Source organism: Arachis ipaensis, chromosome B6 (genome assembly GCF_059453495.1).
Source record: "Arachis ipaensis isolate K30076 ecotype BB chromosome B6, ASM5945349v1, whole genome shotgun sequence".
Classification (NCBI taxonomy): domain Eukaryota; kingdom Viridiplantae; phylum Streptophyta; class Magnoliopsida; order Fabales; family Fabaceae; genus Arachis; species Arachis ipaensis.
Window position 1 is genome coordinate 106,672,670 of NC_142441.1, and position 144,179 is coordinate 106,816,848.

At 36.7% G+C, this 144,179-nt stretch overlaps 5 protein-coding genes and 3 non-coding genes across 8 annotated transcripts; 6 read left to right on the plus strand and 2 right to left on the minus strand.

Moving 5' to 3' along the window:
* The first annotated feature begins 10,603 nt into the window (after nt 1-10,603).
* Nucleotides 10,604-10,712, plus strand: LOC148562202 (small nucleolar RNA R71). Its single transcript, XR_015886992.1, has one exon. It is a non-coding gene; the product is annotated as a small nucleolar RNA R71 (small nucleolar RNA).
* Nucleotides 10,713-17,844: 7,132 nt separating this feature from the next.
* Nucleotides 17,845-17,952, minus strand: LOC148562203 (small nucleolar RNA R71). Its single transcript, XR_015888335.1, has one exon. It is a non-coding gene; the product is annotated as a small nucleolar RNA R71 (small nucleolar RNA).
* An 8,313-nt stretch (nt 17,953-26,265) lies between these two features.
* LOC148562204 (small nucleolar RNA R71) lies at nt 26,266-26,373 on the plus strand. The gene has a single exon (XR_015887623.1). It is a non-coding gene; the product is annotated as a small nucleolar RNA R71 (small nucleolar RNA).
* A 1,691-nt stretch (nt 26,374-28,064) lies between these two features.
* On the minus strand, nt 28,065-30,434 carry LOC148562205 (uncharacterized). Its single transcript, XM_088490830.1, has one exon. The coding sequence runs from the start codon at nt 30,432-30,434 to the stop codon at nt 28,065-28,067; it is 2,370 nt and encodes a 789-aa protein (XP_088346956.1).
* A 19,430-nt stretch (nt 30,435-49,864) lies between these two features.
* On the plus strand, nt 49,865-50,898 carry LOC107647065 (uncharacterized). The gene is made up of 3 exons (XM_016351190.1): nt 49,865-49,975; nt 50,392-50,515; nt 50,633-50,898. The coding sequence occupies exons 1-3, from the start codon at nt 49,865-49,867 to the stop codon at nt 50,896-50,898; spliced, it is 501 nt and encodes a 166-aa protein (XP_016206676.1).
* A 3,556-nt stretch (nt 50,899-54,454) lies between these two features.
* LOC148562206 (uncharacterized) lies at nt 54,455-69,817 on the plus strand. Its single transcript, XM_088490831.1, has 9 exons — nt 54,455-54,516; nt 54,594-54,720; nt 67,076-67,230; nt 68,015-68,382; nt 68,474-68,711; nt 68,754-68,896; nt 69,041-69,198; nt 69,289-69,587; nt 69,703-69,817. Exons 1-9 carry the CDS (start codon nt 54,455-54,457, stop codon nt 69,815-69,817), a joined length of 1,665 nt encoding a protein of 554 aa, XP_088346957.1.
* Nucleotides 69,818-70,624: 807 nt separating this feature from the next.
* On the plus strand, nt 70,625-72,069 carry LOC148562207 (uncharacterized). The gene is made up of 3 exons (XM_088490832.1): nt 70,625-70,875; nt 70,971-71,216; nt 71,697-72,069. The coding sequence occupies exons 1-3, from the start codon at nt 70,625-70,627 to the stop codon at nt 72,067-72,069; spliced, it is 870 nt and encodes a 289-aa protein (XP_088346958.1).
* A 50,343-nt stretch (nt 72,070-122,412) lies between these two features.
* Nucleotides 122,413-127,691, plus strand: LOC107604670 (transcription factor E2FA). Its single transcript, XM_016306308.3, has 14 exons — nt 122,413-123,154; nt 124,050-124,224; nt 124,407-124,454; nt 124,573-124,658; nt 124,760-124,848; nt 124,966-125,020; nt 125,292-125,344; nt 125,435-125,485; nt 125,561-125,609; nt 125,747-125,812; nt 125,907-125,983; nt 126,186-126,396; nt 126,856-126,922; nt 127,027-127,691. Exons 1-14 carry the CDS (start codon nt 122,945-122,947, stop codon nt 127,149-127,151), a joined length of 1,362 nt encoding a protein of 453 aa, XP_016161794.1. The 5' UTR covers nt 122,413-122,944; the 3' UTR covers nt 127,152-127,691.
* Nucleotides 127,692-144,179: the final 16,488 nt, after the last annotated feature.

Below are 144,179 nucleotides of genomic sequence, written 5' to 3' on the forward strand. Positions count from 1 at the left end.
GATTCCATGTACGGACACTACGATGATGGTGTCCCCAATGGGACGAACATTGTGTTGTCCCCTAGTAGAGTTACGACGATAAGATTGCCCAACAAGCCAAACATGGAGGTGTTGCTTCCTAAAACTAAAACGGTAGATTTATCAGAAGAAATAAATGAGTCGATGATCACAATGATAGCACCATGGAAAGGTAATTTTTTATTGAATAATTTCAAATTTCATTGCAATATATTTGTGTTAGTTGAAAATAATTAATTTCGAAGAAGAGAGTTATTCAAGGATTAGTAAGTGAGTCCTCAGAAAGAAGTTTACATCGAGAAGGTTTTTGTGATTGGGAATATCGAGTGAAAGCCCAATTAGCGTAACGGGTCGATAAATTGATTGATGAAGTAGATAAAAGACTTCGAGGTTTTAGGATGATCTTCAGACGTTACATGATTAAACCAAAGAAGCGGGAACGGTTACACATATTTTCATGCACGTGGAGGTTACACTTTGATTCGATTGGCTAGGAGCTGGCTACAAAATAGAAAAAGGCTCAAAGATACAGGGGTTGGAACTTTGCTTCAGAAATTACTCACGTACACTCACATCCCAATGGCTTTCTGAGTCTGCTTCGAGTCAATTTTCTGTAGGGTTCCTTCCACTTGTTTAACTTTTCATTTACATTCTCTGCAAACTTCACTTTTCTTTCAAGTTTATCTTTCAAGTAACATTTACTTTACTTGTTCAGTTTTATGTTTCGAAACCTTTATTTTCTGTTACAGAAGTCCTTCGATTCGATCGGAGGCATTTTACTATTTTTCTTTCAATTCAATGGAATCCATTTCAATTTCAGTTAATTTATTTTCAAAGTCTTTATTTATGTCTTCATATTTTCTCGAATTTTGTCTTATTAAAGGGTCTTTGATGCACTTTTAGAAAACTGGTACTTGCAAAGAGAAGTAGGTTTCCCTCACAGACCACTAGATATCGAACCACCATCGATTTCTGAACAGGCGGAAATTTGCCAATTAAGAATTTATAATAAGAACAGCGTTGCAAGTACAGTTCTTAACTGACGAAAATTCTGCTTATCAATTTAAAAGGGTTGTCACAAAATTAGAATAAAAATACTGGGAGTAGAATTCCCAAGTCGTCTCCCAACGAGTTGACAAAAGAGTGCTATTTTATTAGTCAAGAGTTTTCCGAGAAATTTTAAGAGTTGGAGAACAGGAAAATAAATGATTGTAATTTAAAGCAATGAAAATTAGCGAGAGAATTTATATAATCAAATAAAAGCCTTGACCGGGGGTAAATTAATTGGAAGTTCTATCCTTGTTGGATTTTTCCAAGTGTAATATCAAGAGGTTATTGTTTTCACTTAGTTAACCCTTACCGAATAAAGAAAAGTCAAGTGATTAAGCCAACTTCTATTCACAAGTCCTAATCCTCTCTCCCTTGGGAAGGATTAGCGTTCGTGCTTGGAAAGTTGGCCAACAACTTCCAATTAAAATTAACACTTGAATAATTCAACTCAAGGGTCTCCTCTTAATCAAACCCCAAGTCAAGTTGGGAGTCTACTCCATTGACATGAATATAACGTTCACAGGCATATAAAGAGAATAAGAAGAAGACATGATAAACTAATAAAATAATAACTAAAAATTAATTAAAGGTAAAAATAGTTCTTTGCATTAATAAATCCCAAATCATATGATGTCCACAAATCAGTTTGGTATGATGAGTGGACTCCTTTTGGTAAGCTTTGCAACCTTGTTCCTTATGTACATATTTCTGAATCAGATTTCATGGTGGCTGACTTGTGGAAAGGGGTGTCTTGGGAGGTTGATAGTCTTACCACGCCTATTCCGCATGAGATTAAGCAGTTTATTTATGGTCTGAGATATCCTAGTTTGACTGAGTTGGAGCCACAGTGGGAGTGGTGGCCTGCAGCAACAAAAAAGTATAGTGCAAGGGAGGGTTACAGATGGTTATTAAAGAAAACATTAAATTGGAATGCCAACAGTAATTGAAACTGGTTGTGGAACACAAACATTCCAGAGAAGTTCAAATTTACTATGTGGCTTAGCTTACATGATGCTCTACCAACTGAGACCTTTCGATTCAAGCGGCATTTAGCTTCTTCAGATATGTGTAAGAGATGTAACAAGGCGCAGGAGACTATGGAGCATTGCCTTAGAGACTGTGAACGATCAAAGGCAATCTGGTATATGTTGGATCCTAGTATCCTGGACTCGACGACTGGTACTGCTCTTGAAGAGTGGTTTCGGAAGGCCTTGGCTAACAATGAGGCGTCCTTTGGTGCAGGGCTTTGGTGGGTATGGAGACATAGGTGCAATGACATATTCAACACTGACAACCCTTGGACAGACCATAAGGTTGTTGCCTTGGCCAGAATTACCGCCAAGGACTTACAGGTTTACAGGAATCGAAGCAATGCCTTTAGGTCTCTCCGAAATTGCCTGTGTTGGGAACCACCGGTAGGCAATAGTTTTAAAGTTAATTGTGATGCAAGCTTATATATGGATTCAAATTTAGCGGGATTTGGGTGTATTATTAGAGATTCTAAGGGAGATTGGATCTCGGGCTGCTCTGGAAGCATTCCCCCTTGGTCTATAATCAGATGTGAATTATTTGCTGCTTAAAGGGGGCTGGTTTTAGCTTGGGATTGCGGTTTGAGGGATATTATATGTGAAACAGATTGCCTTGACTTTCTGCCCATCATGCATGAGCTTACAAGTGGGTATCCATCTGAAGTAACAGATTTGGTTCACAAGATTCAGGAGCTTTTATCTCGTCATTGGCTTGTTCACGTTGAATGGGTGTCCCGAGAAGCAAATAGAGCTGCGGATTGGATGGCTAAATATGGTGCCAAGAGTAACTCTAATCATGTTATTTGGTCTGAGCCTAGTGTTGATCTCCAACGAATCATCCACTCGGATTTAGAATAGTTTTTGCTTTGTTTCTTTCCTTGTTTAGTCACCAAAAAAAAAATCCCAAATCATAAACATACGTATCTGAACAGGATTAATAGGTAATCAAAAGAGTAAAGGAATGAGAAAACAAACTAGAATAATAGAAACTTCAACAGAGGTAGTGACTCTTCTCAATATCCAAAGCAAAAGCATCAAAAGCATAAAAACTGGAAATCTATGAATGTAAGGGAAACCTAGAGGAAGTGTGTATTTTTCTCTCTAAGATTCTAATCTAAAATCTAAAACTATGCGAATGAGAATGTGTCTTGAGTCTCTGCTCGTCCCCTGGCTCTAGTCTGTGTTTTTGGGCCAAAAACTGAGTCCAAACTCAGCCCAAAATCGCCCCCAGCATTTTCTACGATTTCTGCAGGTAGCGCATGTCACGCGTACGCGTCGCTGGTCATCTTCGTGTGTCACGCGTACGTGTCAGGCACACGCACGTGTGAGCCATGCGTGCGCATCGCTTCTCGTTGGTTGTCTCCTTTATTTCTTGTGTTCCTTCCATTTGTGCAAGCTTCCTCTCTATCCTTTAAGTCATTCCTGCTCTATAAGGCCTGAAAACACTTAACACACAGATCACGACATCGAATTGTATAAAGAGGAATTAAAAATACACAATTTAAAGGCTTAGGAAGCAAGTTTTCAACTATAGAGTAAAATTGGAAAGGAATTGTAAAATCATGCAAATTGTATGAATAAGTGTGCAGAGACTCGATAAAACCACTCAATTGAGCACAAGATAAACCATAAAATAGTGGTTTATCAATTTTCTAAAAATCGACAAAATAAATTGGCACACCCAGTGGGACAGTTTGACATTAAGTGTGTCAAATGATCTTATGTGGCCATAGTGTATGCAATTATGAAGTGGAAGGATTGTATACATGGCGGAAGAAGGTTTGAATGTGAATGGTGGTTCATCCAAAAATGACAGTGCGCTAGTAGTTGTACAACCTTCGGACGTAACTTCACGTTCGGAAGGTGTGGCTGTAAGTGAAAGTATGGTGGTTACTAATGTGCAAGCTGGAAATAATGGGCAAAATACTCGCCCACGTAGTAATCCAACACCAATACAGCCCCAATGGTGTGCGAAATGGAACTCCGCACAACTGAACCGGCAAGTGTACTAGGTCGTCCAAGTAATCCCTCAGGTGAGTGAGGGTCGAATCCTACGGAGATTGTCGGATTGAGCAAGCAATGGCTATCTTGTAAATCTTAGTCAGGCGATTAGAAAAGATAGTTGTTTGTTAAGAAGCATAAATGAAATAATAAGAACAAAATACCAGATTAGTGTAAAAGCAATGATGGATAATTAGTTAAGGCTTCGGAGATGCGTATTCCTTCCGGATTAACTTTTCTTACTGTCTACTTCAACAACAAACGATTCATTCAATGGCAGCCGTAATTGACTAACTCATGTAGTATCCTCATGAAGTTAGGCTCTTCTAGACCATAGCAGTCCACCATATCAGAGCAACTCATGTAGCATCCTCACCAAGTTTACTCATGGCTTCCCGCTACAGTTGAAGGTGAAGACCTAAGCAATCCACTCCCCTTCGCGATCCTACTCAAAACGCCACAGACAAGGTCGGATCTTCCAGATCAGGGAACGCTGCATCTCATACTCTAGCCTTGATGCCACGAAAACCTCAGTAACCCACGGTCAACGGGATTATATGTCACATATCCAAAGTCGCCCAGGCATGCTCTTGGAATCCGCAGTGCATTCTCTAGCTTTTGGTTCAATGCTATCCGGGCAGGACTCACACAGAACCCATGTAGAACAAGGATAATTGTCACGAGTCATCCTCAATTCATGATATGAAGAACAAAAATGTACAAGAGAATGGAATCAAACGTGTATTGAAATAGAACAGCAATATTATTAATCCATGAGAATCAGCAGAGCTCCTAACCCTAACTTAGGAGGTTTTGTTGTTGATGCTTTTACAGAAAGTAAAACATGTAAAGGTAAAAGTGAGGCAGAAGATCCTAAACATGGGTGATATTCTCCTATATATACTAATCTAATAACTAAGAAGTACAAAAATATGATAGAATAGACTAGAGGTGCGAAATCCATCCTTGGGCCCACTTAGGTTGAGTGCTTGGGCTGAGCTTGGCGTCTAACTTTGAGAAATGGGTGTTGAACGCCCATTAGGGGGTGATTGGCACTGCCTTGTGTCTTGGAGGGCGTTGAATGCCCAAAAGGGGGGTGATTGGTGTTCAACGCCAGCTTTGAGTCTCCTTTGGGGCGTTGAACGCCAGCCAGGGAGTAGCTCCTTAGCGTTCAACGCCTAGTATGGGCAGGCTCCTTCGAAGAAAAGTATAAACCATTACATATTCTGGAAAGCTCTGAAAGTTAGCTTTCCAAATCTATTGAGAATGCATCATTTGGACCTCTATAGCTCAGAAAATACTCGTTTGAATACATGGAGGTCATATTCTGATAACATCTGCTACACTTTCCTTGCCTCTGAATCAGACTTTGCCAAAGCTCCTCAATTTCAGCCAGAAATTACCTAAAATTATCATAAAACACAACAAATAAAAGTATAATCCAAAAATGTGAATTTTGCACTAAAACCTATAAAAACATAATAAAACTTAAACAAAACATAAGTAAAACAATATGAAAATGATGCCAAAAAGCATATAAATATATCCGCTCATCAGAACATCAAACTTAAACTGTTGCTTGTCCCCAAGCAATCAAAAATAAAGTAGGAACATGAAGAAGAGAAGGATACAATGGATCTCAGAGTTTTTCAATAAAGCTCAGTTCCAATTGATAAGCGGGGCTTGTAACTATTCACTTCTGAACAGTTTTGGTATATCACTATCCTTTGAAGCTCAGAAGTGTTGATGTCTTTAGGAATTCAGAATCCGGATGATATTATTGACTCTCTTAGTTTAGTTCTTTTTTATTCTTGAACACAGCTTCTTTTAGAGCATGTCCGTGACGCTAAGCGCTTTGTTTTCCAGTATCACTACCGGATACATAAATTCCACATACACTTAACTGGGTGAACCCTTTTGGATTGTGATTCAGCTTTGCTAGAATCCCCAGCTAGTGGTGTCCAGAGTTATTAGGAACACTCTTTTGCTTTTGGAATCACGACTTTAACTGCTCAGTCTCAAGCTTTTCACTTGACAACTTCACACCACAAGCATTTAGTTAGGGAAAGAGCTCATTTGAACCTTTTAGGCCAAGATTTTGTTTCTTTTAGACCCTCTTAACCATTGATGCTCAAAGCCTTGGATCCCTGATCTTGCCTTTTGGTTTAAAGAGTTATTAGCTTTTTCTCTTTCTTCTCTCTCTCTCTTTTTTTGTTTCTTTCTCTTTTTCTTTTTTTTTTTTTGCTGCTTTTTCTTGCTTCAAGAATCAATAATTGGATTTTTTATATTACCAATAATATTTCACCTTTTCCATTATTCTTTCAAGAACCAACATTCTTTACTCCAACATCAAATATGCACTCTTGATTCATGCATTCAGAAAGTAAAAGTAATGCCACCACATCAATTAATTGTACTATTCTTATTATATAACTCGAGTTCATGCATCTTACTTCTCTTTTTCAAATAAAATCTTTTTCTTCTTTTAAGTATGGTGAGAGATGCATGGAATATTTCACAGTTTAAGACAAAACAAAGAATGATCATGCACTTAGAAACAGGAAATAGACAATGAAATACAATGGAAAACAGAAAAATAACATAAGCAAAAGGGAATATGGAACGTGACCACCTTAGTGACGGTGGCTACTGCTTCCTCTAGAGAATCCAATGGAACGCTTGATTTCTTCTATGTCACCCCCTGTCTTTGTTGCTCTTCCCTCATAGCTCTTTGATCTTCTCTTATTTCATGGAGGATGGTGGAATGCTCTTGGTGTCCCATCCTTAGCTGATCCATGTTGGAGCTTAATTCTCCTAGAGAAGTATTCAGTTGGTCCTAGTATCCTTGGGGAGGAAAATGCATCCCTTGAGGCATCTCAGGAATTTCTTATTGAGGCAGCTCCACATGCTCTTGCTGTGGTTCATGTGCTGGCTCTCTAACATGCTCCATCCTTCTTCTAGTGATGGGCTTGTCCTCCTCAATGGGGATGTCTCCTTCTATGACAATTCTAGCTGAATTACATAAGTGACATATGAGGTGAGGGAATGCCAACCTTGCTTGGGTGGAGGTCTTTTCTTCCACCTTGTACAGCTCCTGAGGTATCACCTCATGTACCTCCACCTCATCCCTAAGCATGATGCAGTGAATCATGATGGCTCGGTTAATGGTTACTTCAGACTGGTTGCTAGTAGGGATGATAGAGTGTTGGATGAATTCCAACCATCCTCTAACTATGGGCTTGAGGTCAAGCCTTCTTAGTTGGATAGGTTTGTTGTGAGCATCCCTTCTCCACTGTGCTCCTTCCACACAAATGTCTCAAAAGACTTGGTTCAGCCTTTGATCAAAATTGACTCTTCTAGTGTAAGGGTGTGGGTCTCCTTGCATTAATGGTAGATGGAGTGCCACCCTTACGCTTTCTGGGCTGAAATCCAAGAGACGTCCTCGGACCATAGTGTGCCAATTTTTGGGGTGTGGGTTCACACTAGTGTCATGAGTTTTGGTAACCCCGCATTGGCATAAAACTCTTGTACCATTAAGATTCCAACTTCCAAGATGGGGTTGGTCAGAACTTCCCAACCTCTTCTCTGGATTTCTTGTTAGATCTCCAGGTACTTATTCTTTTTGAGCCTAAAAGGGACTTCAGGAATCACCCTTTTCTTTGCCACTACTTCATAGAAGTGGTCTTGATGAGCATTAATAAGGAATCTCTCCATTTCCCAAGGTTCGGAGGTGGAAGCTATGGCTTTTCCTTTCATCTTTCTAGGGGATTCTCCGACTTTGGGTGCCATAAGTGTGAGTGGAAAGCAAAAAGTAAGGCTTTTCCAACACCAAACTTAAAAGCTTTGCTTGTCCTCGAGCAAATATGAACAAGAGAGAAGAATAGAGTAGAAGAAGAAGAAAATAGTGGGGATAGAGGGAGAGAGTGATTCAGCTAAGTGGGGTGGGTTATAGTGTATGAGGGTTGTGTATGTGTGGGTATGAAGGGGTGATGGAGGGGGTATTTATAGGGGGGTTTGTGTTAGGGATTATGAGGTGGGATAATTGGGAGAAAAATGTTTTGAATTTGAAGTGGGAGGGGTTGGTGGAAATGGTTTGATGGTAGTGATGAAGGGTGTTAGGAAGAGAAAAAGGTGATGTGGATGTGATTGGTTGAGGGTGTATGGGGAAGAGTTTATATGGAGAAGAGGAAAAGTAAGAGAGGGAAGAATGTGGGATATGTGAAGATTCTGTGGGACCCAGTGATCCTGAGAGGCTAGGAAATTCGAATTCCTTGCCCCCCTCATGGGTATTGAACGCCCAGCCTCTGCTCCCTGGCTAGCGTTCAATGCCAGCTTCCTTACCCATTGGGGTGTTGAACGCCCCTCTTGCCTCCTTGTCTGGCGTTCAACGCCAGCAAGGGTGTACTCCAGGGTGTGCTGCTTTCATACCTGAACGTTTCTATCTCTGTTCTAACTACTACACATGATCACAAACTCAAAAGAAACAATATGAAAATAAACTAATATTAGATAAATAAACTTAAGGAAAAACAGGAAGACTCTAGTTATGGTTGGGTTACCTCCCAACAATCGCTTCTTTAACGTCACTAGCTTGACAATTAGCTCTCATGGATGAGTTCCACGTGTTCTAGAGACAGGATCTTGTTCACAGTGTGCGGAATCACTGGGCTGTATATGAAGACAACTCTCATGCCAGGTGAGAGGCCTTCAGTAGGGATTTTTTATCCCTCTAGCCTTTAGGTACCTTTTTCTTAGTACCTTTATTCTCAGTGCTTGATGATGTTTTTACAACACTAAACTTAGATTTGGTGCTTAGGGGCTCTATATAGCTCTGCACTGAGAGAGGGGGTTGGAACACTAAGTGTTGCACGTTTGTCTCTCCCTTAGGGAAGGAGTTAGGTTTGGACATCTTAAATAAGATGTGATCCTTCCATAATTGCAGAACTAGCTCTCCCTTTGCCAAATCTATTAAGGCATTGGCTGTAGCTAGGAAAGGTCTTCCAAGGATGATGGATTCATCCTCGTCCTCTCTAGTATCTAAGATTATAAAATCTGCAGGGATGTAAAAGTTTTCATTCTTTACTAATACATCCTTTACCAGGCCATATGCCCTTTTTAGTGACTTGTTTGCCATCTCCAATGAGATCTTGGCAGCTTGCACTTCAAAGATTTTCAACCTCTCCATTACATAGAGAAGAATGAGGTTTATGCTTGACCCTAGGTCACATAAAGCCTTCTCAAAAATAATTGTCCCTATGGTGTAGGGAATCAGGAAGCGTCCGAGATCCGACAGCTTCTGAGGTAGTTTCTTCTGAACCAAGGCATTGAGTTCCTTGGTGAGCACTGGAGATTCTTCCTTCAATGTCTATTTTCCAAATAATTTGGCATTCAGCTTCATCAGAATCCCTAGGTACCGAGCAATTTTCTCTTTCCTAGTTTTTTCTTCCTCATCAGAGGAGGAGTATTCTTCAGATTCTATAATCTGCAACCAGGCACTTAAGGGAACCTCTATGGTCTCCTCATGAGTTCTGGTTTCTTTTAGTTCTTTAACAAAGGAGTCCTTAGTGGGCGTTGAATGGCCAGCTACTCCTATTATGGCGTTCAACGCCAGGAGTTGTCCCTTTTTGGGCGTTGAACGCCCAGCCTCTACTCTATTGCTGGAGTTCAATGCCTCCAACTGCTCCTCTTTGGGCGTTGAACGCCCAGCTTCTCCTTTTCAGTTTCGGCCTCAACTTCTATAGTGATGGCCTTGCACTCTTCTCTTGGAAGAGTGTTAAGAGGAGTCTCAGGTATTCTCTTCCTCTTACTCAGTTGATCAATTTGTACCTCCAAATTCCTAATGGAGGATCTTGTTTCAGTGATGAAAATATGAGTGGTTTTAGAGAGATTGGAGACTATAGTGGCTAAGTCAGAGAGGCTTTGCCTAGAAGTCTCCATCTATTGCTGAGAAGATGGGAATGGTTTATTATTAAACCTATTCTAGTTTCTTCCACCTTGATTGTTATTGAAGCCTTAGTGAGGCTTTTGTTGATCCTTCCATGAAAAGTTGGGATGATTCCTCCATGATAGGTTGTAGGTGTTTCCATAAGGCTCATTATTGGGATTTCCTGAAGAGTTTCCCAAATATCTAACTTCATCCATCATGGGTTGATCTGGATCATATGCCTCTCCTTCATAGGAGGCTTCTTGAGTGTTGTCAGCTGTAGCTTGTGATCCAGTCAGATGCTGAGAGATCATGTTGACCTGTTAGGTCAGAATCTTGTTCTGAGTCAATATGGCATTCAGAGTGTCAATCTCTAGGACTCCTCTCTTCTGAGCCACCCCAGTATTTATAGGATTTCTCTCAGAAGTGTACATAAATTGGTTGTTAGCAACCATGTCAATGAGTTCCTGTGCCTCTTCAGGTATTTTCTTTAAGTAGAGTGAACCACTAGCAGAGTGTTCCAATGCCATCTTGGACATCTCAGAAAGACCATCATAGAAGATATCTAAGATGGTCCAGTTCGAAATCAAGTTAGGAGGGCACTTTCTGATCAATTGCTTGTATCTCTCCCAGGTTTCATAGAGGGATTCACCATCTTTCTACCTGAAGGTTTGAACTTCAACCCTGAGCTTGCTCAGCTTCTAAAGGTGGGAAGAACTTGGTCAAGAATGCATTGACCACCTTTTTCCAAGAGTCTAGGTTTTTCTTAGGCTGAGAATCCAGCCATAACCTAGTTCTGTCCCTTACAGCAAAGTGGAAAAGCATAAGCTTGTAGATTTCAGGATCCACTCCATTAGTTTTGACAGTATCACAGATCTACAAGAAATCAAAGATGAATCTGTTGGGATCTTCTTGTGGAAGTCCATGAAACTGGTAGTTCTGCTGAACTAAAGTGACTAGTTGAGGCTTCAGCTCAAAGTTATTTGCACCAATTGCAGGTATAGAGATGCTTCTTCCATAGAAGTCAGAAGTGGGTGCAGTAAAGTCACTTAGGGCCTTCCTTGCGTCTCCTCCACCATTAAGATTGGCTGTCATGTCTGTATTTTTAGCTTCTTGTTCGAAAAGCTCTGTGAGGTTTCCTCCAAAGTGCTGTGCTCTTACTTGTTGTAAACGCCTCCTTAGAGTCCTCTCAAGTTCAGGGTCAGGATCAAAGAGAGGTTCTTTATCTCTGTTCCTGCTCATAAACAAGAAGCAAGAATGCAAGAAGAAAAGAAGAAAATGATTCTCTATGTCAGAGTATAGAGGTCCCTTGAGAGGGTTAGAAGGGAAGAAAAGAAAAGAAAGATATCTTTTAGGTTAAAGGAGTTTTCAAAAAAATAAATAGAAAAAAAAGAATATTTTTTTGAAAATAGATGAGAGAGAAATAGGTAAGAATTTTCAAAAAAGGAGAGAGAGAAAGAAGTAGAAACTTTTCGAAAATAGAAGAGAGAGAGAGAGAGAGAGAAGAATTAGAGAGATACCAAACTTTTAAAATTAAAATAAGATAAAATAAGTAACTAACTAACTAATTTTAAAAGAAGGTAAAGATTTGAAACTTAAAAGTTTTAAAATTAAAAAGAAGATAAGATAGGAAGGACTTAAAGCAAGAAGATATGATAGAGAATTGAAAAAGATTCGCAAAGATAAGATTTGAAATTTGATTTTTGAAAAAGATTTGATTTTGAATTTTGAAATTTGAATTTTGAAATTTTAAATTTTTGAATTTTTGAAATTGAAATTTAAAAATTGAAAATAAGATAAGATAGGATTTTTTAAATTTAAAGAAAGATAGAAGGATAAGATAAAGATTTGAAAAAGATATGAAAAGATAAGATTTGAAATTCAAAATTTAAACTTTACTAACAAGAAAACACCAAACTTAAAATTTTTAAATGAAGATAGGGAAAGTTAGTCAAGATTTTCGAAAAATTAAAGAAAGATAAGAAAAAAAATTTGATTTTCGAATTTTAAAGAAAAACAACTAAGAAACACTAAACTTAAAAATTTAAGATCCAAGGACACTAATTTTCAAAAATTAAAGGAAAAACAACTAAGAGGCACCAAACTTAAAAATTTTAAGATCAAACAAAGAAAAACACCAAGAACAATTCGAACACAAGAAAGAACACCAAGAAAATTTTCGAAAAATTAAATGAAAGAAAAACACAAAAATGGACACAAAACTTAAAAACTGACACAAGACTCAAACAAAGAAAAAGATTACTAAAGAAAAGAAAAGGTTTTTGAAAAAAAGAATTTGAAAAAGAAAACAAAAGACACAAACAAAAGAGCAAATAAACCTTAAAAAGTACCTAATCTAAGTAACAAGATAGTCCGGTAGTTTGTCAATCTCAGAACAATCCCCGGTAATGGCGCCAAAAACTTGGTGTGCGAAATTGAACTCCGCACAACTGAACCAGCAATGCAAGTATACTGGATCATCTAAGTAATACCTCAGGTGAGTGAGGGTCGAATCCCACGGATATTGTCAGATTGAGCAAGCAATGGCTATCTTGTAAATCTTAGTCAGGCGATTAGAAAAGATAGTTGTTTGTTAAGAAGCATAAATGAAATAATAAGAACAAAATACCAGATTAGTGTAAAAGCAATGATGGATAATTAGTTAAGGCTTTGGAGATGCGTATTCCTTCTGGATTAACTTTTCTTACTGTCTACTTTAACAACGAATGATTCATTTAATGGCAGTCGTAATTGACTAACTCATGTAGCATCCTCATCAAGTTAGTCTCTTCTAGACCATAGCAGTCCACCATATTCGAGCAACTCATGTAGAATCCTCATCAACTTAACTCATGGCTTCCCGCTACAATTGAAGGTGAAGACCTAAGCAATCCACTCCCCTTCGTAATCCTACTCAAAATGCCATAGACAAGGTCGGATCTTTCGGATCAGGGAATGCTGCTTCTCATACTCTGGCCTTGACGCCACAGAAACCTCAGTAACCCACGGTCAACGGGATTATATGTCACATATCCAAAGTCGCCCAGGCACACTCTTGGAATCCACAGTGTATTCTCTAGCTTGTGGTTCAATGCTATCCGGGCAGGACTCACACAGAATCCATGTAGAACAAAGATGAGAATGGAATCAAACGTGTATAAAATAGAACAGTAATATTATTAATCCATGAGAATTAGTAGAGCTCCTAACCCTAACTTAGGAGGTTTAGTTGCTCATACTTTTAGAGAAAGTAAAACGTGTAAAGGTAAAAGTGAGGTAGAAGATCCTAAACATGGGTAAACATGGGTGATCTTCTCCTATATATACTAATCTAATAACTAAGAAGTACAAAATATGATAGAATAGATTAGAGGTGCGAAATCCATCCTTGGGCCTACTTAGGTTGAGTGCTTGGGCTGAGCTTGGCGTCCAACTTTGAGGAATGGGCGTTGAGCGCTCTTTAGGGGGTGATTGGCGCTTCCTTGTGTCTTGGTGGGCATTGAACGCCCAAAAGGGGGGTGATTGGCGTTCAACGCCAGCTTTGGGTCTCCTTTGGGTTGTTGAACGCCAGCCAGGGGTAGCTCCTTGGCGTTCAACGCCCAGTATGGGCAGACTCCTTTGAAAAAAGTATAGACTGTTATATATTTCTCGAAATCTATGGAAGTTACCTTCCCAACGACGTTGAAAACACGTCATTTGGTTATCTGTAGCTCCAGAAACGCTGGTTTGAGTGCATAGCGGTCAAATTCTGACAGCATCTGCTACGCTTTCCTTGCCTCTGAATTAGACTTTGCCAAAGCTCCTCAATTTCAGCCAGAAATTACCTGAAATTATCATAAAACATAACAACTCAAAGTAGAATCCAAAAATATTAATTTTGCACTAAAACCTATGAAAACATAATAAAACTTAAACAAAACATAAGTAAAACAATATGAAAATGATGCCAAAAAGCGTATAAAATATCCGCTCATCACCCAAGTAACTGCTGCTTGGCCCCTTTTTCGCCTTCCTCTAGGTTATACGCCACCAGTAAGTGGCTTTGCCTCTCCGATCCGATTTGGAGGTTCAAGTGGAGTAAATAATGTTCAGATTCCACAACAACATCCCGAGTATTATCGAGATTATAAAGTGGGTTCTACATCGAATTCTTCTAATTCAATAGCAGCATTTTGACAACATGTAGAAGAAAGTCATCATGATTTGGTCAATTTATTGACTCAACAAATGACTACAATTCTGAATTCCATGATGGCTGATCACAAAACAAAGTTTGATCATCTTGCGAGGCAAGTCGAACGAATTGCTCGAATCTTTGATTATGATGAAGGGGAAAGGCAGAATGCAAGGGGATCTAACGAGGATTTTGAAAATTTGTTTCAAAATGAAAATGATCTTAGGGGAAGATAAAATCCTCAGTTAATTCCTCGTGGTCAAAATGCTGACGAAGTTTTGGCTCGATTACATGCTAACCAAGTCGGTGAGCGTTATCAAGTCACAAGAATTGTGGAAGATGTCCTTAATCGGGTTGGATTTAATATAGGATTTGTGAACCGACCTCATTTTATGTCAGTCTTTCCTCACAATGTTCAAATGTATGAAGTGCCAAGAGGGGTGAGAAACCCTAAGATAGTTACAAAGTCTGCTGGAGAAGTTGGGGAGTCAACTACTGAACATGTTGCTCGATATTTGGTCGGGATTAGAATTTGGCTAATGATGAAAATTTGAAAATGAAGTTTTTTCCTTCATCATTAACAAAGAATGATTTTACTTGATTTTCAAATCTCAGACCGAATTCAATAACATGGGCTCAGTTAGAGAACGCTTTTCACGCCCAATTTTATCGGGGAGAATTAAATGTGGCAGTTACCGACTAAGTGGCTTTGACACGTGAAGATGGTGAAACCATCGATGATTTCATGATTTGTTTCAAAAACGCTAGAAGTCGATGTTATGTCTCTCTCCTGAAAGCGAAGTGGTAAAGATAGCGATCATGGGGTTAGGATTTTATATGCGACAAAAGTTGCTTAATGTTCATATACCTGACTTAGCTCATTTGGCTATAAGGGTCCATCAGGTTGAAATTCTAAAAAAAGAAAAAGAGAAATATAAAAGTGATGAAAGGATGTTAAAGAGTAAATCTTTCTCTCAAAAGGAGAAAGTTTCTTATGTGGCAATGGAATCCTCTGATAAGGAGTTCGATTGGGAAGCAGAAGTTGATTTAGCTGAACCTAAGAAATGTCCACCTTACGTTTGTTCCTTGCTTAAGAAAATCCCAAATAGGGAAAAGTTGAATGATTTAAAATAGAAAAGTGGGAAAAGATATAGTTTCGATATTTCAAAATCGGATCAGATATTCGATGTGTTGCTTAAAGATAAACAGTTAGTTTTACCTGAAGGCAGAACTTTGCTTTTAGTAAAAGATTTAAAAAGAAAACCTTATTGTAAGTTTCATCAAGCAACTAGTCATTCGACTAATAACTGTGTCCGTTTCAGGTATTTGATACAAGAAACTATCATGGAAGGGCGATTAAAATTCGATGATGAAAACCAAGAAATGAAGGTCGATTCTGATCCCTTTGATAATGGAGCCAATTTTGCTAATCCATATTTTGGTGTGAATATGGTTGGGATGTCTTACGACTTCGATGTGGCCTTGGGAAGCTTCGAATAAGATGCTTGATCTGTTTACCTGATAAACCACTATTTTATGGTTTATCTTGTGCTCAATTAAGTGGTTTTATCAAGTCTTTGCACACTTATTCATACGAATTACATGGTTTAACAATTCCTTCCTAGTTTTGTTTTATGGTAGAAAACTTGCTTCCTAAGCCTTTAATTTGTGTATTTTAATTCTTCTTTATACCATTTGATGCCGTGATCTGTGTGTTCAGTGTTTCAGGCTTTATAGGGCAGGAATGGCTTAGAGGATGAAGAGGAAGCTTGCAAAAAATGGAAGAAGCACAAGAAATAAAGGAGATAACCAGCGAGCATCGACGCGCACGCATGGCTCACGCGTGCGCGTGGATTGGAGTTTTGCACGACGGCATGTGCGCATGCCTGACGCGCATGCATGACATGCGTGATCTGCAGAAAACACAGAAAACGCTGGGGGCGATTGTGGGCCGAGTTTGGACCCAGTTTCCGACCCAGAAACACAGACTAGAGCCAAGAAACAGCAGAGACTCAAACACACATTCTCATTAGCATAGTTTTTAGGTTTTTAGATTGGAATCTTAGAGAGAAATTACCCTCCTCTAGGTTTTCTACACATTCATAGTTTATTAGTTTTATGCTTTTTCTTGGGATATTGAGAAGAGTCATTACCTCTGCTGAAGTTGTTATTCTAGTTTGTTTTCTTATTCCCTTACTCTTCCATGTCCTTAATCTTTGTTCAGAGTTATAATTGGATTATTTTTAGAATTTATTAATGCAAAAGATTACTTTTAATTTTAATTAAATTGTAGTTATTGTCTATCATGTTTTCCTTCTATTCCCTTTTTAATTCTGTGCAATTAATTTCCATGTCAATGGAGTAGACTCCCAACTTGTCTTGGGGGTTGATTAAATGGAGACCCTAGAGTTGGAATGCTCAAGTGATTAGTTAAATTGGAAGTTGTTGGCTAACTCTCTATTTACTAACGCTAGACCTTCCCAAGAGAGAGGACTAGGATTTGCGAATAAGAGTTAGCTCAATCACTTGACTTTCCTTTATTTAGTAAGGGTTAACTAAGTGAAAATAACAACCTATTTATACTACACTTGAGAGAATTCCAACAAGGAAAGAACTTCCAATTAATCATTCCCCCAGTCAAGGCTTTTTTTATTTCGAATATATAAATCTCTTTTAATTTTCACTGTGTTAATTTACAATTATTTATTTTCTGTCATTCAACTCTTAAAATTTCTCGGAAAACTCCTGATTAATAAGATAGCACCCTTTTGTCAACTCGTTGGGAGACGACCTGAGATTCATACTCCCAGTATTTTTATTCTAATTTTGTGACACCCTTTCTAAATTGATAAGCGAATTTTAGCTGGTTAAGAACTGTACTTACAACGCTGTTCTTATATCATAATTTCTTAATCGGCCGATTTCTGCACGCATCAATTTTTGGCACCATTGCCGGGGAGTTGCAATTTTGTGCTAAATTATTAGTTAGTGTTCATATTTTTAATTTTCGCGTATTTTATTTTATTTTATTACCATGAGCTGTATGTCTCTTTCATTGAATGACGCGTTCGTTGCCTGATCCGAGCTTAGCCGCATTTGATCCTGAAATTGAGAGAACTCTTTCATGTATTAGGTGAGCTCGGCGTAGGTTAGCCTCTGAGGGTGGTGAAGTGGTTATTATCAATTCACTAGTCTCGTCAGAGGGCGAATCCGAAGCGCCATCTGAGGAAGAAACAAGCTCCTTTTCTACTAATTCGGTTGATTTACGTGCAGGTAACATGGCAGCACCCAGGAGGATCACTCTCCAGGAAGCTGGAGCCCCAGACTTTACTCTGCAACCATATCAAGCGCGTCACCCAAATCTGGCTACAGATTTTGAACTAAAGACTGCACTAATTAACTTGATGCCCAAGTTTCATGGCTTACCTGCTCAGGAGCCTATCAAGCACCTCAGGGATTTTCAGACAGCCTGTTCTACTGTCAGGCGTCATGGTGCAGATGAAACTTCTATTCTGCTAATCGCCTTCCCGTTTTCACTTGAGAGAAAGGCGAGGGAGTGGTACTACTCCTAACCTGAAGCAACTGTTACCAACTGAGATATGCTCAGGAGAGAATTCTTGGAAAAATACTTTCCAGCTGAAGTTACAGATAGACTAAGGAAAGAGATTTCCTGCATTGTTCAAGGCGAATCAAAAACTCTCTATGAGTATTGGGAGCACTTCAAGAATCTTCTGGACGCATGCCCCCATCACATGATTGACAGATTGGTGTTGATCAGCTACTTCACTCAAGGCATGAAGCCTCGGGATAAGACTACATTGGATGGTGCAAGTAATGGTTCTCTGAAAAAGTACAAGACCGCAGATGAAGCGTGACAACTGATCAGCGACCTAGCTGAGTCCACTCGGAATCACAGGCACAGGAACAACCACCCCAAGGCTGTTGCAGAGGTTTCTTCTAGCAGTGAGACTACTGCTTTCACACAGGCTATATGTGAGATGACCAACCTACTGAAGCAGATACAGCTAAATCAACAACAACCTCAGCCTCCCCCACCACAACAAAGTCTACAGTTAGTCCCCCAAAAAGTATGCGGAATATGTGCTGATTACACTCATTACACTGATGAGTGCCCGCAGCTCCAACAAGAAGACAACACCTTGGTGGCTACTCATAATTTCTATGACCTCCTGAATCAAGGATACAATCAACAAGGCGGCAATTACAACTAAGGTGGAAACCACAATTAAGGTTGGCAAGATAATTCCAACCAGGGATGGAGAGATCATTCCAACCAAAGTTGGAGGGACAACTACAACAGAGGAGGCAGAGACAACAATGGAAATCAGAGGTGGAACAACAATAACAGACAGCAGAACCAAAACCAGCCTTACAGAGCACCTCACCAAAGACAGTCCCAAGCGCCTCAGAACAACCAATAGCAGGTCCTTCAAATCACTTACCCATCTTCCTCTCCCAATGACGAGTTGCTTCACTCTCTTGCACAAAGATAAACGACCATGGAAAACACACTTAATGGTCTGACTTCTGCTATACAAGCTCTCGTCTCCCAGATGGGATCGTCCAGCACCTCCAACACTCAACCTTCAAGTTCCAGTACAATTCCTTTTCAACCTATACCCAATCCCAAGGTTGGCATCAATGCCATCACTTTGAGGTTCGAAACCACACTACAAGAGAGGAATCATGAGGAGCCAAGTTCAGAGGAAAATATACAAGTTGAAGGTGTGGTGGAGGCAGAAGATGCTGAAAAAGAGGATGTAGTACAAGACTTGGTTGAAGAAGAAGCAGCTCAACCAAGGAATGGTGCACCAAGGGATGCAGAAGCTACAAGTGGCCCCATTCCTATCCCATTTCCACACCTTGCTAGGAAGTCTAGAAAGCAGATGGAACTAGACCCTAAAATTGTAGAAATATTCAAAAAGGTTAAGGTAACCATTCCACTTTTTGATGCCATTCAGCAGGTACCTAAATATGCTAAATTTCTAAAGGATTTGTGCATGCATAAAGATAAATTACAGAATTTAGAAACCATCCCTCTAAGTAGTTCCATTTCTGCATTGGTAGGTGATATACCTGAAAAATGTAGTGACCCAGGTCCATGCATGTTTACTATTACTATAGATGGTGTGAAATTTTCTGACTGTATGTGTGATTTAGGAGCGTGTGTTAGTATAATGCCATTGTCTGTATATGATGCTTTGAGGCCCCCTCCCGTAAAAAGCTCGGCAGCTCGTTTTATTTTAGCGGATAAAAGCATTATCTCTGTGGTTGGAATTGCTGAGGACGTGCTGGTGATCATTAAGGTGCTCATATTTCCTATTGACTTCTATATTTTGGAAATGCCCCTAATGACTCAGGAAGACTGGTATGCGAAATTGTTACTCAGGTTGTGAATTATTGTTCGAAATTGATTCCCTGGCGATGGCACCAAAAAAAACGGATGCACAGAACCATGGTCTAAACATATCTTCACAACTTCGCATAACTAACCAGCAAGTGCACTGGGTCGTCCAAGTAATAAACCTTACGTGAGTAAGGGTCGATCCCACGGAGATTGTTGGTATGAAGCAAGCTATGGTCACCTTGTAAATCTCAGTCAGGCGGATATAAAATAGTTATGGAGTTTTCGAAATTAATACTAAAATAAGGATAGAAATACTTATGTAAATCATTGTGAGAATTTCAGATAAGCGTATGGAGATTCATTCATTCCTCTGAACCTCTGCTTTCCTGCTGTCTTCATCCAATCCGTCTTACTCCTTTCTATGGCTGCCTTTATGTAAGGATGTCACCGGTGCCAATGGCTACTTTCAATCCTCTCGGGAAAATGGTCCAAATGCTCTGTCACAGCACGGCAAATCGTCTGGAGGCATCACCCTTGTCGTTGGTTGCATCCTATTCCTCTCTGTGAAAATGGTCCGATGCGCTGTCACTGCATGGCTAATCATCTTGGAGGTTCTCGATCATACTGGAATAGAATTTACTATCCTTTTGCGTCTGTCACTACGCCCAGCACTCACGAGTTTGGAGTTCGTCACAGTCATTCAATCCCAGAGTCCTACTCGGAATACCACGGATAAGGTTTAGACTTTCCGGACTCTCATGAATGCCGCCATCAATCTAGCTTATACCACGAAGATTCTGATTAAGAGATCTAAGAGATACTCATTCAATCTAATGTAGAACGGAAGTGGTTGTCAGGCACGCGTTCATAGGGAATGATGATGATTGTCACGTTCATCACATTCAGGTTGAAGTGCGAATGAATATCTTAGAAGCGAAATAAGATGAATTGAATAGAAAATAGTAGTACTTTGCATTAATCTTTGAGGAACAACAGAGCTCCACACCTTAATCTATGGAGTGCAGAAACTCTACCGTTGAAAATACATAAGTAATGAAGGTCCAGGCATGGCCGAATGGCCAGCCCCCAAATGTGATCAATAGATCAAAATATAATCCAAAGATGATTCCAAAGATGTCTAATACAATAGTAAAAGGTCCTATTTATAATAAACTAGCTACTAGGGTTTACAGAAGTAAATAATTGATGCATAAATCCACTTCCGGGGCCCACTTGGTGTGTGCTTGGGCTGAGCTTGAAGTCTACACGTGGAGAGGTCATTCTTGGAGTTGAACACCAGCTTTTGTGCCAGTTTGGGCGTTGAACTCCACTTTGCAACTTGTTTCTGGCGCTGGACGCCAGATTTGGGCAGAAAGCTGGCGTTGAACGCCAGTTTGCGTCATCTAAACTTGGACAAAGTATGAACTATTATATATTGCTGGAAAGCCCTGGATGTCTACTTTCCAATGAAATTGGAAGAGCGCCATTTTGAGTTCTGTAGCTCCAGAAAATCCATTTTGAGTGCAGGGAGGTCAGAATCCAACAGCATCAGCAGTCCTTCTTCAACCTCTGAATCTGATTTTTGCTCAAGTCCCTCAATTTCAGCCAGAAAATACCTGAAATCATAGAAAAACACACAAACTCATAGTAAAGTCCAGAAATGTGAATTTAACATAAAAACTAATGAAAACATCCCTAAAAGTAACTAGATTCTACTAAAAACATACTAAAAACAATGCCAAAAAGCGTATAAATTATCCGCTCATCACAACACCAAACTTAAATTGTTGCTTGTCCCCAAGCAACTGAAAATCAAATGGGATAAAAAGAAGAGAATATACTATAAATTCCAAACTATCAATGAAACATAGCTCCAATCAGATGAGCGGGACTTGTAGCTTTTTGCCTCTTGAATAGTTTTGGCATCTCACTTTATCCATTGAAGTTCAGAATGATTGGCTTCTATAGGAACTCAGAGTTTAGATAGTGTTATTGACTCTCCTAGTTCAGTATGATGATTCTTGAACACAACTATTTTATGAGTCTTGGCCGTGGCCCTAAGCACTTTGTTTTCCAGTATTACCACCGGATACATAAATGCCACAGACACATAATTAGGTGAACCTTTTCAGATTGTGACTCAGTTTTGCTAAGGTCCCCAATTAGAGGTGTCCAGGGTTCTTAAGCACACTCTTTTTTTGCTTTGGACCTTGACTTTAACCGCTCAGTCTCAAGTTTTCACTTGACACCTACACGCCACAAGCACATGGTTAGGGACAGCTTGGTTTAGCCGCTTAGGCCAGGATTGTATTCCTTTAGGCCCTTCTATCCACTGATGCTCAAAGCCTTGGGATCCTTTTTATTTACCCTTGCCTTTTGGTTTTAAGGGTTATTGGCTTTTTGCTCTTGCCTCTTGGTTTTAAGAGCTTTTGGCTTTTTCTGCTTGCTTTTTCTTTCTATTTTTTTTCGCCTATTTTATTTTTTTTTCTGTAAGCTTTGTTCTTTGTTGCTTTTTCTTGCTTCAAGAATCATTTTTATGATTTTTCAGATTATCAAATAACATGTCTCCTAGTCATTATTCTTTCAAGAGCCAACATATTTAACATTCTTAAACAACAACTTCAAAAGACATATGCACTGTTCAAGCATACATTCAGAAAACAAAAAGCATTGTCACCACATCAATATAATTAAACTAAGTTCAAGGATAAATTCAAAACTCATGTACTTCTTGTTCTTTTGAATTAAAACATTTTTCATTTAAGAGAGGTGATGGATTCATAGGACATTCATAACTTTAAGACAAAGTTACTAACTACTAATGATCATGTAATGAAGACACAAACATAGATAAGCACTTAACATAGAGAAAACGAAAAACAGAGAAAGTAAGAACAAGGAATGAGTCCACCTTAGTGATGGTGGCATTTCCTTCTTGAGGAACCAATGATGTCCTTGAGCTCTTCTATGTCTCTTCCTTGTCTTTGTTGCTCCTCCCTCATTGCTTTTTGATCTTCTCTTATTTCATGAAGGATGATGGAGTGCTCTTGATGTTCCACCCTTAGTTGTCCCATGTTGGAACTTAATTCTCCTAGGGAGGTGTTGATTTGCTCCCAATAGTTTTGTGGAGGAAAATGCATATGAGGCATCTCCGGGATCTCATGGTGATGAGCTTCCTGCGCCTCTTGAGCTCCATGAATGGGCTCTCTTGCTTGCTCCATCTTTTTCTTAGTGATGGGCTTCTCTTCCTCAATGTGAATGTCTCCTTCTATGGAAGCTCCAGCTGAGTAACATAGATGGCAGATAAGATGAGGAAAAGCTAGCCTTGCCCCAGGAGAGGGCTTTTCGGCTATTTTGTAGAGTTCAAGGGAGATGACTTCATGAACCTCTACTTCTTCTCCAATCATGATGCTATGGATCATGATGGCCCAATCCACAGTAACTTCAGATCGGTTGCTAGTGGGGATGATGGAGCGTTGGATGAACTCCAACCATCCTCTAGCCACAGGCTTGAGGTCCAATCTTCTTAGTTGAACCGGCTTGCCTTTGGAGTCAATCTTCCATTGAGCTCCTTCCACACATATGTCCATGAGGACTTGGTCCAACCTTTGATTAAAGTTGACCCTTCTAGTGTAGGGGCGTTCATCTCCTTGCATCATAGGCAAGTTAAACGCCAATCTCACATTTTCCGGACTAAAATCCAAGTATTTCCCCCGAACCATTGTAACATAGTTCTTTGGATCCGGGTTCTTACTTTGATCATGGTTCTTGGTGATCCATGCATTGGCATAGAACTCTTGAACCATTAGGATGCCGACTTGTTGGATGGGATTTGTTAGAATTTCCCAACCTCTTCTTTGAATTTCATGTCGGATCTCCGGATACTCATTTCTTTTGAGTTTGAAAGGGACCTCGGGGATCACCTTCTTCTTGGCCACAACATCATAGAAGTGGTCTTGATGAGCTTTAGAGATGAATCTTTCCATCTCCCATGACTCGGAGGTGGAAGTTTTTGTCTTCCCTTTCCCTTTTCTAGAGGATTCTCCGGTCTTAGGTGCCATCAATGGTAATGGAAAAACAAAAAGCTTATGCTTTTACCACACCAAACTTAGAATATTGCTCGCCCTCGAGCAAAAAAATAAAGAATTAGATGAAGAAGAAGAAGAAAAGATGGAGAAGAGGGGGGAGGTGTGTTTCGGCCAAGAAGAGAAGAGAGGGTTGTGTTGTGTGAAAATGAGGAAGAATGGAAGGCTTTATATAGGGAAGGGAGGGGGGTTAAGGTTCGGCCATATGGGTGGGTTAGGGTGGGAAATTGATTTGAATTTTGAAGGTAGGTGGAGTTTATTGGGTAGGTTTATGGGGAAGAGTGGGTGGATGTGAGTGGTGAAGGGTTTTGGGGAAGAGTGTTTATTGGGAATAGAGGATGATTGAGAAGAAAGAAGAGAGTGAGTGGAGGTAGGTGGGGATCCTGTGGGGTCCACAGATCCTGAGATGATCCTGTGGGGTCTACAGATCCTGAGGTGTTCAAGGATTTACAACCTTGCACCAAATTAGGCATGTAAAATGCCCTTGCACACAACTCTGGGCGTTCAGTGCCAGGTTGGTGCCCATTTTGGGCGTTCAACGCCCATTTGTTGCCCATTTCTGGCGTTGAACGCCAGAACCATGCTTGTTCTGGGCGTTCAGCGCCAGCTCTTCTCCAGGGTGCAATTCTGGCGTTCAGCGCCCAGATGCTGCCCATTTTGGGCGTTCAGCGCCCAGATATTGCCCATTTTGGGCGTTCAGCGCCAGAACCATGCTCTATTCTGGCGTTGAACGCCAGACAGGTGCTTGTGATTTTTCTTCCGCTGTTTTTGATTCTGTTTCTAAATTTTTCGTTTATTTTGTGACTCCACATGATCATGAACCTAAGAAAACATGAAAAACAAAAAATAAAATTAGATAAATAAACATTGGGTTGCCTCCCAACAAGCGCTTCTTTAATGTCAATAGCTTGACAGTGGGCTCTCATGGAGCCTCACAGATGTGCAGAGCTTTGTTGAGACCTCCCAACACTAAACTTAGAGTTTGGATATGGGGATTTGACACCAAACTTAGAGTTTGGTTGTGGCCTCCCAACACCAAACTTAGAGTTTGACTGTGGGGGCTTTGGTTGACTCTGCTTTGAGAGAAGCTTTTTCTGCTTCCTCTCCATGGATGCAGAGAGAGATCCTTGAGTTGTAAACACAAGGTTGTCCTTATTTAATTGAAGGATCAATTCTCCTCTGTCCACATCAATCACAGCTCTTGCTGTGGCTAGGAAAGGTCTTCCTAGGATGATGGATTCATCCTCTTCCTTTCCAGTATCCAAGACTATGAAATCAGCAGGGATGTAAAGGCCTTCAACCTTTACTAACACGTCCTCTACTTGTCCATAAGCATGTTTTCTTGAATTGTCTGCCATCTCTAATGAGATTTTAGCAGCTTGCACCCCATAGATTCCCAGTTTCTCTATTACAGAAAGGGGCATGAGGTTTATTCCTGAACCAAGGTCACACAAAGCTTTAAAGATCATGGTGCCTATAGTACAAGGTATTATGAACTTTCCAGGATCCTGTCTCTTCTGAGGCAATGTCAGTTGATCCAGATCACTTAGTTCATTGGTGAACAAGGGAGGTTCATCTTCCCAAGTTTCAATACCAAATAATTTGGCATTTAGCTTCATGATTGCACCAAGGAACTTGGCAGCTTGCTCTTCAGTAACATCCTCATTCTCTTTAGAAGAGGAATACTCATCAGAGCTCATGAATGGCATAAGGAGGTTCAATGGAATCTCTATGGTCTCTAGATGAGTCTCAGATTCCTTAGGTTCCTCAGAGGGAAGCTCCTTATTGATCACTGGACGTCCCAGGAGGTCTTCCTCCTTGGGATTCACGTCCTTCTCCTCTCTTGTGGGTTCGACCATGGTAATTAATTCAATGGCCTTGCACTCTCCTTTTGGATTCTCTTCTGTATTACTTGGGAGAGTACTAGGAGGGATTTCAGTGATCCTTTTACTCAGTTGGCCCACTTGTGCTTCCAAATTTCTAATGGAAGACCTTGTTTCATTCATGAAACTCACAGTGGCCTTAGATAGATCAGAGACTAAATTTGCTAAGCTAGATGGATTCTGCTCAGAATTCTCTGTCTGTTGCTGAGTGGATGATGGAAAAGGCTTGCTATTGCTAAACCTGTTTCTTCCACCATTATTAAAGCCTTGTTGAGGCTTTTGATCATTCCATGAGAGATTTGGGTGATTTCTCCATGATGGATTGTAGGTGTTTCCATATGGTTCACCCATGCATTTTAACTCTGCTATTGCAGGGTTCTCAGGATCATAAGCTTCTTCCTCAGAAGATGCCTCTTGAGTACTGTTGGATGCAGCTTACATTCCATTCAGACTCTGAAAAATCGAATTGACTTGCTGAGTCAATATTTTATTCTGAGCCAATATGGCATTCAGAGTATCAATTTCAAGAACTCCCTTCTTCATAGGCGTCCCATTACTCACAGGATTCCTCTGAGAAATGTGCATAAACTGGTTATTAGCAACCATGTTTATGAGTTCTTGAGCTTCTGCAGGCGTTTTCTTTAGGTGAATGGATCCACCTGCAGAAGTATCCAATGACATCTTTGATAGCTCAGATAAACCATCATAGAATATATCCAGGATGGTCCATTCTGAAAGCATGTCAGAAGGACACTTTTTGGTCAGCTGCTTGTATCTTTCCCAAGCTTCATAGAGGGATTCACCTTCTTTCTGTCTGAAGGTTTGAACATCAGCTCTAAGCTTGCTCAGCTTTTGAGGAGGAAAGAACTTGGCTAAGAAAGCCGTGACCAGCTTATCCCAAGAGTTCAGGCTGTCTTTGGGTTGAGAGTCCAACCATATTCTAGCTCTGTCTCTTACAGCAAAAGGGAAAAGCATGAGCCTGTAGACTTCAGGATCTACTCCATTAGTCTTAACAGTATCACAGATCTGCAAGAATTCAGTTAAGAACTGAAAAGGATCTTCAGATGGAAGTCCATGAAACTTGCAGTTCTGTTGCATCAGAGAAACTAGCTGAGGTTTCAGCTCAAAATTGTTTGCTCCAATGGTAGGAATGGAGATGCTCCTTCCATGTAAATTAGAATTAGGTGCAGTAAAGTCACCAAGCATTCTCCTTGCATTATTGTTGTTGGGTTCGGCTGCCATCTCCTTTACTTGTTCGAAATTTTCAATAAGGTTGTCTCTGGATTGTTGTAATTTAGCTTCTCTTAGTTTTCTCTTCAGAGTCCTTTCAGGTTCTGGATCAGCTTCAACAAGAATGCCTTTTTCTTTGTCCCTGCTCATAAGAAAGAGAAGAGAAAAAAAAAGAAGAGGAATCCTCTATGTCACAGTAAAGAGGTTCCTTATTGTTAGAAGAAGAAGAAAAGGAATAGGGGTGAAGAAGAATGAAGAATCCAAACACAAAGGTGATGATAGGAGCAGAGATGTGAGATGAAGAGAAGTGTTAGTAGATGAATAAATAAATAGAAGGGGATGAGAGGAGGAGAGAATTTTCGAAAATAATTTTTGAAAAAGAGTTAGTGATTTTCGAAAATAGTTTTTGAAAAAGGTTAGTAGTTTTTCGAAAATTCAAATAAAAAATAAAATAATTAGTCTAATTAAAAAGAAATTTTGAAAAAGAGGGAAGATTTTTTCGAAAATTAGAGAGAGAGTTAGTTAGGTAGTTTTGAAAAAGGTAAGAAACAAACAAAAAGTTAGTTAGTTAGTTGAAACAAATTTTGAAAAGATAAGAAGTTAGGAAGTTAGAAAAGATATTTTGCAATCACTTTTTTGAAAAAGGTAAGATAAGAAGATATTTTTGAAAAGATATGATAGAAATTAGTTTTTGAAAAAGATTTGATTTTTAAAATCTCAATTAATGACTTGATTCACAAGAAATCACAAGATATGATTCTAGAACTTAAAGTTTGAATCTTTCTTAACAAGTAAGTAACAAACTTGAAATTTTTGAATCAAAACATTAATTGATGATGTTATTTTCGAAAATATGATGTAAAATTAAGAAAAAGATTTTTGAAAAATATTTTTGAAATTTTCGAAAATAACTAAAAAAAATTGAAAAAAGATTTGATTTTTGAAAAAGATTTTGAAAAAGATAAGATTTTTTTAAATTGAAAATTTGATTTGACTCATAAAAACAACTAGATTTTAAAAATTTTTGAAAAAGTCAAATCTAATTTTCGAAATTTTAAGAGAGAAAAAGGGAAAGATATTTTTTTGATTTTTGAATTTTTATGATGAGAGAGAAAAACAAGAAAAATGATGCAATGCATGAAAGTTATGGATCAAAACAATGAATGCATGCAGTGACGGACCCAGAAAATTTATGGCGGGGGGGCAAAAATAATACACATTATTATCAAAATATATATTAATTTAAATTTAAAAATATAAAAGTGCACATTAATTATTCAAATACAAAAAAACCAAAAATTACATTAGCTGCTAACTTTCTTCGCTTCAAATCTTGAAGGTACTTCTCTTCTTGTTTTCATATTTTGAAAATGTTGAATAATTGTTTCATTATCAACTTGATTGAATGTCTCTCTTTCTATATATGTAACCAAACAATCATTCAACCACTCATCTCCCATTCGATTACGAAGTCGACTCTTTATGATATTCATAGCAGAAAATGTTCTCTCAACTGATGCTGTTGCCACAGGTAGAATCAAAGCTAATTTCAACAGAAGAAATACCAATGGATAAACAATATGCTTTTTTGTCTCAACTAACTTTTGAGATAGTCCACTGATTCCATTTATATTTGAGAATTGATCATCAAGACGCATATCCAATATAAAATTCTCAAGTTGACTATCAAGTGCCAAAATTTGAGTAGAAGAGAATTCATGTGGATAAAATTCAGCTAAACGAAGCAACTTCTCCTTATCAAATGCAAAAAATGAGTCACTTGGATTCAAACAAGCTATACAAAGAAGTAGCTCAGTATTTACCTCTGTAAAACGATTGTTAAGCTCTTGAAGTTGTCTATCAATCACTTGATAAAATAATTCAACTTGAAAATGATGCAAGTTTGAGACCTTTTGGATTTTGCGCCTTGATCTTCCTTGTGTTACAAATATATCATTCATATTTGGAGCAAGAATATTGTGACTATCACAAAATAGTAAAACTTCGTTGAGCAAAGAGGACCAACCATCGTCTCTTATACTTTGCAATCGTTGCTTGGACACTTTAACCAATGTCATAGCATTTATAATGTCTTGATCACTTCTTTGTAGAGCTTGAGACAACTCATTAGTAACTCCTAATATACTTTTCATCAAATGTAAATTGAATACAAATTCAAAAGATTGAATATGATTCAATAATTGGCATGCTTCAGCTCTTTGTTCAGGATTATTTCCATCTTCCTCAATAACTTCAAGAACTTCTACCACGGAAGAAAAAATAGAAATCAAGCTAAGTATTGTACCATAATGTGAGCCCCATCGAGTATCACCTGCCCTTTTCAATGTTGTTTCTTGATTTAAGCCACGTCCACTAGAAACATCTCCATTTTGTAATGCAACAATTGTCTTTTGCATTTGACTTTCACGAAGCATGTCTTTACGTTTACAAGAAGCTCCAACAATATTGCACAAACTAGCAAGCAAATTAAAAAGTAGTGCAATTTCGACCTGTTTCTTTGCAACAACCATAAGTGCTAATTGAAGTTGGTGAGCAAAACAATGAACATAAAAAGCACAAGCATTTTCTTTTAAGATCAAACTTTTTAAGCCATTAAATTCTCCCTGCATATTAGTAGCTCCATCGTAACCTTGTCCACGTATTCTTGCTAAACTTAAATTATGCTTTGTTAATAAAGATTCCAAAGCTACTTTTAATGACAACGCATTTGTGCTAGAAACATGGACAAGGCCAAGAAATCGCTCCATTACAATCCCTTCTTTGTTCACATACCGCAAACAAACAGCCATTTGCTCTTTAACAGAGATGTCTCGAGCTTCATCAACTAAAACAGCAAATAAATCATCTCCAAGATCATCAATAATAACTTTAGTAGTTTCACTTGCAGCAGCTCTAACAATATCTTTTTGAATTTTAGGTGCTACTAGCTTAAGGTTTCCACGAGCATTTTTGAAAACACGATCAATCTCTGTATTATGTTGAGCAAGAAAGTCAAGAAGCTCCAAAAAATTACCTTGATTATTTGAATTGTGCGATTCATCATCACCACGAAAGGCCAATCCTTGTCGCAATAAGAACCTAATGCACTCAATTGTTGCTGTTAAGTGAGTTCGGTAATCTCTTTTAGCTTGGTCTGAATGCTTTTGAAAAACAACTTCAATATGTTGTTTTTGCTTCATGAGTGCTTCGCATTTTCTTCGAGCTTGATTATGAGCACTATCATGATTTCCAACATGTGTTTGTAATCGCTCCTTCTTTTTCCAATTTGAAAAGCCCTCTTTTACAAAAGCATCACCACTCGCACCATCAGGTTTCATAAGATAGCAACAAAGACAAAATACAGCATCTTTTGAAATACTATATTCCAACCAATTGCCAAATTCATCAAACCAATCAGCATTAAATCTACGGAGAGAAGTTCCAAAATATGTTTGTGGAAAATCATGTTCTCTTGGTTGACAAGGACCTTTTTGCAAATAAGCTCGTCTAACTTCATCTCTGTCATTTGGATCATAATTTGAAATTTTGGGTCGTTGTCCAGGATCAGCTACCAGACTTTCCACATTGAATTCTAAGAACTTCTTTTTATTAGAAGAGACTAATGGAGTGACTTCAGATTCTAGTGGTAGCTTTCTTTTGAAATATTTCTCCATTACTATTTCTAAAAATAAAAATATATATTCTAAATTAGTAAATTGATCAATTCACTTTAAAAATTTATATGCAATCTAATTACATATAATAGAATAGAACGAAAGATAAACAAATAAATAATAAGGATCACTAAATTGAGAATAAAATAAAATATATAAATTCATGAAAAGAATAAAAAATAGATTAATACTTAAACTATAATTGTTTGAATTAAAATTTGCAATTGAAAATATCAAAAAGAGAAACAATGAAATTGAAAGATACATAGAGTCATAGAGAGCTATATAAAATAAAATAGAGAATTTAAAATTTACCTTTTGATGAAGAGAAGATGACCACTAGACAAGGAATAGAAAAAGAAGATTGAAAATATGAAACCAAGAAAAGGGTTTAAGAGAATAAATGAGTGACGGCTAGGATTTAAAAACAGAAGAAGACTAAATTTAATTAGGTTAACTAATAGTCAAAATCATAAAAAGATAAAATGGGCTTAGACTTTTAATAATTGGGCTTAGTTTATTTGTAGTGGGGTCATTTAAAATTTAAAGTGGGGGCATATTATATATATATATATATATATATATATTTTTTTTTTGAGTTTAAAAATATCAAATGTCACTGGGGGCAAGTGCCCCCCCATTCATGAAGGTGGGTCCGTGCCTGAATGCATGCAAGAATGCTATGAATGTCAAGATGAACACCAAGAACACTATGAAGATCATGATGAACATCAAGAACACATTTTTGAAAAATTTTTAATGCAAAGAAAACATGCAAGACACTAAACTTAGAATTCTTTAATGCTTAGACATAAAGAATTCAGGAATGCATATGAAAAACAAGAAAAGACACAAAACATGCAAATGCAAAGATCAAACAAGAAGACTTACCAAGAACAACTTGAAGATCATGAAGAACACTATGAATGCATGAATTTTTTTCGAAAAATGCAAAATGAACATGCAATTGACACCAAACTTATAACATGACTCAAGACTCAAACAAGAAACACAAAAAATATTTTTTATTTTTATGATTTTCTAATTTTTTTGTATTTTTTTTCGAAAATTATTTGAAAAACAAAAATAAGGATTCCAAAATTTTTAATATGAATTCCAGAAATCTAGCATTCTTAGTCTAAAGCTCCAATCTGAGGGTTAGGCATGGCTTAATAGCCAGCCAAGCTTTAGCATATAACATCAGAGAATATACTGCTCATTACTTATCAAAGTAACTTGCCTCTATGCTGATGGTTTGGAAGCCTCAGTCCAAAAGAATTTAGACATGGCTTTATAGCTAGTCAGGCTTCAACATGCTTCATGAAACACTAGAATTCATTCTTAAAAATTTTGAAGAAAAATATATTTTTGAAAACATTTTTTTTCTTTTTTTTTTTCGAAAACAAAGGAGAAATTTTTGAAAGATTTTTGAAAACTTTTTGAAAGAAAACAAAAAGAAAGTTACCTAATCTGAGCAACAAGATGAACCGTCAGTTGTCCAAACTCGAACAATCCCCGGCAACGGCGCCAAAAACTTGGTATGCGAAATTGTTACTCAGGTTGTGAATTATTGTTCGAAATTGATTCCCTGGCGATGGCACCAAAAAAAATGGATGCACAGAACCATGGTCTAAACATATCTTCACAACTTCGCATAACTAACCAGCAAGTGCACTGGGTCGTCCAAGTAATAAACCTTACGTGAGTAAGGGTCGATCCCACGGAGATTGTTGGTATGAAGCAAGCTATGGTCACCTTGTAAATCTCAGTCAGGCAGATATAAAATAGTTATGGAGTTTTCGAAATTAATACTAAAATAAGGATAGAAATACTTATGTAAATCATTGGTGAGAATTTCAGATAAGCGTATGGAGATGCATTCATTCCTCTGAACCTCTGCTTTCCTGCTGTCTTCATCCAATCCGTCTTACTCCTTTCTATGGCTGCCTTTATGTAAGGATGTCACCGGTGCCAATGGCTACTTTCAATCCTCTCGGGAAAATGGTCCAAATGCTCTGTCACAGCACGGCTAATCGTCTGGAGGCATCACCCTTGTTGTTGGTTGCATCCTATTCCTCTCTGTGAAAATGGTCCGATGCGCTGTCACTGCATGGCTAATCATCTTGGAGGTTCTCGATCATACTGGAATAGAATTTACTATCCTTTTGCGTCTGTCACTACGCCCAGCACTCGCGAGTTTGGAGTTCGTCACAGTCATTCAATCCCAGAGTCCTACTCGGAATACCACGGACAAGGTTTAGACTTTCCGGACTCTCATGAATGCCGCCATCAATCTAGCTTATACCACGAAGATTCTGATTAAGAGATCTAAGAGATACTCATTCAATCTAATGTAGAACAGAAGTGGTTATCAGGCACGCGTTCATAGGGAATGATGATGATTGTCACGTTCATCACATTCAGGTTGAAGTGCGAATGAATATCTTAGAAGCGAAATAAGATGAATTGAATAGAAAACAGTAGTACTTTGCATTAATCTTTGAGGAACAGCAGAGCTCCACACCTTAATCTATGGAGTGCAGAAACTCTACCGTTGAAAATATATAAGTAATGAAGGTCCAGGCATGGCCGAATGGCCAGCCCCCAAACGTGATCAATAGATCAAAAGATAATCCAAAGATGATTCCAAAGATGTCTAATACAATAGTAAAAGGTCCTATTTATAATAAACTAGCTACTAGGGTTTACAGAAGTAAGTAATTGATGCATAAATCCACTTTCGGGGCCCACTTGGTGTGTGCTTGTGCTGAGCTTGAAGTCTACACGTGGAGAGGTCATTCTTGGAGTTGAACACCATCTTTTGTGCCAGTTTGGGCGTTGAACTCCACTTTGCAACTTGTTTCTAGCGCTGGACGCCAGATTTGGGCAGAGAGCTGGCGTTGAACACCAGTTTGCGTCGTCTAAACTTGAGAAAAGTATGGACTATTATATATTTCTGGAAAGCCCTGGATGTCTACTTTCCAATGCAATTGGAAGCACGCCATTTTGAGTTCAGTAGCTCCGGAAAATCCATTTTGAGTGCAGGGAGGTCAGAATCCAACAGCATCAGCAGTCCTTCTTCAACCTCTGAATCTGATTTTTGCTCAAGTCCCTCAATTTCAGCCAGAAAATACCTAAAATCACAGAAAAATACATAAACTCATAGTAAAGTCCAGAAATGTGAATTTAACATAAAAACTAATGAAAACATCCCTAAAAGTAACTAGATTCTACTAAAAACATACTAAAAACAATGCCAAAAAGCGTATAAATTATCCGCTCATCCAAGACCATCATCCATCCTGCTTGGAAGGCCCTTCCTGAAGACTTCAAAATTCAAGCTGGATGCCTTCTTAGGAACTTACTCTTTTGAGATAGATGGCAGAGCAGTGAGCTTCAATCTGGATGAAGCTATGAAGCATCCTCCTGAAGATCATTCCATCTTTCAGTGCGACATCATTGATGAAACTGTAGCTACAGTTCACCAGGAAGAAGTAGAAGAGAGGTACACGGAGCAAGATGCAAGTGTGGGGAGACCCCCTGGACATGATGAAGACACGTTACAACCATCACTGGTTCCAGATGATCAAGTGCCTAGCCATGAGCAGAAATTGGAATTAAGCCCCTCTCACCCCACCTCAAGTATGCTTACCTTGAGGATAATCAGAAGCTCCCAGTTATCATTGCAAGGGAACTCACTTCCCAACAGGAGGAGCAGCTACTTAGTGTGCTAAGAAGACACAAGACAACAATTTGGTGGAGCTTGGCAGATATAGTAGGCATCAGCCCTCAAGTTTGTGAGCACAGAATATTTTTAGAAGAGGGAGCAAGACCTGTCCGTCAACCCCAAAGAAGACTGAATCCCACCATCTTAGAAGTTGTCAAGAAAGAAGTGACCAGGCTACTTGAAGCAAATATCATTTACCCCATCTCAGATAGTGAATGGGTCAGTCCAGTACAAGTGGTGTCCAAGAAGTCTGGAGTCACAACAGTAAAGAATGAGCATGGAGAGCTCCTGACAACTAGAGTGCAGAATTCATGGAGAGTTTACATTGATTACAGGCGTCTCAACCAAGCCACTCGCAAGGATCATTACCCCTTGCCATTTATTGATCAAATGCTTGATCGCCTGTCAGGTAAATCACATTACTGCTTTTTAGATGGTTATACAGGCTATTTTCAAATTCATATAGCTCCTGAAGATCAGGAGAAGACTACTTTTACATGTCCCTTTAGAACGTATGCATACAAAATGATGCCTTTTTGGCTTATGTAATGCACCGGCTACTTTCCAAAGATGCATGATGAGTATCTTCTCAGATCTTATTGAGAACTGTATGGAAGTTTTCATGGATGATTTTAGCATATATGGTGATTCATTTAGCCTTTGCTTGGATAGTTTAGCTAGAGTATTAGACAGGTGTGTTAGTTCAAACCTTGTTTTAAATTTTGAAAAATGTCACTTTATGGTAAAACAAGGCATTGTACTAGGACATGTTGTATCTAATACTAGTATTTCTATAGATCCAGCAAAGGTAGATGTCATTTCTAGTTTACCTTACTCCTCCTCCGTGAGGGAAGTCCATTCGTTCCTTGGCCATGCAGGTTTCTACAGGAGATTTATCAAGGACTTCAGTAAGGTAGCATTGCCTTTATCCAGACTGCTACAGAAAGATGTAGAGTTTAAGTTGAGTAAGGACTGCATGAATGCATTTGATCAGCTGAAGATCGCCTTAACTCAAGCTCCGATTGTGTGAGAACCAGACTGGAGCCAGCCATTTGAGATTATGTGTGATGCCTCCAACCATGCAGTAGGAGCGGCACTGGCTCAGCACGAAGGTAAGGATCCTTTCGTAATTGCTTATGCTTCTAAAACCTTAGATGCTGCTCAGTCAAATTACACTACCACTGAAAAAGAGCTTCTGGCTATTATTTTTGCTCTAGATAAATTCTGAGCCTATTTACTTGGTACTAAGGTGGTAGTGTACTCGGACCACGTAGCTCTAAAATATTTACTAGCTAAAAAAGAGTCCAAACCAAGGTTAATACGTTGGATACTATTGCTACAAGAATTTGAGTTAGAAATTAAGGATGGGAGTGGTAACCAGAATTCAGTGGCAGACCACTTGAGTCGCCTTGAGCACATCAAGACTGACTCTACTCCTATCAACGATGCTTTTCCATTTGATAGCTTGCACGCAGTATCTGAAGTAGTTCCTTGGTATGCACCTGTAGCTAATTATCTAGTTAGCCATACTTTCCCTCCTAATTTTACTAAGCATCAAAGAGACAAGCTGAAAAGTGAGTCTAAATATTATATATGGGATGACCCATATTTATGGAGGTGTGGTGCTGACCAGGTAATTAGAAGATGAGTGTCTCAATCAGAATTCCAGTCCATTTTAGAGGCCTGCCACTCTTCTGAGAGTGGAGGACATTTTGGCCCTCAAAGGACAGCTAGAAAAGTTTTAAACTGTGGATTCTGGTGGCCTACTCTTTTTAAAGATGCTACTACCTTCTGTAAATCCTGTCCCCCATGCCAAAAGTTTGGTAATATATCCAAGAGGGATGAGATGCCCCAACAGATTATGCTTTTCTGTGAATTTTTTTATGTTTGGGGCATAGACTTCATGGGTCCATTTCCAAACTCTAGTGGTTACCTTTATATACTGTTAGCTGTAGATTATGTTTCTAAATGGGTGGAAGCAATTCCTACCCGCACTGATGATGCTAACACTGTTATCTCCTTTGTTAGAAATTATATTATCTGTCGGTTTGGATCACCACGAGCAATCGTGAGTGATCAGGCACTCACTTGTGTAATAGGAGACTAGCAGGACTACTGAAGAAGCATGGGATCGTTCACAAAGTGGCAACAGCTTACCATCCCCAGACCAATGGGCAAGCAGAGGTGTCTAACAGAGAGATAAAGCACATTCTGGAGAAGATAGTAAAGCCTCATAGGAAGGACTGAAGCACCAGACTTGTTGATGCGCTCTGGGCATATCGGACAGCGTATAAGACACCCATTGGGATGAGTCCCTTCCGCTTAATGTACGGCAAGGCTTGCCACCTTCCAGTAGAGGTGGAACACAAGGCTTTCTGGGCTGTGAGGGAGTGCAACATGGGATTTGAGAAAGCTGGTGCTGAAAGGAAGCTGCAACTAGTAGAACTAGAGACCCTCGACTCGAAGCATATGACAACTCCAGATTATACAAGGAGAAGGTGAAGGCTGTGCATGACAAGCATATCAAGAGAAGAGAGTTCAGACCAGGAGATCTGGTTCTCCTTTACAACTCCAGGCTGAGACTCATGCCAGGAAAGCTGAGATCCAGATAGGAAGGTCCCTACAGAGTGGAGAAAGCAGAGCCATATGGAGTCTTCCACCTGCGTCATCCCTCAAGTTCCAATTGCATCAAGGTCAATGCACATCACTTAAAGCTTTATCATGGTGAGAAGATGAAGGAACATAAAGAGCTAGAAGTCTTCCTATTGGAGGATCCACCAACAGAAGCAGAATGAGCTTGAAGACCATCCAACTTAAGGATGTAAAAGCAAAGTGCTAGGTGGGAGACAACCCACCATGGTATGATCGTTCTTTCTCTCTTTTTAGTTTCACTTAGTGACTCTTCTCATAATCTCTGCATATAGTCTGCATTTGCATCTACATATTGCATAATTAAAAAAAAAGAGGTGGCAGCAAGTTGCGTGGGAGCCATGCAGGAAGTGTGCCAATCGCCCAAGCATCACCACGCGCACGCGTCCCTCACGCGTGCGCGTCAATTGAAAATTTGGCACCTTACGTGTACGCGTCAATGATGCGCACGCGTGACCTAGGAAAATCGACATAAAGAGGTGTCAGGCCGAGAGTTATGCTGGCCTAGTGCGGGCACTGTGCCCAAGGCACTAAGTCACTCACGCGTACGCGTCCATGACACGTGTGCGTCATTTTCAAATTTTACACACTCACGCGTACGCGTCATATGAAAATTTGGCACACATCCCAATACAAACAGAGAGTTGTGCGCGCGCAAAGCTGCCCTCGTGCGAGTAGCACAAGCGCCGTCACGTGTACGCGTGACCGACGCCTACGCGTCGCCTTCCAATTTTTGCGACCCACGCGTACGCGTGGAGTACGCGTGCGCGTCGCTCGCGCAACGCAACCAGATTCCTGCGCCGCCACTTTTCTTATCTTTTCTTTTCTAATCCTAATTTCTTTCTTCTTTCTTCTTTTCTTTCTCTTCTTTCTTCTTTATTCTCCATTCTTTTTCTCCTTCTTTCTTTCTTCATTCTTTTCTTTCTCTCCCCCCTTCCATCATATTTTATTCACCTCACATTCTCTATTACATCTCTTTACCACCTTCTTCTCAAGGTTCTTCCTTTCTATTTTCCTTCTTCTCTTCTCATTATTTATTTATTTTTGCATTATTTTATGTTGGTGTTAGAAATTTAATTGGGTGATTATTTTCTTCTATAATTGCTTGTAGATTATTAAGGAGTTGTTTGACAATTATCACTAATTATTTTTGGGTTGCTTGTATGTTCAAATTTAATACTTTTAATAACACATTTAACATGCATACTAAGTGTTCGTGATTGCTGGTTTATTACGAGTGATAATACATTTTAGCTATTGATGCTTGATCTATGCTACTCATGCCTTTGCCGGCATGCTAATAAACATCTTGCATCTACTTTCCATAACATGCACTTGCTATATTCCCATTGATGAACTTATCACATGTAGTCGCGACCATGTGTTAACGACATCCTTCTTTACCGTGCATTGATTATCACTTGTGCTGTCCTCCTCCTTGCTTTAACCCTTGGCTTTACATGTTACTTTCCTTTTCCCTTTTCAGGATGGCCACCAAGAAAGGTAAAGAGAAAGCTGCTCCCAAACCACCGGCAAGGAGAGGAACAAAAAGAGCACTAGCTGCGGAACCATCCTCAACATCAGTCAAGCCCTCCACAAAGCGAGTCAAGAGGATCATCAAGGTCGATGAAGTAGAGAAAGCCTTTCTAGCAAGGGACACTGCGCGGTTCACTAACCACTACTGTGAGCAGATGTTCTCCATCCTGGCTGAGCGAAACTACAACAATGAACACTTACTCATCCTCCCTACCCACATTGTCGAGTTTGTCGAGCCCCGCATTGAGTGCAGACAATGGAAATTCTTACGGAGACAGCCACGGCAGGTTAACCTTTCATGGGTGGTCGAATTCTACTCCAATTTTCACATGCCAACCCTGCAGTCTGTCTATGTCCATCAGAAGCAAGTCCCTATTTCCGAAGAGGCCATTCAGCGAGCTTTAGATCTCCCCGCTGCTCCAGAAGGATTGGACGCATTCCAAGAAGCCTCTTTTAAGTGCCAGACATACCAATTTGACTGGGACGCCGTCCTCAGAGTTATAGCACAACCTGGCAGCAGATGGATCTATGGATACCATCGATCCCGACCTAAGGGCATATTAGCTTCAACACTTACCTTGGAGGCTCGAGTGTGGGCACCGATTATGTCCCACTACGTCTTTTCGAGCACTCACGAGTCCTCCTTCACTGCAGATATGGCTGTTCTCCTCTGGTGTATCCTTACAGACCAGCCTCTCAACTTACCAAGACACCTCCGGCACGCCATGGGACATGCACAAATTGCGGGCAACCTACCCTTTTCCGCCTTGGTTTCAGATCTAGTTTCCGCAGCTGGAGTCTCCTATAGGGCTGGAGACACCAAGACCACACTTCTACGGGATGATCAGATTGTCCCCAACGGGAAGTACATCAGACCTCCAGCAGCCACTATCAGCCGGACCGCAGACCCGGCCAGAGATATTCCTTCTCCTTTCACATCACAAGCACCTTCAACAAATCAGCTACTCCTACAAATACTTCAAAGGTTGGACCGGTTTGACCGGCAGGCAAAGCGAATAGAGCACCGTAACAAGCGCCAATTTACATACCTCAAGGAGCTGATTGTTGGCAACCACCCACCTGAAGAAGAACCAGACACTCCGGACTCCACCTCACCTAGCAGCACCGGGAGCCATGACAATTCCGACGGTGGAGATGCTGTTACAATCCCCCTTTTGTTCCTAACTGATGGCACCGAGGATGGTGCCAAGCTTTAAGTGTGGGGAGGTCGGTCAATACCTGACTTTCGGAGGTAAGTGCTTCTTCTTAACACCAACATTTTAGATTTTCTTTTGTTAGATAGAATAGATTGCATGATAATAATTATTTTCATGTATGTTTGCTTGGTTAAAGTAATAAATTTATTTTTAAGACTCTATTTTATAATATTTTACTAATTTAAAATTAAATTTTTTTTAAAAAAATAAACTTGTTTGAATACTGTAAATTGGAACATGAATTATAGCTAAGAACACATAACCTGTGAGACTTTTGAGCCTAATTGTATGGTTACACTATTTAACCATGATATTCTATTCTTGTGTGTTCCCTTCTTTATGATTGTAATCTTTATTTTGTTCCACTCTATATGTCCAATGTTTAGTGTGTTTATATGCATGCATATGATTGAGGCCATTATTTGTTATTAGCTCACTTATCCCAAATAGCCTACCCTTTTAATTACCTTTGTTAGCCACCTTGAGCCCTTTTATCCCTATTTGTTCTATATTTTACCATATCACTAACCTTAAGCGGAAAAATAATTAATTACCCCAATTGAATCTTTGGTTAGCTTAAGATAGAGATTGTATACTAACTAAGTGTGGGAAAACTGGGAACATGGGTTAATAGGGAATGTGTTATGATAAAATATTAGGAATTTGGGTACCTACTCATGTGAGACTAGAAGAAAAAAAAAGAGACAAAAAGAGAAAAAAATAAAAATCCATATGCAGTGATATGATCTGTTTACTTTTATACTAAAACAAAAACAAAAAAAAACAAAAAACAAAAAAATATTCAATTAAATAAATAAATAAGGGGACAAAATTACCCCAATGCTAAGTTTAATAATCAATGTATATGTGATAAAATTAAAAGAAAAGTTGATGCATGAGTATGTAATGCAAAAGTGGGAATTTTGGGTAGCTAGGCATGATTTAAGAAGTATAGAGAGTATGTATGTTAGGTGATAGCTTAGGTTACTTAAGGATTCAATTTATAGCTCACTTAGCCATATATATACCCTCACCTTTATCTTAGCCCCATTACAACCTTGAAAAGACCTCATGATGTTTGCATTGGTACATTAAATACTTGTTGATTGGTTAGGTGAAGAACAAGGTTTAGAAAGCATGACTAGAGAAGAGTACAGTGATTACGCTATACACTTGAGTGATTAGAGTGCATATACACTATCAGTAAGGGTTCAATGCTTGATTCTATGTTCCCTGCTTTCATGAGCTGTCTTCTTACAAGTCCAATTTTCTTTACTGTATGATTTTAATTAGTGATATCTGATTTATGTTTGTCTTGAAGAACTTATTTATTTTTAACCAAGTAGACAGAATCATCTTAGCATATAGTTGCATTCATACATAGGTTGCATTTCATGAGTCTTATTTTTTCCTATTTATTCTTTTGATCTCCTTGAGCTGAGCATGAGGACATGCTAATGATTAAGTGTGGGGAGTTTGATAAACCACTATTTTATGGTTTATCTTGTGCTCAATTGAGTGGTTTCATCAAGTCTTTGCACACTTATTCATACGAATTGCATGGTTTAACAATTCCTTCCTAGTTTTGTTTTATGGTTGAAAACTTACTTCCTAAGTCTTTAATTTGTGTATTTTAATCCTTCTTTATACCATTCGATACTGTGATCAGTGTGTTCAGTGTTTCAGGCTTTATAGGGCAGGAATGGCTTCGAGGATGGAGAGGAAGCTAGCAAAAAATAGAAGGAGCACAAGAAATAAAGAAGATAACCAGCGAGCATCGACGCGCACGCATGGCTCGCATGTGCGCGTGCTTTGAAGATCTGCACAGCGACGCGCGCGCGTACCTGACGTGTGCGCGTGGATTGGAGTTTTGCACGACGGTGCGTGCACATGCCTGACGCACGCGAAAATGACCTGCGACGAGTGCGCGTGACTGACGCGTACACGTGACATGTGCGATCTGCAAAAAACACAGAAAACCCTGGGGGCGATTTTGGGCCGAGTTTGGACCCAGTTTCCAGACCAGAAACATAGACTAGAGCCAGGGAATAGCAGAGACTCAAACACACATTCTCATTAGCATAGTTTTTAGGTTTTTAGATTGGAATCTTAGAGAGAAATTACCCTCCTCTAGGTTTTCTACACATTCATAGTTTATTAGTTTTACACTTTTGCTTGGGATATTGAGAAGAGTTATTACCTCCACTGAAGTTGTTATTCTAGTTTGTTTTCTTATTCCCTTACTCTTCCATATCCTTAATCTTTGTTCAGAGTTACAATTGGATTATTTTTAGAATTTATTAATGCAAAACTTTTAATTTTAATTAAATTATAGTTATTGTCTATCATGTCTTCCTTCTATTCCCTTTTTAATTCTGTGCAATTAATTTCCATGTCAATGGAGTAGATTCCCAACTTGACTTGGAGGTTGATTAAACGGATACCCTAGAGTTGGAATGCTCAAGTGATTAGCTAAATTGGAAGTTGTTGGCTAACTCTCTATTTACTAACGCTAGACCTTCCCAATGGAGAGGACTAGGATTTACGAATAAGAGTTAGCTCAATCACTTGACTTTTCTTTATTTAGTAAGGGTTAACTAAGTGAAAATAACAACCTCTTTATACTACACTTGAGAGAATTCCAACAACGAAAGAACTTCCAATTAATCATTCTCCCAGTCAAGGCTTTTTTTATTTCGAATATATAAATCTCTTTTAATTTTCACTGCGTTAATTTATAATTATTTATTTCCTGTCATTCAACTCTCAAAATTTCTCGGAAAACTCCTAATTAATAAGATAGCACCCTTTTGTCAACTCGTTGGGAGACGACCTGGGATTCATACTCTCAGTATTTTTATTCTAATTTTGTGACACCCTTTCTAAATTGATAATCGGATTTTAGCTAGTTAAGAACTGTACTTACAACGCTGTTCTTATATCATAATTTCTTAATCGGCCGATTTCTGCCCGTATCATTACCTTGGGGCAGGAGATGGGTTGTTAGATTTTTTAGTGCAGCAAAAACTGAAAGATCAGGATGTATCTTTGTGTCCTCGATAGAATGCAGTTTTTTATGCTGAAGCTACTGCAATTTTTGAGAAAGAAAGGATGAAAAAGGAATTGGCACTCAAGGAAGAGCAAGCTCGTCAGAAACATCCAATTCGTTGAATAAAGGGGCAAAGTTCTGGTGGCCCTCAGAGGAATGTGGCTGTACCTATGAGTCATTCTCAAATTCTGGGTGTACAATGGATTCGTAACTGCCAAGAGTTTTAGAATAGGGATGCTTACTATAAGCATAACCTACAGTGGGGTCATAGAGGTCCTCCTCGAGGTCAATATCCTTATTTTCGTGGCCGAGACAGAGGGTATCAAAGGGGTAGAGGAAGAAGAGGACCCCAATTATCTACGATATCTCAAGATAACAAGCCTAAGGGGGCAACTCCTTCTGTGCATTCTCGAGTGGTGTTTCTAACCGATGGGGAGACTTGTCCAAAATGTATTCCTTCTCCAGTGAAGTTGGATAAGGGTAAAGTTGTAGTTGTTGCATCCAAAGATGATAAAGATAAGGTTGCTGATTTGGATGAAGAGTATTTCGAAGAAGGTGAAGATGAGATGGTCAGCACTATTTCGATCATTCCAACTGAGTATTTGGAGGAATATGAAGGTAATCCAATGGAAGATTATGATGTTGATGATGAAGAGGCCTTTTTGTTCATTTGATATAAGGATGAACCTGGGTACTTTCAAAGGCCCTCCAAAAAATATAAGTCTCATTTGCGCCTGTTGTATATCACAGCATTCATGAGCGGGATCAAGATCAATAAAGTTTTGATCGATGGAGGAGCAGCAATAAGTCTCTTCCCAGAAAGGATGTTGATAAAGGTAGGTAAACATCCTGGTGACTTAATCCCCACCAACATTTCTGTGACAGATTACAGTGGAGTTTCGACTCTTGCAAAGGGTCTAGTAACGCTTGGGTTGAAAGTTGGATTATCCGATAGAAACACCGTCTTTGTTGTGGTGTCTTTGAAGGCCAGTTATAATGCCTTGTTGGGACGTGATTGGATTCATGGAGTTGGGGCAGTGCCATCTACGGTGCATCAAAGCGTTCTTCTGTGGACAGAGGAGGGAAAACCTGAAATAATTAGGGCTGATTCGAGTTTGTATGTCGAACAGTTACACGTTGATTTCAGAGTCTACAGTCTTAAACTGAAGCCTTTGCAGGTCAACAGGGTGCTTAACTCTTTCAATTGTGAGGGTTGTTATTTGACTTCAGAAGGATTAAATGTGAAGCTTCACCATCTGCAACTTGATTTTCCTCCAACTGGATGGGATTGTTCGGTGTAAGTGGGTAGTTTGAAGACGTTCTTTTATGGCTGGTGATCAAGACGTCTCAAATTATCTGGTAATTTTAAATAAGTACTTAAGTAATTTCCCTTCAGTTGAAAATAAAGGTGATTCTTTTGATAAAGTGGAGTCATTTAGGAATTTAGTTTCATCTTCTTCTTATAGTATAGATTTGATTTCTTCAATCAAATTTAGTCATGGTTTAAGTTCCTTTTGTTCCCGTAATTTTAATAATGTTATCAATCAAAATGCTACTGATATAGAAGAAGCACATTGTATTGAAAACAAAGTTGTTGTTAATTCGATGGATAATCAAGTGTGTTTTAGTCCTAATGAATCTGTTGATTTGTGTTTCAATTGCATCTATGATTTAGAACCTTTGGGTTTTGAGAAATATTCAGTAAAGGATGATGAATATACAAAGGGTTTTGAGTCACAGGATCCCTTAGAAGAAATTAATTTGGGATCTATTGATGACGTTTGAATTACTTACATATGTAAGGATCTTGCGAACCCATTTCAAACAGAATTGTTCCATCTTTTACACGGGTTTAAAGATTGTTTTGCTTGGGATTATCATGAGATTCCGGGTCTTGATCGTTCTCTTGTGGAACATTAATTAGCATTAAGACCAAATGCTCAACCTGTAAAGTGTATGCCTTGGCGATTTGCTCCTGAAATTAATCAAAAAATAAAAGAAGGGATTGAACTTTTGATTAAGGAAAAGTTTATTCAAATCGCACGATATGTAGAATGGGTTTTGAACATTGTCCCTGTAATAAAGAAATATGGAAAATTAAGAGTATGCATCAATTTTCGAGATTTGAATAATGCTGCTCTGAAAAATGAATATTTTATGCCCATAGTAGATATGTTGATTGATTCTGCTACAGGTAATGAAATTTTAAGTTTCATGAACTGCTTTTCAATGCCCTGGGGCATTAGGAATGTATGAATGGGTAGTTATGCCATTTGGTTTAAAAATGCTGGTGCGACATATCAACGCGCCATGAATACTATTTTCCATGAGTATATTGGAAAATTTATGGAAGTGTATATTGATAATGTTATGGTTAAGTCAAATTCAGTAACTCAACACATTGATTATTTGAGAAAGGCTTTTAGTACGATGTAGAAGAAGGGTTTAAAAATGAATCTTTTAAAATGCGCATTTGGCGTATTAGTAGGAAATTTATTGGGATTCATTGTCCATAAAAAAGGGATTGCTATCGATAAAAACAAGGCCAATGCAATCTTGGAGTTATCCCGTCCTAGATCGAAAAAAGAGGTGCAGTCTTTCCTTGGAAAGGTTAACTATCTTAGAGGGTTTATTTCAAACCTCTCGGGTCGAACTCGAGTATTTGCACCTTTGGTAAAGCTTAAGAATGAAACGCAGTTTGAATGGACAAATGAACATCAAGAAGCTTTTGAGTCAATCAAAGATTATTTGTCTAAAGCTCCGGTAATGGCAAATGTTCATCCCCATGAGCCTTTGAAGTTGTACATTGTAGCATGCATGAATACGATCAGATGTATGTTGGCTCAAGATGATGAAAACGAACATGAACGGGCCATTTATTATGTTAGTCGGATATTAATTGACATAGAAACAAGGTATTCGCCCATTGAAAAGTTATGTTTGTCTCTTTATTATGCTTGCACAAAATTAAAATGCTATATGGTTGACGGAGGATTTATGTCAGTAAAGAATTTTTCAATAAAATCGTGTTGCAAGTATAGTTCTAAACTGACAATTAATCCTCTGTCAATGTTTAATTTATTTGTCACTTGTACAAACCCAATAAAAATAAACCGAAGTATTCAAACCTCGGGTTGTATCTCAAGGAATTACAGGGAAGCGTACTTATTATTGGTTGTGGAAAAGTATTTTTGAATAATGAAAAAGGAATGTAAATAACAAGAAAATAAACTAACAACTAAGAAAAGTCCTAGCAAGGGTTGAGAATTGGAATTCCTATCCTCATTATCATTGTCAATTGTGATTGTAATTGCCTTTTTCTCTCACTTAGTTAACCTCTAAAAATTGAAGGAAAGTCAAGTGAGCAAAATCAACTTAAGTTCACAAGTCCTAATCAAAGACTAGATTTAGTGAAGCTCAAGCCAACTAACAGCTTTCAATCACCAATCAACAAGAGGCTTTGACAATTCAAGAGTCTCCAAATTACTCAATCCAAGCCAAGAACACAAAAATCTATTTTAAATTCAAACCAAGCATTTTATCAAACACTTGGAAGGCAGAAAATAAAAACATAGAAAATTAACAAGAAATAGTAAAATCTAAGACTAACAATTGTAAAAGAAAACAATAACAACAAATTAAAGAAAGCGATAATAAACATAAAATACCTCAAAATGCATTAAAAGGAAATTGGAATCAACAATGAGTAATGAACAATAAAGCAACAAGTTAAAGGAAACAACATATAAAACTAAGAAAGCAAAGAGGTAATAACAAGAAATTAAAAGAGGAACTTGAATCAAGATGAAAATTAGAACCTAAACCTAGATAAAACTAAAAATAAAAGAAGAAACCCTAAACCTAGAGAGAGGAGAGAACCTCTAGAGAGAGGAGAGAACCTTTCTCTCTAGAATTCTACATCTATCTAAAACTAATGTGTGTGAATGGTTTGAATCCCTTTTCCTCCTTTACTCCCTGCCTCTAATTTGTATACTGGGCTCGAAACTGGGCCAAAAATGAGCTCTGAAATCGCCCACAGTGTTTTTACTTTATTGCAAGACGTGACGCTCGTCACGCGTACACGTCAGCCACGCGTATGTGTCGTTTAAACTCTGCACTGGCCACACGTACGCTTCAGCCACGCGTTCGTCTCATTTGGACAATGAGTTGGAAGCATGTTTTCAATCATAGCACAAAATTAGGAAGGAAACTTGAAAACATGCAATTTACATGAATAAGTGTGAGAATAGTTGACAAAATCCACTCGATTCCATACAAATTAAGTCATAAAATAGTGGTTCATCAAATCTCTCCACACTTAAACGTTAGCATGTGCTCATGCTAAGCTCAAGGGAACCAAAATAGTGAAAGGAAAAATGGTAGGACCTACGCAATGCAACCTATCTATATGAATGCAACTACATGCTAAATGCTTCTACCTACTTGGTTAAAAGTAAATAAATCTTCCAAGAGCAAATATGAACTGAATTCCACTAATTCAAATCTCAAAATGAAGTACAAATAGACTTGCAAGAAGAAAGCTCGTGAAAGCAGGGAACAAAGAATCGAGCATCGAACCCTCACCGGAAGTGTATACACTCTAATCACTCTAGTGTTTGAGGGTTGATTCTCTCAATCCTCTACTAATCTTGCTTTCTAAGGCTTGCTCTTTTTCTACTAATCAACAAAAATTTAATGCATGAATACACATATCAAGATGTCTTTTCAAAGGTTGTAATAGGGTTAGGGTCAAAGTAGGAATGTATTTGGTTAAGTTGACTAAAATCTGAATCCTTGATTGGCCTAAACTTCCCACCTAACCTAAGACAATCTATGTAATCAAAATGCAAATCTAATTACCCATTGACTATCTTTTGCCACATATTCATGCATCCCAATTTTGAGTACAATACGTATGCATTGCTACCACCATTAACTTTGGGCATTTTGTCCCCTTTTATTGTTTTCTTTTTCTTTTTCCTTTTTTTATTTTTCTTTTATTTTTGGTTTTTCTTTTATTTTTCCCAATGCATATAATTAAGGTATTGAATGCACGAACATGTGCTCAACTATCTCTTTCACATTTTTACCACAAGTATAACATACCCAATTCCCAAACCAAATGTTCTCAAACCCAATTTTCCCACACTTAAATTGTGCATACCCTCTCACTAGTCTAAGCTAACCAAGTAGTCAAATTAAGGACGTTCATTGTTTTTTGCTTAGAGTTAATGTTGTACTAAAATAGAGAATAAATGGGATAAAATAGGCTCAACATTGGTTTGCAAATGATGATGAAAGGGTAAGGCCATATGGGTATGTAAGCTTAGTGAAACAAAGGCCTCAATCACATAAGTGCATGCATACATCAAACATTGAAAATATAGAATCAAGCAAGACAAAGATCACAATTTTAGAGAGAACAACACACACCAAAACAAAATATATTGGTTGATAAGATACAACCAATCAATTAAGCTCAAAAATCTCACTAGGCTTGTGTGTTCAAGCTCTAAAACCATGTTCCAAATTAAATTTCTTCAAGCAAGTTCAACAAAAATTTTAATTCAAATTAGTGAAATGCCCTAAAATAGTTTCTTGAAAAAGAAATTATTACTTCAACCAAGTAGTACTTAAATGCAAGCAACTGACTACACATGCAATCTATCATGCCATGCAACAACTAACTAACAAAGAAGATTAAGAATTGGTGTTGGAAAAGGAAGTAGTTACCCAAGGAAGTCGGTCTCGACTTCCCCACACTTAAAGATTGCACCGTCTTCGGTGCATGCAAAGATGAGCAAGGTGGATTAGGGTTGCTACAACTGATGAGCTCCTACAAAGGATTGTGCAGAAGAACTTGTTTGTTGCCCCATTTAGAAGTTTTCCTTTCCCTTCTTGGTGGCCAGCCTGAAAAGGGAGAAAAGACGGAAGATTAAGCCCAAAAATAAATCAAATAGAATATAGGTGGAGGCTAATGCCAAATAAGAATGGGGTTCTCAACTACATGGTAGCTACAACATGTAAGTGAGAAAACAATATAAGCAAAGGGCATGTCGTTTGAACTCTGCACTGGCCACGCGTACGCTTCAGCCATGCGTTCGAGTCATTTGGACTATGGCTTGGTCACGCGTACGCGTCATCCATGTGTACGAATCGAGACCAGCTTCTCAAATCTCCAAATTCTTGTGTTACTTTCACTTTTGCATGCTTCCTTTCCATCCTCTAAGCCATTCCTGCCCTATAAACCTGAGATCACTTAACGCACATATCACGGCATCAAATGGTAATAAAAGAGGATTAAAAATTAACGATTTTAAGGCCTAGGAAGCATGTTTTCAATCATAGCACAAAATTAGAAAGGAAACTTAAAAACATGTAATTTACATGAATAAGTGTGAGAATAGTTAACAAAATCCACTCGATTCGATACAAATTAAGTCATAAAATAGTGGTTCATCAATGGTTGGAAAACTGGTGAAGGTAATCACACAAACTGACTTGGTTAAATATATGTTAACTTCTCCTATGCTAAGAGGTCGATTAGGGAAATGGATGTTAGCTTTAACAGAGTTTGATTTACAATATGTTCCAGCAAAGGCTGTGAAAGGTCAGGTTATTGCAGATTTTCTAGTAGACCATTCGAATAATCTGAATGACCAGGGGCAAACATAATTGATGTACATGTCGATTATTGGAAATTATATTTCGATGGTTCGAAAAATAAAGATGGTGCTGGAGTTGGGATTTTAATTATTTCACCAAAATGGGTTCTATCAGAATTTTTGTTTGAGTTAAAATACCCTTGTTTGAATAATGTGGCAGAATATAAGGCTTTAATATTAGGCCTCGAAATTTTGATTGGAAAAAGGGCTTTAGAGATTTAAATCCTTGGGGATTCTTAGTTAGTTTTGAAACAATTATCAAAAGAGTTCAATGTAATAATGAGAAGTTGTAGAAGTATTTAGCAATGGCACAGGAACTGTTAACATCTTTTCAAAAAGTTTCATTAGTTCATATTCCAAGGATTCAAAATGAAATTGCTAACGAGTTGGCCCAAATTGCATCAAGCTACAAAGTGTTTCTGGAAACATTGGGAAAATTGGCAAGGGTTTGTCAAATTTTAGTACCAGTTGATGAGAGAGAAGCGTTGACTTTAGATGAATGGGAGGATGATGATTGGAGAAAACCAATTGCTGAATATTTATAAGATCCTAATGTTCGAGTCGACAATAAAATAAAGTTAAAAGCAATGAACTTCGTGTTATTGGCTGATGAATTATATAAGAAAGGTCTCGATGGAAGTCTTTCTAGGTGTTTAAGTCATTCAGACAAAAATATTGCTTTGGGGAAGTTCATTGAGGTATATGTGGTGCTCATCAGGCTGGAATGAAAATGACATAGATACTACGTCGAAATCAGGTCTATTGGCCTTCTATGATTAAAGATTGCATTGATTATGCAAAAGCATATCAAGAATGTCAACGCCATGGAGTGGTATAACAGATCCCAGAATTTGAATTATATTCAATTATTAAACCTTGGCCTTTTCGAGGATGGGCTCTGAATTTGATTGGGGTGACATAACCTCCTTCGTTGAAAAATCACAAGTTCATTCTGGTGGTGATTGATTATTTCACGAAGTTGGTTGAAGCTGTTCCTTTAATAAAAGCTGGATAAAATGAAGTGATAGACTTTATCGAAGAACATATAATCCATCGATTCAGAATTCCTCAAACTTTGAGTAATAATCAAGGAACTATGTTTACTGGTCAGCAGATTAAGAATTTTACAGCTTCAAGAAACATTAATATGGTTACTTCAACTCCATATTATGCACAAGCTAATGGGCAAGTTGAGGCAGCAAATAAAATATTGATCAATTTGATTAAAAAACAAATTGGTAGTAAACCTCGAATTTGGCATGAAACTTTGAGTCAAGTATTATAAGCTTATCGAAATTCACCAAGAGGATCAACAGGTACTTCCCCTTATAAATTAGTATATGGTCATGATGCAGTTTTGCCACTAGAGATTAATCTCAATACATTAAGAATATTGAAACAAGATAAGTTGTCAGTCGATGACTATTGGAATGCAATATATGATGAATTGAATGATTTGGATTCAGAACATTTGTTGGCACTTGAAAATATGATTCAGCAAAAAGAAAGTGTTGCTCGAAATTATAATCGTCGAATAAAAGAGAAGTGTTTCAATATGGGTGAATTGGTTTTAAAAGTTGTATTGCCAATGAAAAAGAAGTCAACATTTCTTGGCAAATGATCTCATACTTGGGAAGGACCTTTCCAAGTGATGGATTTGTATTCTGGAAATGCATATCCAATTAAAGATATCAATTCTGAAAATGTGGTTAAATAGATAAATGGGAAATACTTGAAACAATATCGATGTATGCAGGATCAAGATTAGGAATATAAACAAATATATGAGAGCACAAGAAAAGTCATTATACATGGAGAATGTTCTAAGTAGGTGGAATAAGGGGTGCCAGAAGGTCAGCTAATTCGGAATAAAGTTGAACCCTCTCACTGTCCAAAACGGAAAGCGCTTCGATTTGCTCATATTCTTCCGTTTGAGCCTTGTCAAGTTGCTTGTTTAATTCTTTCTGTTTGCCTTCTGTAATGCAAAGTTCTGTGAAGATTGCTTGTTGTTTATGTTGAACTGTGGCCAAGGGGATAGCTAAGTCAGCTTTTTTTTTCAAATTTTAGCCAGTTTTTGTTCAATTTGGGCCAGTTTTGCTTCAAGCTCTTCTTCTTGTTTGTCATAGTAGGTTTGAGCATTGAAGGCTTGATTAATCCTCAAATCATACTCTTTGCATAATGTTTTCATTGGTTGAAGAACCTTATTAATTTCTTCTGATCCGATCTTTGATTTTGGCCACTTTCTCCTTGGCCTCTTGCAACTTGTCCTGGACAGTGATATAGTAATTTGAAACTTTTATAAACTTCTTGACTACAGCAGAATATTGGAGAGGAACCTGAAATTTGAGAGAAGAGCTCAGAATGTCATAAAGGAAAGCATTTAGGTTTGATTGATTGGTCCATTCTAAGGGAGCATGTGTTAAAAGTCTCAAAAGAGTGGTTAGTTGTTAGAGAGTGTGTCGGTTGAGCTCAGAAGGAAGGCTTGATGTTGAAGGGTCCTCAGGAGTTGGATTTGAAAGAGGCACTTCATCTTCCTGAATTATTAGTGTTAGAAAGGCAGCAAGTTCAGCCATATTAGCATCAGAAGAGATAGAGGTGATATCAGGAATCTCAGGTGATGGTTGAGGATCATATGAAGAAGAAAGCTCAATGGTTCTTTCTGGGCTTAAAATTCTTCGAGGAGAGGGGACATTCCCTGTATCCTGAGTAGGTAATTCAGGGCTTTGTGCAACAGGAGATTTGTGAAGTGCATCAGTTTGAATTGGAGAACGAAGATCTTCAACGGGTTGATTTTCTAGTGGTAAGGATTGCCCTTGGGTTAAATCGACCAAAACTTGTGTTTCAGGCAAGATGACTTGAATGGGCTCAGCAGAGATCACGGTTTGTTCAGAGGAGTGAAATTCTTGTTGGGTTTGTCTTGCTTGATCCCCTTGTGTTTTCGATTCAGGGTTAGATGAAGGAGCAGAAATAGATTGAGCAATTTTTTCGGTCTGAAATAAGAAAGAAGTGTTTTATATGTTATGTTTTTTTCGATTTGTGTGGGAAATTCGAAATTAACATAAAATTTTCGGGATGGATTTTCTTTGAATGAGATAAGGGAATATAGCTTCTGAATCATTTTCCGAATCGGACTCTTGGGAAGGTGATACGTGTTCAGGAGGGCATTTTTGTCATTTTATAGCTAAGGGACAGAATTGTAATCTCGTCATGTTCAAAGATTGGAATACTAGAAGAATCATACCATGCCAGTCTTGGACATCAAGGAGACCCCAAGAGTTTGTCTCAAAAACAGTGGTGCTAAAATGATGACAACTCATAAGGCCTATTGGGCTAAGTCAGGACAACAAGAAATCCAATAATGCTTTTCAAATTCAGTGGGAGGCATAATCTATTCTATTATATAAAAATCGAATTTCTGCACTTAATGATGGAGCTGACGTGGCATGCTCCAGAGAGTGTTTTCCGATTTAATTATTTTAACTCATTCAATACAATTTATTGCAATAACTTAATTATTTCAACTAATTTATTTGATTAAATATTTAAATATCAATATAATTTATTGTAATTTATATTACTTAATTAATTATACTACATCAACTGTAATGTGTTATTAGTGAATTGGTTTTTTTCTTTATGAAGTCTAAAATAAAATAAATAATTTATTATTTATTCTAATTAAATTCATTAAATTTAATTATATATTATATATGAATTAATGTTAATTTATAAATTATTTTATATTATAATATTCAATCAAATAAATTATAAATTACTTTAAATTATATACGCACGGAAAAATAGATTTAAATGTGGTTTATATAATATAGATAGTATTTAACTAAGAACGGTGTATTTTTAAGTGTTTTGATATAACTTAATTATATCAGCTAATTGATTTGATTAGATATTTAAATATCAATGTAATTTATTATGGTATATAATACTTGATTAATTTTACTACATTAATTGTAACTTATATTAGTTAATTAGTTTATTCATTTATAAAGTCTGAAATAAAATAAATAATTTATTATTTATTCTAATTGAATTTATTAAATTTAATTATATTATATATAAATTATAGATAATTTATAAATTACCTTATTTTCTTAACCTTTTATATTCTATGTTGTTAAGTTTTAAGTTTTATATTTCCGTAAGCAAAAGTAATATAAGGCAAAACTTTTTTCATTTTAAACGAAATTATTCTATGTATTATTAACTAATATTATTATATTTGATTTATTAAGAATATAAAATAATTTTATATAACAAATTATTAATTAAACTCATTCTAAAACGTAAGCAAAATAAATTAATTTCCTAGGCAGCCCAATATAGATCCATGATTTATACAACAATCAGACAAAGCATAGAACTTGTGAATTGTGATAAAAAGGGAACAAAAAAGTAGTGTCCACATCATGTTGGCTTGCTTGCCTCCATTGCATCTTAACAAAACATGGGCCTACGGAGACTAATCCCGATTCCAAGCTAGGCAGATAGAAAACCTATCTGAATCTTATACAATTAATTTCAACCCACACCTAAAGTCCTCTTTTAGTCTTTTTGGGTCTTCTCTCTCCCAGCAAGCAAGCATATACGCCAGCAATGGAGAACGGCGTATATGCTTTTAAATTTTTGTTTTTAAATTTTAGAGTGTGATACTACATGTCGTGGAAGCAAAATTATAAGTACTGTGTTTTGTGTTTTAATACTTTTGATCATGTGGAATTACAAGTGAAATTATAGAAAACAGTAATAACAATTCTGACAAATGGCTGGCGTTCTAAAATTAAAATTTGAAGTGATAAAAAATATTATTATATACACGTGGATAAATTGTATCACCTGTTTTTTATTTTTTTTATTGTAAATTCTATGTTAAATTACTCAATAATTAATTAATTAATATATAATTTCAAGCTATATTTTTGTTATTATATAATACTTTTTATTATTTTATATTTGCAATAAATATTTTTTGTATAGCTCATTGCTAAAATAAAAAATTTTACTAATTAATTAGGTTCACAGTAGATTATAGTTGTTTTTTTTAAATCTAAGAACACTTTTGGTTACTTTCTATTCGATAATTTTTCTGTCATGTATAATTATACAACTCATTTAAGCAATGATTATTGTACATAGGTACCAATATTTTACAGAACATTATGTATGGTACTAGGCTCTTGATAAATCCAGATGTTCCTGAGGTTGTGATGGTTCGAAAAAGGTATTGTACCAATATTGTGAATTATTTATGGTTGTGCATATTGACTATATTTTTATGGCGTTATAATTGATAAGTAGCGTGTACTATAGAGAGATCTCGCAGTACCTGTCTGTGCTTTCTGGCAAATCGGCGTATGTTAATGAAGATGAAGTTTTATATTCTACTGAGAGGAAGATAATAAAGGAGTTACGTGCAACTGCAGATGTAAGTGCCTTATAGAAAACTACTTTTTTATGTTTGGTTCTGATGAGCGGATATTTTATACGCTTTTTGGGGTTAATTTCATATAGTTTTTAGTGTGTTTTAGTTAGTTTTTAGTTTATTTTTAGTAGTTTCTAGGCAAAATTTATATTTCTGGACTTTACTATGAGTTTGTGTGTTTTTCTGTGATTTCAGGTATTTTCTGGCTAAAATTGAGGGAGCTGAGCAAAAATCTGATTCAGGCTGAAAAAGGACTGCTGATGCTGTTGGATTCTGACCTCCCTGCACTCAAAGTGGATTTTCTGGAGCTACAGAACTCCAAATGGCGAGTTTCCAATTGCGTTGAAAGGTAGACATCCAGGGCTTTCCAGCAATATCTAATAGTCCATACTTTGCTCAAGGATAGATAACGTAAACTGGCGTTCAACGCCAGTTCCAGGCTGCTGTCTGGCGTCCAGCGCCAGAAACAAGTTACAAAGTGGAGTTCAACGCCAGAAAAGGATCCAAAGCTGGCGTTGAACGCCCAAAAACAGCCCTATGCACGTGATTAGCTTAAGTCTCAGCCCCAGCACACACCAAGTAGGCCCCAGAAGTGGATTTCTGCACCATCTATCATAGTTTACTCATTTTCTGTAAACCTAGGTTACTAGTTTAGTATTTAAACAACTTTTAGAGATTTATTTTGTATCTCATGATATTTTAGATCTGAACTTTGTACCTTTTGACGGCATGAGTCTCTAAACTCCATTGTTGGGGGTGAGGAGCTCTGCTGTACCTCGATGAATTAATGCCAGTATTTCTGTTTTCTATTCAATCACGCTTGTTCCTATCTAAGATGTTCATTTGCGCCTTATTATGATGAATGTGATGATCCGTGACACTCATCACCATTCTCAACCTATGAACGTGTGCCTGACAACCACCTCCGTTCTACATTAGATCGAATGAGTATCTCTTAGATTCCTTAATCGGAATCTCCGTGGTATAAGCTAGAATCCATTGGCAGCATCCTTGAGAATCCGGAAAGTCTAAACCTTGTCTGTGGTATTTCTAGTAGGATTCTGGGATTGGATGACTGTGACGAGCTTCAAACTCGCGAGTGCTGGCGTAGTGACAGACGCAAAAGGATAGTGAATCCTATTCCGGTATGATCGAGAACCTACAGATGATTAGCCGTGCGGTGACAGCGCACCTGGACCATTTTCACTGAAAGGAAGGATGGTAGCCATTGACAACGGTGATCCTCCAACACACAGCTTGCCATAGAAGGGACGTGCGTGCGTGAAGAAGAAGATAGGGAGAAAGCAGAGATTCAAAAGGCAAAGCATCTCCAAAACTCCAACATATTCTCATTTATTGCATAACAAGTAACCTTTAATTCATGCTCTCTTATTTATTTGCAAGTCAATTGATAACCACTAATTAATATCCTGACTAAGAGTTGCAAGATAACCATAGCTTGCTTCAAGCCAACAATCTCTATGGGATCGACCCTTACTCACGTAAGGTATTACTTGGACGACCCAGTGCACTTGCTGGTTAGTAGTACGAGTTGTAAAAGTGTGATTTACAATTCGTGCACCAAGTTTTTGGCGCCGTTGTCGGGGATTGTTTGAGTTTGGACAACTGACGGTTTATTTTGTTGCTTAGATTAGGAAAACAATTTTCTTTTTGGGTTAGAGTCTTTTGTTATTTATACATTGTTAAAACACTTTAAATTTATAGCTCAATTAGTTAGAGCGTGGTGCTTATGTTCTTGGTAATTGGCTAGCCTATTTTTAAAATCTTTTTCAAAAATAATTTTTCTTTGAATAAATCTTGTGCCAAACTTTAAGTTTGGTGTTTTCTTGTTGATTTTCCTTTGTTTTTCGAAAATTTTATTTTGATTTTCTAAAAATTTTAAGTTTGGTGTTCTTCCTTCATGTTCTTGTGTTCTTGTGAATCTTCAAAGTGTTCTTGAGTTTTCCTTGCATCTTGATCTTAAAATTTTTAAGTTTGGTGTTCCTTGGTGTTTTCCCTCCAAAATTTTCGAAAACAAGGAACATTAAATCTAAAAATTTTAAATCTTGGGCTATCTTATTATTTCTCTCTTTCCTCTTTAAATTCAAAAAAAAACCTTTTCTCTCTATTTTTAAAACAAATTTTCGAAATTTATTTTTAAAAATTCAGATTTTTTTTTAAAAATTTAAGATCTTTTTCAAATCATATCTTTTTCAAAACTTCCTGACCACTTTCTCTCTCCTCATTTTTTTTCAAAAATCTTCACTTATTTTTATTTATTTTATTTTAATTTATTTTATTTTCGAAATAATTAAACAAATAAATAAATAAATAAAAATAAATTTTTATTTTACATCATCTCCCTTTCTCCATCATGGATCTAAGTGGAAATGAACAGTCCAGGAGGACTCTGGGGTCATATGCTAACCCCTCTACTGCTTCATATGGGAGTAGTATCTGCATACCCTCCATTGGAGTCAGTAGCTTTGAGTTGAATCCTCAGCTCATTATCATGGTGCAGCAAAGCTGCCAGTATTCCGGTCTTTCACAGGAAGAACCTACAGAGTTTCTGGCACAGTTTTTACAAATTGCTGACACAGTACATGATAAGAAAGTAGATCAGGATGTCTACAGATTATTACTGTTTCCATTTGCTATAAAAGACCAAGCCAAGAGGTGGTTAAATAACCAACCTAAGGCTAGCATAAGGACATGGAAACAGCTGACAGAAAAATTCCTGAATCAATACTTTCCTCCAAAACGGATGACACAGCTAAGGCTGGACATCCAAGGCTTTAAACAAAGAGATAATGAATCTCTTTATGATGCCTAGGAGAGATACAGAGAGATGCTGCAAAAATGCCCCTCTGAAATGTTTTCAGAGTGGGTTCAGTTAGACATCTTCTATTATGGGCTTACAGAAAGAGCTCAGATCTCTCTAGATTACTCAGCTGGTAGATCTATCCACATGAGAAAGACAATTGAAGAAGCTCAAGAGCTCATTGATACAGTTGCTAGAAATCAGCATCTGTACCTAAGCAGTGACCCTTCCATGAAAGAAGAGGCTAAAACAGTAACTGCTGAACTCAGTCCTGCAGAGCAAGCTGCTGAATTCAATCAGCAATTGGATTTTCTAACAAAGCAGTTAGCTGAATTCAAGGATAAACTACAAGAGACAAGGATGGCTAATATAAACATGGAAGTACAATTAAAGCAAACAAAGCAGCAGCTGTCAAAACAAATAACAGAAGAATGCCAAGTAGTTCAATTAAGAAGTGGGAAAGCACTAAATACCCCACTTCAAGGCAGCAGGAAACCAAGAAATGAGCAAACCACCCAAAATCCATCTGAGGACAGTAAGAGCCCAGGGAAAAATAATTCTGGCGCTAAAACGCTAGAAATTGGGTGGAAGGCTAGCGCTGAACACCCAGACCATGCTCAGAACTGGCGTTCAATGCCAGAAACAAGCAAGGATCTGGCGTTGAATGCCCAAAAGAAGCACAGTTCTGGCGTTCAAACGCCAGGAATAGATGAGGAGCTGGCGTTTAACGTCACTCTAGCTTCTAACTCTGGCACTCAATTGCCAGTAAGGGATCAGACACACACAAGTGCTGATAACAACCCATCTAAAAAGGCTTCTTCAACCACTTCTGTAGGAAATAAACTTACAGCAACTAAGGTTGAGGAATATAAAGCCAAGATACCTTATCCTCAAAAACTCCGCCAAGAGGAGCAGGATAAGCAATTTGCTCGCTTTGTAGATTATCTCAGGACTCTTGAAATAAAGATTCCATTTGCAGAGGCACTTGAGCAAATACCTTCTTATGCCAAGTTCATGAAAGAGATCTTAAGTCATAAGAAGGATTGGAGAGAAACTGAAAGAGTTCTTCTCACTGAAGAATGCAGTGCAGTCATTCTGAAAAGCTTTCCTGAAAAGCTTAAAGACCCTGGGAGTTTTTTGATACCATGCACATTAGAAGGTAATTGCACTAAGACAGCTTTATGTGATCTTGGGGCAAGCATCAACCTAATACCTGCATCCACTATCAGAAAGCTTGGTTTAACTGAAGATGTTAAACCAACCCGGATATATCTCCAACTTGCTGATGGCTCCATTAAATACCCATCAGGCATGATTGAAGACATGATTGTCAGAGTTGGGCCATTCGCCTTTCCCACTGACTTTGTAGTGCTGGAAATGGAGGAGCACAAGAGTGCTACTCTCATTCTAGGAAGACCCTTCCTAGCAACTGGACGAACTCTCATTGATGTCCAACAGGGGGAAATAACCCTGAGAGTCAATGATGATGAGTTTAAGTTGAATGCTGTCAAAGCCATGCAGCATCCAGACACATCAAAAGACTGCATGAAAGTTGATCTTATTGACTCTTTGGTGGAAGAGATCAACATGGCTGTGAGTCTCGAATCAGAGTTGGAAGACATCTTTAAAGATGTTCAGCCTGATTTGGAGGATTCAGAGGAAATGAAAGAGCCTCTGAAATTTCCTCTGGAAGAGGAAAAACCCCCTAAACCCGAGCTCAAACCATTACCACCATCCCTGAAATATGCATTTCTGGGAGAAGGTGATACTTTTCCAGTGATCATAAGCTCTGCTTTGAATCCACAGGAAGAGGAAGCACTTATTCAAGTGCTAAGGACACACAAGACAGCTCTTGGGTGGTCCATAGGTGACCTTAAGGGCATAAGCCCAGCTAGATGCATGCACAAAATCTTATTGGAGGATAATGCTAAACCAGTGGTTCAACCACAGAGGCGGCTAAATCCAGCCATGAAGGAAGTGGTGTAGAAAGAGGTCACCAAATTACTAGAGGCTGGGATTATTTATCCTATTTCTGACAGCCCCTAGGTGAGCCTTGTCCAAGTTGTTCCCAAAAAGGGAGGCATGACAGTGGTTCATAATGAAAAGAATGAACTGGTTCCTACAAGAACAGTTACAGGGTGGCGCATGTGTATTGACTACAGAAGGCTCAATACAGCCACCAGAAAGGATCATTTTCCTTTACCATTCATAGACCAGATGCTAGAAAGACTGGCAGGTCATGATTATTACTGCTTTTTGGATGGCTACTCAGGCTATAACCAGATTGCAGTAGATCCCCAGGATCAAGAGAAAACAGCATTCACATGTCCATCGGGAGTGTTTGCTTATAGAAGGATGCCATTTGGGCTGTGTAATGCGCCTGCAACCTTCCAGAGATGCATGCTCTCTATTTTCTCTGATATGGTGGAAAAATTTCTGGAAGTCTTCATGGATGACTTCTCAGTATATGGAGACTCATTCAGCTCCTGTCTTGATCACCTGAAACTAGTTCTGAAAAGATGCCAAGAGACTAACCTGGTTTTAAACTGGGAAAAATGTCACTTTATGGTGACTGAAGGGATTGTCCTTGGGCATAAAATTTCAAACAAGGGAATAGAGGTGGATCAAGCAAAAATAGAGGTAATTGAAAAATTACCACCACCTGCCAATGTTAAGGCAATTAGAAGCTTTCTGGGGCATGCAGGATTCTATAGGAGGTTTATAAAGGATTTTTCAAAAATCGCAAAACCTCTGAGCAATCTGCTAGCTGCTGACACGCCGTTTGTGTTTGACACAGAGTGTCTACAGGCGTTTAAAACGCTGAAAGCCAAGCTGGTCACAGCACCAGTTATTTCTGCACCAGATTGGACATTACCATTTGAGCTAATGTGTGATGCCAGTGATCACGCCATTGGTGCAGTATTGGGACAGAGGCATGACAAGCTTCTGCATATCATTTATTATGTTAGCCGCATTTTAAATGATACCCAGAAAAAGTACACAACCACAGAAAAAGAATTGCTTGTAGTGGTTTATGCCATTGACAAGTTTAGATCATACTTAGTAGGATCAAAGGTGATTGTGTATACTGACCATGCTGCTCTTAAATATCTACTCACAAAGCAGGATTCAAAACCCAGGCTTATAAGATGGGTGTTGCTTCTGCAAGAGTTTGATATAGAAATAAGAGACAGAAAAGGGACAGAGAACCAAGTGGCTGATCATCTGTCCCGGATAGAGCCAGTAAAAGGGACATCCCTCCCCTCTCTTGAGATCTCTGAGACTTTCCCGGATGAGCATTTGTTTGCCATTCAGGAAATACCATGGTTTGCAGACATTGCAAACTATAAGGCTGCAAGGTTCATACCTAAAGAGTACAACAGGCAACAGAAGAAAAAATTAATCACTGATGCAAAGTACTACTTGTGGGATGAACCTTATCTCTTCAAGAGATGTGCAGACGGAATAATCCGTAGGTGTGTGCCTAGAAAAGAAGCACAGAGGATCCTATGGCATTGCCATGGATCACAATATGGAGGCCATTTCGGAGGTGAGCGAACAGCCACCAAGGTCCTCCAATGTGGCTTTTATTGGCCCACACTCTATAGAGATTCCCGAGAGTTTGTACGAAACTGTGACAGTTGCCAAAGAGCTGGTAATCTGCCTCATGGTTACGCCATGCCTCAATAAGGAATCTTGGAGATTGAGTTGTTTGACGTATGGGGAATTGACTTCATGGGACCTTTCCCACGATCATACTCAAACACTTATATTCTGGTGGCAGTTGACTACGTATTAAAATGGGTAGAGGCCATTGCCACACCCACCAATGATACTAAAACAGTGCTGAAGTTCCTCCAGAAATATATCTTCAGCAGGTTTGGGGTCCCTAGAGTACTAATCGGTGATGGGGGCACTCACTTCTGCAACAAACAGCTTTACTCTGCCATGGTCCGGTATGGGATTCGCCACAAGGTGGCAACTCCATATCATCCACAAACTAATGGGCAAGCTGAAGTCTCTAACATAGAGCTAAAAAGAATCCTAGAACGGACTGTAAATACCCGTAGAAAAGATTGGGCAAGAAGCTTGGATGATGCTCTGTGGGCTTACAGAACAGCATTCAAGACTCCTATAGGGACCTCTCCATACCAACTTGTGTATGGTAAGGCATGCCACCTGCCCGTGGAACTGGAACATAAAGCCTACTGAGCAACCAGATTCCTAAACTTTGATGCCAAATTAGATGGAGAAAAAAGATTGCTCCAACTAAATGAGCTAGAGGAATTCAGATTCACTGCTTTCGAAAATGCCAAGCTTTATAAAGAAAAATAAAAAAAGTGGCATGACAGAAAGCTGTCATCTAGAATCTTTGAACCAGGACAAAATGTTCTGTTATTTAACTCTAGGCTCAGGCTATTTCCTGGGAAACTGAAGTCCCGGTGGAGGGGACCATATGTGATTACAAGTGTATCACCATATGGTTATGTGGAGCTTCAAGATATTGATTCTGACAAGAAGTTCATTGTTAATGGACAGAGAATCAAGCACTATCTTGAAGGCAATGTTGAGCAAGAGTGCTCAAGGCTGAAGCTAGATTAAAAGCTCAGCAAGGTCCAGCTAAAAACAATAAAGAAGCGCTTGTTGGGAGGCAACCCAACCATGGGGCATCACTTACTCTAAGCATTTTGCCCTATTCTTGATTTTATTTGTTTATATAAAGTTCACTGATACTAAGGTAAAGAGTCAATTGTATAAGTTCACAGGGTTACAGAAGGATTCTGCACACAAAACAGAGAAAAAGAGCTCACTGGCAAGAAAACGCCAATAAAAGTCTGTTTTGGGAAGAAGCATCCACTGGGCGTTGAACGCCAGTAAGGATAGCCATCTGGGCGTTAAACGCCAGAAAGAAGCTCCTTCTGGGCATTTAACGCCAGATTTACAGCGTCCTGGGCGTTCAGAAAAACGCCCAGTGACAAAGGAGTTCCTGGCGTTCAACGCCAGAAAGAAGCAACAGCTGGGCGTTGAACGCCCAGGAGAAGCAGCAGTTGGGCGTTGAACGCCCAAAACATGCAGCGTTTGGGCATTCAAACGCCAGGATGGTGGGAAGGAGGTAAATTCATTTTTTCTTCATATTTTTCATTTTAATCTTAATTTTCATGTTTCAATTCATGATTTCTTGCATAAACATGTTACAAACCCTGATTTCTAAAATCCCTAATTTCTAAAAACCCTTCTTTAAAAATATTAAATGTATCTTAATCCATAAGCACAAATCCTTTTTTTTTTCAATCCAATTCAACTCTTTTTCAAAATTTTCAAAACAAATCTATCTCTTTTCATTCAAAAATCTTTTCAACTAATCAATATCTTTTTCAAATCTCCATATTATCTTTTTCAAAAACCCAATTTTATCTTTTTCAAATATCTTTCATATCTTTTCAATTTTAAATTATATCCTTTCTTATCATACTTATTTTTTTAAAAATCATATCTTCTATCTTATCTTTCCCCCTATTTTCGAAAACCCCCCCTCCCTTTTAAAAACCCATTCGGCCTCCCTCCTCTCATCTACCATCCTACACTAGCTCTCCTTCTATCCCTCTCCTTTCTTTTCTTTTGCTTGAGGACAAGCAAACCTCTAAGTTTGGTGTGTTTATCCGTGATCACTAAACCATACCCACTAAGATCATGGCGCCTAAAGGAAAACAACCCACTCCAAGAGGCAAGAAAGAGAGTGTTCCAAAACCACTTTGGAATCAAGGGAAGTTCTTAACTAAAGAACATTCAGACTATTATTACAAAATAATGGGTCTAAGATCAGTGATCCCGGAAGTTAGATTCGATCTGAAAGAAGACGAATATCCGGAGATCCAGGAGCAAATCCGAATCAGGAACTGGGAGATCCTAGCCAATCCTGAAATGAAAGTGGGAAGGAATATGGTCCAGGAGTTCTATGCTAATATGTGGCATACAGATAGGCAAAGACTATCTGGATCTGCTATCTATGACTATCGGACCTTGGTCAGAGGAAAGATTGTTCATACCCACCCTGACAAGATCAGGGAGATCTTAAAGCTACCTCAGCTGAAAGATGATCCAGACTCCTTCAATAGGAGAATGATGAGAACAGACAAGGGCCTGGATAAGATTCTAGAGGATATATGTATCTCTGGAGCCAGGTGGACCACCAGCACGAAGGGTGTCCCAAATCAACTCAAAAGAGAAGATCTCAAACCAGTCGCCAGAGGATGGCTGGACTTCATTGGGCATTCTCTGCTGCCCACTAGCAACCGTTCTGAAGTCACTATTAGAAGAGCAGTGATGATCCATTGCATCATGATGGGAAAAGAAGTGAAAGTTCATCAACTGATTTCAACTGAATTCTACAAAATTGCAAACAAAAATTCCAAAGATGCCAGGTTGGCTTATCCAAGCTTGATTTCTATGCTCTGCAAGGACGCTGGAGTAAGGATGGGAATAACTGAGTATATCTCAGTTGAGCGGCCAATCACCAAAGCATCAATGGAAAAACAACAATCACAGGATGACCCCATCAAGAAGAGAACACAGGAAATTCTCCCAGAAATCCCTCAATCTGAATACTGGGAGTATCTTGAAACATCTATTACCAAGATGCAAGAAGCTATGGAACAAATATAGAAAGAACAGAAGGAATAAAGTAGCATTCTTTGCTATTTGCTTAAAGAACAGGAGGAGCAAGGGCGTGATTTAAGGGAATTGAAGCGCCAGAAATTATCTCTTGAAGGAACAGGCACCCCGCAGATTAGAAGAACATCCACTTCCCAGAACAAAGGTTGTTAAATTCCAATCTTAGCCTTAACTCTGTGATAACTGTTTTTATTTTAGTTTTACCTTAGGAGTCATATAGTAGTAATTAGTATCTATATTTTTTATTTTATCCCCAATTAAGCTATAATTTAATTTTATCATCATCATTGAACATGAATAAAATAGAAGAATCTCTTTAGAATAAGAGACAATATTTTTCGAGTTTTTAATAAGATAAATTCTAATTATTTACATGTGGTGGCAATACTTTCTGTCTTCTGAATGAATGCTTGAACAGTGCATATGTCTTTTGAATTTGATGTTTAAGACTGTTAAATATGTTGGCTCTTGAAAGAATGATGAACATGAGACATGTTATTGATAATCTGAAAAATCATAAAAATGATTCTTGAAGCAAGAAAAAGCAGTGAATACAAAAGCTTGCAGAAAAAAAATAGAGAAAGAAAAAGAAAAAGCAAGCAGAAAAAGCCAAAGCTCTTAAAACCAAAAGGCAAGAGCAAAAAGCCAATAGCCCTTAAAACCAAAAGGCAAGGGTAATAAAAAGGACCCCAAGGCTTTGAGCATCAGTGGATAGGAGGGCCTAAAGGAATAAAATCCTGGCCTAAGCGGCTAAACCAAGCTGTCCCTAACCATGTGCTTGTGGCATGAAGGTGTCAAGTGAAAACTTGAGACTGAGCGGTTAAAGTCAAGGTCCAAAGCAAAAATAAGAGTGTGCTTAAGAACCCTGGACACCTCTAATTGGGGACTTTAGCAAAGCTGAGTCACAATCTGAAAAGGTTCACCCAATTATGTGTCTGTGGCATTTATGTATCCGGTGGTAATACTGGAAAACAAAGTGCTTAGGGCCACGGCCAAGACTCATAAAGTAGCTGTGTTCAAGAATCAACATACTGAACTAGGAGAATCAATATCACTATCTGAATTCTGAGTTCCTATAGATGCCAATCACTCTGAGCTTCAATGGATAAAGTGAGATGCCAAAACTGTTCAGAAGCAAAAAGCTACTAGTCCCGCTCATCTAATTAGAATCTGAGCTTCACTCAAAAACTCTGAGATATTATTGCTTCTTAAATTATTTGTATTCTATTTTATTTATTTAGTTGCTTGAGGACAAGCAACAGTTTAAGTTTGGTGTTGTGATGAGCGGATATTTTATACGCTTTTTGGGGTTAATTTCATATAGTTTTTAGTGTGTTTTAGTTAGTTTTTAGTTTATTTTTAGTAGTTTCTAGGCAAAATTTATATTTCTGGACTTTACTATGAGTTTGTGTGTTTTTCTGTGATTTCAGGTATTTTCTGGCTGAAATTGAGGGAGCTGAGCAAAAATCTTATTCAGGCTGAAAAAGGACTGCTGATGCTGTTGGATTCTGACCTCCCTGCACTCAAAGTAGATTTTCTGGAGCTACAGAACTCCAAATGGCGCACTTCTAATTGCGTTGGAAAGTAGACATCCAGGGCTTTCCAGCAATATATAATAGTTCATAATTTTCTCAAGGATAGATGACGTAAACTGGCGTTCAACACCAGTTTCAGGCTGCTGTCTGGCGTCCAGCGCCAGAAACAAGTTACAAAGTGGAGTTCAACGCCAGAAAAGGATCCAAAGCTGGCGTTGAACACCCAAAAACAGCCCTATGCACGTGATTAGCTTAAGTCTCAGCCCCATCACACACCAAGTGGGCCCCAGAAGTGGATTTCTGCACCATCTATCATAGTTTACTCATTTTCTGTAAACCTAGGTTACTAGTTTAGTATTTAAACAACTTTTAGAGATTTATTTTGTATCTCATGACATTTTAGATCTGAACTTTGTACCTTTTGACGGCATGAGTCTCTAAACTCCATTGTTGGGGGTGAGGAGCTCTGCTGTGCCTCGATGAATTAATGCTAGTATTTCTGTTTTCTATTCAATCACGCTTGTTCCTATCTAAGATGTTCATTTGCGCCTTATTATGATGAATGTGATGATCCATGACACTCATCACCATTCTCAACCTATGAACGTGTGCCTGACAACCACCTCCATTCTACATTAGATCGAATGAGTATCTCTTAGATTCCTTAATCGGAATCTCCGTGGTATAAGCTAGAATCCATTGGCAGCATCCTTGAGAATCCAGAAAGTCTAAACCTTGTCTGTGGTATTTCTAGTAGGATTCTGGGATTGGATGACTGTGACGAGCTTCAAACTCGCGAGTGCTGGGCGTAGTGACAGATGCAAAAGGATAGCGAATCCTATTCCAGTATGATCGAGAACCTACAGATGATTAGTCGTGCGGTGACAGCGCACCTGGACCATTTTCACTGAAAGGAAGGATGGTAGCCATTGACAACGGTGATCCTCCAACACACAGCTTGCCATAGGAGGGACGTGCGTGCGTGAAGAAGAAGATAGGGAGAAAGCAGAGATTCAAAAGGCAAAGCATCTCCAAAACTCCAACATATTCTCATTTACTGCATAACAAGTAACCTTTAATTCATGCTCTCTTGTTTATTTGCAAGTCAATTGATAACCACTAATTAATATCCTGACTAAGAGTTGCAAGATAACCATAGCTTGCTTCAAGCCAACAATCTCCGTGGGATCGACCCTTACTCACGTAAGGTATTACTTGGACGACCCAGTGCACTTGCTGATTAGTGGTACGAGTTGTAAAAAGTGTGATTTACAATTCGTGCACCAGGTTCATTGTTTGTTTTTTTGACTTTCAAACTATTCCTATGTAGGTTGGATTCTATGTTGTTCTGGCCATTGTTCTTGATGTTGAACCTGTTCTAAGTTGGTGGTATAAATCTTGTGTTTGCAGCATGAAGGCAGAAGCTAATGCGGATACATACTTCTGCGATGGCTCCAATAAGGGCGTGAATAATGTGGTTAATAGGTACGACTCTAATTGGACTTATTTGTGCAATCTTTTCATAAAAAGTAATATAGTTATGTAATTGATTATGTCTCTTTTTAATTTATTTAGCACTATCTAGTTTCATGCCAACAATTAGTAGACAATCAGAGAACAATTTATTAAAAAAAACTACTTTGATTGATGGAAATATTGTCTATTCACAAAAAAAATGGCAAAATGAGATAGAGTGCATAGAAAAAATTCATATACCTACAACAATTTTATACCAAAGTCTCCTCTGCGATACTAAAATCTAGAAAACTAATAAGCCTAAAAAATTTGTGTTTGAGCATTTAAATTGTGTTTAATATAATTTTTATGATCTTATTGTAACCAAAGTTTTTATTATGTTGTATGGAAGGAAAGATCGAGCTTCCTCTATTTTCAGTGCCTCCTGATGACCTCATTCAGCTCATACTAGAGGAGATCAAAGAAGTATTCATTTCCTAAAAAATATAAGGGCATTTAATTCAATGTTTTGTTTTACATCAATGGCCGAAAAAATTGATCGTGGGGTAAACAATGGGACTGCTCCTCTAATTTTTAAGCCTAGGGTCAAAACTAGCATAGAATTGGTAGCTTACTTCCTCCGGATAGTCTCTGACCAACATTTGCCCAGCTATATATCTATGACATAGAAAATGAGATTGATACTCGGATAGACACACTTCGGTAATTTTCATGCAACCAGTCAAATATTTTAGTTATTTTTTATCTGGGAGAGAAAATAACATAAAATTTATTGTGTTTTTTTTTTGTGTAGTTCCAATGAAGCTATAAATGAGCGGGATAAGAAAATTGTGGCAATATTAAGAAACATGCTAGACAAATATAATAGTTTGGCAAAGAGTTTTCGCTATGCGAGAAATAGGTACCAACAGGAAAATTGCACAAACATAAAGTTTAAGTTGATTAGTAAAAGGACTACAGATAGTAGGACATACAACTTGCCATCTGCATCTGAAGTGGCTGCATTGATTATTGCCAATGTCGAACAACTAAGCAAAGATAGATATATTATTATAAAGAGTCAAACTAGAAAGCTCCAACAGATTGATGTTTTTCACCCATCTTATTTAGCCTTGCAATATCCATTGTTGTTTCTGTATGGGGATGATGGATTTCATTTGGGTATTACAACATCAGATTTTATCTCCACTAGGCCTACAAAGAAAAACAAAACAATCACTTTGTGATAATTCTTTGCTTTTCAACTACGTAGAGAAAAGGACGGGTGAATCTCCGTTAATTCTGAGATCAAAGAGATTATTCCAACAGTTTCTGGTAGATGCCTACAAAATAGTGAAATCAGAGAGGTTAAAATCCTTTAGGTGTAAACAACCACAGTTAAGGGTTGATAAATACAAATGTCTGTATGAAAGTCTTATAAACGGGGATGTAGATGTTGTAAGGCTTGGCAAAAGAATCATTCTTCCCAGTACTTTTACCGGTGGACCTAGGTACATGATGAATAATTGTAAAGATGCATTTGCAATTTGCAGATATACAGGATATCCTAGCTATTTTATCACTATGACCTGTAACCCTGAATGGGATGAGATAAAAAGAGAAGTGACTCCTATTAGATTAAAGGCAGAAGATCGCCCTAATATATTGTGTCAAGTTTTCAAGTTCAAACTTGATGGTTTGATTGATGACCTAAAAGAGGAAAAAATCTTTGGCAAAATTTTGGGATGTAAGTCTGTGTTTATGCAACACCTTATTAAAATCTTATATTGTAATATTTTGCTCATTTGTCTTTTTTAATTTTCAAATGTTTGCACTATAGAGTTTCAAAAGAGAGGGCTTCCGCATGCACATATCCTTTTATTCATGAGTAACGAGTTCAAGCCACAAACACCAGATGACATAGACAAACATATAACAACTGAGATTCCTGATGAAATCGAAAGGCCAAACCTACATGGAACTGTTCAAAATTACATGGTACATGATCTATGTGGCCCGTATAATAAGAATTCACCTTGCGTGAAGAATGGATGATGTTCAAAGTTTTATCCCAAAGATTTTTGACAGCGAACACTCATTGATGAAGCCGGATTTTCTAAATATGGGCATACTGATAACGGTCGAACAATGAAGAAAAGGGAATGTGTACTACACAATAAGTTCATTGTTCCTTATAATCCAGAATTGTTGCTCAAGTTCGGGTGCCACATAAATGTGGAATACACATGCCAAACAAGTTCTATTAAGTATTTGTTTAAGTATGTACACAAGGGCAATGACCGTGTAACAACTACCCTATACAACACTGGTGATCCGTCAGAAGCCACACAAGTTGTTGACGAAATTAGGAATTACTACGATTTTAGGTACATTTCGGCTTGTGAGGTAGTCTGGTTTATTTGGATATGAAATCCAAGAGAAAGAACCATTTGTGATTAGACTTCCATTCCATTTGGAGGATGAGCAACCTATGGTTTATAGTGAAACTTCTAATGTGAATGATATCGTCGAAAGAGCAATATCTCAAGTCCATGTTTTTGGGATGGATGGTGGCGAACATGTCATATCCCTATGCTCGAAGTCTGACTTATGCTGAGTTTCTAACCAAGTTTGTTTGGAAGGACGATGATTTAAAGTGATTTCCTTGAAAGCAAGGCTTCGCAATTGGAAGGTTGACTCATGTACCTGCAGGTAATGACGAGTTTATATTCAATTTTGATCTTATTTATTTGATGATTTAAATTTAAAATCTTAACAGCATGTACCCCATGTCTATTTTATTCAATTTATCTACACTAGAAAACAAATGTTTAAATAATTTTCAGCAGTTATAATCTGTAGATTATACAATTTTAGAATTGTTCTATATTTTTTAGAAAAATTAATCTTGTGCGGATGTGTAGCTACATAATAATTGAAATTGCATAGCCTAATCCATTTAGCAATTTAAAAGTGGGATTTTAACCAAGTTTTTTGCAGCAAATACCGAAGAATATTACCAACGACTTCTCTTGAATACTCAAAGAGGATGTATGAATTTTTGATATATAAGAATAGTAGGAGGAACAATTTATACTACGTATAGAGATGCATGCTTCGTCTTTGGACTCTTGCAAGATGACAGATAATTCATGGATGCAATTAAGGAAGCAAGCTCGTGGGCTTCAGGATCATATGTTAGAAGGTTATTTGTCATTCTATTAACATCCAACAATATCTCAAGACCAGAACATGTCTGGGATAGATGTTGGCATGAACTCTCAGATGATATTTTGTATCGATAGAGAACCATGATGAACATGAGGGGTAACTTTTTATAATTGCAATTATAAAAGTTCTTCATTATTGATCATTTTTATTTTGGTTGAATTTTTACAGTATCCTATAATATGGAGAGTTAACCATGTCAGATGATGAAATTAATCAGTTGTGCTTAATAGATATAGATAAGATCTTACATTCCTTTGGTAAAACCTTGAAAGACTATCCTCCTATGCCTTTAGCAACTGAAGTTGATAGTTCTTTGTTAACCAAAAGGGTTATCAGGGAAGAGCTAAACTTTAACAGGGATGATTTAAAGAAAAATACCTTAGACATGTTAGCCATCGCAACACCTGAGCAGAAATATGCATTCGATAAAATTGTTACAGCTGTGTATTGTGATGAAGGGATTTTTTCTTTGTGTATGGTCATGGGGGTACTGGAAAAACATTTCTTTGGAACTTTATGTCTGCTGAGATTTGCTCAAGGGGTGATGTTGTGTTAAACATTGCTTCAAGTGGTATTGCATCTTTACTTCTTCCCAATGGAAGAACGGCATACTCAAGGTTCAAAATACCGCTGAATATAACTAAGGATTTTGTATGTAACATCAAACCTGGTTTCCCTCAAGCAATGCTGTTGTTGAAAGCCAAACTTATAATTTGGGATGAGGCTCCAATGGTTAGTAGGTACTGCTATGAAGCGCTTGATAAATTCTTAGGTGATACCATGAGGTTTTCTCTAACATATAACAAAGATTTGCCCTTTGGAGGAAAAATGGTTTTACTAGGTGGAGACTTTAGACAAATTCTTTCTATCATTTCACGAGGATCGAGACAAATTAGTCTTACCTTTAGAAGTTTTGTCAAGTGCTCAAACTAACAAAACATATGAGACTCTTTGTAGGGACGACTGCTTCAGATTAAGATGAGACATAGTAATTTGGTGAGTGCTTATTGAAAGTTTGTGATGGTCTAATATGTGACAATATGGATGGTGAATCTGAGATATGTCTTCCAGGAGATATTGTTATTCCTTCTTCGGACAGGCATTTGATGAGTTGGTTCATTTTTCTTATCAAAATATTTTGGATAACATGTTCTCAAAGGATTTTTTCAAAGCAAGAACTATACTGGCTCCCACGCTGGACATCATTGAAGAGGTCAACAACCATCTGATAGCTATCATTTCTGGAGGAAAAAATTATATCTTAGTTCGAATTCGATTTGTATGGATGAAGAGAATATGGAGAGTCAACTAGATCTCTATGGTCTTGAATTACTGAATAGCATAAATTGCTCTGGTTTGCCTCCACATAAATTAATACTCAAAGTTGGTGTTTCAGTGATGTTACTGAGGAATATTGACCAATCCAATGGTCTTTGTAATGGTATAAGGCTACAAGTTATGAAACTTGGAAATCATGTCATAGAATATGAAGTCTTAACGGATAACAATGTTGGTCATATTGCTTTGATTCCAAGAATGAATATGATACCAACAAATGAAACCATCCCAATTAGATTCCAACGAAGACAGTTTCCCATAATAGTATCATTTGCCATGACAATTAATAAGTCTCAGTGACAAATTTTATCTCATGTTGGATTGTACTTGCCCAAACCAGTTTTTACACACGGCCAACTATATGTGGCACTTTCAAGAGTTAAGAGTAAGAGAAGTTTAAAATTTTTACTTATGAATCACGTAGGAATATCTGCAAATTCAACCATCAACGTTGTTTATAGAGAAGTCTTTGAAAAAATAGGATTCTAATATAAATATTTTAATTTTATTTTAAATTCTATATCAATGTATAATTATTTTACTTTAAAAAAAAGTGTAAAATAATTATTACTCACTATTTTTAAGTTAAACTTTGATTTTGATAATAATTTTATAAATTTCTTAACATAATAATTATTTTGTGTTTTTTTAAAAATATCTAAACATATAATTTTTTTACTTTTATAAATTTTTTCGTGCTGAGCACGGGTTCATACACTAGTTTATTATTAATTTTCGAATTTTTAGTCATTTATTTTAGTTTGTTGGAAGATTTGATTTACTTTTGATTTGCTTAGTAGTATTTTTAGGGATTTTAAATTTAAATCAAATCTAATCTAATATAATCTAATCTAACAAGATCAAATCTGATTTAAATTAGTTATCATATCTTTAAGATTTTAAAATTTAAATCAAATCTGATCTAATCTAATAAGATCAAATCTGATTTAAATTAGTTATCTTATCTTTAGGAAATTTAAATTAAGTTATCTTATCTTATCTTTTAGTTAGTTTGTTAGGGGCTTATTTAAACACCTTTGGTGAGACAATTTACACAACTTTTGATGAATAAATTTTTCGTTGCTTTTAGCACATTTTTATTGTGTAATTAAGTGAGGTCAGTGATTTGCTTTGCTTGTTGCATGAAGAAAATTGAAGGATCCAACACTAAGGTGATTTGCGTGGTGGTTCTGTTCAGTTTTCATCCCTCTAATCTAGGTTGTCAATGATAGGTTCTTTAAAGGTCTAGTAGGGGGCCCCTTCTAGTGACCTAGGTTGCTAAGAATAGGTTTCTTAGAGGTCTAGTAGGAAAAAATCCCATTTATCTATCTTTTCATGTTTCTGCTGTGTTCTTTTGGGTATGCCCTTTGCTGAATAATCCTTATCTATTGTGATAAAACCCCTAAGCCCCAATCTATACATTATCATCTGGTATCAGTTACAGGTCGAAGGTAAATTCTTATTTATCTACACATTCGATGGGTCTTGTTTAGTCTCTTTATTTTTTTTCTCTTTAATTTCTGCAAATTCACTTTAGAGTCCACAAAAACAAAAAAAATGATTGAGTATTACGATTGTGATGATGAAGGAATCTCATATGTGAAAAGGGTTCTTAGCTGCAAATCCCTGCATTTAAAGGGAGGAATGATCCTGAAACTTATTTCGGATGAGAAATGAAGGTAGGGTCGATTTTTGCAAATTGCATCCTTTTAGAGAAAAAGAAGGTTTGACTGGTACAAACCAGTTTTTTCGATGTTGCCCGTATATGGTGGACTGAATTAGGAAGATATAGAAGATGGTACGAAAAAAGCCCAATTTTCAGCTGGGAGAAGATGAAGAAAATCATGAGGAATCAGTTTGTGCCATCATCATACCACATGAGGAATCAGGTTGTGACACCATCATACCACAACGAATTTTTTAGAAAATTTTGCTGGTTACAACAAGGTTCACAATCGGTGATGGAATACCACAAGAAATTTCTATATTTGATGGACAAGGCTAATATTAAAAGGAGTCATGAGATTCTTATGGAACGATTTTTCTTTGGATTACATAAAGACCTTGCAGATAAAGTACAATGCTACCGTTTTGAGACCATGGAAGATTTGGGCCATTGACATGGAGCAACATATGAAGAGGATTTCTTCTACATCTATCTTTTATTCTATTTCAATGCCAAAGATGGAAGAATTTTTTGAGTATGCTATAGAGCGTGATGTGTCCTTGGAAGATTCAAAAGTGCAGAATTTCTCAACTGGGTCCTTGCAATGTGAGCAATTTGAAAAACATGAGAGAAAAGAAACTGAGAAAGAGATTGAGTGTTTGAGTGAAAATAATCCATGTTTGATTGAAAGCGAGAGTTTTGAGAAAAGAGGAGAATACTGAGAGAGAGAGAGAGAGAGAGAGAGAGGAGTGAATCAGCGGAAAAGAAACTGAGTTCAATAAACACGATTGTGACAGAGATCTAGAAATTCTAGCTTATACAAGAGTGCATTAGTCTCATTGAAAACCACGGAGTCCTTAGTTTCTCATACATCTATCCATGAAATTTTTAGTGTTTTTATATCAACTTTTCCAGGCTTTGTAGATTTGCTGGTCAACTATGGAGGCATTAATATGGATGAAAAGGAAGAAAGACAAATTGCACACTTTGCACAAGATGGTAAAACATTGGTTGAAAAGATTGAACCTGCACACATAAGGGACATAGCCACAATTCAGTGGGCAGAGAAGAGCCATCAAATAATGGTATTTGAACCGGGAGATTGGGTTTGGATTCCTTGGAAGGAAGAAGAGTTACTCATTCAAGATTCGAGGATGAATCTTTTTGAAGAGGGAGAGGATGATACGTGTTCAGGAGGTCATTTTTGTTATTTTAGAGCTAAGGGACAGAATGGTAACTTCGTCACGTTCAAAGATCTGAATACTAGAAGAATCATACCATGCCAATCTTGGACATAAGGAGACCAAAAGTTCGTCTAAAAAATAGTGGTGCTGAAACGGTGACAACTCATAAAGCCCATTGGGATAAGTCAGGACAACAAGAGCCCAATAATGCTTTTCAAATTCAGTGGGAGGCATAATTTATTATTAATTTTCAAATTTTTAGTCATTTATTTTAGTTTTTTTTGTTGTTAGAGTTTGTTGGAAGATTTGATTTACTTTTGATTTGCTTAGTAGTATTTTTAGGTATTTTAAATTTAAATCAAATCTGATCTAATCTAATAAGATCAAATCTGATTTAAATTAGTTATTATATCTTTAGGATTTTAAAATTTAAATCAAATTTGATCTAATCTAATAAGATCAAATCTAATTTAAATTAGTTATCTTATCTTTAGGAGTTAAATTAAGTTATCTTATCTTATCTTTTAGTTAGTTTGTTAGGGGCCTATTTAAACACCTTTGGTGAGACAATTTACACAACTTTTGATAGATAACTTTTCCGTTGCTTTTAGCACGTTTTTATTGTGTGATTAAGTGAGGTGAGTGATTTGCTTTGCTTGTTGCATGAAGAAGAATGAAGGATCCAACACTAAGGTGATCTGCGTGGTGGTTCTTTTCATTTTCATCCCTCTAATCTAGGTTGTCAAGGACAAGTTCTTTGAAGGTCTAGTAGGGAGCCCCTTCCGGTGACCTAGGTTGCTAAGAACAGGTTTCTTAGAGGTCTAGTAGAAAAAAATCCCATTTATCTATCTTTTTATGTTTCCGCTGTGTTCTTTTGGGTATGGCTTTTACTGAATAATCCTTATCTATTGTGATAAAACCCCTAAACCCCAATCTATTCCTTATCAGAAGGAGTAAAGATGTTTGGTTGTATTGGTTGCTTGCTTTCATCAGAATAACTTTCACTTGATGATTGAATCTGATAATAATCAAAAGTTTAGAGTCGAGGTGCATTCGAATGAATATGATAAATTGAGGTTTAGAAAAGTTTGATCGAAAGTTTACCTTTTTAGTGGTTTTTGTTGGAATCTTTTGAATCTTCTTCTTTGGATGTTGTTGCTATGTTATGACTTCGACCTTTCTTTTTGAAGTACTTTTTGGTGAACTCTCATCAGATGGAATGATTCTCAGCGATGAATTTTTTTATTTAATCAGAAGTATGATCATATTGAGAATAGTACTTGTTCCACCACTCGGAGAAGGAATTAGTGATAAATAAGCTACCCTCATAGAGAAGATGGGTGTAATTGCTTCGGTGCTGTCGGTTAATTGCAAGGTATTGATCAATGTCATCTTTGAAGTAAATTCAATATGACAGAGAGCGTGGTTATTCCGAGGAATAGCTACTGGAATGGATTGAGAGAAACCTAGTTGTCTAGCAACATAGTGAGGAGCATAGAGAGCCACTTTGAATTGTTCTTTCTTGTATTGAGGAAATCCTATGAGGATTACTTGAACAACAAGAATATGTACCCAGATCGAGTTGGTTATTTCATTCTCCCTGTCATCTGAAGGAAAGAGAAGGCGTTCGAACCATGCAGGGCCACAGTTTCGATCCAAAAAGGGAGTAAAGTTCATATTATTGTTGATGAAGTTATTGCAAGAATGAAACAGAGAAAAAATAGTCCAGAAAAGGTCTTCAGCTATCTTAGCATTTTTAAAATTTGGTTGGAAAAAAGACTAAACAAAATCCTTCAATATGCTATTTTTTGGAAGTACTATCCCCATCTTTTTGCATGTACTTCTCGAATATAGCATTCAGCCAGAGTTGAAGGAGCCAAAGAGGACCTCCCACACTAATTGAAGAGTTAGTTCAAAGACAGGTGACTAAATGGCCAAGTTCCTCGAATACGTGTCCTAAGATTAACTTGGCCAAATTCAATTGGTAGCCTTCGTGCAACAGAGAAGCTAGAAGGAGAACAATTTTTGCATCTGAACACTTCTCGAACAAAAAACTATAGCATTTAGCCAGTAGTACAAAAATGCCACACTTTCCTCGTCAGTCACAGGATCATTTTCATGACCCATGTGATGATCGATGAAATCATTGTAAGAGGTTTTTAGAGTCATTTTGTATGTTCGATTCAGTTGCATATTGGAAGTTGCTTCGGGGAGGTTTATTGGAAGGCCAGTGATAGCAGCTACATCGAGTAGTGTAAGCCCTACCATTCCACAAGGGAGGTGGAAGTTATTCGTGGTTTGGTTCAAGAAGCATAATACTGCCCCGATCATCCAATGGTCAGTGGCAGGAGAGTAATGAGAAAGTCAAAGGAGATCATGGATACCCACAGCTTTCCAGACATCTCCCTTTACTATTTTGAGGTGTTGATGCCAAGTTCGAAAATCAGCTCCTCGAGGAGTGATTTTGGGGTTGTTCCTAAAAGATTTGTTGTGGTGAATAAAAGGAGAAATAAGGAAATCTCATTTGATGAGTAAATCCTCTTCTTTGGCATTGGAAAAGAAGTTAAGCTTTTTATTGGCGCGTTCTAGGGTTTGAATGGGGTCAATATAATAGCATGTTTCATCATCAACATTAAAAGGAATTAAAATCCTCTTGTCATCCAGTAAAAGTTGTAGATCTTCAATGATTTCATCTTTTGATGGGTTTAAACCTGCAAGGTTGGTGGTTCCTAAACCTGAGTCACGGGACCTTTGCCTTTGTCTTGGGTAGTAGGACTGTTGCGAGATAAAGAAGTAGCCATTTTTTGTGTAAAAAATTAAGAAGTTGATGATGGTAAAGTATAGGTGCAGGTAGGTTGAACGAGAGATTTGGAGAAGAAGGAGAAATTGGAGTTTTAGAGAACAAAGATGGAATGATGGTAAGAAAATTTAATTTTGTAAATAGAGTTGTTTTAATCATCTCATAAGAGGAAGTTCAAAATTTGAAAATGAAATAACTTCTTAGAGAAGGTGAAGTGGTGGACAGAGAAATTGAAGGATCATGGGAATCGTGAAGGATAGATGTAAGTAAATAAAGGGGAAGTAAATTTCATTTATGGATAATTAATGCCTTGAGTTAACTGCATATTCAGGATTAAGTGTTTTTGTCCTAAAAATGCTATCGAGAATAACACATTATTCCTAGGGGACAATTTGTTAGTCGAAAATAATTAATTTCGAAGAAGAGAGTTATTCGAAGATTAGTAAGTGGATCCTCGAAAAGAAGTTTACATCGAGAAGGTTTTTGTGACTGGGAATATCGAGTCAAAGCCCGATTAGCGTAACGGGTCGATAAATTGATTAATGAAGTAGATAAAAGACTTCGAGGTTTGAGGATCGATCTTTAGACGTTACATGATTAAACCAAAGAAGCAGGAACGATTACACATGTTTTCACACACGTGGAGGTTACACTTTGATTCGATTGGCTAGGAGCTGGCTATAAATAGAAGAAGGCTCGAAGATATAGGGGTTGGAACTTTGCTTCAGAAAATACTCATGCACACTCACATCCCAGTGACCTTCTGAGTCTGCTTCGAGTCAATTTTCTATAGGGTTCCTTCCACTTGTTTTACTTTTTATTTATATTTTCTGCAAACTTTACTTTTCTTGCAAGTTTATCTTTAAAGTAACATTTACTTTACTTGTTCAGTTTTATGTTTTGAAACCTTTATTTTCTGTTTTAGAAGTCCTTCAATTTGATCGGAGGCATTTTACCATTTTTCTTTAAATTCAATGCAATCCATTTTAATTTCAATCAATTTATTTTCAAAGTCTTTATTTATGTCTTCAGATTTTCTTGAATTTTGTCTGATTAAAGGGTCTTTGATACACTTTTAGAAAACTGGTACTCGTAAAGAGGAGTAGGTTTCACTCCCAAACCACTAGATATAGAACCACCATCAATTTGCTAAAAATCGACAAAACAATTTGATAAAATTTTACTCAATATATTACTTTTTTAATATTTGCAGAAGATGGTCAATTGATTTCTCAAAACATAGAAAAAATTCAAATTACATAACACAATTCTACATTAATTACTTTTTCCAGGTATGTTTATAACAATTATATTTAGTACTCTTATTTTTGTATGTTTATAACAATTATATTTAGAATTTTATTATTTATTTTGTTCAGGCCAATTATAGCAAAAAAAATACCAAAATTAGGCATGGAATTTGACACGGTACTAGAAGCTAAAGACTTCTTGAGAAATTATGGTGGAATGATAGGTTTTGATGTTCGATAATTGTATGCAAATAAATGCAAAGTTGATAATTCTGTGAGTTGTTTTTGACATTTTTTATGTAAAGGAAGGCCAACGAAAACCAGATAAACGAGATTATTTAACAAAGCAACCTCGCGCCGAGACTAGAACAAGTTGCCAAGTAAGAATGTCACTCAAGTTTGCTAGAAATATTAAAAAATGTGATTTGTGACCTTGAGTTAAATCACAATCATATTTTACAAATTCCAAAAACCAGTCATATGATGCCATCACAAAAAAAATTTCAGAAGTATAAGCATTGCAAATAGATTTGGCAGATGAAGATGGCTAAGACCAAAGAAAACACATGAACTAACAAGTTTACAAGCTGGTGGTAAAGATGTTCTTGGATATACCAAACAAGACCAAAAAAACTATCTTCGAAGTAAACGAAAGCGAGACTTGGCCTCTGGTGAAGCAGGTAGTTTATTAAATTATTTTCATCGACAACTACTTGATAATTCCTCGTTTCAATATGCTATACAGTTAGATAATGAAGAGAAAATAACAAATATTTTTTGGGCTGATGCAAGAATGGTTATTGATTATACTATCTTTGGTGATGTAATCACATTTGACACTACATACTGCACAAACAAAGAAAATAGACCCTTGGGTGTTTTTTGTAGATTTAATCACCATCGAGAAATAGTAATATTCGGCACTACTCTTTTGTATAACAAATCAAAAGAATTTTTTATATGGTTATTTGAATCATTTTTGGAAGCTCACTTGCAAAAAAAAGGCTAAAACTATTTTCACTGATCAAGATCCTGCTATGGCAAGTGATTTGGTAGAAAAAATGCCTGAAACCTATCATGGATTATGTGTCTGTCATATTATGCAAAATGCTATTTGACATTTAGGGAATAAGTTGAAAGATGTTTATTTTATCTTGAAAGATTTCAAAGCTTGTATGTATAATTCTAATGATCAGTTTCAATTTCAAGAAGCATGGGATGCATTGCTTCAAAGATACAAAGTGGAAGGTAATACTTGGTTGAAGAGTATTTATAAAGTGAAGAAAAATGGGCTCATTGCTATACGAAGGTGTATACTATTGGAATGCGAAGTGCTCAACTTAGTGAAAGTTTTAGCAGTGATTTGAAAGATTTTATGCGGTGAAGTTTAGACATAATACATTTTCTCAAATAATTTGAGCGAGTTATTGGTGGCAAGCGATAATACAATGCAAGGCAAAAGCTTCCTAGACTTAAGATGATTCACTCGCCATTATTTAAGTATGCTGCACAGGTATATACTCCTAATGCATTTGATTTATTTCAAAATAAGTTTGATTGGAGTTATGCTGCTTATATTATTTCTCGTAAAGAGAACAATCAAATTTGTGAATATCAAGTTGCCATTTTTGGAAAAGATGGAGAATACACCGTATCTGGCAATGTGAAAGATATGATAATTACTTGTAGTTGTGGAATATTTGAAACAATGGGATTCTTATGTTGTCATAGTTTGAAAGTTTTAAATGTTTGGGATGTGAAGCGAATTCCATATCAATACATTATAAAGAAATAAACTAGAGAAGCAAGAGAGATGATTGTTCATAACTCAGATAGAAAAGTTGTTCAAAGTGATACTAGAGTGGATGGTACAGCATAGTATAAGAATATATGTTCTAAAGTAATCAAAATAGCTGCTCGATCATCAGATTTTGAAGTAACATCTAATTTTGTTGAGCAAGTTATAGACGAGGCATATAAGAAGGTAGATTCTTTTTGTAGACACAAACAAGATGATGATGTTTCAAATATTTGATTGCAAAAGAAATCGTTAATAGCTGTTCAGATGGAGATGCATTAGAAAGATTACTTGAAAATGTGAAAGGATTGAAAAAAAAGGAAGGACAAAAGGGCAGAAAAAGACTCAAAAGTTGGGTTAAAAAACAATCAAACAAGAGAATGGCATTAAGAAAGAAACATTCCACCCAATATTGTCAGGTTGTAATACTTTTTATTCCTTACTATCATTCTTTTAACATTTTTAAAACTTATTGAAGTTCTTCTGTATTATTACTTTTCTTATAATAGTCTTTATATTGCAAGCTGAAAATTTCACCTCAAATCCTGAAAATCAAGCTGTTTTGCCACTTCATTCATGCCAACATATTAGTGATTAATCATGGAATCAAGTTACAGCACCAAATGGAGTCAAGTTACAACACCAAATTTAGATAACTAATTCATAGAATGAAAAGCTGTTTATTTGAACTTTGCAATTTTTCTTTTCGAATTTATAATGAATGACTTTAAGGAATTTAAGATGATTGTTTTGTTTATATTTTTTACTGTTTGTCTATTCTGATCATAATATATTTTCTCTAACCTTATCATGTTTATTGTTCTACATCAATACAATGAAAATGATAAGTATAGGCTACTTAAATTAGGATTAACAAGTCACACATTCAAACTTAAACTACAACATTAGACATGAAACAAGTATCATAAACACATAATTTGTTCTTAGTTACATTCTTATTTCAAGTATAAAAAAAATTGAGTACATTTACATGAGTATTTTTTTAATATTAAAATAAAAAAATATTTCTTGACCCATTTTAAATTAATTTATTTTGTTTTTTTACCAGACTTTTCAAAAAAAAGTTAAGGATTCAAAAAAGTTAAAAAATTACTAGTGATCACTATTAATCTATTTTATGACAAAACTTTAAATGTGAATTATAGAAGACAAAAATAAAGAAAAAAAAGATAATGAAGTCTGCAACAATATCATGAAAGAACATGATAATAAAACATAAAAAGAGGATTAAATGTTGTGAAAAAATAGAACTGAAAATAAAATTTCTCTTTTTTGTTAAAGAAAAAGAAAGAAAAAATGAAATAAAAGAGAAATGAGATGAAATAAAAAAGAAGAAATTATGCGATCTTGGAAGCTGTTACAGTTGTCACACGATCTTCGAGGAACCCTATTAAAAAGTCTTCTTTTAACTTTTTTTAATGCATTTATTTACTATTTATTTATTTAAGATGATCAGAACCATTTATATTATCAAGGGTTTATAATATGTTACTTTTTTCTCTAAAGTAAGTGAATAACTTCAGAGGAGCTAAATCCTATACAAAGTATGTATGGCTTTGTTTTTTTAATAAATAAAAAATTATTTATTTTTTATTTTAGTTAAAAATGGGAATATTTATGTTCTTGTGTATTAAACCACAATTTTATTGCCAGTCCAAGTTCGCAGTTACTATTAGTGAAATTGAGCAACATAACTATATTGTATGTATTGACAATAAAATTACTAACACAACTTTAATTCTCTCAATTTCGCGACCAATGATAGCAAAATTGGATACACGATTTTTCTAACCTTAATTTCGTACTCTCTATAACACCCTAACTTTTAGCACCTCATGATCGTACCAAAAACTCAGGCGTTACTTACCTCTAAACCCTTTTTTTCTATACTATCTTTATTTAATATTGAGCCTTTGCAAATACGAACTGAAGTTTTAATCAAGAAAACAAAGAATCTATACTTTAAACCATTTAATCACAAAAATCTATATATCCACGTAGCATTATATACATAGACTTATTCAGAGATCCTCAAATACAAGTCCTACCCCTTTAAAAACCAAAACAATAAATGACGAGGGGATAATAAAATCTAACAACTTAACTCGTAAGCATAATCTTTTATGCTTCTATAGCTCCGCACTAAACCTTCGCACTTGTAGCTTAAAGAGGTGAAAATAAGGGGTAAGAACTAGAAAGTTCTTAGTAGGTTCGGGGTGTATAGTTATGTTCATTTTATTATTTGTTACACAGGAATTTCACAACAGAATACTTATAATCTTCAACAGATGGCCAATAGCAACAAACTTCATAATAACAAACAACTTCAACAAACTAGAGACACAGAAAAAATCACAAGTCAAGAAGCACACACACACAATCACAGAAACACATATCACAGAGAAGTTTCGCAAACAAGTATGATGTATGTCTAGTCCTACCGCAGGTAATGAGTTCATTTGTCAGTTTCGACCCGCACCCAACACAATCCAACTTGCAAGTCGGATAAGGCATTCCAGCGACATATCCTCTGCAAGTTTTTACTTCTTACAGGCACTGATTCTCCAGCTGAAGTATGTCAAATATGACCTCTGCAAGTACTTGTAGGTACTGATTCTCCAGTTGAAGCATGTGACCCATGTTCTTGGAAGCCATTCCACATTTACGGGCATCCCCGCACAGTCATTCACATACAAAGCCCACGACTTAACATTTTCATATCGGCACCAAAACAATACTATCATCACCCTTTTGTGACCTTCCTATAATCATACGTGCCGATTTATGTTTTCTTCAGTCTATTGATTATCAACATAAATAAATCAAATTATCTTCGCACTATTCTCTCATCCTTCACTAAATGTCTTATGGAAAAGAATCATAAGGTTCTTTAATTAAGTCGGTTTTCTCTAAAACTTTTAAGATTACTCTGTTATTTATTGAATTATATTCCAGACTTAACTCAGCAACCTTTGACTGAGTTTGACTTCCTGTGCCATAACCTCTATAAGCAACCTCTGTCTTACAGGTGCGACTCTCTTGAGCCGATGTATACAAACATAACTTCTGTAAGCAATCTCGGTTTTACAGGTGAGATTTTCTCTAGCCATGTATGTATTGATAACCTCTAAGCAACCTCTGTCTTATAGGTGCGACCATCTCCTGAATTGGCCGATGTATCTGTGGAAAGCAAATATCGGTGGACTCACCATCATATCTCTGCTTATCTCATTTTCTTTTCATTCTTTCTTTCTTCTCTTTCTTATCATTCCACAATATAAATTATCTTTGCATTATTCTCTCACCTTTTTCTAAGTGTCTTATGGAAAGAAAATCTAAGAGTCTTAATTTAGATTTGTCTTTCTAAAACTTTTAGGACTGTTCTCAACTTACCCTTTTAGTATATCATAAATAAAATAATATCTTTTAAATAAAATACTAATATATAATATATTTCAAAAATACATTGATAATAGTCTTAAATAAATTAATACCAATAATAGAGATTTTCTTTACTATCCAAAAATTATTAACTTGAACTTTATTATTAATCTTTTATAAATTATTCTATATCTTTGAGCTTTTTAAAATATTTATATTTTTACTCTAACATATTTTATAATTTATTAAAATATTCTTAGATATAATATAATTATCAAAATAAACTTGCATCTTTTATAAAATACCCATTTTACTTCTGAACTTCTTGATTATTACCCAAAATACCCGAAAACTTATATAATTATGAATTGTATCTCGATTTTTTATATACAAATCAAATTCAATGTTACCTTCCAAAAATAAATTTTAAATATGAATCTTCCTATTATACCAAAACTGAAACCTTTATCCTTTTTCTTTTAAAATATTACTTGTATTTTAATCCATTTTTGAGTTTTTTGGTTACTGATTTGCCGTAACTTTTAATTTAATCTGGCCGCCATCAAACCTCACCAATGTTTACTTGATCCTCAACGATATTCCAACCTAAAACTCTCCAAAACAGTTTGGTCCATGCTGGTTTCATCACAGCCAAGCCATGAACTTCACAAATACATCGATATATTGCAAATATTCAACATAAACTCAATCAAACTCAATCAATAATCAATCACAACATCAAATCACTTGTTCAACACACATTTACTCATTGAGAATTTACCAAAACCCTACCTTCGTATGAAATCAAAACAACAAAAACTCCAAAAAAACTTTTTGATCGAGCTGCTGAAGAAGAAAACGTTAAAATTCGTTTGTGCCTCCTAGAACTCCAATTGGCCGAACTCAATGGGAAGGGAAACTACGTCACTATCAACTTCTACCGAACAAAGGTGATGCCAATATGTAGAGGAAGAGGATACCAACACTTTTATCAGATTAGATTTTTTATTGGAGTTACGTATCTCAATAAATCGAACACGGAAGGTTCATGGCTTACATGGAATCTCTCTTCTCTGACTCATGGTCTCTCCCTCTCTTTTCCCTCTTAGTTCGGATGAATGAAAATAAAAGAATAAAGTGATGATGATGTGGTGGCAAGGGAAGGAACATGTGTCACATTTGGAGCTACTGAGTCAACGATTCAAGTGATAAATATCCTAAACGGATAATTATGAAAACTGGATATTAAAACACAAATAATATATATATATATATATATATATATATATATATAGAGTTACTAATATAAATGATATTAGTAACATAAAGATAAAAGATATACAATGAAGCATTAGCAAAGCTAAGTTCACCGAAGAGTACCGATATTTACTTATATCGGCGGATATCGAGCTTGATAATAATATTATTAACTAAACTTTATTTTTAAATTAAAAATATCAATTACTGAAATTAAAATATACGTATAATTTTCATTACTTATAAATTATTAGAATTATAGTTTTAATTATGTAAAATATTTCATCATAACAAAATATATAAGAATATGAATTTGATTGAATTCAAATAGTTATAAAATTAATTTAATTATTTATAATAAAATAATTTCTAAAAATAAAGAACTCCAATTTATAAAATAAATTATAACTTATTTATATTTTTAAAAATGTGGTTCGTTACACTCTCTACCAAAGAAATTAAGGTAGGGAAAGTTGTTTCATAATTTCATAGTCATAGCATACAAACCTAAGATAGTGTATGCTTTATAAATAGCATAGACAATGCAAGCGAAATCAACTCGCGTAGTTTTACGCACATTGACAGAGGAAGCTTGCTACATTATCAAAGAAGTCATATTTATTTTATTCTCTCTGTTTAATTAGAATGTTTGTCATCAAGAAGGAGATTGTTGAATTTAGTGAATATCTGACAACCTTGATGATAGTATACATTTGATTAAGATATAATTTATTCAGTGCATTAATTGTATATTTCAAGTGTTGCAGGAAAAATTTGATAGGTTCTAATTTTCAGCTAGCAAACGTCAAAGCAAATAAATATTTATTGTGATATATTCTTACCTAAACAAGAAGATAACAAAAAGAAAAAGATTCTATGAGATCAAATTTGATATTAAAAAAAAAGATTCACTCTTGAAGATTGGCCTTCATTATATAATTGCCAATCCTTTAAGAATGAATTTAAAAAAAAGAAAGCAATCAATTAACAATCCATAATATATGTAAAATAACAATTGATTGAAGGATTCTCTCCAAGAATCATATCACATATAATTGGACAGTTGCTGCACTTAAAATTGAAAAACACAATGTAGAAAAACTTTCCCTTTTGATCAAGCTAATCATTGCACCTTTAATATTCTAGTCGTTGGCATTGAGGAAATAATCTTTCTTTCTTTGTTCTTCAATTTCAAGTGCAACAGCTGTCCTATTATGTGTGACATGATTCTTGGAGAAAACCCCTCAATCAGTTGTTGTCTTGCAAATATTATGGATTATTAACTAATTACTTTCTTTTCCTTAAATTCATCCTTGAAGGATTTCCGACTATATAATGAAAGACAATCTTCAAGAGTCAATCTTCCTTCTTTAATATCAAATTTGATCTCATGGAATCTTTCCTTTTTTGTTGCCTTCTTTATTTGGTAAGAATATATCACAATGAATGATTATTTGCTCTGATATTTGCTAGTTGAAAATCTGAACATATCAAATCTTTCCTACAACACTTGGAATATACAATTAATACACTCAATAAGTTATATCTCAATCAAATATTTGTCATCATCAAGGTTGTTAGATATTCTCTGAACTCAATAATCTTCCCTTGATGACAAATATTCTAATTGAATAGAGGGAATAAGATAAGTGACTTCTTTGATAATGTAGCAAGCTCTCCCTATTAATGTGCGCAAAACAACTATAGCAGCAAGTAAACATAGGTTCAATCTTCTCCTTCTTTTGTCATCAAGGGAGGAAAACAAAACACCTGCAACACATCATTAATCCAAATAATCTAAAGACATAATATGTCAAAACATCTCGATCAAAGTATAAAATTAGAGCAAATATCATAAAAGCAAAGCATACATGTATCAAATCATGTAAAGATGAAAGCAAAGCATTAAAGAAAGCTTAAATATCATAGCATACGATAATAGAACATAAAGCAATAAAGGATAGCAAAATGCTCAAAATTAGTGCCTACAAAAGAAATTGTTAGAGGCAATGCAAGAAAACATTCACATGATCGGCAAAAATAATATTAAAGAAATAACAAAGGATCATTATTTTGGATAATTTTCCCATTCATCACGCTCAAAAAATTTTATTTCGGTCTGAGAGACAAAATTGAAAAATAGCATTAGTAATATAAAACAACATTAATTTCAAATGGATCAATATTGGTCTTAGCTTTAGGATAATGTTGCGACAGGAGATAATTCAGAATTTTGTCTCGTGCATAAATCTTCTGTAGAATTTTTTGGTTCAAGTTGCAATGGTGTTGTCTTCTCTTGAGTATTGGATGAACTTGTTGTAACTCCTTCAGATATTCTCTAATCTCATCCATTTCATTGATTTTTCCTTTTCCATCAATTCCAAAAGTCACAAATGCTCCACCATATTTGTTTAGCTTGATGAAGAAAGTTGCTTTCTCATTGTATGCCTTAAATATCCACTTATCAAAATATCATAACTCTCTTATACTTTGGATGTAAGGCAAACCTGCAACATCTTTTATGAAACTTTTGGTATTTAAATCTGTTTGGATCCTTTTATATTAACTATATTTGGTTGCCCAAGAACATTATAATCACAAACAATATTATAAATATGATTACCTACTAACTTTTTATAAATAAAGCGTTGAGGAGAGAATGTCTAGCTTTATTTCAATTAGAACAAATGTTGCTTCTTGCTAACATTTTTGAATGATAAGAAGGATTCTTGTTTTTGAAAAAAGTGACCTTATGATTTTCATTAAAAAAAGATTCATCCCCTTTGGTTTTGGAAGAGGAGGCTTCAAAATCATTCTTCAAATTTGGTTCTCTCCTCCACAAAATCAAGACTAGATTTTATAAAAACAGACTTTTGATTAGTAAGAATTTTGTCCAAATTTTAAGAACCTTGAATAAATTTTGTTAAATCAATGTTTAAGTTCTTGATCCTATCTTGAAGTTTTTTTATTTTCAACAAGAACATTATTTGATACGGCAGCCAAATCCTCAATTTTAAATCCTCTATTTCAGTTTTTAAAAGTCCATTTTCTTGTTTTAAAACACAAGATTATTCGGATATGCTTAATTGCTCTTTGAGCTTGGCATTCTCCAATTTCAAAGCATCATTATATTTTTTACATTTGATGTATTTATCAAAAAGTTTTGCAGAATTTTTAGTGAAATCATCAATAATAACATCCAATTGTTCAATAGGAAGTTTAGTAAAATCTACCTCATCATATTCATCAATTTGGTCAGCCATCGGACAAACATGAGCTTCAAGATTAGATTTTCTCCTTCATCATTGCTTTTCAAGTCATCCCATGAAGCTATCAACACCTTCTTCTTTTGTGGACATTTTGCCTTATAGTGAACTGGTTCATTGCAACGATGACAACCAACTTTATAATCTTTGGATGATGAATCTCTACCTCTGCCTTTTTATTTCATCAACTTTCTCAATCTTCTAACAAAGAATTCCATCTCATCATCAGATGGGCTGTCTTTATATTCTTCTTCTTTTGATGTGATTCTTGATTTAAATGCCACTCCTATTTTCTTGTTTTCATTGCTGAGATGTGTAGATTCATAGGTCATCATCTTTTCTCTCAATTCATCATAAATAATCTTGTTGAAATTATTAGCTTCAGATATGTCATTGTTCATGGTCTCCCATTGCTTGGTAAAACTTCTTAAAATCTTCCTAACAAGCTCTTCTTTAAAGAGGTGTTTCTCCATTGCATTAAGGTTATTGATGATTATAGAGAACCTCTCAAACAATGCATTAATTAATTCATCTTCCATCATGAAGAACATTTGGTATTCCTTTATAAGTATGTCAATATGAATTTCTCTAACTTGATTAGTTCCTTCATGTGTGAACTAAAACTTGTCCTGTATCTCCTTTGTTGTTTTGCATTTTGAGATTTTTCTAAATTCCTCAAAGCTAATAACACAATGTATCATATTGATAGCTTTGAAATTTAGTTCCACTTTCTTCTGTTCTTCAGCTGTCCATTCAAAATCTTTAGAATAATGTTGCCTTTAGTGTTGCATTTGGTAGGAACTTCTGAGCCATTTACAATGATCTTTCATATGTTGTAGTAAGTTGATTGCATGAAAATTTTCCTCCTTTATTTCTAATAAGAATAGTTTACTCCATTGAAGAAATGAGGTCTATAACATGATTCTTCTTCGGTCGGTGTGTAAGTCACAAAGGTTGCTGTAACACCCTACCATACAGAGTCTTATGCTTAAGTCATAATTCAGAGATGGCAAGGTATTACGACCTCTAAAACAAAAATTTAGTACGTATAGTAGTATGAATAATTGATTATAGCTAGGAGCCTTTGTAGAAAAAGGGGTAAACAAAAACCGTAACTCGAACGCGCAACACTTCGATCGATAATGTAACGAGTAAAGGATAAGCTAACGCAAGATCATATATATAAGGAGTGTCAAAAACGGGAATATCAAGACTCAAAATCCGGCTGCGAAGATAACCGGTCCGAGCATAATAATATATACATATAATAAAATAAGGAAACCCCAAAGGAAACCCAAAGGGACACAAATACATACAACCTATTCTCCAAAATCCCCTCTAGAAGGAGTCATCACAGTTTGTATTATTTAATGGAGATAAAAGTATCTAAACAAGATATATAAACCAAACAGAGTCCCAAGAACAAAGGATCTTCGCTAATCCAGAAGTCTCCAGCATGCCTCAACGAGAAGCCTCGCGTCCTGCATCTGAAAACCACAAAATCCGCATGGGTGAGAACCAGAGGTCCCCAGCACGGTAACAGCTTCCACATATATAATACATAATAATAGAGGAAAGCCAAAGGCAATCCTAGAACTTCCTCCAGATAATATCAAAGCTTATAAACAAGCTAAACCATATAAGGGTATCTGACTAAAGATTCTTCAGTCTAACTAATACTTCCCTTTCCAATTCCTTCAAACCTCCCAACCACCAGCAGGAGTATATTATAGCAAACACAGTTATATCAGACAAAGAATATACAAATAGGAGCAGTTAAGACATTTAGACAATTAGCAAGTAATATGCAGTCAAATAGGCAATCTCAAACAATTCACATAGTATGCATATGATGAATGCCTGTCCCTAGTGGCTGATGATATCATCTGTCGGTTATAGAGCCAACCCGACAAGTCCTGGTAGCTAACCATTGGACTGTCCCTCTGTCGCGCATCCCCAACTCGAGTTATACTCGTTATAAACTTGATCATAAACATGATCCATATCCATCACCCTCACTGGTGAATATTTCGGGGGCGAGCTCATCCGGGTCTTTCACAGTGCCCGGCCACACTTACGACATAGGGTCAACAGAGTCTCGAGCCTCCACCTGGAGCACGTGGTGGCTAGTCACTGCTTCCTCCCAGGGATCTCGTGCCTCTGATAGTGGAAGTGCAAATCTCAATTATCAATAATTCAGCATAAGCATGCATGAATTCTCATCCATGGATCAACATCCATATCAGCCATCCGGCTCACGGTTCAGTCCAGAACCAGCAAATATTCATATTATACACAGCCTTTCCGGCTCACGGTTAAATCCATAACCAGCCGTTTCATTAACAATTATAGCCTTTCGGCCCATGGCTTAACAAGCACTTCCACCACCATCCTCCGCATCTCACATAATCATCTTGATCCTCATTGATCATTCATTTTTCCCTTGCTTCACTCGCAAGTTACCTCATTCACTAGCCCCTTTTTAATAGCTAGGCATGTCATAATGATTTAAGACATAAATGGTGAGATCGGAGGCTTAGAAGTATGAGATTTGGCTTTTAAAACTCAAAAATCAACTTTGGGATGAAAACAGGGCCACGCGTACGCGCACTCCACGCGCACGCGTGGATGGCCTCAAAAACTCATCGACGCGCAAGCGTCATGCACGCTAACGCGTGGATTAAAGATTTGCCAATCGACGCGAACGCGCCAACCACGCGTACGCGTGGGTGTTCTCGTGCCCTAGGCACAACACTGGCACAGTTCTGGCATAACTCTCTGGAAAATGGCTGGGCATTGGGTGCAGCACAATCGGCGCGCCCACGCACATCACGCGCACACATGGATGGCGCTTTCTGGAAGATCGGCGCGTACGCGCCAGGTGCGCCCACGCGCAAGGGGTCATTCTGCTAAAAATTTTCTAAGTTAAAAGCTGCAGAATTCACAGATTTAAACCCCAATCTTCCAACGGACATAACTTCCTCATTTTAAATCGTTTTTCACCCGTTCTTTGAACGGCATGGACATCCCGGATCCAATTTCATTTCTAAACAGATTTGGTACAAAACGGAGATCCGTAGTCCAAGTTATGTCCCGCCAAAGTGTGCCCAAAAACCATTTTTTCATACAAAACCACAAAGTGCCAATTTCAAAACAAGCCATTTCCAACTCTTTTCAAAACCAATCAAAACATGCCAAGTTCATCCCTTTTCTTTGAAATCAATCAAAATATATCAAATTCAACATCAAGCCTCCTCAACTCACACATTGACACACATTACCACAAATTACCAAAATCACTATCTCATCATTTTACCCCACTTCACCCAAGTGGCTCAAACTCAAACACATTGACATATCATATACTATTCCTCATGCCAATTCTCAACAACACCAATTCCAATAAATTATTATTGTACACAATCAACATCATACTCACCATCAACATGGTTCAACCCACAATTCAACCATAACCAATCATCAAGTATATATCACAACATGCATATTTCTCATACATCATACCACTAAGGCCTTAATAATCATCATCACATATATGACCACGTCATATATCTCAATCATTCAACAACATCAACAATTCAATGCCTATCTTAGGGCCTCTAGTCTAAGTATTTCCTACCACATTACATATTAGATACGGGAAACCGAAACCATACCTTAGCCGATTTTCCCAAGCTCCCCCGGAGCACTTCCAAACCACTTATCCACAAGCTCTCAAGGCCTCAACACCTCCAAGAACAGATTTTTCACCACCAAACCCTTTCCAAGCTTTTCAAAGTCACCAATCAAGCTCCAATATTCACATATACACAACCTAAGCCACAACCATCATACCCATACACAACATCTCAAAACCCAAACATCATAGAACAACAAAATCACACTAGGGTTGAGAATCTTACCACACCCAAGGTCCAAGGAGACAAGATTAACCTTCTCCTTCAAGAGAGTTGGGTCCTATAACATCAAAGAACCCAAAATCTCAACATTTTACCCATGAAACTCGAAAATAAGGGCTGGAATTTCGAACAGAAACATGTGGCTTACCTCAAGATTAGTTGTATGGGTTTTGTAGAGCTCTCCGCGGTGAACGCGTGGCCACAAACGGAGCGGCAATCGGAGCTCTAGATCAAAAGTTATGGTGGTTTGAAGATCAAGTGAGAGAAAGAACTTGAGAGAGTGTTCTTCCTCCCCTCTCTTCAATTTCAGCGTGTTTGAGTGTGTTGTGAGGAGAGAGAGTGCTGAAAACTAGGGTTTTGGTTTAGTTATGTTGGGCCAAGGGCCCACTTTGGGTCCGGTTGGCCCGGTTTGGCCCGTTCGGTCCAATCTTGGTCCGAATTCTATAAAATTGGTACCGAAATTCTCGTCTCAATTTCCTCTATCATATTAAGCCATAAAAATATCATTTTTGGCTTTCTAGAATAAATTCTCATATATGGGTTAATTAGCCGTTAATTAACCGGGTCTTACAGTTGCCATGGATATTTTACTCCAAGCCATTAATCTTGTCCCTTGAGCCTAAGCTCTAATACCAATTGAAGGTTTTCTAGTGACTTGAGAATGTGGATTGAATTAAGAAAACACAAGTAATAACTATTTTTAAAGATTATGCTGTGAAACTGATAAACTAGGAGATTAGTTTGGTTTTTGTCTCATCTCGTAATGCAAAACAGACCTAAAATGAAAGTTGCAGAGAATACAAAAGGAGAAGAATGATACATCGATATATCCTAGTTTAGTCACGAAGTGCATTGTGACTTACATCTAGTCTTCACCACAATAATGGTAGAATTTTCACTATAATCAAGATTGATTACAAACACTAATTCCAAGAGACTCGCACTCTTGTAACATAACTAAACTATCCCAAACTTAGTAACTCACCTAAGTACTAACTCAACCTAGTTAAGGAAAAGCAAGTGCACTCTAAACCCAGCACACTTTTGAAATCAAACACTCAATAAAAAAATTAAATGGCTTTTGTATGCACTACTCTCTTTGTTTTTTATATCTCTCAGATTAAGCTTGAATTTAGATGAAAGAGAAGTAAGAATACACTTAAATAACAAGAAAACAAAGTTTGTGTATATAATCTGAATTATGCACGAATTGGTTGCCTTCTTCCTTGGAGGAATCATCATATATAGAACTTTAAATCTCATCTTCAATGTAGAAAAACTTTTCCTTTTGATCAAACTAACCGTCGCACCTTTAATGCTCTAGCCGTTGGCATTGAGAAAAGAATCTTTCCTTCTTTGTTCTTCAATTCCAAGTGCATCAGCTGTTCAATTATATGACATTATTCTTGGATAAAATCCTTCAATCAATTATTATATTGCATATAATGGATTGTTAATTGTTGCTTCCTTTTCTTTGAATTCATCTTAGAAAGATTGACAACCATATAATGAAGTTCAATTTTCAAAAGTGAATCTTTCTTCTTTATTATCAAATCTAATCTGATGAAATTTTTTCTTTTTTGTTACCTTCTTATTTTTGTAAGAATATATTACAATGAATATTTATTTGCTTTGATGTTTGCTAGTTGAAAATCAAAACCTATCAAATCTTTTTTGCAACGCATGGAATATATAATTAATGCACTAAATCAATTATATTTGAATCAAATGTTTGTCATCATCAAGGATGTCAGATATGCTCTGAACTCAAAACAGAGTATGTATGGCATTTTTTTAATAAATAAACAATTATTTATTTTTTATTTTAGTTAAAAATAGGAATATTTGTGTTCTTGTGTATTACACCACAATTTTATTGCCAGTCCAATTTTGCAATTAGTATTAGTGAAAGAGGTGAATACTAAAAAAAATGATGAATACTATTGGAATTACTATCGGATTTAGTGTCGACTTGTACCGGCAAATTTACCGTCAGATTTTTTGACAAAAAGGAATAGAAATTCGTCGCTATAAAAGGTTAACGTCAGAAGAGATTTTTTATCGCTAAAACCGACGGTAATTATTGGCGCACAACTATAAATCAACGGCACCAATATTACCATCGGATTTTCCGTCGGCATATTCTGCCGATATAACGGTTTAATGAAACATGTCGTTTTGGTGATTTACTGTCGGAAAAATTTGACGGCAAATCCGATGCTAAACTCGGGTAAAAATTTAAATACGAAACTCTTTCCCTCACTTGTCCGAACACTTTTTCTCTCTTCTCTTCCTCTCTCTCTCTCTCTCTCTCTCTCTCTCTCTCTCTCTCTCTCTCTCTCTCTCTCTCTCTCTCTCTCTCTCTCTCTTCTCGTCTTCTCTCTTCCTTACCGGTGCATTGTCACTATTGCCACCGCCAAGAGCTCGTTGGGACCTCCTCGCTGTCATCGCCGCCGCTTGGAATACACACTCAAGTCGCTACTGCATGTCGTAGTGGATTGTGCTGCTGCTGCTGCTGTCCCTGCTACATCCTCCACCATGGTTGCCATTCACATCGCCATCATTGCTGCTTCCGTCACCACCACATTAAAGAGACCCTGCAGCTACTATCATCGGATTTATTTTTGTTATGCTTTCTTTATTTTTATATATTAAATTTGTGACTTTATCATTTTGTTAGGGTTTAGGTTAAATCAGTGGTTAAATTTGTTTAATGAAGTGTGTGATTAGGATTTGTTGTGTTAATTTAATGGATATAAAAGTTAAATAATGTTAGAGTAGGTTAAGTAATGTGAGATTAAGAGTGATTGGGTTATTAGAAGATTTTAGTTGAGTTAAGTGAATGAGTTTCTTTCAATTGTATTAAACTTATGTTGCTTAATTTTGTCATGCCTCTTGTTAGTTTGGTGAAATTAGAATCAGGCTTTAATTAGCTAGAATAATGAGTTTTACTTATTCTTTTAAATTAGTTTTCGAATTAGTTTCAGCTTTTGAATTTAATATGTTGTCCTTTTTATCAGGACGATGTTATTTTCTCTAGGATCAATCGAAGTTTGCAGTTTTTGTTGTTTGTATAGTAATATTCCAGGTTGATTTTCTATCTCTAAGTATAATGAAGGGTTTAAATTTTATGTTGGACTTACTTTTCCTAGGAAGTGTTTTAGGACAGAAGTGGGAGAATGTTACGTAGTGGCGCCTTCTCGAAACCCTTGTTTGTTGGGAGATTCTAATAATTTATGTTGTGTGTTTCAATATGATTCCAAATCATCGTCTATCAATGTATGAAAGGGGTAATGGTGGATGGGGGGTTTACAACCTGAATTCTTTGAGAGGGTTGATGCATTTGTGGCGCATGTGTTCAGCATGGAACCGTTTAGGTATAAAGGGGTTTCTAAGTGTCCGTATTAAAAGTGTCGGCTGACTAAATGGTTAGAACTTGCGAACATAACGCTTCACTTATATCGTAACGGGTTCAAGGATGGGTACTAGATGTGGAACACGAAGAAGTGGACAATCAGGAATTAACCAGACTGCCGCTAGTTTGAATAAGTCCAATTGTCGATCAACGATGGTTCGGGTGCTGATAGACCTAAACATGGAAGAAATGACTTGGGAGGTTAACCAGGAGAGATACAATGACATGGTGTTTGATGCAACAAGTGTTACGGAGTTGGAAGATGCTGAAGAAGAGCCTAACCCAGAGGCAAAAAGGTTTTATCATATCTTAAAATCTGCGACGAAACCTTTGTTCGAGGGGTGCGTTCATTTAGAGTTGTCTACATGTGTTAGAATGATGAGTATTAAGTTGGAGTCAAACCCAATAGTCTTTTGACAAGTGAGTCACCCTTTGCAACGAACTGGTACTTGTCGGGTCCACTAGCATCCCCCGCAACCACTTCGAAGCAAAGAAGCTACTTTTGAAATTGGGTCTAAATTCGGTAAAATCTAATTTTTTGTTTGAATGGTTGTATGATGTATTACAAAAGGGATACAAACCTAACTGAATGTAGATTTTGTAGATCATCGAGGTTCTAAGTCAAGAGAGAACAGATTAGTAAATGCCAGTTAAAGAGAATTCCAATGAAATGAATGCACTACTTGCCCTTAATCCTTAGGCTGAAACGATTGTATGTATCGATGAGTTTGGCGCCTCACATGACCTGGCATAGTAACAACAAAAGAGATTATGGGATCATAACGTACCATCACACGGAAAAGCTTGGAAGCATTTTAATCGGGTCCATCCTACATTTGTGAGCGAGCTTAAAAATGTTAGACTGGCTTTGTGTTCTAACGGGTTCGCACCGAATTCCAATTTTGGTAACACGTACTCTTGTTGGCCTATAGTGGTGACATCTTATAACCTGAGTCCCAAAATATGTCTAAAGGGCCCATACATGTTCCTAACTTGCATCATACATGGTCCTAGCAATCCAAAGGCCAAAATAGATGTCTTCTTGTAGCCCTTGGTGGATGAGTTAAAGGAGTTATGGTTAAGACAAAGCCAAGAGGCCGCATCGAGTCTGATGATAGGACAGAGGGTCAGGAACCTTACAAGATTAATGACCCAACTCTTTCAAAAATGGTGATTGATACTGGTGAGCCGATCACCCTTAGGTCAACTGTTATGGATGATGACATTATTGACCTTAGAGTAGATGCCAACGCACTACCACCAGAGGATGACGATCTTTAGGAAGAAGACAGGATCGATGGCGACGAAGAAGAAGAAGATGAGTTCGATGATTAAGAAACTACCTCGGAAGGGGAGGATGGTTAACTAGAGGAAGAAGACGATGAATCTAAATAGGATTTATGTAAATATAGTTCTATGATATGTATTTCTTTACCAAACTTTAAGAAGAATGTAATATAACTAGCATTGTTTCAGATATTTCAATTACCATCATTCCATATTCTTAATTTCTATTTTTGATATTTCACATTAGGATTAAAGAACTTTTTCAATTATTAATTATCAGGATATGTTATAGATGGATGGTAAAAGATCATAAAAAAATAAAAAATTCTACTGTCAGAATTACCATTGGAATATACTGACAATAACAACTTAGTCAATTTTTTTTATAAAAAATAAAAACATTTTCGTCAGATAAATCCGACGGTAAATTGGCGCAAAGACGTATGATATAGCGCCAAAATTACCATCGGAAAATTTTCGACGGTAACATCCAACAGATTCCATTTTCTCACCAATAAATTTCCGACGTAGAATCCAAAAAAAATTACCGCCAGACACAGGAATCCGCTGGTATTATGTTACCGGCGAGGTTTATAACATCGGATAAGTACTGACGCAAAATCTACCATTAGATTTTATACGTTTTTTCAATGATACTTGATAAACCCCAATTTTATAGTTTATCTTGTACTTGATTTAGGGAATTTTATCACCTTTTCTCACATTTTTTCAATGAAATAGCATGGTTTTGTAATTCTCCCTTAATTTGTGCTTAAGTGTAAAAACATGCTTTTTAGGCCATTAAATTGGTAATTTTGATTCACTTTAATTCCATTTGATGCCTTGATGTGTTTGTTGAGTGATTTCAGGTTCATAAGGCAAGTATTGGATGGAAGAAGTGAAGAGAAAAAGCATGCAAAGTAAATAATTCATGGGAAAACAAGGATTGGGAGTGCATACATCGACGCACACACATGACAGACGCGCACGCGTGGACATGGAGTCGCATGGCGACGCGTACGCGTGAACCATGCGTACGTGTCATAGCTCGCACATGACCTTATTAAAGTGAAAATGCTGGGGCGATTTCTGAGCTGTCGAGGCCCAAATCCAACTCATTCCTAAGGCTATTTCATGCAGAATTCAAGCTTGGGCAAAGGGGGAGCAATTAGTTGTAGCTTAGCATCATGTAGTTTAGTTTCTAGAGAGAGAAGCTCACTCTTCTCTCTAGAAGTAGGATTCTTAGGGTTATTTGCATCTTAGATCTAGGTTTAATTCCTTATTTTCATCTTGTTTTCTTTACAATTCCTTGTTTTAATGTCTTGATTCTCCTATTTTCTCTTATTAATTTTTCTTTTTATGCCTCTTTTAGTTTATTGATGAACTGTTGTTGCAATTGATGTTTTATGTTCCTTTTATTATTGAATTGAGTTGTTGATCTTACTTTTCTTGCATTGGGTAGTTGTAGAACTTATCTTTCCTTGCAATTTACCATGCTTTCCTTTTATGCCTTCCAAGTATTCGACAAAATTCTTGGTTGGTTGTTAGAGTAGATTTTTTAGAATTCTTGGCTTGGAAAGAGGAATTAGGCAATCTTGAGTCATGAATACCCAACTCATGTTGGTGATCTAGAGTTGTTGGCTAATATTGTTTCCATTGACGCTAATATTTTGCTAATTCAATTTGTAAGTTGATTGGGACTTTTGGATTGAAATTAGCTAGTCTTATTTGACTTTCTCTCGTGTGAAGATAATATTGTACCTTCTTCCATTGTAAGAGATGACTAAGTAGGATAAATTCTTGTTAATTATTGTTATTAGTGACTAGAATAGAAAGCTTATATTCTCAATCCTTACCATGAATGTCTCTCTTTATTAATTGCTTTCTTTAGTTGTTTCCTTTATTTTCTTGCCATTTATTTTCTTGCCCCTTTTATAAATCAAACCCCTTGTTCCTTCATAGCCAATAATTGATCACTTCATTGCAATTCCTTGTGAGACGACCTGAGGTTTAAATACTTCGGTTAAGTTTCATTGGGGTTTGTACATGTGACAACCAATCTTTTAAATTTGATTGAGAATTATTAGTTGGTTTGGAACTATGCTTACAACGAATTTTCTTTTCTATTAAAAGAGATTCTAGACCGACAATTTTTCTCGTACCAAATTTATGGCACCGTTGCCGGGGAATTGCAATGGTGCTATGTTATTGGCTATTGTATATATGTGAATATGTTTGCCTTTTGCTTCTTTGTTAGTTTTTTCTAGTTTTAGAATTTGGTTTTCTTTGTTTCTTGTTAGATTTTGTTTTCATTTTCTCTTGTCACCATGAATTCTCATCACTTTGGCTATGAGTGTGGTTCAAACTATGTTGTAGGAAATGGGAGCTTTAATGAGGATTTGCATCAAGAATTTGGAGATCAAAGGTGGGAAGAGCCCCAAGCTTATGGACAACCTTCTTGGCAACAACCTCCTCCGGTTTCTTATGGGTACAATCTAACTCTTGATGCATACCAATCTAATGTGTGTGATGACCCTCATTGTGGTTGTCAACCACAATCATCATATGCTTATGACCCCTTGATAAACCACTATTTTATGGTTTATCTTGTGCTCAATTGAGTGATTTTTATCAACTCTTTACCCACTTATTCATACTATTTGCATGGTTTTATATTTGCCTTCCTAATTATGTGCTTTGATTAAAAACATCCTTCTTTGGCCTTAAGTTCCCTATGTTTAATCCTCTCTTATTACCATCAGATACCTTGATATGTGTGTTAAGTGATTTCAGAGATTACAGGGCAGGAATGGCTCAGAGGATGGAAAGGAAGCATGCAAAAGTGGAAGGAATACAAGAAGTTGGAGAAATTGCTAAGCTGTCCAGCCTGACCTCTTCGCACTCAAACGGCTATAACTTTAGCTACAGAGGTCCAAATGATGCGGTTTCAGTTGCGTTGGAAAGCTAACGTCCGAGACTTCGATTTGATATATAATATGCCATAGTTTTCTCGATGCTAAGTGACGCGAATGCGTGCTCCACGCGGCCACGTTGCAGTGACGAAAAATCAGCGTGTTTGAATTCGCAACCAGCGAATTCTGGGCTGTTTCTGACCCAGTTTGCGGTTCAGAAAACACATATTAGAGGCTATAAAGTGGGGGAATCCATTCATTCATGATCATAAGCTCATAATTCATAATTTTAGTTTTAGATGTAGTTTTTAGAGAGAGAGGCTCTCTCCTCTCTCTTAGGATTTAGTTTTAGGATTTAGGATTATTTCTTCTTCATCACAGTTTCAATGTTCCTCTTATTTATTTTCTACTTTTATTATATACTTTTAATTATTATTTATCTTTTCAATTTGGCTTATGCTACATTCATGTTATGATTTTCTTAATTAATATTATTTGAGGTATTTCAGATTTAAGATTGCTTTGCTTTATTTATATTGATGCTTTTAATTTAATTTAGATATTTTCTCCCTTTTGGCTTTGGTTAAGTAATTAGTAACGCTTGAGCTGTCAAATAAAGCAGTGGTTGAAATTGGGAGTTACTCCAATAACTCTAGTCTTTCCATAGGAATTAACTAGGACATGAGGATTAAGCTAATTAATCCACTTGATTTACCTTCACAGTTAGAGGTTAACAAAGTGGGATTAAAATTCAATTCTCATCACAATTGATAAGGATAGGACTTCCAATTCTAATACCTTGCCAAGAGTTTATTTTATTATTACTATTTTATTTTTCTTATCATTTAACATACTGGTTCCTTACTTTCAAAACCTCCAATTTACAAGACTCATAACCAATAATAAGAACATACTTCCCTGTAATTCTTTGAGAAGACGACCCGAGATTTAAATACTCGGTTATCAATTTTAAAGGAGTTTGTTACTTGTGACAACCAAAACGTTTGTAAGAAAGGTTGATTGCTTGGTTTAGTAACTATACTTGCAATGAGAGTTTACTATAACTTCTAAACCATCAATCTCCAAGCTCTTCAAAATGGCGCCGTTGCCGGGGAATTGCAAACGTGTGCCTTATTATTGGTTATTGTAAATATTTGCTTTTTACTTGTTTATTTGTTTTTATTTTTATTTTTATTTTTGATTTTTCATAAATTAAGAGGTTATTGATTTTTATTTAGTTATTAAAAAATTTTTCAAAAATTTGTTCTTCGTGTTCATCTTGATCTTCAAGTTGTTCTTCGTGTTCATCTTGACCTTCAAGTTGTTCTTAGTTGTTTTCTTCATTTTGATCTAAAAATTTTAAGTTTAGTGTCATTTTATTGTTTTTCTCTTTCCTCATTAAATTCAAAAATTCAAAATTAAAAATTCAAATTTCAAAATTTCAAATTTCAATTTTCAAAATTCAAAAAAAATTTAAAATTCAAAATTTAAATCATTTTCAAAAATCATATCTTTTTCAAAATCTTATCTTATCTTATTTCAAAAATCAAATTTCAAAATTCATTATTTAAATTTCAAATTTCAAAAGTTAATTTTTCAAATTTCAAAATTCAAATTTCAAAATTTAATTTTCAAATTTAAAATTTAAATTTCAATAACCTTTTAATCTAAATTTGTTTTTATTTTCGTTTTTAATTTTTATTTGTGACTATGAACTCTCACCCCTTTGGCTATGAGTCTGGTTACAATTATATTGCAGGAAGAGGAAATTACAATGAGAACAGGTATCAAGGTTGGAACAATCAAAGATGGGAGGAGCCACAAGGATTTGATCAACCCTCATGGCAACAACCACCTCCAATGGACTATCAACAACCACCACCATATGGCTATAAACCCTCTCCTCAACATGACTTTGGACCACCATACTCACAAGACCCTTTTCACCATTCACCTCCATATGACCCTAACCCGTATCCACCATACCAACCACCTTATGAGCTAAATGAACCCTCCTATCCACCCTAAACCTCCATGGAGAAAGCACTTACCGATCTAAGCTCTACTATACAAGCTCTCGTCGCCCAAATCAGACCACCAAATACCTTCAACAATCAACCCTCAAGCTCTAGTGCACTTCCTTTTCAACCACAGAACGATCTCTCCATCCCATCGCCACCATCCATGGAAGAGCACCCACATCCATCAATCCAAGAGCAACATGATCCCAATGATGCTATTGACATGGAACAAGAGAGAAGGGATCATCTTCGCGAATCCATACTTCATAAGGAGCTAGACGAGGCCTGATAAACCCATATTTTATGATATATTTTGTGCTTAATTTGAGTAATTTATTCAATCCTTCACCCACTTATTCATATTAATTGCATGGTTTTATTTTCCCTTCCTTATTATGTGATGTATGTGAAAAACATGTTTCCTATGCTTTAAAATCAATTATTTTAATTACCTTTATTTCCATTCGATGCCGTGATTAGTGTGTTGAGTAGTTTCAGATCTTCTAAGGCAGGAATGACTCAAAGGATGGAAAAGGAACACATACAAAAATGGAAGGAAAGCATAAAACGGAGTTTCTAAAGAAACTGGTATCCACGCGATCGCATGGGCGACGCGGACGCATGCCAAGCGCGAATCAACAGCGACGCGGCCGCATGACTGACGCGACCGCACGCCTTAAGCAAAACACATATGACGCGGTCGCATGACTGACGCGACCGCGTGACAAGAAAAGCTCCGAATGACGCGACCGCGTGACCCACGCGGACGCGTGACAGAGGCCACGCACCAGAAATTGCAGAAAACGCTTCCAGTGATTTCTAAAGCCCTTTTTGGCCCAAATCCAAGTCCAGAAGGCATAGACCAGAGGTTATAAAGTGTGGGAATACATCCATTTAAAGAGAGCTCGCCAATTAGTTACTTCTCATGATTTAGATTAGTTTTGAGAGAGTTTCTCTCCTCTCTCTCTTAGGATTTAGGACTTCTCTTAGTTTTAGGAGTGACTCTCAATCCCAGGTTTAATGTTCCTTTGCTTCAAGCTTCCCTTTTACTTTTATTCCATTACCTTAGTTGATTATTTACTTTTACCATTTAATTTATGAATTCTTCTGTGTTCCCGATTATTTGAATTAATGTTAATTGAGGTATTCCAGTTTATTACTGCTTTCTTTAATTTATGTTATTGTTGCTTTACATCTGAAGGTATTTTTATTCCAGCAAATTTACTTTTTCCCTTTTGGTTTTGGTTAAGAAATCAGTAACTCAGGAGTTACCTTATCTCAACATAATTGATAACTGTTATCTTTGCTAATTGAACTGAGCTTTAATAATCCCAACCTTTTCTTAGGAAATAAATAGGATTCGAAGATCAAACTAATTAGTCTCTTGACTTTCCTTTGCTTTAGTAAAGGTTAACTAAGTGGAATTAAGATTCAACTTTCATTGTTTTTGATAAGGATAACTAAGTCTGGACTTCCAAATTCTCATACCTTGCCAAAAGTTTATTTTACAGTTATTTATTTATTTTTAATTGCCATTTAAATTATTTGTCATATTCGTTCCTCATTCTTGAAACCCCAAATCTACAATCTCCATAACTAATAATAAGAACATACTTCCCTGCAGTTCCTTGAGAAGACGACCCGAGGTTAGAATACTTCGGTTATCAATTTATTTAAGGGGTTTGTTACTTGTGACAACCAAAATGTTTGTACGAAGGGATTTTTGTTGGTTTAGAAACTATATCTACAACGCGACTGTTTTATTAAAATTCTTTACTAGCAAAAATCCTAACGTCAAGGCCCTAAAGGTGAAGGTAGTAAAGACCCTTGAAGATGAAAGAATAGTTGAAAGGAGTTATCATGGAAAGAAAATCATCAAGGATGAGTACAATTTTATATTAAAACTACTGGACAAAGCTATAATTATCGAAGAAGAAGAATTGGTTGAAGACTTAGGAGATGCTGAACCTCCATGGGAAAGTCAAGACATAGAACCTCCTTCCAAGACGGTTGCATTTGATGTTGAGGAGGGTGTACAACCTCCAAGGCATATCATAGTTGAAGACTTGGAAGAGGTTGGTCAAGAGATGGAGATTAAAGAAGAAGAAGCACAACCTCCCATGCCCTTGGTAAACAATGAAGACGAGATTGGATTGGAAGAAAGCTACCAAGAGGAAGAGGTTGATATTGAAGAAGCTTGCAAAGAGGTGGTAGTTGTCAAAGAAGAACGCAAAGGAGTGGAGCTTGCAAGTTCATTAGAAACCCCTCCCCCTAAGTTGCCATCATCCTTCACAACATTCAAGTGGGTAAAATTCATATCCCTTAGCTTTCTAATTCCACTTGAATATGGGCTACTGGAGACGGATGGTCAACTTAGAGCTCTTTGTGGCATTAAGAGTAAGAGGAAGATGGTCAGTGGTAAGAATTGTCCTGCTAGGTTCATTATGGTTGGGAGCTTTAAGTTTAAACGCAAAGGTTGGTGTAGAGCTCGATTGAATGGGTCTAGGAAGTTGTTTGGATGCCTCAGTGAGAATTCTAAGGCTGAACCACCCGGATGGAATCATGATAATCAACTTGAAGACGGGTGTAGAAACAAGATTTGGGATCCCGGAGGCCATTGGAATTACAAACATTGGTGGAGATTCCTGGATGAGTTCAAGCACAAGCCACCATAACAGGAAGCTCACCAAATGTCCAACTTAAGGACTTTAACTAAAAGTGCTAGGTGGGAGACAACCCACCGCGGTATGATCGTTCCTTTTTCATTTTTATTTCGTTTTATTTGTTTTCAAGTTTTCTTTTATTTTATTGAACCTAGAATTCTGCATAACATTCATATTAGCATTGTATTCTGCATAAAAAAAAAAACACGCACGCGACGCGGCAGCGTCGCTGACGCGTCCGCGTCACAAGTGCATTAGGAGAAACGAAAAGTGAACAGAGAGTCACGCGAGAGCGTGGCTGGAGGCGTGCCTTTGGCATGAATCATCCCACGCGACCGTGTCACCGATGCGTCCGCGTCACATGGGAAAAATGTCTCCCACGCGTCTGCGTCACTCACGCGGCCGCGTGACCTGGAAATCGACGTAAGAAAGGGTGAACGACCGAAAGTTGTGCTAGAGTGGTGCTGGACTGGTGCTGAATGCACAATTCTTACCACACGGACGCATGGCTCATGCGTCCGTGTCATATCCCAATGATGGCCACTCACGCGATCGCGTCAACCACGCGACCGCGTCACCCTGGATTTTGGCAATACTAAGTTTTGAACAGAGAGTTATGCGAGCGCGAGGCTGCACTCGCGCCAGTAGCACAAAACGAGTCACGCGTCCGCATGACCGACGCGACCGCGTCGATTCATATAAGCGCAAATCACGCGAATGCGTACCCCATGCGTCCGCGTCGCCTGCGCCGCACAACTTATCTACATCAGCGCCAATTATCTTATCTTTTCTTTTCTAATCTTAATTTCTTCTATCTTTTCTTCTTTCTTTCCTACTTTCTTTCACTTCTCATTCCTTTTCACCTTCATTCTATTTTACTTAATTTATTTGCATATTTCATTCATTGCATTTTAATTTAGTGCATATTTTTCTTTTCTTTTCTTTTCTAAATTCTTTATTTTTCCTTTGGTGTTGATTTTCTTATTTAACTGTTGCATCTTCTCTTGAATTATTTTGGGTGCTTAGTGACTTGTTTTATTCTGGTTAGGTAATATTATTTAAATCAATGCCAATCTTTTATACCTGTATTACTTTTGTATTGACATGAATTTATATTATCTCTCCTTACCCACACTCTCTTCCCTATTGTTGCAAATTTTTTTGCACTCTTGATTTGCCATGTACTTCTACTGTTTTCTCACTTACATGTTGTAGCTACTATGTAATTGAAACCCTCATTATTTGACATTAACCCAACCATATTTTATTTTATCTTTATTTCTGGGTTACTGTTCCTCTTTTTCTCTTCTTTCAGGTTGGCCACCGAAGACAAAAAAAAGGGAGAAACTTCTAAAAGGGGAGACAAACAAGTCCATCTGCACAATCCTTGAAGAAAAGCATCAGTTGGAATAACCTGTCCACCTGCACATCTCAGCATGCACCGAGGACGATGCAATCTCTAAGTGTGGGGAGGTCGATACCGATCTCCATGGGTTAGTTACTCCTCTATCTCAACACCAATGGTTTATTTTTCTTGTTAGTTGTTGCATTTGCATGTTTGATTGCATGATTATTTGATTTTGTGCATATTTTACCACTTAGTTGAAGTAATATTTTCTTTTTCAAGAAACCTTTTAGAGCATTTCACTAATTTGAATAAAATTTAATGTTACACTTGTTTGAAGAAATATTATATTGGAACATAGTTTAGAGCTCGAACACACAAAACCTGTGAGATTTTGAGCCTATTTGAATTGGTTGCATTTTATCAACCAAAATTTTGTTTTAGTGTGTATTTTTCTCTCTAAAATTGTGATCTTTGTCTTGCTTAATTCTATATTTCCATGGTTTGATGTATGCATGCACTTATATGATTGAGGCCTTTGTTTCACTAAGCTTACATACCCATATGGCCTTAACCTTTCATTATCCCTTGCAAACCAATTTTGAGCCTATTATACCCCTTTTATTCTTTACTTTAGCACATCATTAACTCTAAGAGAAAAATAATAATGTCCTTAATTTGAATCCTTGGTTAGCTTAGACTAGTGAGAGTGCTTATGATTTAAGTGTGGAGAAAGTGGGTTTGGAAATATTTGGTTTAAGAATTGGGCATTGTATATCTTTAAGAAAATGTGAAAGAAATGTTTAGGATATGTTCATGCATTCAATAATTTAATCATATGCATTGAGAAAAAAAATAATAAATAAAAGAAAAAAAGAGAGAAAAAGAAAAAGAAAAAAAGAAAAAAAAGTAAATAATAAAAAGGGGACAAAATGCCCCAAAGTAAGTGGTGAAAGCAATGCATATGTACTGTACTTGAAATTAGAATGCATGAATATGTGGAAAACATGGTTAATGGATAGTTAGATGTGGTATTATGATTACATGGATTGTCTAAAGTTAGGTGGAAAGTTTAAGTTAATTAAGGATTCAGATTTTAGTCCACTTAGCCAAAAACAATCCTACCTTGACCCTAACCCCATTACAACCTTTAAAAGACCTCTTGATATTTGTATCTGTGCATTAAATTTATGTTGATTGTTAGATGAAGAGCAAGCCTTAGAAAGCAAGGTTAGTAGAGAATTGAGAGAATCGAACCTAAAACACCTGAGTGATTAGAGTGCATACACTTCCAGTGAGGATTCGATGCTCGATTCTTTGTTCCCGGCTTTCATGAGCTATTTTCTTCTTGCAAGTTTACTTGTACTTCATTTTTGTGATTTGAATTAGTGAAATCCAGTTCATATTTGTTCTTAAAATATTTATTTACTTTTAACCAAGTAGGTAGAAATATTCTGCATATAGTTGCATTCATACAGATAGGTTGCATTTCATACATTCTACAATTCCTCTTCACTCCCTTATAGCTTCTCTTGAGCTTAGCATGAGGACATGCTATTGTTTAAGTGTGGGGAGGTTGATAAACCACTATTTTATGGTTTATCTTGTGCTCAATTGAGTGATTTTTATCAACTCTTTACCCACTTATTCATACTATTTGCATGGTTTTACATTTGCCTTCCTAATTATGTGCATTGATTGAAAACATGCTTCTTTGGCCTTAAGTTTCCTATGTTTAATCCTCTCTTATTACCATTAGATGTCTTTATATGTGTATTAAGTGATTTCAGAGATTACAGGGCAGGAATGGCTCAGAGGATGGAAAAGAAGCATGCAAAAGTGGAAGGAATACAAGAAGTTGGAGAAATTGCTAAGCTGTCCAGCCTGACCTCTTTGCACTCAAACGGCTATAACTTTAGCTACAGAGGTCCAAATGATGCGGTTCCAGTTGCGTTGGAAAGCTAACGTCTGGGGCTTCGATTTGATATATAATATGCCATAGTTTTTCTGACGCTAGATGATGCGAACGTGTGCTCCATGCGGTCGCATCGTAGTAACAAAAAATCAGCGTGTTTGAATTCGCAACCAGCGAATTCTGGGCTGTTTCTGACCCAGTTTGCGGCCCAGAAAATACAGATTAGAGGCTATAAACTGGGGGAATCCATTCATTCATGATCATAAGCTCATAATTCATAATTTTAGTTTTAGATGTAGTTTTTAGAGAGAGAGGCTCTCTCCTCTCTCTTAGGATTTAGTTTTAGGATTTAGGATTCTTTCTTCTTCATCACAGGTTCAATGTTCCTCTTATTTATTTTCTACTTTTATTATATACTTTTAATTATTATTTATCTTTTCAATTTGGCTTATGCTACATTCATGTTATGATTTTCTTAATTAATATTATTTGAGGTATTTCAGATTTAAGATTGCTTTGCTTTATTTATATTGATGCTTTTAATTTAATTTAGATATTTTCTCCCTTTTGGCTTTAGTTAAGTAATTAGTAATGCTTGAGCTGTCAAATAAAGCAGTGGTTGAAATTGGGAGTTGCTCCAATAACTCTAGTCTTTCCATTGGAATTGACTAGGACCTGAGGATTAAGCTAATTAATCCACTTGATTTACCTTCATAGTTAGAGGTTAACAAAGTGGGATTAAAATCCAATTCTCATCACAATTGATAAGAATAAGACTTCCAATTATAATACCTTGCCAAGAGTTTATTTTATTATTACTATTTTATTTTTCTTATCATTTAACATACTAGTTCCTTACTTTCAAAACCCCCAATTTACAAGACTCATAACCAATAATAAGAACATACTTCCCTGCAATTCCTTGAGAAGACGACCCGAGGTTTAAATACTCGGTTATCAATTTTAAAGGGGTTTGTTACTTGTGACAACCAAAATGTTTGTAAGAAAGGTTGATTGCTTGGTTTAGTAACTATACTTGCAACGAGAGTTTACTATAACTTCTAAACCATCAATCTTCAGCTCTTCACCCCTTCCCTCCACATAGTCCCCAACAACCATACTCACAAGCCTCACACCACCATTCACCCCCATATGACCCAAACACATATCCACCATACCAACCACCATATAAATCATATCTAGAGCCACCACCATTCCAACACCAATACTCCCATGAACCCCAATTTTCTTATACACCACCTCAACATGAACCACCTTCCAACTACAATGCATTTCCCTCAAATGATGAACCCTCTCTTCCACCACCACCTTCATTGGACCAATCTCTCTAACCCCTATGGCAAGAGCTACAAGAACTTCTAGCTAGGCACCAAAAGCAAGAAGAAGAGCAAAAGATGCTAGGGGAATTCGCGGCTAACTTGACCGGAGTGATGAGCCAATTGACCTCAATGTGTTCAAGTATCCAAGATACTCCCATTGATGAATGTGGAGGATTAGTTGAGGAGCACATTGAGAAGGAGATTTTGGAGCTTCAATGTGAAGAAGAGGAGTTGAAGCAAGACGTGCAACAAGAGGAGGAGGTAGAGATTATTGAACAAGAAGAAGTAGTGGTTGAAGATTTAGGAGATGTTGAATGCAAGGAGGAATCTCAAGTTGAAGAGCCTTCTTCCAAGGAGCTTGATATTGATGTTGAGGAGGGTGTACAACCTCCAATGCATATCATGGTGGAAAACCTTGAAGAGGTTGATCAAGAGATGGATTCAATCATTGATGAATTCTTATGTACAATTGAATCCTTTCTTATTGGGCTTGACATAGAGATCATGGAAGAATGTGCACAACCTCCCATATGCTTGGTGAGCAATGAAGAAGAGATAAAATTGGAAGAAAGCCACCAAGAACAAGGTTTGGAAGAAGTTGGGCAAGTACCAAGTTCCCTAATTTATGATAATTCTGCATCAACATATGATCCTTTTGAGCTTGACGGTTGGAATTGATGATGAGGTAGACTTCACTAAACCTCCTATCTATGATTTGAGTGATGGGGAGGAGCTAGAAGAATTGGATGGAGAAGAATGTGAACCTGAGGAAGCTTGGCAAGAGGTAGAGCTTGAAGAGCCTTGTCAAGTGGTAGAAGCCTCTAGAAGAGGGTGGATGGGAGTGGAACATGCTTTATCAAGGCCGTTGGAAACTCCTCTACCTAGGTTGCCATCTAATCCTTCATTTAAGTGAGTAAAACTTCTAACTCTTAGCTTTATTATCCCACTTGAATTTGGCTTACTTGAGACGGATGGCCAACTTAGGGCGCTTTGCGGAAGTAAGCGTAAGAGGAGAATGTTTAGTAGTTGACGGTGTAAATCTAGGCTCATTATGGTGGGAAGCTCAAAATTGAGGAGCATGGATTGGTGTAGTGCTCAATTAGATGGATCTAGGAGGGTAGTTAGGTGTCTTCATGAGAATTCGGCTTCTCTACCACCCGGAGGGAATTACCATAATCGACTTGAAAACGGGTGCGAAAACAAAGTATGGGATCCCGAATTACTAGAGGAGGATCAACTTTGGGAGCTCATGGTTTGTGAAGAACTCCATCAAAGCTGGGAGATATTGACTTTGGATTATGGTACTTATTCGAAGTCCAAGCATTGGTGGATGTTCAAGGATGGATTCAAGCACAAGCCACCATGATGGACAGCTCCGCATAAGTCCAACTTAAGGATAATAAACAAAAGTGCTAGGTGGGAGACACCCCACCATGGTAATATCTTTTCATTTTTCTCTTTTGTACATATTGGTAAAATTAGTTTAATTTCGTATTTTTATTGGTTAGTTGAGTTTATTTAGGAGTCTAATAGGTTAAATAAGGTTTTATGGTATTTTGGTAGCTGTTTGGAGGTTTGGAATGCTTGGTTTGGTGCAAGAACTTGAAAAATTTTGAAAAACAGAGCACCATGCCACGCGTACGCGAGACCCCAAGCTTTTCACACATCCACGCGTCCGTGTGACTCACGCGTACGTATGGATTCAAAATTTTCACCTCTAGTACAAATTCCAGAGAGTTGTGCAAGTTTTGGGCTGAAGTTGTGCCTTTAGCACAAAATCCACCCTCGCGTACGCGTTACCCATGCGTACGCGTCACCCCTCTGAATAACCCATCACGCGTACACGTGGGTCACGCGTACGCGTCGATCCCATTTCACCAATGCATGCTTACGCGTCACCTTACACGTACGCGTGGGTTGCCCTGCATCACCCATCTTCTTTTCTTCTTTTCTTTCCATTTCTTTCCTTCTGCTCTCGTCTCTTCTCTTCTTTCCACCCTTCAATCATCATCCAACACTACCAGTCACTATCTATTACCATTTATTTTGGTTAGTTGTTTAGTTAGTTTGATTTTCATTTAATTTTTATTTTTCCTTATGAGTGTTGGAATTATTAATATTGTTTACTGTTTATTGCTGCCGATTACTAAAGGGATGTTAGTTTAACATCATTATTGTTAATTGTTATTGTTGGAGTCCCTTGTTGAGGTTATGTTTGGTTACTTGGTTCTGAGATTTCATGTTGAACATTTGTGAATGCCAAGTAAATGTGACAATGCCTTTAAGTTTTCTAAATCTTTTGAATTGCATGTTTTGGCCACCATGCATTCATCATCCATTGTTAGGCAATTGTACATTATCAATGCATTTTTTTTAGGTTATGCTTGTTATGATTGACCCTTATTCACATCACCTATTTTATGCATTGAGATTTTAGAATTGTGGAATTGGATCGAAAGCTTACCTAGTGACATATTTTTTAGCTTTTTAAGCTTTGTGGACCATGATTGCTATGTGATTGATTTTCACTCCTATCTTCTTTGTCCTAAGTTCCATAGCACCCATGTCTTCCACTTTATGTCACTTAGGTGTTGCAAACAACTTCAATATGTGTTATTGTTTGATGTGTGAGCTCTATATTTCATTTTGTTAGCTAAGTTTACTTGCACATCAATCAATGTCCATTCATTATCCAATTAACAATTGCTTGATTAATTGCTTGAATGCTTTTATGCTTCTTTACTACTTGTTTGTATCTTAACCGACAAGTCTTTTAAAGTATCTCAAGCACACTAGAATGAGTGAAGTGTATGTCTTCTTTTGTGTAATTGTAACATAAATTTTCATGCTAGTGTGTGTGCGTTCTAAACCGCGCGCAATCTTAGAACCCACATAGCTATTTTTCATCAATGTCATACTAATTCACTCACTCTATTCTAGTGATTTATCTCATTCCAACAATTTATGCTTCCTTGTTTTTATATTTTCTCATATTACGGTGTTATTTTCTATTTTTCATGAATGATGCACCATAAGCAAAAAAACAGAAGCGGAAGGAAGAACACGCAGCACCGGTTGATCCGCCAACTGAAAGTGGCAACCCCAAAAGTCGCCGTACCCCCTTGTTCATCTTTGAGTGCACCGAGGACGGTGCAAACTTTTAAGTGTGGGGAGGTTGTTCGACCGATCAGCGTTTTTGGATGATAATTTTCTAATCCCAACACTCTTGCATTTCAATTGTAGGTCTTTTAAGATTTTTAGTTGCATTTTCTTAGTTTGCATATAATAATAATAATAATAACAATAATAATAATAATAATAATAATAATAATAATAATAATAATAATAATAATAATAATAATAATAATAATAATAAGCTTAGTCAAAATAATAAAATTTTTCAAGAAATTTATCTAGAGGGCACCCCAATTGATTGAAAAAAAATTTAGAACTTGCTTGAATTATATATTGTGGATCATGTTTTTGAGCTAAGAACACAATCATGTGAGATTTGAGCCTAATTGTGTGGTTACATCATATAACCACTTATTTTCATTCTTGTATGCATTATTCTCTTTCTATGATTGTAATCTTTGATTTGTTTGATTCTTTATGTCCATTATTTTGTATATAAATACATTTATATGATTGAGATTATTATTTCAAATAGCTCACTTACCCAAATAGCCTACCTTTTATCTTCCATTGTTAGGCAATTTTGAGCCTATGCTTAACCCATTTGTTCTTAATTTTAGCACATTACAAGCCTTAAGTGAAAAACAATAAATATCCTTTGTTTGGATCTTTGATTAGCTTAGGCTAGTGAGAGTACTTATCATTCAAGTTTGGGAGAGTTGGGAACATGGGTTGGGATAAAAGTGTATTTTTGTATTTCTATTGAAAACATTGGGAATTGGGACATACTCATGTATCAATCATGTGTAAACCGTATGCATTGACATTCTTATATATATTTTAGTTTGAAAAGAAAAAAAATAGAAAAACAAAAGAAAAAAATAATAATATAAAAGGAAAAAAATAATAGAAAAAAGAAAGAAAAAGAAAAACAATAAGAAGGGGACAAAATGTCTCAAAGTAAAGTTCAATAAAAGTCAATACATATATGTAGTGATAAAAAAGAGAATGCATGAGTGTGTGAAAAAGTAAAGAATGGGTAGTTAGGTTAGCTTTGAAATTGTATAAGTTGTCATAGGTTAGGTGGGAAGTTTAAGTTAATCAAAGATTCAAATTTCAAGTCCACTTGACCATATGCATCCTTTCCTTGACCCTAGCCCCATTACAACCTATGGAAAAGTCCTCATGATATTTGTATGCATGCATGAAATAATTGTTGATTGTTAGATGAAAAACAAATCTTGGAAAGCATGATTAGGGGAGAATTGAGTGAATCAACCCTATACACTTGAGTGACTAGAGCGGATACACATCCGGTGAGGGTTCGATCGCTCAACTACATATTTCCACCCATGATCATATTTTCTTGCAAGTTTGTGAACTATTTTTAATAACTCAATTCAATTGTGGGTTGACTTGATTGCTATTGCTTTAGCCTTTGTACTTGTATATGTATTCTTGGAAATTGATTTATTTTAACCAAGTAGTTGCATTCATTTAGATAGTTGCATGTAGGTAGATTGCATCTAGTTAGTTTGCATTGAATAAATGCCTATACCCTTTGTTTCTTTCTTGAGTTTAGCATGAGGGCATGCTTAGTTTAAGTGTGGGGAGGTTTGATAAACCCCAATTTTGTGGTTTATCTTATGCTTAATTTAGGGAATTTTATCACCTTTTCTCATATTTATTAATTAAAAAAGCATGGTTTTGTAATTCTCCCTTAATTTGTGCTTAAGTGTAAAAACATACTTTTTAAACTCTTAAATTGGTAATTTTAATTCACTTTAATTCCATTCGATGCCTTGATGTGTTTGTTGAGTGATTTTAGGTTCATAAGGCAAGTATTGGATGGAAGAAGTGAAGAGGGAAAGCATGCAAAGTGAAGAATTCATGGGAAAACAAGGATTGAGAGTGCATACATCGACGCACACGTATGGACATGGAGTCGTATGGCGACGCATATGCGTGACGTGACGCGTATGCGTAGAAAGTAAATTGCCAAGTGACGCGTATGCGTGACTCATGCGTACGCGTCACAGCTTCCACGTGACCTCATTAAAGTGAAAACGCTGGGGCGATTTCTGAGCTGCCCAGGCCCAAATCCAACTCATTCCTAAGGCTATTTCATGCAGAATTCAAGCTTGGGCAAAGGGAGAGCAATTAGTTGTAGCTTAGCATTATGTAGTTTAGTTTCTAGAGAGAGAAGCTCCCTCTTCTCTCTAGAATTAGGGTTCTTAGGGTTATTTGCATCTTGGATCTAGGTTTAATCCCTTGTTTTCATCTTGTTTTCTTTACGATTTCTTGTTGTAATGTCTTGATTCTCCTATTTTCTCTTGTTAATTTTTCTTTTTATGCCTCTTTTAGTTTATTGATGAACTCTTGTTGCAATTGATGTTTTATGTTCCTTTTATTGTTGAATTGAGTTGTTGATCTTACTTTTCTTGCATTGGGTAGTTGTAGAACTTATCTTTCCTTGCAATTTACCATGCTTTCCTTTTATGCCTTCCAAGTGTTTGACAAAATGCTTGGTTGGTTGTTAGAATAGATTTTTTAGCATTCTTGGCTTGGAAAGAGGAATTAGGCAATCTTGAGTCATGAATACCCAACTCATGTTGGTGATCTAGAGTTGTTAGCTAATATTGTTTCCATTGACGCTAATCTTTTGCTAATTCAATTTGTAAGTTGATTAGGACTTTTGGATTGAGATTAGCTACTCTTATTGACTTTCTCTCGTGTGAAGATAATATTGTACCTTCTTCTATCGTAAGAGATGACTAAGTAGGATAAATTCTTGTTAATTATTGTTATTAGTGACTATGATAGAAAGCTTATATTCTCAATCATTGCCATGAATGTCTCTCTTTATTAATTACTTTCTTAAGTTGTTTCCTTTATTTTTTTGCCATTTATTTTCTTGCCCCTTTTATAAATTAAACCCCTTGTTCCTTCATAGCCAATAATTGATCACTTCATTGCAATTCCTTATGAGACAACCCGAGATTTAAATACTTCGGTTAATTTTCATTGGGATTTGTACATGTGACAACCAATCTTTTAAATTTGATTGAGAATTATTAGTTGGTTTGGAACTATGCTTACAACGAATTTCCTTTTCTATTAAGAGAAATTCTAGACCGACAATTTTTCTCGTACCAATACTCAACATTTTTCTTGTAGTGAAATAACAAATCGGTACCTCAAAAGATTCTGACGCTAACAAAATGGTACTTAATCTTTGTTATTGACAAAATGATCTCCGAAATATTTTAAAATTTGACAAAAGTGACCAACTGTCAATCAAATTGTTAGTGTTAAGGTTTAAGAGTGAGGTGTCAGTTAAAAATTATCATAATTATTACAAAAGTTATCCACTTTTAATTTTTATAATTTTAAAAACACCCGAATTTTAATTTTCTATAAACCCTAATCCCTTTTTTTCTCTTCTTTCCTAATCCCGTCACTGCATATCCCCGACAATTCCCCTTTCCATTCCCCTTTGTCACTCATCCTGGTTTCTTTTAGCGGTACAAGGTGCCCCAAATGCAGATGCAGACTTACTTCTTGGTTTCACTTCATTCTGTTCTTACCTTCTACCACCGCTTTCTCTGAATTACTCTCGCACTCATGGATTTTCCTTCCACAATCCGATTCATCGCTTAGGCTAGCGAAGTCAGTTGCGGTTTCATCCTCCTTGGTTATGTTTCTAAAATATTTAACATCCTTGGTCTCATCTTGATCATCTTCTTCATCCTCAGGATCTACCGCATCTCTCATCCTCATTGCAAGGCTTTCAAGCATTTCCCTTCATACTATCCCTAATCACGCAGAAGGTTTTGATTTTGATTCTTTAGACTTTAGAATTGATTATTGTTATTACCACTGCTGCAAATCCCTATCGAAATTTCAAGCAGAATTTTCTGTGTGCCTAGGGATGGCAGATTTGAGGGTGGGGTTGGAAATCACGATAGAGAAATTAGCGATGGTTCCATAAGAGAGTTGAGGAGTAAATTTGAAACCTTTGCATGATTGTATATACGCTCGTTCAAAGGAGTTGTTATGGTGTTGATGTTGTTGTTAAGGTGAGGAATTTGAAAAGAATATGGATTCCATATTTCCATTGTTCTGAAATTTTTGAGAATTAGGGAGAGAAAACTAAGAATATAATAACAACATTATAAGGGCAAGTTTTGATTTTTGAGAAAGGGATGAGTATGGGTGAAAGAATGAGGATGGAAGTGGTTTTTGGCCTTTCAAGGTTGGAAGTTGCAGAAAGTTTGAGGTGGTGGGGGTGAATAGGGTTTTAATTGACATGTCACCCCTAAACCTTAACTCCAAGTAACTCAATTGACGGTTGATAACTTTTGTTAAATTTTAAAATCTTTTGTGGATTATTTTGTCAATAACAAAGATAAGTACTATTTTGTCAACGTCAAAATCTTTCGGGTACCGATTTGGTATTTACCTCATTAGTGAAATTAACCAACAAAACTATTTTGTATGTATTGATGATAAAATCACTACTACAACATTCACTCTTTCAATTTCATGACCAATGATAGTAAAATTGGATACATGATTTTTTCACCTTAATTTTGCGCTCTCTACTAGAGAAATAAAGGTAGAGAAAGTTGTTTCACAATTTCATAATTATAGTATACAAATTTAGTATAGTGTTTGCTTTATATATAGCACAGACAGTGTAAGCGAAATCAACTTATTTCATTTCATTCTTGGAAGAGATAAGAAGAGAAAAAACAAAAGAGAAGAAAAGAGAATATAAAGATGAAGAAGCAAAACAATTTCACATAGTAATGCCATTAATCAATTGGATGAGGACAAATATATTACAAGATATTTGAGATTTAATTGTTAATTTTATATTATATTATATAAATTATAGTTTGCAGTTTTAGAATATTTTAGCAGATTAAATTACTATAGTGGTCTTTGAGATTCATAGCTTTCACTATTTTAGTCAATCAGATTTAAAATCCACTATACTGATACTCGAGATCTAGCTCCAAGCATCATATTGGTCTCTGGACCCTTTCCGACTTTGAGTTAGCGAACTGAATGCTGAGCTACTTTGACTTGCCATGCTAGACACAGGGCTAAATGATATCGTTTCGTTTTAGTGCTTAGACAAGACAAAAATAAGGTTATTTTGGAAAATGAGGAAAGATAACATGATTTGCACATCATATAAAGTCTTTTTCGTCTTTTTGTTTTTGCTTTGTTTAAATGCTAAAATGGAACGACGCCTTTTAGTCTTGTGTCCAGCGTGGCAAGTCAGAGGTAACTCGGCACTTCATTCTCTGACTCAGTGATAGAAAGGTTTCAGGAACCAATATAGTGCCAGAGCTCAATCTCGATGACTAGTATAACGAATTTTGGATTTGAGGGACTAAAATGGTGAAAGTTGTGAATATGAGGGACCACTTTGGAGATTTAGTCGACAACTATGTTATAAGTTTTGTTATGGATTCGTTACTCCCGCTTTTATGTGGGAGTATCGTTAACCATCCTAAAAATATTTATGAAAAGAACCCCATTTTTTTGGAAGAATTCATAATTAGACATTTACCTCTGTGTTTATACTTTTTTACGCATTCCTCCTTTTCTTTTTCAATCACAGTTTCAAAGAGGAGACATTTGCCTTTGCTAGGGTTCTTGCCTCCTTCTACCACCGTCGCTCGTTCTCTGTTCCTCTCCCTCTGCCGTTGCTCGTTCTTTGATCCTCGCTATGACCCGTTGTTGGTTCTCTGCTCCTCACTATGCGCCGTCGTTGCTACTCTGCTTCTCCCCGTGTCTCACCGTTGCTGATGGGTGGTCTTGCCATGTCTCTCTTCTGTGTTTGCTTGAAGTTGAAGTGACATTTCTTCTCCTTTCTGGACTTGCTGTCTCCGACTCTCTGCTTTAGTTCGGTAACTCAGTTTAGATATATCTCTCAATTTAGTTTCTTTCTTTTCAAAGTTTCAATTTCAATTTAGAAATGAAAATAATATGAGAAAGTCTGCTACTATTTTTTTAACATGTGTGGAATTATAGTATTGGTTAGTTTTAGCAATTTTAGCACTTCAAAAAGTTATGTTTTTCTTTCTTCCAGATAGCATTGGTTAGTTTAGCAATTTTGACTAGTTATGTTTTTTGTCAGTGGAAGATAAAAATTTTGGAAAGCTGTTTATATTTGTTGTTGAGAAGCATTGCTATGTCATTATTATACATGAACTAGGGTTCAAGTTCAGAAGATATTATAGTAGATTCTTAGAAGTTATTGCTTGTCAATTCGATCTATTATGTTCGTATTATATTTTATTACTGTCAAGCGATTACTTGGCTTCGGAGTGTGTTGTTCTTGATTCTTGTATCTTATATTGTCCTACCATGTTGGTGTATCATTATGTGCAAAACACAATTCTTAGCCTTTTCACGTGTTTATGCAAATCAGATTATTAACATTATGATTGAGTATCTATTTTCTTTTGTTTGGCTTGGAGTTGAAATTCTCCCTATACTCAATGGCCCAGTTTCATACTTGTTGGATATGTATGAAAAAATCATATAGAAACTTTTACAAAAAGTTCACTTCATCCAATGCTTCCTCTTTTGAGATTAGTTTGACTCTTGGATTTAGTGAGACTTACCAAGGGCTTGAATCTAATTTTAGAACTCCTTTAATTACTTACACCAAAGAACTAAGTTCAAGAAAAAAAGGTACACCTCATGAACCTGACTTAGTCACATAAATTGATGAACCTAGTTTGTGGCAAATTGCCAAATGTGGCTTATAGCTTACAACAACATGGTTTGCATCAGAGGTAACAACTAGCAAGGTTTCTTTCAAATCTTTTGTACTTGAATTTGAAATTGAGCACACTGTTCCACTTATGTGATTGCTAATTTGCTATGCTATTTGTATTGTGAGCACAATTGTGATAAGTTCCACATCAGGCCTCTTTACCCTTTTATTCGTAGCTCTTTTCATGCAGGACTCGCTAACTACCATCAGGATGGTTGCATGTTAATTAGGCATAGTTGGTGTTTATATTACAACAATTGGAAAAATTTGGGCAGCAGATGACTATATCATTAATAGCAAACATTTCTTTCATGGTGTTTTCATATTATTAACAATAGTTGAAAATATTATATTTTGCTCTATATTTACATCATTGTTGTTTCGATTTCTGAAAATAGATAGTCTCCCTAAGAACTGGAAAGTATTCTTTAAATGGTGACATTTTTGGTTTAGTTTAAGCAATATTGCATTGATTGCACTACTGCAGCATTGTCTTACATAAATAATATTTTGGCTGTATTGATGAACATCTGTATTTTTCATTTATATTTGTTACTTACCCTCATTAGCTTGGTGATTGTAAATGGTGAAGCAGTTATGCTTACATATATCTAATAGATGCTATTTTTAATTATGTGCAACATGGCCTTATAAGGTTGTGTTAAATCCCAAAAAAACTCAATTCAGTCAAGAAGTTGAACTAGCTATTTCCATAATATCGCATGAAATGATGACGAAAGAGCATAATGATGAATCAGATCTTGTGTCACATAATTCATAGCATGTTGATCTATCTAATGAATATAAACTATTTTGTGCACTGTAACCAAATGGTGTTGATACAAGAGTAATTATTGTAGAAAACCATACTAGTTTATAAAAGTGTTTTAAAGCATTGGTGAGAATTATGGAAATTAGATTATGGTTGAGAAACAAAAATGTGCTTTTAAGTAATTACCAAATTTAACTGTTTACTTATCTTTTAGAAAATGAATTTGGGTCTAAATGGTTGATGAGCTAGTTCTTTTCTAGGCAAAGCTCTATGGGAGCTAGCAGCTAACTTCAATGAATAACCAGAATATTAGATAGTTTTTATAAAGAAAAATACATGTAAAATATTCTTTTTATCCTTTTCTCTGTCATTTGTTTCACGATTTTATCCACCACTTACTACTTTAAAAAGGATATTTAGGTAAAATTGTTAAAATATGAAAATTAAAATTAGCATCAAATTAGTATTACAAGATGGTTTGTAATATGACTAAATTTCTTCTTGTTGACTAAATTTCTTATTTCGCGTTATTTAATATTTGCTCTACAAAATTTCTTAAAAAATCTCTAAAAAATTTCTCCTTCTGATGATACATATAAGAGTAAGAAAAATAGATACTCTAACAAAGAAAATAGGCTTTATTTATTCATTTTTTCTAAGAAACATCAAAGCACACTTTTGTTATATAACAAACAAAAAATCAAAACCAAAACAGGAAATTGATTTGGTTCTTCTAGTGCAACAGCCTCAGAACCCTTCAATGCAGCAGCGTGAGAGAAAAACAATGAGAGCAATCAGTACAAGCATAATGATTTATACAATATATCAAATTAAACACAGTAAGCAATGAAGATAATCAATAAAAAGACAAACGCTTACAGCCTTATGAACAGCTTAAATTTGATCACACTTGGGAAGAGTTTCTTGAAGCCTGAGCTTCAGTTTGAAAACAGACATATTAAGTGGCTATATTAGAAGCAAAGGCCTCCGGAACTTTCATATAGAATGTGCATTAATGAATACCTTTGCTGACAATGCCTTCAAGAGAAATGAATTCCCTAATTTTACAAATATGAGCAAGTTAGAGATAAATCTCACATAAAAACAGTAATAATCACGATACAAAAGTTAAAGTTCTTACTTGCAGAAAGAGAGAACCTTGGGGAGAAGTGAGAGGAGGTCTTCTCAACACCTTTTGCAGGCCTGGAGAGCAACCAGGATGAAATTGGGCCATTGAGGACAGGGACAATTTCAACTTCAAGCCAAACAAAAGAAAATAGATACTCAATCACAATGTTAAATATCTGATCTACATAAACATGTGAAAAGGCTAAGAATTGTGTTTTGAACATAATGATACACCAATGTGGTAGGACAATGTCAGATACAAGAATCAAGAACAACACACTCGCAAGCCAAGTAATCGCTTGATAGTAATAAAATATAATACGAACATAATAGATCGAATTGAGATACAATAACTTCTAAGAATCTATTATAATATCTTCTGAACTTGAACCCTAGTTCAGCATAATAATGACATAGCAATGCTTCTCAACAACAAATATAAACGGTTTTGCACAATTTTTTATCTTTCACTAACAAAAAACATAACTAATCAAAATTGCTAAAACTAACCAATGCTATCTGAAAGAAAGAAAAACATAACTTTCTGAAGTGCTAAAATTGCTAAAACTAACCAATGCTATAATTTCACACATGTTAAAAAAAATTATCAACAGACTTTCTCATATTATTTCCATTTCTAAATTGAAATCAAAACTTTGAAAAGAAAGAAACTAAATTGAGAGATATATCTGAATTGAGTTACCGAATTAAGGCAGAGAGCCGGAGACAGCGAGTCCAGAAAGAAGAAGAAATGTTGCTTTGATTTCAAGCAGAAACAGAAGAGAGATATGGCGAGACCACCCATCAACGACGGCCAAATACGACGAGACACGGGAAGAAGCAAAGTAGTAACGACGGCTCATGGCGAGGAGTAGAGAACCAACAACGACTCACGACGAGAATCAGAGAACGAGCGACCGTAGAAGAAAAGAAATAGAGAACGAGCAACGGTGATAGAAAGAGGCAAAAATCCTAGTAAAGATAAATGTCTCTTCTTTGAAATTGTGATTAAAAAAGAAAAAGAAAAATGTGTAAAAAGCATAAACAGAAAGATAAATGTCTAATTATAAATATTTTCAAAACAAAAAAACAAAATTCTTTTTATAAATATTTTTAAAATAATTGACGATAATGTGGGAGTAACGAATCGATAGTCTACTTTTTGTTCATGAATGGCAGTACATTTTTAAAATGCCCTGCCTTGCTTTGTTTATCTATGCTAACAGTGTCCCTGTCAATTGCATAATAATTTGGCGGTTGAAACACTTTTTCTTTAGAACTGTTTCTCTGTAATACAAATTCATGATTCATGATTCAAAATAATATAGCGCACCAAATACGTTAAAGCTTGCTGAGTGTTTTGATTTTGATATTACATCAAATTACAAAAAAGATAAAAAAAATACCAGGAGGATCATTATTGTATACTCGAGTAGGGACAATTATTATCATCAATATGGAACAACTTGACAACGTAAACGTGACACGATTGGTTAAGGTTTTGATTATTGAAAAAATGAGAGGAAGGAAGCATAAAAAGTGGAAAAGGAGCTGTGGGTGGCGGTGCAATAACGCCATAATAAAATGGCAAAATCATAATTAACAAGTTCTTTTATTTGCGAACGGAGAGTTGGGCTTGGGTTCCCTCCACATCTATCCGAAACAAAATTCCCTCCTTCCCTCGTTTTCTCCAAACGCACATTTCTTCACTTTCTCTCTCTAAAACCTCCCATCTCTTTTCTCTCTGTAAAAACCCTGCAACCCCCATTCCCCCACTCTCGAAACCCTAATCCTTGGTGATCTTTCACCTGATTCATCTAAGTTCTAACCCTTTCGATTTCGCTGCACAATTCTGAACTTAATTTGTGGTTGCTGGAGTTGCGATCATCTCCGTTTCAGCACCATGTCCGCCGCCGCCGGAGCTTCTAAACTCCATGAGTCGCCGCCGACGGAAGCTTCCGGCATCCCGAACCGGCCGCCGCCGAAGCGTCACCTCGCCTTCGCTTCGACCAAGCCGCCGTTTGCTCCGCTGGACGACTACCGCAGCTTCTCCGGTCCCCACTGTCGGAAAGCCTCCGATCAAGAACAGGAAGCCGTCGTTGTTCGTTCTCCAGTGCGTATTCTTCAATCTCTTTTGTTTTGGGGGTCTGCAATTCAGTTTTGGTTTGTTTGATAATTGGGGTTTCTGATTTTTTAATTATTATTTTAATTTATCTGTGATTGCTTAATTTCCCCTCTATTTTTAGTTGAATCGGAGTGGTTAACGTGCATATGGTTTTGATTTGTTCTCACCTGAGTGGAATCTCACTTTTTCATTTTTGTACGGAAAATAGTCGAAATTATTTCTTAATCTGGGGACCCGAACTCGAAGTAGTCAATGTTAGGGTCTCAGTGCCAGTCTCAGTTGTCGCATTCTCTATTTCCTTGAAGTCAACGTTGGTCTTTGTACCATAGCTTAGTTCATTCTGTGCAGTAGTTTTGTGGGGAGGAGGAAGTTTGTTGATAGAGAATGAATTTAGCATCTTCATTTACTATTACCTTTTCGAGGTAATAGGTTACTACTAGGTCTTTGCTTGGGCAGAGGCAGACCAAGGGATTGTGCATTCGTGTTTTTACAACCATAAAAGTTTGCTCTATTTAACTGATAAGGTTTTGCTTGTGCAGTTCTTTCGAGTTTTTTGTGACATTCTTCATTTTTTTTTTCTGATAATTGCTTGGCACTTGACAGTGCTCATGGACTTTTTCTTTATGGTTTAGTATTGGATGATGAATTGCTCTTGCATATATTTGACTAGTTTCCCCTTTATTTTCTGTGGATATGATGTGTTGCTAGTGTTATTATGGTGTTATTTGTACTTCATAAAGTACAGAACTATAGGTTTGTTGCCCTTGTTTGATTGTTAAATTATTTTCCGTTGTCATGACTGCATGTGACTTTGTGTATATCATTGATTGTTCCTTCTCTGCATTGCTCTCATATCATTTCTGGAACCTGCCGGTATTACTAGTACATGAAGCGCAAGAGTGGAGGAGTACAGGAGCAAAGTAATAGTCCTGGATATGCTAATACAGTTAATAGTCCTCTCCAAACCCCTGGATCTACAAAAGGAGGGAGAACATATAATAAGTCAAGGGCTTCTAAGGAAGGTAGATCCGTTCCACAAGCACCCATCTTAGAGGCTGGTGAGAAAGCTTCCGTTGTTTAGTTGTTTTCATGTTATATTGTTGCCAAGTTCTTCATTCCATTTGTGAAGTTTCCAGTGCTTAGGTGCAAACTTATGTCCAAATTCTGATAAGCTTCTTCCTCGTAGTACTTTTGTTCATTATACATTGAGTTTAATTACAAAGTTTCTGTTGGCATGCAGGATCCCCATCTCTTACTCCTAGCAGCTGCCGCTATGACAGTTCCTTAGGTAATTTTCAAAGCAATCATAATCAACAAGCTCTTTACATCTCTCTTTATTGCCTGATATAGCTACTGGAATTCTTTGCATAAGAGAGTAATTACAAGATTGTACCACAACTTCACAGGTCTCTTGACAAAAAAATTTGTCAATTTGCTCAAGCATGCAGAGGGTGGCAATCTTGACCTAAATAAAGCAGCAGAAACTTTGGAGGTGTTTGTTTAAAAGTTATGACGAAATACCTGACATATATTCTAACATCTATCATAAGTGAATTTAAAATTTTCCCTTTTATTTTGTTTTTCTTTCTATAGGTGCAAAAGAGAAGGATATATGACATAACTAACGTTCTGGAAGGAATTGGTCTTATAGAGAAGAAGATCAAGAACAGAATACATTGGAAGTAATATATGTGCTACATTTTGAATTTTGTATATATTATATGTAACTTGTCTTTACCTTTATTGAGTATAAATGATTAGATCACAATTCTTCAATTTTTGTGGAATAACTAATGTAGGGGGATTGATTGTTCTACATCTGGTGGGATAGATGATGATGTCTCTATGCTGAAGGTATGTGATGTGGGTGTAGTTTTCCTTTATGGTACACACATGGAACAATTGTAGTTGAACAATCATTGCATGACCTTTTTGACAAGGATCATTGTTTCCATCTATAATAGACACTAACACAGGATTCAAAATTACATGATCCAAACTTATGTATGTCAAACGCTACATTTGCCATGATTATAGTGTGGAATTATTGAATATGATTGGAATGATATAATAGCGTGTTAGAGAATATTTAAGTTATTCCAAGTCTTGTGGCTTTGTCTTGCAGGAAGATGTTGAGAAACTTTCCTTGGAGGAGCACCAATTAGATGATCAAATAAGGTTATATGGTTATTGTTCTTTTTTGCTTTTGGATAAATCGAAGGTTCTATTATAAAACTGTTCCTAAACTGTTTTCTTAACCGTTGGCAGGGAAATGCAAGAAAGGCTGAGGATTTTAAGTGAAGATGAAAACAATAAGAAGTAAGCTTTCTGCATAAGGTTAAAGACAATCTTTGTCACTTATCCTAGATTTTTACTAATTTTCAATAACTATAGGATGCTTTTCGTGACTGAAGATGATATCAAGTCCTTACCTGAATTCCAGGTATGTTTTCCATGCATTAAATAACTACCTTATTTAGTGTTAATTTGTTACTATGATCAGGCTGTATTCTCCATTTCATTCTGTGTATTATTAAAACAATTTTTTGTTACAACTCCTCTGTGCATATCTGCAAGCAGAATGAAACTCTCATAGCAATTAAAGCTCCACATGGAACCACACTGGAAGTCCCTGAACCTGAGGAAGTAAGTTTAGGACATATATTGATGTAAGGTTCATGATTATTTTAATTGGCGTTTCTATTGCATGACGGAGAATCGTTGCTTTTATATCCATTAGGCTGTTGACTACCCACAGAGGAGATATAGGGTCATTCTTAGAAGCACAATGGGTCCCATTGATGTCTTCCTTATCAGGTATTATTTCCTTGGACAGTATTATTTAATCTTGCTCCTCTTTTTCCCTTATGCTGCTCTTTTAGAAATTACAAGATGGTTCATATTTCCCATCTGATACGGAATATTCTGATAATTAATCTGTTTTCTGTTTAATATATATGATTAATTGATAATGCATTTTCCGACATTAAGTCATTGGAATTTCTGATCTGTTTTGCAGTCAATTTGAGGAGAAATTCGAAGAGATGAGCTTTCCACTTGCTTCAAGTTCAGGGTCCAACGAACATCAAGCAGCAGAACTGCTTCCTGTTGAATGCAATGATAAAGCCCCTGAACCTCCAGCTCAACTCTCATCTAATACCTGCTCTGATCTGAACACTGTACAAGAATTTGCTGGAGGCATGATGAAAATTGTTCCTTCAGCCGCTGATGTAAGTATACAAGTTTTTTAATCATGCATTGTAAAAACTTATGTCTAGTGTGCAACAGTTGCATGTATTTCTAATGACATTTCAGTCCCATTTGTACTCAATCCTCAAGGTAGTAACTGACATAATTATAGATCTAACCAGTACCATGCTGAGTACTAACTAACAATACTCCCAGGGAAGGGAAAATCATAATATTTTCTAACAGCTTTGACTTGTGGAAGTGTTCGCGTTAAGACTTGCTGTCAAATACAGATCTAACCCTGAACTTAAAACTCAGTCTCACTCTTATTACCCTAACTCATCTTATGTGAGAATCCCCTTCTAAACAAACCTACGTTAAATATTTCCTGTTGCAGTGATCAATAATCTTAAGAGTATACAACTTTTCAGAGTCTTTTAACTGCATCTAATGTTTAGATAAGCAGAAAAGTGACACTAACATCATATCATTGGTTGCAGACCGATGCAGATTACTGGCTTCTATCAGATGTTGAAGCTAGCATAACAGACATGTGGAAAACAGATTGTATCCATCTTTTCAAACTTTTCATGTCTTTTCTTTTGTTTGTCTTCCTCTGCCTTTCATCGAAGTAGCATAGTAAATTTAATTCCTTAACTCCAATAAAACAGCTAGTGTAGATTGGGATGGTGTGGACATGCTTAATTCTGACTTTGTACTCATCTCGAGGCCACAGACTCCATCATCTGGGTTTGCCGAAGCACCATCAGCAGTAGCCAGCATCCCGCATAGGTGATCATGGATTTGCTTAATTAATAGTGCTTGATTGAAAGGTATGGTTAGACGGCAGCCATTGCAAATTGGGGGGAAACGGCTTCATTATAGTTAATTATATCCTTGTAAATGTTTGGGCTACTTTCAGTGGCTATTGAATGTTGAGCAGGGTTTGTTTTCTCAGTGTATTTACATCACTAACCACATGCTATGAGTAAACTAATTAGAGTAGGTGCACCCTGTTGGAGTATGATTTCGATTGGGAGCTAGAGCTGTTGCTTCAGTTATTATCAAAATGTTTCTACCATATGAAACTAATAAACTGAACGAGGTAGAATTAATTTCCGTTATCTCATCTTTTATGTTATCCGTTTTTGAAATTTTTGGCATCATGGGTCCCCGGTGTTGAAGATCTGAGCAGATATGTAGATGCTGATATTGCAAACAAGCTCCATGTACTGATAATTAGGGTAGAGGATCACCTAGTTCTTAAACATTCCGTTTATGTTCTTTGTAAACAAACATTTTGGTGAATAATGTAGTTTCACCGGCTGTTCTTGCAGTTCTCTTTTCATCCTTCTCTAATTTCTAAATGGATTGAATCATTTTTGATATGTTGATGTGCAAGGATGCATCCACAGGGAAGTTTTAAATTTTAATTAATCAACTGAGGATGAGATGAAACAGTTATTCATTCTTTAGGTTCAAATAGATTTAAGCGAAGAAGATTAAGTTTCAATCTGCGGTCCTGATTTTGATTGAAAGGTACGTGCTGGTGATTGTTGATGACTTAATGTAGCTCTTACAATTTATTATATCTACTATTTTACCTTTCTTTTTAGGGCATTATAACTGGATGAGAAATTTCATTGTAAATTTGTAAGGTAATTTTCAATTGGAGGATAAAAACTAAAAGTAGGGGGTCAACTTTATCCAAAAATATTGAGTTTAACCCGTGTATATGCCCAGCCAAACATACCTTCTAAATAAGGCTAAATGATGCCGCCAAATGCTATGATTTTATGGTACAATGTATTCTCTTGTCGGGGTACGACTTAATCAATTTGTTAACTTACTAAATTGAGCTTGAGCTTATGATATGCATTGGTAGCGTGAATACTTTTTTCTGGCCTTCAATAATTTTTTCTAAACCTTGATTTTTAATTCTGTGATATTGATTAATTTTTCCTTTATCAATGATTTCTCTTGTGAGTTAACGGAGTATGCTTGTGTGACATGTTAATCAATTAATCTGTTAAATGTCAACTAAGAGTGACTGATTTTTTTGTTGGGATCTTATTGTCTTTTGAGATAATAGTTAAAGACTATTTATTCTTTTTTTTTTTTTTTTGTTATTTTTTTATATACATTAGCTAAATTTATTATGTAAAAATTGAAAAATATTTGTAATTTTTTATTTTTTTTTTACTTATAAAAATTGAAAAAAGGATATACACATTAATAAAAAGGCTAATGAATTTTAATATGGAAAAAATAGTTGAGTAATCCCCGAAAATGGAGCTTATTGGTGTATTTACAGGTGGGTGGACGTTGTAGAGATTGCAGAACAGCACGTAAGTAACGTGCTGACTCAGCACGCAACATGCGTGATTAACACGTGGCATTAATCTATGCAACATGCACCTTGCGTGATTGACATGTGGCAGATGTTGATCGGATCATTTTGCAACACGAAATTTGCAAGGTGAGCCCTCAGTCTATAAAAATCAGAGCTCGTTACTATTTTACTGCATTACAAGAGAGGAGGTCAGCCCTCTACAAGGTGTTTTTCTTTGCTGTGTCATGGAGGGCACTGCAAATATAGTGGTTTACCACAATGGTGAGGTTATATGTAATACATATGAGGGTGTGAGCTTTGCTTATGAGAGTACATATTCGTTTGTGGTTCGGTGCATTGTAACGTTTTTGCGGAACTACAGTACGGGCTCTGTCAGAGCATAAAGAGTGATATTTTAAAGAGGGTGAGCAACATTCTCTATTGGAGTCTAGTTGTGGTATTTGGCGGATTGGTACAGTTTGAGGTTATGCCAATCGTTGACGAAACAAGTATTCAGCAAATGTTTCATATTCACCAGCAAACTCAGGTGCAACATCCAAGGATTGAGTTGTATGTTGAGTTTAAACATATAACAGTGGATGAAGTTCAAAATGACCCAGACGTGCAAGATGACAGAACTGAAGCATACAAAGGAATGAACAATGATAGCGACGAGGAGTTCGAAGCAACTTATGAAGCCGGTGACGAGGACGAGGATGACAATGGGGAGGTGAGGCAGTCGCGGAAACTTCAGTGGTTCCACCCGCAGTTAGTCAACCGATGGACGTTTCACCTTTTATGCGTAGCTTGGATCTTGATGCCATGCATGCACCAAAGTTTCCAGAATATGCGAACATAGGTACGTGAGCTATGGGTAATATGTTTCCTTAATTTTGTAATGACGGATCAATGAGTGACAACTTATTATTGTTATAGGAGTTGCTGACCCTGATGATGTAGAGTTTCGGATCGGAATGGAGTATGGTTCTAAAAAATCAGTCATTGTGGCAATTTGGAGTTACACTATCTCCAGAGGAGTCGATTACGTTGTTCACGAATCCGAGCCACAAATGTTCTATGAATGCAAGACTTATGGACGTGGTTGCGATTGGCTTATCCGAGCCAGCTCGATACAGAAGAAAGCTTGCTGGGAGATTCAGAGATACAATGGAAGGCACACGTATTCCATGGGAATGATCTCACAGGATCACTCCAAGTTGGACTCGGACTGGGAGATTCGGAGATAAAACCGACTGTTGCGGCAGTTCCCCCATTGCTGAATCAGATCTTCGAGTATCGTACTCCAATCATGGCACTATACTCCTCGAAGAGTGTAACAATGCTGGTCAAGAGGGATGTTCTGTGCCGGCAGAGGGGCGGATTGTGCATACCCGTATTAGCGGATCACTCGGTCAACCGGATGCCATTCAACACACTCGAACAAAACCAACGGCCCTACCGTGTCACACACATCAAGGTGGTGGTGTAACTCAGCCGGGATGATGATGCCGAGATATGGCCGAAACATAAACTGCAAAACGTTGCATGGGCTAAGATAGATTATCAATACCGTTAATTATTCTTAATAACTTAAGACTGACCTCTTTCATGTAGTCTATGTCGTGCCTAACAGACGCCGCTTTCCTCGATGTCCACGCATTGTATCGTGGACGATTACTCCACCTGCAATACACAACGTTATCACAGAGTTTAAATTCCGTCTTGCCAGTAAAACATAAATAAAACACAAGACAAACTACAATAAACTATCTACTATTACGGCGTTACCTGCGTGCAACCGATATCTTAGCGGGTGCAAGCTGATGTCTCGGAATTGGCGCAAGAAAGGGAATTTGCTCCAACTCCCAAACAAACAACAAATCAAGTGGGCCGTCCATCTCCTTGCAATCGTACCGTAATGCACGGCACAGTGACCTATAAAGATGTGCGAGAGTTGCTGAACCCCAACTGTAAGTGCCGATCTGCTCAAAATTTTGGAGTAGTGGTAGATACCTCGCGTGGGCACACGACGTCGACTTATCTGTGAAGAGGGTAGTTCCCAGCAGACATAAGATGTGACACCTAACATATAGCTGAACAGAATCCCAAGTGTCTAAAGGCTGTGTGTCTCTGATATGGCGAACCCATGACAGCTTTATGTAACTTTTAGATGAACTACTCATGACGGGTTTGCTGCCAAAAATCGCCATACTATGGTTGAACAAGAAGTCCTGATTGCTATCGATCCAACCGGCCACAACCTCTCCATCAATTGATAGGATGAATATGTGTAACATGTCCTCTAGTGTCACTGTAACCTCACCGGCTAGCAATACGAAGGAATTAGTCTCCGGCTTCCACCTTTTCACAAGAGCAGATAGCAAGCCGGAATGCCTGATAAACCCCATTTTTAGGGTTTATCTTGTGCTTAATTTAGTAGATTTTATCCATTATTCTCACACTTATTCATATAATTCGCATGTTTTACATTTTTCCTTCCTAATTTTGTACTATGATTGAAAACATGCTTCTTTGGCCTTAAATTTGCTAATTTTAATCCCCTCCTTATTACCATTCGATGCCGTGATAGGTTTGCTGAGTGTTTTTAAGGTTTATAGGGCAGGAATGGCTTAAAGGATGGAAAGAAAGCATGCAAAAGTGGAAGGAACACAAGAATTTGGAGTTTTGAGAAGCTAGCAGCGACGCGTACGCGTGGGCGACGAGTACGCGTGACCAAATTTTTGTCCAGCGACGCGTACGTATGACGGAGCCTCACGTGCTGTGATGACAAGTCATCTTAGCCTATTTTAACTAGCCTTTTTCTTTTGTTTTTAATTGAATTATGCACTTTCTTGAGCCATAAGCAAGCCAATTGAGTAGATTTTCATGTTTCCCTTGATTGAACCAACCATATATGAATTCATGCCATTTCATGAGGTTTTATGCTATATTTGTTGCATATTGTGAAAGAATGAATATCTCATGATTTTGAGCATAGCTTTGATGAGTTTGGTTGATTAATGATAGGTGAAGAAAGCTTGGAGAAAGGCTGAAGCAAATAGGAATGGCTAGGAGTGAAGAGAGGACAATGGAATAAGTGAAAATTGAACCAGGAAAGCATGAAGTTAGCCCCAACGTTAGCCCCCTAACTTGGAGGCTAACGTTAGGCATGAAGATTACTCCCTGGGCTCCCCACGTTTGAGCCAACGTTAGCCCCCTAACTTGGAGGCTAACGTTGGCACATGAACATTCAAGGAAGAGGCCAACGTTAGCTCCAACGTTAGCCCCCTAACTTGGAGGCTAACGTTGGAACTTGAGAGTTTCTCCCCTGGGCACCAACGTTTGCGCCAACGTTAGCCCCCTAACTTGGAGGCTAACGTTGGCACATGAATTACATAAGGGAGAAGGGCCAACGTTTGCGCCAACGTTAGCCCCCTAACTTAGAGGCTAACGTTGGCGCCACACACCACAAGGCATACAAGGGGTATACTTCCAACAAGAATAACTTGAGCTACAGAGCTCCAAATGAGGTGATTCAAGAAGCATTGGAAAGTAGGAATCAAGAGCTTTCCAAGCATATATGGCACTGCATGGTGGACACTAAAATTGAGGGAGAAAACTGCCCCGCAATGTGCATAAACGAACATGGTGGCAACCTGCAGTGAGGCCAACTGACCTCTGCACCTTTAAAGGAGTATAACTCGAGCTGTAGAGCTCCAAATAATGTGCTCCCAACGGCATTGGAAAGTAGACATCCAGGGCTTTCCAACAATGTATAATAGTATGGGGTGGACATTACATTTGAGCCTCCAAAACTGGCGTTTTCGCCAACGTTTGAGGGCTAACGTTACCTCAAACGCTGCACACCAAAGCCAGCGACCATGCCCTCTTCAAATGATCATAACTTGAGTTGTAGATGTCCAATTGAAGTGATTCCAAGTGGGTTAGAAAGCTGACATTCAGAGCTTTCCAACCATATATGATAGTCTATATTGGGCATAAAATTGGCAACATGACAAGAGGACAAAGTTGGCGCCATAAATGTGCATAAGGCATTGCCAACGTCCATACCAGCAGATTGTGTTTGCTGATGTGAAAAGTTGGAGCCAAAGTTAGACCCCTAACTTTGGCTCAAACTTTAGGTCCAACTTTTGCAAACTCAACCCGGTTCAATTCGGTTCCTCTTCAAACTCCAAGAGCAATCAACCAAGGCCTCTTTCAACCCAATTCCACCAAGAGCAAAGGCCCATGATCATCACTCAAAAGCACAAGAAATAGATAAAATAGGAATTTCATTTAATTGTAATTTGTTTTTAATTTCATTTTCATTTCCATTTTGTAAAGCCTATATAAGGCATCATTTTCATATTTGTAAGGGGGCTGGCTCCAGAAGGGAGCACGAGGATTCAAGAGCTCTCTCTTTAATTTTCTTTGTTTTGAATCTTGGGTTGAGAATTGAAGAAATTCTGTTTCAATCTCACCTTGAGAATTCTCTCTGTTTACTTGTCAGCATAATTTCAGTGAATTGTGATTTGAATCAAAACTCTCTTTACTGCTTTCTTCTCTATTTTCTTCTGCAATTATTCTCTGTTGGATCAAGGAAGGAATTGAGATCTAGACTTGGTCTCTAGTCTCATCCAACCCCTGAGATCTTCAACCTCTCATTTAGATTTTGCAATTGAGCCAAGTTGCTCTCTGTTTTGATTTTAAAGTGATTTTCCAAATCTGTTGAACCTGCTGCATCTTTTACTTCTCTGTTTGATTGTCATTTACACTTCCGTGTTTGATTTCATGAATCCCAGTACCTAATTTCCTTTATTCTTCTTGCAATTTAACTTTCCAATTACTTGATCTACTGCTTTCTTTTAATTTCCAGCACCCACTCCCTTTTAACTTCATGCAATTTACATTTCTTGCAATTTAAGATTCTTGCAATTTACATTTCTTGCTCTTTAAGTTTCAATGCAATTTACTTTCTGCACTTTAATTTTCCTTGTCATCTACATTCTGTTGGCTTCAATTGTCACTCAAATCACTCAATGTTAGCTTGACTAAACTAATCACCCACTAAAGTTGCTTGATCCATCAATCCCTATGGGATCGACCTCACTCCCGTGAGTTTTTATTACTTGATGCGACCCGGTGCACTTGCCGGTTAGATTTGTGTGTTTTGGGAGAAATTTATTTTTCACCAAAATACTCATCATGCTGCACGTATCAGAAATCGCTGGAGTGATTTTTGGGCTATTTTTTGCCCAGTTTCAAGCCCGAAAATGAAGATTAGAGGCTGCAGAGTGGAGGAGAATGGGAGGAAATCAATCATTCACACTTTCATTCACATTAGTTAGGTTTTAGATGTAGTTTTCTAGAGAGGGAGGCTCTCTCCTCTCTCTAGGTTTTAGGTTTTGAGGTTTAGCTATTCTCAATTTCAGATTTTTTACCTTGTTTCAATTTAGGTTTCTTCTACTTTTATTTTTCTGTCACTTTAGCTTATCTACTCTACTATTGATTCCTTTATTTTGCTAATTTAGTTTGTGAGTCATGTGTTACTCTCAATTTTCATCAATGCAATTTGTGCTTCATGTTTCTTACTATTCAATTGTTTGGTTATTGTTATTTCTTTGCTTTGGTTAGTCTTAGATTTTACATTCTCTCATTACTTTCCTATGTTTTCACTTTGTGCCTTCCAAGTGTTTGATGAAATGCTTGGGAGGATTTTAAATTAGACTTTTGGTTTTCTTAGCTTAGATTGAGTAATTTGGAGACTCTTGAATTGTCAAAGTCTTTTGTTGGTTGGCGATTGAAAGTTGCTAGTTGGCTTGAGCTTCACTAACTCTAGTCTTTGATTAGGACTTGTGAACTCAAGTTGAACTGCTCACTTGACTTACCTTCAATTGTTAGAGGTTAACTAAGTGAGAGCAATTTGCAATTACCATCATAATTGACAATGACATTGAGGATAGGAATTCCGATTCTCAACCCTTGCTAGGACTTTTCTTAATTGTTAGTTATTTTCTTGTTATTTACATTCCTTGCTTACTAAATTCAAAACCCAAAAAAATACAATCTCATAACCAATAATAAACTACACTTCTCTGTAATTCCTTAAGAGACGACCCAAGGTTTAAATACTTCGGTTAATTTTATTGGGTTTGTATTTGTGAAAACAATTTAACATTGATTGAGGTTTAATTGTCGGTTTAGAATTATACTTGCAACGTGATTATTTTTGTGAAAATCTTTACCGACGATTTTTCCCCATCAATTTTTGGTGGCGTTGCTGGGGATTTGAATTCAGTAACACCCTTGACGCGTGAGCCCTAGTCATTCGCGTCACTGTTCATCCCTTTCCTCTCCAACGTTCCATTTCTCTTCTCCCTCCAAAGCCCCCCAGTACCTTCCATAGCCACCGTCGACGACCTCTCCATTCCCGCCGGCTACTTCTTCTTCTCATTCCCCCTCTTTCCCTTCTCTTTCCTCGCTCTCTCTCTCTGACTCACTCCCTTCTGCCCCGAATAACCTACTCTTCCATTTCTGTTTCAGTCCTGCTTCCACCGCCAGTTCTGCACCGCCACGGGCCGCCGCTACTGCCGCCACTAGGCCGGAAACTCCTTGTTCCACCACTCCTTCCATTCAGTTTTTCCATTTTCTTCTTGTTCATCTTCCCAGGTTCACATTTTTCTTTAATTAAGTTCTGTTTCAGTCATTTACTGCTAGTTAAATTTTGTTTAACTTAATTTAGTTAGAAATGCATGTTAGTAGATTATAGGTGGTTAGGTAGTTAATTGATTTTGTAGTGGATTTAGGTTTGAGTTCTGTTGATTATGCTATCTGGGTGGTTAGTGGATCTCTCTAGGCTTAACTAATGCTGCTGCCTGGTTGTTTATGCCTACTTTACTCTTGCTAATTGATGCTCATCTCTTGTTTCAATTTAAACTTCAGTGTTTGATTCAGTTATGAGTACTATCTAAAATTCCTGCTGCTTGCAAATGTAATGGTTAATGACTTCACTGAATAGAATGCTTCTTGGACCCATCACCTTTGTTCATTTTATTGTTTTCGGTGCTGTAGAATGGGCCATTGATTGTTGTTATGCTGAGTGCTGCTCTGCTTCTTGCTGGTTGGATTAGTTTTAATTGTTCCCTTATGTTTTCTTGCTGGAATTGGCTCATTTTCTTACTTCCTATGAATTCATTATGATTTTGTGTTTTTAATTGCTAAAGAATTCATATTGGCTGAGCCTTACTGCTTGAAATTCATGAGTTGTTATTCTACTGCTGTTTTAATCTGGGAACGTCCAGTTTACTGCCAGAATGCTGCCAAAATTTTCTGGAAATTGTTGTGTTTTTAGCTCCCAACTCATGAATTAGATTTGGTGCCTTTTGCTTTGAAACTCATTCAGCTTCTTCCAAATTCAGTTCATGGTTTGATTTGTGGGTATTTCCACACTTCTTTTGGTTCACTTTCTATTTAAAATGCATTGTTGATGATTTCAATTCTTTTTGTGCTTCTTGCATTACATGTTTCATCATCAATGACTTGCATAATCTTCATGAATGTGAGAATGCTTGTTTTCTATACTTTTTGACCTTCTCTTGGTTAAGTCAACAATTTCCATGCCACTGATTTCTAACCCTCTTTTCTAACTTTTGACTTAATTGACCTTCTGACTTTTCTTTTTAGTTTTCAAACTAACTCTTTTAGTTTCCTTTTGAGGCATGATAATTGTTGTTATTTAACAAACAAGCATCTTTACTATCATTGCATGAATTCTTGGGTTGTGTTCTGATTGATGTCTGAATTCTGTTTTCTTGCATTCCAAGAGTTCATTTCTTTAACTCGCTTCATGAATGTGTCTCAATTTCCTTCTGTTGCCTGTTTTCTATCTGTTGCTTATATCCTTGCTTTCCACTCCTCTGCTTTGCTTAATATGCTGTATCCTGTGATTTCTGTTTCTCAGGATGTCCAATAGAAGCAAGGGAAAAGCCAAGGTCTCCTCCAATAAAAGGAAGAGATCTTAGTCATCCATTGATTCTATGACCTCCGGTTATTCTGAGATGCGTCTCTCTGATAAGGAGAAGGTAGATCAGCTCCTGCCTCCTGCCGACTCAGAGAGGTTCGCTAATCTATACTGTGAGTTCCGCTTTTCGCTCTTTCAGCAATGGAAGCTCAACCTGGAGAAGAAGCTAGCTATCCCCTCCGATTTGAGGCGGTTTACTGAGCCTCAGATTAGGGATCACGGCTGGTCTTTCTTGGATAGAGAGCTAGCCAGAGTGAACAAATCTTGGGTCCATGAGTTTTACTGTAACTTCTTCAGAGAGACCCTTGACGCGGTTCACCTTAGAGGCGGACAGATTCTGGTTACAGAGGCAGATATTGAGGAGATCCTCCACTGTCAGCCCAAAGTCAGTGACAAGGATGCTTTTCAGAGGGCTGAGGAAGAGATGCATAGCCTGACCTTTGACTATGATGCACTGAAGAGTATGGTTGCCCAACCGGATGCCCCTTGGGTGTTGGATTCTTCTAAATTGAAACCCAAGGGGATGGGGTTTGATTATTTGAGGAAGGAGGCTAAGGTATAGCAGCAGATACTTACCCACTACGTCATGCCTAGCACCCATTTTACTGAGATCTCGGTTGACATGATATTCCTAATTGGGTGCGCCCTCGAGGGGAAGGAGCTGTACCTCCCCCGGCTTATCAGAAAGTTCATGTGGCGAGCCCATATCAAGGGCACCCTTCCATTCCCATCTTTGGTCACGGAGCTTGCTAAGCGGGCTGGAGTACCATGGCTTCCAGATGATGAGTCGCCACCAGCAGTCCACGGAAAGGAGAGAGTTATTCTGTGGGGGACTTCGGTGAGTGACGGACCCGCGGCTCCGAGTAGAGACCGAGCTGCCACAGTAGCAGAATCTGGCCCAGCCTCTTCTTCAGCAGCAGCCGGACCCTCTACAACACCATCCATATCTGCCAGGCCAGCACCACCATCATCAGCACCCCAGTCGACCTACCGACTCGTGTAGCACCTCATAGAGCATATGGATCAGAGTGAGCATCGCAACAAGTGACGTTATGAGCGTTTGAGTCGGATGCTGGCATCACTGGGCACCGACATGCCCTTGACTCCGACACTCCTTCCGACCAGTCTGAGGTAGAGGAGGAGGATCAGGAGGAGGAGGCTCAGCAGGCCGAGGCACCTACACAGACTCAAGTTTCCACAGAGACACAGTAGACTCCTGTGGAGCCACAGCCACAGCCTCAGCCAGATGCGGACGTTGACCCTCTCACCCAGTCTCAGTTGTAGCATCGAGAACGATGCTGTGATTTAAGTGTGGGGAGGTCACTGTTTTTGGCGGATTACATTTTAGTGAACCATTCAGACACTTTTGCTTTTATTTTTGTTTAATTTTTTTAGTACTTGCACATTTTTACTTTATTGTACTTTTGTTTATTTTTACTTTGTTGCATTTTGCACTTTGGCTTGTCTATATCTTAGATTTTTAGTTTGAATTGCACATTTAGTTTATTAGTTGTGATTAGAAAAATGTGGATTATTGAGCTTAGTTTACCCTTTTGCATATGAGAATTTGGTTTGATTGAAATTAGGGAGTGAACTAAAAATTTTTGGCTTTTCATAATCATAACATTTCATTTATTATATATATAATAATAAATGTTAGTCAATTTGTTAAAAATTTCAAGAAATTCATTTTTCTTAGATTGGGCATTTAAGATTCATATTGATTTGAGTTAAAACTTTTTAATATATATATATATATATATATATATATATATAGTTTGGAATATGATTTTTGAGCTAAGAACACACAACTCGTAAGTTTTTTAGCTTAATTGCATGGTTACATCATTTAACCATAATTATTATTCTTGTGTGTTTTCTTCTCTATGATTGCAATCTTTGGTTTGTTCCATTCTATATGTCCATAATTTAGTGTATATTCATGCAAACATGTGATTGAGGCCATTATTTGATTATAGCTCACTTATCCCAAATAGCCTACCATTTCATTTACCTTTGTTTGCCATATTGAGCCTTTTTAACCCCCTTTTTTATTTATACTACCACATCACTAGCCCTAAGCAGAAAAATAATTAATTGTTCCATTTGAATCTTTGGTTAGCTTAAGAATAGTGAGTGTATGTTGACTAAGTATGGGGAAATGTGAGAACTTTGGTTAATGAGAATGTGTTTTGTTTTTATCGACAAATATTGAGAATTTAGGTATATACTAGTGTGAAATTATAGAAACCATATGCATTGATATATTATGCTTTCATATATATAGAAAAAAAAGAGAGAAAAAAGAGAAAATTGTTAAGTTCAATAAGAAAATCAATGCATATATGATGGAACTAGAATTAATACACGAGTGTGTGAAAATATGCAAAAGTGAGTTTTTGGGTGGCTAAGCTTGACTTTAGAATTGTATAGAGTGTGTGTATGTGTTAGGTGAGAACTTAGGTTAGTCAAAGATTCATATGATAGATCACATGGCCATACATATATCCTCACCCTTACCTTAGCCCCATTACAACCTTAAAAAGCCCTCATGATATTTGCATTTGTACACTTGATAATTGTTGATTGGTTAGATGAAGAACAAAGTTTTAGAAAGCATGATTAGAGGAGATTTGAGTGGTTTAACCCCAAACACTTGAGTGATTAGAGTACATATACACATCCAGTGAGGGTTCAATTGCTCATTTCCATATGTCTATATTTGATCATTGCTTATCTTGCAAGTTTGTGAATTTTTTTTATTAACTCAACACAATTGTGAATGTGCTTTGATATGATTGATTTAGTCCTTGATTGTGCATATATGATTTCTTAGAAATTTGACTCACTTTGACCACATATATGCTTATATATATACAGATAGATAGTAATTAGAATAGCTAGACGCATGTAGGTAGCTTGCATTTAGATAGGTTGCATTGCATAAGTTCTACCATTTTGCCTTCACTTCGTTTATAGCTTCTCTAGAGCTTAGCATGAGGACATGCTAATGTTTAAGTGTGGGGAGATTGATAAACCCCATTTTTAGGGTTTATCTTGTGCTTAATTTAGTAGATTTTATCCATTATTCTCACACTTATTCATATAATTCGCATGTTTTACATTTTCCTTCCTAATTTTGTACTATGATTGAAAACATACTTCTTTGGCCTTAAATTTGCTAATTTTAATTCCCTCTTATTACCATTCGATTCCGTGATATATTTGATGAGTGTTTTTAGGGTTTATAGGGCAGGAATGGCTTAGAGGACGGAAATGAAGCATGTAAAAGTGGAAGGAAGATAAGAATTTGGAGTTTTGAAAAGCTAGCAGCAACGAGTACGCATGACCAAATTTTTGTCCAGTGACACGTACGCGTGGACGACACGTACGCGTGACGGAGCGTCACGTGCTGCACATATCAGAAATTGCTGGGGCAATTTCTGGGCTGTTTTTGGCCCAGTTTCAAGCCCGAAAATGAAGATTAGAGGCTGCAGAGTGGAGGAGAATGGGAGGAAATCAATCATTCACACTTTCATTCACATTAGTTAGGTTTTAGATGTAGTTTTCTAGAGAGGGAGGCTCTCTCCTCTCTCTAGGTAAGGTTTTTAGGTTTAGCTCTTCTCAATCTCAATTTCAGATTTCTACCTTATTTCAATTTAGGTTTCTTCTATTTTTTTGTTCTATCACTTTAGCTTATCTACTCTACTATTAATTCCTTTATTTTGCTAATTTAGTTTGTGAGTCATGTGTTACTCTCAATTTTCATCAATGCAATTTGTGCTTCATGTTTCTTACTATTCAATTGTTTAGTTATTGTTATTTCTTTGCTTTGGTTAGTCTTAGATTTTACATTCTTTCATTACTTTCCTATGTTTTTATTTTGTACTTTCCAAGTGTTTGATGAAATGCTTGGGAGGATTTTAAATTAGACTTTTGGTATTCTTAGCTTAGTGACGATTGGGTTTTTCTATCGGTAAAGAAATATAAAAATATGATCGCGTTGTAAGTATAGCTTCTAAACCAACAGAAAATCCTTTCGTACAAACGTTTTGGTTGTCCCAAGTGATAAAACCCTTTAAAATTGATAACCGAAGTATTTAACCTCGGGTCGTCTTCTCAAGGAACTGCAGGGAGGTGTTCTTATTATTGGTTATGAGTTTTGTAAATTGGGGGTTTTTGAATTAAGAAGCAAGTAATTTAAATGACAAGAAAAATAAATTAATAATAATAATAGAAAAGAACTCTTGGCAAGGTATGAAAATTCGGAAGTCCTGTCCTAGTTATTCTTATGAGAATTGAGTTTAACCCCACTTAGTTAACCTTTACAAAAGCAAGGGAAAGTCAAGTGGACTAATTAGTTAGATTCTCAAGTCCTAGCCAACTCCTAAGGAAAGACTAGAGTTAGTGGAATTCCAGTCAATTAGAGGAATTAATTAACAATCACGATAAGTTTAATAACTCAAGAGCCTCTAGTTAATCAATTAAAGCCAAGAATATAAAAAAAGCTAAATAAGAATCATAAATCTGAAATACCTCAATTGCATTAATAAAAGGAAATTAATCCAAACATAAAGAGTTCATAAGCTAAATTGATAAAATAAATAAAAAGGACATTGAACCTGGGACTCGTAAGAAATTGTAAGTTGAAATAATAAAGTTAAATAATAATAAATCCTAATTCCTTTAAGAGGAATCCTAATCCTAAATCCTAAGAGAGATGAGAGAACCTCTCTCTCTAAAAACTACATCTAAAAACCTAAAATTGTGAATTATGAGTGCATGATTATGAATGAATGGATTCCCCCACTTTATAGCCTCTAATCTGTATTTTCTGGGCCGAAAACTGGGTCGAAAACAGCCCAGAAATCGTTGGAGAAGAAATCTGCCACGCTGATTTTTGTCACTGCGACGCGTCCGCGTGGAGCGCGCATTTGCGTCGCCTAGCATTAGGGCAACTATGGCATATTATATATCAAATCGAAGCCTCGGACGTTAGCTTTCTAAGGCAACTTGAACTGCATCATTTGGACCTCTGTAGCTAAAGTTATAGCCGTTTGAGTGTCAAGAGGTCAGGCTGACAGCTTTGCAGTTCCTTCAACTTCTTGTATTCCTTCCATTTTTGCATCCTTCCTTTCCATCCTCTAAGCCATTCCTGCCCTATAAACTCTGAAATCACTTAACACACATATCAAGGCATCTAATGGTAATAAGAGAGGATTAATATTAGCAATTTAAAGGCCCAGGAAACATGTTTTCAATCATAGCACAAAATTAGGAAGGCAAATGTAAAACCATGCAAATAGTATGAATAAGTGGGTAAAGAGTTGATAAAAACCACTCAATTGAGCACAAGATAAACCATAAAATAGTGGTTTATCAGCCTCCCTACACTTAAACATTAGCATGTCCTCATGCTAAGCTCAAGAGAAGCTATAAAGGAGTGAAGAGGAACGGTAAAATGTATGAAATGCAACCTATTTATATGAATCCAACTACATGAAGAATGCTTTTTCCTACTTGGTTTAAAAGTAAATAAATTCTCCAAGAATAAATATGAACTGGATTTCACTAATTCAAATCATAAAAATGAAGTACAAATAGGTTTGTAGAAGAAAATAGCTCATGAAAGCCGGGAACAAAGAATCGAGCATCGAACCCTCACTGGGAGTGTATGCACTTTAATCATTCAAGTGTTTTAGGTTCGATTCTCTCAATTCTCTACTAACCTTGCTTTCTAAGGCTTGCTCTTCATCTAACAATCAACATAAATTTAATGCACAGATACACATATCAAGAGGTCTTTTAAGGGTTGTAATGGGGTTATGGTCAAGGTAGGATTGTATTTGGCCAAGTGGACTAAAATCTGAATCCTTAATTAACTTAAAATGTCCACCTAACTTTAGACAATCCATGTAATCATAATACCACATCTAACTATCCATTAACCATATTTTCCACATATTCATGCATTCTAATTTCAAGTATAGTACATATGCATTGCTTTCACCACTTACTTTGGGGCATTTTGTCCCTTTTTTGCTTAATTGCTCTTTTTTCTTTTCTTTTTGTCACTTCTTTTATATATATATATATATATATATATTTTTTTTTCTTTTCTTTTATTTTTCTCAATGCATATGATTAAATTATTGGATGCATGAATCATGTTCTAAACATTTTTTTTCACATTTTCAGAAAATTCTAACATACTCAATTCTCAAACCAAATGTTTCCAAATTTAATTTCTCCACACTTAAATCATAAGCACTCTCACTAGTCTAAGCTAACCAAGGATTCAAATTAAGGGCATTATTGTCTTTCGCTTAGAGTTAATGATGTGCTAAAGTAAAGAACAAAGGGGTATAATAGGCTCAACATTGGTTTGCAAAGAATAATGAAATGGTAAGGCCATATGGGTATGTAAGCTCAATGAAACTAAGGCCTCAATCATGTAAGTGTATGCATACATCAAACCATGGAAATATAGAATTAAGCAAGACAAAGATCACAATTTTAGAGAGAAAAACACACACCAAAAATAAAATATTTGTTGGTAAAATGCAACCAATTAAATAGGCTCAAAAATCTCACTGATTTTTGTATGTTCGAGGTCTAAACCATATTCCAGTATAATATTTCTTCAAACAAGTTTAACATTAAATTTTATTCAAATTAGTGAAATGCTCTAAAAGGTTTCTTGAAAAAGAAAATATTACTTCAACCAAGTGGTAAAATATGCACAAAATCAAACAAATATGCAATCAAACATGTAAATGCAATAACTAACAAGGAAAATAAACCATTGGTGTTGAGATAGAAGAGTAACTAACCCATGGAGATCGATATCGACCTCCCCACACTTAAATATTGCACCGTCTTCGGTGCATGCTAAGATGTACAAGTGGATGGGTGGCTCTAACTGATGCTTTTCTCTGAAGATTTTGCAGATGGACTTGTCTGTCTCCCCATGTAAACATCTTTCGGTTCCCTTTCGGGTGGCCATCCTGAAAGAAAAAGGGAAGAAGAGTAACCCAGAAATAAAGATAAGAAAATAAATGAAGTATGAGTGGGTTAATGCCAAATGATAAGGGTCTAAATTACATGGTAGCTACAACATGCAGGTGAGAAAACAATAGAAGTACGTGGTATATCAATAGTGCAAACATTGCAACAAAGGAGAAGAGACAGCAGATAATGAAGGACAATATAAATATAAATGCATGTCAATACAAAAAGGAATACAAATATCATAAAAGATTGGCATTGACAGATAAATATCATCCAACAGTGTAAAACAAGTCACTAAGCACCAAATAATACCAGAAAAGATATAACAGCTGAATAAGAACATTTAACACCAATGGAAAAATAAATTTAGAAAAGAAAATAAAAATATGCGCAAAATTAAAATGCAATGAGTGAAAGTTGGCAAATAAATTAAATAAAATAGAATGGAAGTGAAGAAGGAT

What these genes read in the sequence shown, in the direction of transcription:
- LOC148562206 (XM_088490831.1), top strand. Translation starts at nt 54,455, where the DNA reads ATGTATGGTACTAGGCTCTTGATAAATCCAGATGTTCCTGAGGTTGTG. An exon ending in GAACTGTTCAAAATTACATG is followed by an intron (nt 69,199 to 69,288) that starts GTACATGATCTA and finishes GATTTTTGACAG; the next exon opens with CGAACACTCATTGATGAAGC. An exon ending in AGGAATTACTACGATTTTAG is followed by an intron (nt 69,588 to 69,702) that starts GTACATTTCGGC and finishes TATGGTTTATAG; the next exon opens with TGAAACTTCTAATGTGAATG.
- LOC107604670 (XM_016306308.3), top strand. Translation starts at nt 122,945, where the DNA reads ATGTCCGCCGCCGCCGGAGCTTCTAAACTCCATGAGTCGCCGCCGACG. An exon ending in CCGCTATGACAGTTCCTTAG is followed by an intron (nt 124,455 to 124,572) that starts GTAATTTTCAAA and finishes ACAACTTCACAG; the next exon opens with GTCTCTTGACAAAAAAATTT. An exon ending in GAAGATGAAAACAATAAGAA is followed by an intron (nt 125,486 to 125,560) that starts GTAAGCTTTCTG and finishes CAATAACTATAG; the next exon opens with GATGCTTTTCGTGACTGAAG.
- LOC148562207 (XM_088490832.1), top strand. Translation starts at nt 70,625, where the DNA reads ATGTCAGATGATGAAATTAATCAGTTGTGCTTAATAGATATAGATAAG. An exon ending in GATAAAATTGTTACAGCTGT is followed by an intron (nt 70,876 to 70,970) that starts GTATTGTGATGA and finishes GATTTGCTCAAG; the next exon opens with GGGTGATGTTGTGTTAAACA. An exon ending in TTCTTAGGTGATACCATGAG is followed by an intron (nt 71,217 to 71,696) that starts GTTTTCTCTAAC and finishes ATTATATCTTAG; the next exon opens with TTCGAATTCGATTTGTATGG.
- LOC148562205 (XM_088490830.1), bottom strand. Translation starts at nt 30,434, where the DNA reads ATGGAGAAATATTTCAAAAGAAAGCTACCACTAGAATCTGAAGTCACT.
- LOC107647065 (XM_016351190.1), top strand. Translation starts at nt 49,865, where the DNA reads ATGAACTTCGTGTTATTGGCTGATGAATTATATAAGAAAGGTCTCGAT. An exon ending in CTTTGGGGAAGTTCATTGAG is followed by an intron (nt 49,976 to 50,391) that starts GTATATGTGGTG and finishes ACTGGTCAGCAG; the next exon opens with ATTAAGAATTTTACAGCTTC. An exon ending in TTTGATTAAAAAACAAATTG is followed by an intron (nt 50,516 to 50,632) that starts GTAGTAAACCTC and finishes GTCATGATGCAG; the next exon opens with TTTTGCCACTAGAGATTAAT.